Source organism: Homalodisca vitripennis, chromosome 2 (genome assembly GCF_021130785.1).
Source record: "Homalodisca vitripennis isolate AUS2020 chromosome 2, UT_GWSS_2.1, whole genome shotgun sequence".
NCBI lineage: Eukaryota > Metazoa > Arthropoda > Insecta > Hemiptera > Cicadellidae > Homalodisca > Homalodisca vitripennis.
In genome coordinates, this window is record NC_060208.1 from 100,184,313 (window position 1) to 100,328,491 (window position 144,179).

Below are 144,179 nucleotides of genomic sequence, written 5' to 3' on the forward strand. Positions count from 1 at the left end.
ATGTCTTACAATATAGGCATATACGGAGCCACAACTAAAAGAAATCTGGACAGAATCTTATTACAACAAAAAAAAGCTCTAAGAATAATTCTTAACCTAAAACAAAGAGATACAGTGAAACCATACTTTTCTCAACTTCAAATTTTGACTGTATATGATCTATACATTTATGAAACTGTTGTATACGTAAAAAAATACAACAACCCAATTAGTATTTTAAATCATCATGATCATAATTTAAGACTAGCAGATATGTGGAACAACATAGGCTGAAGTTTTATGAAAAGAAAACTGGTTTCATTGGCGCAAAATTTTTGTTTAACCTTCCTCTCAATATTCAAAATGAGCAAAATTATGAAAAATTCAAAAAACTACTTAAAGATTATTTATTAACATTATCCTTGTATTCTTTTGAAGACTTTTTTTTTGTTTCAATATGTAAGTAACATTTAAGTATTGTTGGGGATGTTTAGAAATGTATAAAATCCCCTTAAATTACCTAATAATTACCTTAACTAATAACTGTCTTGATTTAAAAATTGTTTTAACTTACTCTGTAGAAGGCTACATAGCCAAATCTTACTTTTTCAGTGAGTGTCAAACTGATTTTTATGTTTTAATATATAAATTATAAATTTATATTGAGATTTATTGTGACGCTATTCTCGTAATCTGTTACATGTCTGAATAAAGAAATTTTGAATTGAATTGAATATATATTTCAAAATGAAAACATTTGACAAAACATAAAAATAAAAATCCAATTAAAAAAAATCATTGAAACTTAAGTTTTAATATTAGTTTACTAAATAGATCTTTGGTACCCTGGAAATAACTTGAATAAAATAAATAAAATTTTAAAAATATGTTACTGATTTTAAAAATTAATTTTTCAAAATAAACAAGTTATTGAAGTGCATTAATTTGATAATACCTCATACTAATCTGAAATACTGTAACTGATCTTGAGTCTCTACATTAAGTGGATGTAATAAATGTTTTATTATGAAAATACTTTGTTTCAATTCCATAGCCCTTGGATACTTCCCTAAATATAGAAGAAGCAGAAAACCTTGATCACTCCATGACGAAATGCAGGCATTTTCAGTATGAAATTTAGGCAATTTTATAATCAGGCTCAGAGAAAATGTTGAAGATAAGGGTTTGAACTTTTCACAGCATGTACATGCAAGATGACTGAACTAAGTGAAATTAATAAACTTTTCCCTGAGGAAAATCTTTTTTATTAAAGCATGTCACTCACTTCCTCCAGTAATCTTACATGTAAATAATGTAAAAAGTCTATATCCTTTTCTTTAACCATTTTTTTATTTGGCCTGATTGTAAGTTGTACCAAAATTCTGCTATGAATTCATATCACTCCTCTTTTCTGTTTTCTACTGCAGAAATACTATCTTAAAGGGCTGTAAACAAAATTTACATTAAAAATTAATAAAAATTAATATTACAATCTATAATTTATTGAATCACTTTCAGGTAAAAAATACTGATTGTTTCTTTTAGTATACTGAATAAAAATTTACTTGACTATAAAATTTTCTTAATTAAATGGGGGGGAAACATCAACACATGTTAATAAAACAATAAGTAATAACATTTATTGATTAAATAAAATATTTACAATACATACAGAATTTACAACGAAACATATAATACATAAACACAAAGATCATAATAAATTAATTTTAACAGGAACTTGTATGAATATTTATGACTTTAATTTTAATCAACCTCTTCGATTGTTGGTCCATTGCTATCTTTACTCTGATGTCCTCGAGAGTGGGGTTGTCCTGCTCCATGGAGTTTGGCCATTAGAGGAGAACACTGTTGCTGTAGCTCCCGCAGCCGATGTTCGTACTCATCCTTCTCCGCCAGACTGTTATTGTCGAGCCACCTCAAAGTTTCTTCACACTCTCGCCTTGCAGCTGACTTATCTTCTTCGCTCAACTTCTCTCCTGCCTCGTCCAAGGCCTGCTTCACGTTGAAGGTGTATCCTTCCAGCTGGTTCCTCGCAGCAATCTTCTCCCGCTGTTTGTCATCTTCTTCCTTGTACTTCTCTGCCTCGTTCACCATCCGGTCAATCTCCTCCTTGGATAGTCGGCCTTTATTGTTCTGGATGGTGATGTTCTTGGATTTTCCGGAACTGTTATCTTTGGCAGAGACATTGAGGATACCATTGGCATCAAGATCGAAAGTGACGTCGATTTTTGGTACACCACGAGGTGCAGGAGGAATTCCTGTCAGATCAAAGGTACCCAAAAGGTTGTTATCTTTGGTCATGGCTCGCTCACCTTCAAACACCTGAATGGTTACAGCAGGCTGATTGTCGGCATAGGTGCTGAAAGTCTGTGTCTGCTTGCAAGGAATTCTTGAGTTCCTCTCGATGATTTTTGTCATAACACCTCCTGCTGTCTCAATACCCAAGGAGAGAGGAGTGACATCAACAAGGAGAACATCCTGGATCGCTGAGCTTTGATCTCCTGACAAAATGGCAGCCTGGACAGCTGCCCCATAGGCAACAGCTTCATCTGGGTTGATGGACAGATTGAGTTGTTTACCCGAAAAGAAGTTCTGTAGAAGACTTTGAATTTTAGGAATTCGAGTTGACCCTCCCACCAGGACTACATCGTGAATAGAAGATTTGTCCATTTTGGCATCATTCAGAGCTTTTTCTACTGGTTGAAGAGTGTTACGGAAAAGGTCTGAGCAGAGTTCTTCAAACCTGGCCCTGGAGACTTTGGTGTAGAAGTCAATTCCCTCGTAGAGAGCGTCAATCTCAATGCTGGCCTCTGTGCTAGATGAGAGGGTTCGCTTGGCTCGCTCAGCCGCAGTCCTCAATCTACGGAGAGCTCTTGGGTTAGACCGCAGATCTTTGCGGAACTTCCTCTTGAACTCATCTGCCAAGTGGTTGACAAGGCGGTTGTCAAAATCTTCACCTCCTAAGTGAGTATCACCAGCAGTTGCCTTCACTTCAAACAGAGAGCCTTCATCAATTGTCAAAATGGATACATCAAAGGTTCCGCCTCCAAGATCAAAAATTAAAACATTCCTTTCACCTTTGAGATTTTTATCAAGTCCATAAGCAAGAGCAGCTGCTGTAGGCTCATTGATAATCCTGAGAACATTAAGACCAGCAATTGCTCCAGCGTCTTTGGTTGCTTGTCTCTGTGAATCATTGAAATATGCGGGGACGGTAATAACAGCATCCTTTACAGGGCCGCCAAGATAGGCCTCGGCAGTCTCCTTCATTTTAGTTAATACCATTGAGCTGATTTCTTCAGGAGCAAATTTCTTATTTTCTCCCTTAAATTCTACTTGAATTTTTGGTTTTCCACAGTCGCTGATTACTTTAAAAGGCCAATGTTTCATGTCTGCTTGAATTTTTGGATCATCAAATTTCCTTCCAATTAATCTTTTGGCATCAAAAACTGTATTCTGTGGGTTCATTGCTACCTGGTTCTTGGCGGCGTCCCCGATGAGCCTCTCGGTGTCGGTGAAGGCGACGTAGCTGGGTGTCGTCCTGTTCCCTTGGTCGTTGGCGATTATCTCCACTTTCCCCTGCTGCCAAACTCCCACACAAGAGTAGGTCGTTCCCAAGTCGATTCCAATAGCTGGCATTTTCCCTGGCATGTTGAGTAACTAGTGGATAACACAATTACAAAATCTAAACACTTGTAATAAACACAGCGTAAGATCACGCACTTGCAAACTCGCTTCGAGCACTCAGAATAACTCTGACGTCTGATTCAAACTGAGCGGGTTGCCGCGCGCCGCGTATATAAAGATAGCTGTTCGGTTCTAGAAGTTTCTCAGCTGTTCCACGCTCTCGATCTAGAGCTGAGCTCTCATTGGTTTTGGCTACTCTCGGTGCTTCTAGAACTCGGTTCTGATTGGTCTACGCGTCAGTTGGATATTGATCAACTTTAGCATCACACTCGTCTCTCCTTTTCTAGAGCATCTAGATCATTCTCCCACATGCAACGGAAACTGATTTCTATTGTTTTGTAAATTGCAGCTTTCATGACTAATGTCAGTTAATAACTTGCACTTTCCAACTGAATATTTAAAACGAAATTAAATATTCTAAATCCGGTTTAATAATTTGTTGTATTAATTTAATAACATCTTATATTTACGTAACCTAAGTAGGTAACAATATTTATGTCACAATATTGGTTATTATTAGTCTGTATTTGGTTGTTGTATGCTAAAGTAATCTAGAAACGTTTTAAATAAGTTTCTTTATGTTGCCTAAAACTTTTTCAAACTAATAAAAGAAATTTATCAGCATGCTAAAAAGCATACAAAAAATCATGAACACTTATCATTCTGTTTGTGCTTACATAAAGCGTATTACTAAAAATTAACATTTTAGAAATATTCACATTTTAAGGAGATATTATATATCTACAATAATATCTTATATAATTGTAGGTCTTAAAGGAAAACATTTTTTCTTTCAATCCAAATGTAACAATACATGTCCAAAAGCCTTATATTTTGTAGGCACTAGGACAAAATAAAAAAGAAATATGTTATGAAGTAGTTAAAAATAAACATTTTAAAATATAGACTAATTGATTCGAATATAAAATAAAAACTTTTTTAATTCGATTAGAATTGAATTTTTGAATGAGGCTGATACGTGGCCTCCACATCCTAAAATGTCAATTATTTTTAGAACATGAAATATTTTAAAATATAGTAGTGTGCTATAAACTGTTTATGGTTACGTTTGTGAATCTGAATATAGTTTTAGTGTTATGATTCGGATTTACACGGCATTATCGTTTTAATTCACGTGTTTTCTGACACCGAAGGAACAAGGAAGAATACCATGAGGTGGCCAAAAATATGGATAATTTACAACAGGCTTTAGATATATGCTTTGCAGGCTGATGAAACAAACAATCCTAGATTGGCACATGAAGCAGGCAGAGGAGCTGCTAGTTTATTTGTTACATCAATATTTTTGCATAAAATTTAATTGCTTTTGATGCAGCACTATACGCTGTTTTATTTCTTAGAATTGTGAAGGTAAAAAGCCAGATAAACTAACTACATATTTTTTATCCAACTGTAATAAGACGTCTAGGTACTTTATAACTAACGAATCGACTAGCTGTTGATATTGAATCTGTATCACATTGTATGAAACTAGTTAATAAATAATGGGAATTACGCGTTTAAAATTATTTAGTTAATGAACCCTTTTTTATCCATTCATGTAGGTAATTTATAATATGGTTACATTCGTAAATAATGTTGGGTTAAAATTCTTTAGTATATTTCAAAGTTGTGTCGTAACAAGTTACATTATATGTTGATTCACTAGGAGCAGCAATTGTACGAATTAACCTAAGTTGTTTTCAATCCAAAACTGATTGGAGACAATCTTACGACTCCGAAATGTTTTGTTAATATATTTAATTTTGTGAAACCTTGTCAAAATTTAATAAGAATGCCTGAATTGCAAGCGTTTTATTGTTTCCAAAAAGACTCAAGTCAATTAATGGTCGAACTAAAAACTAAAAAAAAGATAAAAGTAAATATAATGCAACAAAACACAATTATTAACATATTTAAAACTAGGGAGCTCATTAACTCTATTTAGTTAAAATAGGTACTAAATCTAACAATGTAATGTTAGTTCAAATTTTATGACAAAATCAGCACAACTATATGAAAAGTAGCCACCTTTTGAAATTCTGTATAAGCTACATGTACAGTTTTAGGTCACGGGAAGGCCGATGTACCATTTCGGCACGAAACCTGAAAGAATCATGAAAATGGTAAATGGCTATTGAATGGTTGGTTAGCCTTGTAATTGACACTAACAATTTGGTATCATTTTAGTTTATTTCTCAGTTTTATTCGTCGAATAAACATTAAAAAAATATTGCCTATTTTCCAGTAACCGTACAAAAATGTAATAACACCTTTTCTAGTCAATGAATATAAACCAACAACGATGATAGATTGGTTTTTTGTAGCATTCATTATATTAAATTAATGTAATTTACTACAAGTTGGCCGAATAACTATTTTGGATATGTACTTAATTTTGAAGCTAGCATACATAAACCCTTAGTCCTTCTTTGTCTGGGCTTATAACAAACCTGTCAAAAGGGTTTCAGTAGGAGAGTTTAATTTATGTTTATCTTGTTTAGTTTTGCTTTCATATACGTGTAGGTGGAATTTTGGGGACGATACATACAGTTGCTTTATAACTGAATATACCGAAAACAACTTACACACCAAATACTTGTAATTCGACAAAAATAAAAACTTACAACACGATAACTTCATGATGCATTTAATTTATTTCACGAGTTAGTACAGTATTACAAAATATTATTTTGGTTTGCCGTGACCAGCTCGGTGTCTTATGTATATTGTACGTGATCGTACGGCAAAAGCACGGCATAAGTAGACCCCAAACGTGGAGGTCGCAATTAAGAATTAATTTTCAATTAAAAACCATGTCTCACTGAGGTTTGCCAAAACCACATACCGTACTTAGTACTTTACAAGTTCCGTAATATATTCCATTTTGGAATGTTACCTAATTAAGATAAAGAGACGTGGTAGCTTGTCTGATACAAAGTAACAAAATCGATAATAAGATATATGTATTAAAATCATATCTTGATCAGATTACAAGTCTAATAATTTCCAAAGCTAAGACTTGACGTGAACTCATCATTATTTGTTTCAATACTGAAAAACCCAGTCTTAAAAACTATACCTGTTTAGTACGTAATTAATTATATCTTAATGGGACTATGAACCAATGGAAAATGGCCTTTTGGTTAATTTGTTACTAGGCTCCCAATTTAGGGGTTGCCCCATAACATGTAGTTAGGTAAGAAAACGGATATTGGTAGCAGTTCTCCACGGCTTCGCACGCTATTTCTTAATGACAAATAAGAACATCATGGGCATATTTATTTTGACCGACACTCTTAACTCTCCTTAGATTAATGATAACATTGATTATGAAACCTTCAGAGGCTCTAACAATTTCGGTAGCAAATGAACTGGCCCAGTGTGGATGAATCCTAAAGTTGTGTTCCTTAGCTTTTCAACTAACGCATTATTTATGATGTAATGAATGGTGGGGCGTTACATAATTTTTAAACAGGCGTAAGCCTATTTTAGGTACATATTATTACAGTAGTCATGGTTAAGAGCTTCAGAATGATGTTATACGAAATTCCTTATGATTTTTATTTTAGGTTTTGCACGTGTTTGTGCACTTCTGTTTCAAATTAATTATATTTCCAACGTTATGGTTGAGTTTGCCTTGTAACCAGAACAAGAAAATATATAGCCATACACAGGTCTTAAAAGCCCACTTGGTATATTTTTGGTCTTTGTAATTTTGTTTTGGTCTAGTATATTTTTGGTATCATAGATGAGTGTGCTTTGTTCCCCTGATCAAGAAAGTATACTTATGCAATTTACTAGCATTTTTATAGTAAAAATTTGTTTTTACTAAAACTTCCAGTTTTATTATATGGATATCCTCTGCGTTTCAAAAGTGGTTACAGATAAGGTTGAATGCTGTCACCTTACTCTAAGTTTTCAAGATATAAACGCAAATAAATTTAAAATGACACTTAAATTAATTAAACTGATGATTGTCTTGTCAAATTATAATGTTTACAAAGAATCGTAGATTACAAAAACACATTTACTGTTTGCTGATTAAGCCAACACGTGTTAAGGAAATTCTCATGGCATCAGTGTGTATCCATCTTAAGAGAATTACTTTGCCAATATAAAGTCACCTTTAGAATGTTTAGATCAACCTGATACGGCTTAAATAAGATTCTTCTACTAACTTATTGTGTTAAATAAATTAAAAGTTAATGACAACAGTTTTTAGCCTCCTAAGGCCTGGCGTACTTTTAAAAGGACATTAATTTGTACTTAAGTAAAACCCTAGTTCAATGTACACCTTTAAGTCACTAAGACCCAATGTCCTGCAAGAAGGACAACATTTTGTACTCAAGTAAAACCCAGGGCAATTTTGAACTTTGGAATAAGTTTTTTTTAATAATTTCTTATTCAATAACCTACTTAGACACTATAAAAACAAATTTTAACAGTATATTTGATATATTTATACAATTTTGTATAGTCCTTTTAAAAGTACACCGGGTTTTCATTGGGTAAAATACAGGGTAGTGAAATCAAGAGACATTATTTTTTTAAACTTACCTTTATTTCATTTTAGTTTAATCAAACAGTTAAAAATTCAATTTAGTTAAAAAAGGCTTAATATTTGTTTAAATTAAAATATGGTTCCTGTTTCTTTGTGCTATTAAAAATAATGGACCTTACACTTGTACACGTCTCTGATGTTTTCTTTAAACACATAGTTACACTAGTTGTTTATAAGTTAAAAAGGGCTTAACATTGATGAAATTAAAAAAAAAAAACAGTTCCTTTGTGCTACTAAACATAAATGGACCTTACATTTGGTACACATTACCGATGTTTTCTTTGAACATTTGGAGTTTTTGCATCTCTGCTGTACTCCTGGCGTAATTTCAGGTAAGTGGTTCCCATGTGTCCTAAATCTCACACTTGGAAGGAAGTTCCTTGGGATTTCTTCCAGGTGTAACCTCTCCATCTGTGAGGTACTCTGAATCTTCACTGTCACTAAGAATAGAGTTTGATTCAATTAAATACTCTCCGTAATCCATCTTGTACTTTCTTAGTTGTGCCAATTTTTTAATGGTATGTTTGACTTGATCTTGTCTTCTCGGTAGCAAAGCCAGGAATTGGATATGGCTAAATCAAACAGGTGCATTATTGTTCTAGTGGTCCACTTCCTTGTCCGTTGTCTGGAAGAACAATATGATAGCATGCGGTCTAACATATCAACACCTCCCATATGTGTATTGTACGCCTTTATCACTTGAGGCTGAGGCACTGTAATGTACTTTTTTCTGTCTTTGACCACCTACGAACCATCCAATAGATCTATTACTGGTTGGTTTTGGATGTCCCTCACCAAATCAGTATCTTGGTCATCATCCTCCGAAACATCCATGTCGGAGTCATCAACCTGGTTGATGGTGTTCATAATTTCTGCATTGTTAACTGGAACAATTAAATTATGTTATCCATGGCTGTAAAACAGTTTTTTGTAACTTTAAATAAGAGCAAAAACTTCATAAGCCTAAATGTTCATCCTTTTTTGAAGTTAAATTAACTACATAAATGTGTAAAACAGGTAAATTTATTAAAAATTGTCTATTTTCCTAAAAAGTGTCAACAATTACAGGAAGCACATCTATATGAAATGTGTAGTCACTTAAGCCTGGTGTCCTTATATTATGACAATCCACTTTTGAGATAAAAGAGTTTAAAACCCAATGTACTTTTATAAGGACACATCTTTTTAATGATAAAAACCAGTCTTTTACAGTAGATTTTCAATGGGTTTCAACTTTTATATACTAGCTATATATATTACACTGCAAGTTTCTAATGAGAAAATATTAACAATCAATATTTTTAAATACTTACAATGATGTTGAAAATAAAGCCTCCGCTTCCTAGGTGAAGCAATCTTTCTGGAGGTTATGTTTATGGCTAAACTAGCCAGCTAACTGAACACACATGTGATGACTGACAACCTAAAAAAACAACAAGTCAGCAGAGTTGCCAACATCTAACATACAAATATTTCCTTCTTGGTAAAAAAATTCCCTAAAATTCTGTCCTTCTAAAAGGACATTAGGTTTTAACTTGAAAAATGTGGAAAAATCCCTGGGTCTTACCGAAGTAGAAATATTTGTACTTTTAAAAGAACATCAGGTTTTTGCTTAAACATTTTAATTTTTCCCTTGGGTCTTAGGAGGCTATATGAGACCTTGCTATTCCCTCAGTTGATGGGTGACCCAGATACATCAAAATGTCTCTCAGCCTATAGATGTTAAACCAATTTCCACTAAACCAAATTTGTCCACTAAATCAGATGTTACTACCCAAATGAAGCCAATTAAAAAACTGTCGTTCACAGTACTAATTTTTAAGTCACTATACAATATTATTGTTATAAATATCTAGTATAGGTTATACTATCAGTATTTTTGTTTCAAACTAATTTCTCGTATATTATTTAATTAATCGTTAAAATTAATTAATCAGTATCGATTGATTATATCGAGGGTTATGATTAAGTAATATCGTTTGCCAATTTCGATATAAAAACCGGGTCCGGGTCCGCTTATCGTACCCTAATTTCATTTTTTAGTTTATATACTTTTGAATTTTCATTAACTCTTTTTCATATTTTATCACCCTGGGCCATAACCATTTAAACCCATATGAAAATCTAATCCTGGTCACTGATAGAGTGTGAGGAGTGAAAATGGGATCGGACGACAGCGACAAAGTATAAAGGCGCGGTGTAGCCCTTCACCCATATTCTTATTCTACATAGTAGTCTGTAGCTCTGAGTCAAGCCAGCGTTTATATTGTATATTAACATAGCTAACGCGTTCTGTATAACGATTGCTTTTAGCTGTTTATTGGTATCTTTTAATACTAGACCACATTACAGCAAAATGTTTAATTAATGTGTTTTTCAATCGTATGATTTTTATAAAGAAGGTACTTGTAAGAGTACAATAATCATGTAATAAAAAAAGTCTATGTTTAATAATATTAATTCTTCAGTTCACGCGACCAATGTCTTGACAACCACCAGTCGAAAACAGTCAATTAAACCCACGTCTAAAACTGCTAACACATTTGAAATATTTCTGATTCGCTGTGGAAAGTCTTCTTCTGTCAAGAAATTTTGAACCAAAAGTGAAGACTGTAACTATTTTCAACAATATTATGAGAGATGTTCTTGTTTATGACAATTCTCTGTTCCTTTTTTCTCTATGGACATTGGAATTGGTCTCCTGGACTTTTGAACTAGACCTAGAATCACTAGCCTGGATACTGTTGTATTGTACCTGTTTAAACATGGAAACACTGGACTGGACCGAAAAGAAAACTACTAACTAACTAGAAGGCAAGTCACGGAAAACGGAACTTGAAGGTTGGGAACTGCTGAGAGTGACAAGTAAAATTTAATTTTGTGATTGTTTTGTAGGTAAGGTGATTTATTTCAACTTTTATAATTATTTTAAGTAATTTAATAGTACAAAGAATAGTATAATAAATAAGTGCCAAACAAATTCGTGCTACAATTATTAGAAGTCGATATAGCGTATTGGCTAGGTTAGGTTCAGTTCATAGTTTACTAATTTTTAAGTCACTATACAATATTATTGATATAAATATCTAGTATAGGTTATACTATCAGTATTTTTGTTTCAAACTAATTCTTATTTTTATGTAGTCAAATAACCTGCATTTTTTATTAATACCATATTATGAAATAGTTTTCTGTTCAGAGTTTGTATTTCAAATTAAGGATAGGATACTTGATTCAGTTAGAAATATTTGTCCATTGTATCGCCTACAGGTATCAATCTTCCATATCTATATTTCTCATCTGTCAACATGTCTTTATAATTCGGTTACTAATTGAAATGTTTGCTTAATTTTGTGATAATCCCACACAAAACCCAGGCCTTACTTACTTTTGTGTAGCCTAATTTAAACTCAAAAATTTAAAACGAACCATGGGCTATTAAATCTGATTTTAGGCAAGTAGGGGTAAGAAGATTTAGTACATTTGCCATTGTTACATGTTGCAAGAATAGATAAGTAGGTACTATGTTTAGAGGATTGGAATCTATTCTCGTCATCAAGTGTCAAAAAGGAACACAAACATTATCAGTACAGTAATAATGGTCCCTTGAAATTTCTATTGTATATTGTATTTATATTACAAAAGAATAGTGAACATTGTTATTTTAAATTTTTTTCTGTTCTATAAATTATAACTTTCAATAATAATTGAAAATTATATCTGAGTTAAGGCCGGTGAATGCAGCAGCAGATGGGTGGATTAAAAATCACTTTTCAGCTTATAAAATGTGCCAGTGCTCACAGTAATCCATAGGTCTGCATGAATATGTTTTCGAATCACTACAGGGTAATTTTGAGAACGTCTGCAAGCAGACGTTTTGTTTTATGCGTGCACTAAATTCCGTTCCTCAATAGTTTTGTTTAATCAGGCTGTCGATTAAAAATATTTTAATTAAATGAATTTTACATAAATTTAATTTTATACTTGATAACTTTATTCTAGTGTAAGGGCCTTATTATTTTTTCATAATTTTATCCATTTTCAACCTTAATTGATTATATAGCAATTACAATAAAAAAACTTTTATAAAGGTAAGGATTTGTTATTAACTGACCTCTATTTCACTCTATTCATCATCAGTAATATTTGACACCATCACAGGATTACCGAGAACAAGCATTACATTCTGCCCGAAAACATCCGTCGGCATACTCTATTTAGCACAATATCTGTTATGGGTTGAAGCTGGAACATCCTCATGATCGTCATCATTCATAATATTCTCAGATACAGGGGGGAGACAGCGCTGGCGAGAGCGGCCCCTACACTGACGTAATATTTGTTAAGAATATCAGCCATGTTATTATCATTATTTCTAAATTATGTTGAACGTAATAAAATAATCAATAAGAAATTTGTCTTTACATTTATTTATACGCATAGTTTCCCGAATATTTTTTTACAGTTAATTATTATCTTTTGTTATTTTTTTAATTTATCATGGTAGAAAAATTTGTGTAGCAGACTTATTGTTTTGTTTAAAATTTTCGATAATTCCTGATTCAGATTTTTTAAACCATGTTAAAAGGTTGATATTTTAAATCGCTTACTAATTTTATCTTTTGTATAGATTAACCCATTGGCCTACAACTACGAGTTATCTCGTACTTGTGTAATACGTTAATAAAATCCAATATATATATTATTATTACAAACAAAAACATAAAAATTAATGTTTGTCTGTTAATCTACATTACTTTATCTATTAAAAAAAGGTTTTGTAAACGAAATAAATTATATACATTGATGAGAACAATAAAGTATAAACAATGCAACAGCCAAGATCAGCTGAGAGCAGAGGGCAGCTGTGTTGCCGTCTACGTCGCAATTCAGGAGATTTATTTGCTTTGTCACGCTAACAAGGTTATGTTATTGTTTACGTTCATTTTATTTTGAGTTTCAAAATGAGTCAAAAACGTATAGGAAGTGATTCTGAAATTAATAATGTTTTGTTTGAAAGTGAATATTAGAAGATAGTGAATTTGAGGAAAGTGAAGAATCTGTTGTTATTTCATGTTAAAAAAATATTTTATATAGCAAAATTAACATTTGAGCCCTATTTTTGTATAAAAGTACGATTAATTTATAAAATAAATTAGTTATTAAAGGGCATAATAATTTTCAATGTAGAAAAAAAATATTTGCTTTAAAAATTTATGTTTCAAAACTGTATAATTGTAAAATAATATAATTGTAAAATTGTTTATTAAAAATAAAAAAAGTTTTTTCTTAAATAATTTGTAAAGGTGTCTATATAAAAGTCAGTGTAAATCTGAACACTTTAGTAAAAGTTTTATGTAAATATGTCAATATTTACTATTTGTACGGTTATTTATCTAAAACACTACAATTTGTGTAATATTTGCTGGCCTAACAGGGCCCAGCACCGACAGATATGGGAGGTATGGCAATGGGTTAATAGAAATAAACCTGTGGTGAGGAATTAGATCAATTACTTTTCAAGATTAATTTTGTTTGTTTTAGTTGACATTTTGATAATATTTTTAAGTTGTTCAATAACAGTATTACAACATAATTGAGAATTTCTGTTGTTCAGCCCTTCAAACTAATCCTAACCAGAAATAAGACAGCCTGCAAATTCTATGACCAGAAAACTTATTGGTCAAGGAAGACACACCGCAATTTTTATCAGAATGGAGTTGAAACTGGCAACTGTAAAATAATGGTCAATCATTTCAGTTTTAATAATTGCCTACTTGATTAAATTGGTGTTAATCACATTCATAAAAATGTGATCAATGCAACTCTGAGAAAATCTGTGACTCTTGTCAGTATATTGACACATCGTTGACAGACTAATCATGATTACACCTAGGAACAGTTCATTCTGTTAGTAAAAAAAGTCACCGAATGTTAAGGGAAAAGATTTAAGTTAAAAATACACATGTGCCATTTACATGAAATAAAACCATTTGTTAAAACCAAGCTTATCCAAAAATATGTCGTGTGTTCACTCAGGTACAACGCTTATTGGAACGCTCATCTGCAGAGTGATAAGAATTAAGTAACTACCAATATTTCTTTAAATTTAGAATGACCTTAAGTTTAATTTTTGCTTTTAAATATATAGACCTGTAAGTTTTATTTGATTAATAATCTATAATATTTATTATTTAAAATAACAGAATAGTCTAGGTTACTGTATATTAAATTTGTGTACGTACTGTATACTGTCAGGCTAATTATTTGCATTGTTCCAGCAAAAATTATTTTGGTAGGAATTGATATGTAGGTTTTTTTTATTTCATAGGCGATTTAAACAACACAATGGCTGACACTGGAGGCTTGGGTATTGAGGGAGGCCGAATTGTCAAGATGGAAGTTGACTACAGCGCCACCTGTGATGAGAAAATTCCAGAGTGCAAGAAAATGGCACAGGAAGGAAAAATGCATGATGCATTAGATGCTCTCTTAGCTCTTGAGAAGCAAACACGAACAGTAAGTTAAATATTTCGACTAAGATTGTTTACTTAACTCTCACACACTCTATTTCTGACTAGATATCTGTATAGAGGTGGGGTGGGTTGACTGTTAATCTTACACTGACCATGGGGGTGTAATTAGATATAAGTAAAATTGTAATAAATAATTTTTATAAAAATAGTTAAATTTAAAAAGTCTGAAAGTTTTGAGCTAAAATCATCACAAGTCGATTTAGGCCATGTCAAGGTTTTAAATTGTAATTTAAACATTTCATTGATATTTTATAATTTTCTATAAAATTTGTTTATAAGTGTAACAATTATTGATTTTATTGAATTATGGTCTAGCACGTAACGTACTTCTGTTGAGAACATAACAGTGTAAGCTAAAGACTTAACTTTGTGTTGTGAATTAGAGAAAAATTAAGCTTGTAAATTAAGATAGATTCCTAGCATGGTTTCTTATAAGTTCAGGCCTATTATCTGCATGGAAGGATCCATTATTGTTTTATCAGACTTAACACTTTGTACCCTGGGCCCTTAATACATGTTACGGCGTGGCTCCCTGGGGGTTTTATGATGCTTTTAAAAATTCTGTGTTATTACAGTAATTATGTTGTGAACTCATACTATATTATCTTTTTAAAGATAGAGATACATATTTTTTTTTATGTATACAAATATAAAGTTTATTTTCAAAATAAAATTATTACATACTATTGAATGTTATGTAAAAAATACAAAAAAAGTTTTTGCTACATAATTTGTTAGTTCGCCTTAGTGTGGTAATTTTTAAAGCACAATGGTCTGAATCAAATACAGGATCTCGCACATTTTCGTTTAGATCGTTCATAAAATCAATATTTGGTCCCAGGTGTGTATCAAAATCATCGTCACTTTCCGACTCAGAGTCAAACAAAAGATCGCGAATTGCATCACTTTTGATTTCATCACCCATATTATTTAAACTCGAAAATAATAAGTAAAGAATATAAAAGAAAATCAACGGAAAGTCGAGAAGAAAGAACAAAGCGAGTGTAAATACAAACAAAACACATGGATAACCTCACATTGCCTTTACTTCATTCAGTAACAAACTAAAGTTCTGATTATTTACAAACAGTTAAATTCACATTTATAATACATTATAATAACATTTGCTTCAGTATTTGTCGGCAAGATTTGTAGGAAACTTAGTAAGACATCACTAAGACTCACAACGTGAAACACTACAAAGCAAACTGACAGTAACGACGATCAGCCGCGGTGCCTACGATCAGCTGTCTAGACTCGCTTGTAGTACGACGATAAATATACGTATTTCATTACTAAAACGTGACCCAGGGATCTCAAAACCAACAAATACGAACTTAGACAACCAATGAACATAATCAAAATGTTTGAATCCAAAAATAAGATGACTGAGCTAAATAATGCAATTAAATAGCACGACCCGAGCTATACTCGGGCGCCGGTAACAGGCGCTGACGACGCGGCCCGACCTATACTCGGGTTCAGGGTACAAAGTGTTAATGGTCGAGAGATCCTAAATAAATCATATGATCTAAAAAAATAAACACGTAAGGAGCTCAATCAATAGGCTTTAATCATATATTCGTTTCTTAGTTGATTTTGAATTCATAATGAAATACATAGACATCTGACATCGTGACATGACTTAGGCAATCTGTGCATGGAAGGCCTGGAGTGCATGAAGAGAGAGAGGGTTGCTATGGCGACATCCTTCCTGTCTCCCTGAACCACGGTTTTCGGCTACAAGTCTTGCACGTATATTGTCCATTTGCAGGTGCACTAAACCGGTAGATGTCATAACACAAATATGCTTATATTTAGTAAAATGAGTTGTAATCGTTATTATTACAACCAGCATAATTCATACACAATATTAATCAGATATTTAAAAAACTTATTTTGATTATAAATTAAATTCAGCTGTTTCATGTTAAAATTGTTGATAAGCTTACAACTATTATAATACTATAATTATTTATGTATTGATTTCAATTAACCTGTTAAGGAGTACTGACGGCCATAACCGTGTCAACCAGTCTAGGGTCTATTAGAGTAAGAAAATCAATTAAAGCTAGTGTCCACAGTCCACATGAGCTTTTTTTTATACAGTTGTTACAGGTTTTCTGTCACCATGAGAAGCCACTCACTTCTCTGCCACAATTCGCCTGCCATATTGATCACTACTTTGAATTGTTTGTCGATTCAGCCTGAAATGGATGTGCAAGGAATTAAAAGATAAACTTATATTAATTATCTTTTTTTATTACCACATTGAAGTTCTTTTTAACCCTTTAACGAGTATAGGTGTTTGTTATAAAATAGTATTGACGTTCCAGAACGTCATATTAAAAATCATGTGAAAATAGTAAGGACGTTCTAGAACGTCAATGAATTATGACTTATATTATAAGTACTAGCTCTTATGTTTTTCCTCTATGGAAGAAATCCGCCCACTGTTCCTAACCTTAAATAACTGAGCAGAGTTTCCCGCGTAAATACTGTCAGCTGCTTTCAACTACAGAGCGGCTGTAAAGGTTTTTTCTGCACACGGATTCCCGCGATTTCTACTGTCAACAGTAATTGGCGCTAACAACTTCTACAGTCGCATTCTGTTGCTACGCTGTAAACATTCACTTTTTGCAGATTCTTCTACAATGATGAAATATTGTAGTTTATTGTTCTCAAGTCAGTTTCCTTTTGTGTTGTGAAATGGATCCAGAACGTAACTTACATAGTGACGACATAAGAAGGGGGCTGTACGAGTGGAGTGAAGGATTGTAATAAAAAAAAACAAGAAAAATGGGTTTTGTGACTTTAGACTAAACCTTATCCGACAAATATTGGAAACACATCACACTCCAAGAGAAGGAAGGCTGGTAGCCGCGGCGCCGAGGGTCGTGCCGCCGCCAGCCGCTACCAGAGACCAACATCCGCTCCGCCTGACCGGCAGACTCTTCTTTCGCCCACTGCCGACGCCAGAAGGTCAGACACGGAAGACACAAAAGAGATGCTACGTCTGTTCTCATTCCTCAAGCAGAAATGACATTAACTTATAATCTTTTACTTTTGATTATAAGTAGAGGAAGGATACGACGTTTGAATATAAAGAGTGTGGTTTGCCACTGTGTATACATCCATGTTTCGAGCACTTTCACACAAAAAAAAATTTTTAGCCTTTGTGTTTCCTCAACAAAAGTAAATGTTAGCTTTTTATAGTAATAATATCTGATTTTCATTAAAAAATAAAACAAAAATGATCTTACTATTTTGGGAGTGTATTATGTTTCACATCCTTACTCCTATGAACAAATGATGTAGTGACGTTCCAGAACGTCATTACTCCTTAAAGGGTTAAATAAGATATGGTCTAGCTAGCTGAAAACAATACGACATTGCTATTCGAAAGATAAGATATTTCCATGCTACATGTTGAAAATATATTATTTATTATTACACCCTTTCTTCCCTCCCTCAAATTTGATCTTCTATTGCTGAAGATTTTATTTCTAATTAGCAGTTTTAAAATATGTTACAGTATTTTTATCACAGATATTTTACATATTATAAAAATATGTTAATATATTTTTATATTTATATTTATCTGCACATTTTTTTCACTAGTTTTAAAAGCAATGTTTTTTTGTTCTTCCTACAGTACGTTATTAGTTATCAGTTATCAATATTATTAATAATTTAATCTCATTCAAACTGTATGTATAATATTCTTAATATACCATATTTGATGAAGTTTTTAATATTGAAATCCAATCAAACTAAATTATGTATTTCAAATGTTTTAATTTTATGTGTTTGTAAATATTTTTAGAATTTTAATATCTTATTATTAATTGGCAAGTCCTTTAACTTAGCCATGTTGCAAAGAAGAAAATCCTATACATGCAACAGGACAGGGTGTATGAAATAAATATGGCGTACCATTGCAACGAATGTGTTAGCTGGAACCACTCCACGGTTGGAGTGAACTTGTTGAAATTGTTCCATGACTGAAATGACTTAGCACACCTTTAGCTGGAAGGAACAAGACTGTGGGTGTTAGGTCCACTGGTATAGAAAATTGCATGGCTACTCCGGTGCCTGTATGACCTCAGGAATATTTCTAATGATTCCATCCGAGTGCAAACTGTTAATGTAACAGTGGTTTATTGTTACAGGGGGCTGACATGGTGTCTACCGGGCGTGTGCTCGTGGCTGTTGTACAGATCTGCTTTGAGGCCAAAAACTGGGCTGCGCTGAATGAGCACATAGCTCTTCTGGCCAAACGACGCTCTCAGCTCAAGCAGGCAGTGGTCAAGATGGTTCAGGAGTGCTGCACCTATGTCGATCTTGTCCCTAACAAGGAGACCAAACTGAAGCTCATTGACACACTGCGTTCAGTCACTGAAGGGAAGGTAATGCGCTTATCACTTGTTAATTTTGGATTAATTGATCAAATGTCCTGGATGGATTTGAAAATTATTATACTTTTGTTACTGTTTTATAAAGAGCATTGAAAGAATAGAAAACACAAATTATGTATAGTTAAATTTATTTAGGCTTTTACTTATAGGGTATAAATTTGATAGAAAAACCATTTTAAATCCTAGAATATAATGTCAATAATAATTTGTAGGAAAAATTTCTCAATTTATGTTTAAAATTTCATTATTTATTTCAGTATGGAACCCTTGTGTAAAATTATAATTTTACCCAAATAAAGGGTTTTTTTAGGTACAATGCTTTTTGTGCTCAGCTTATACTAACTTTTCATATCTATTTAGAAGTTCTCAAATAAAAAAAGTTAGAAAATTGTACACATTCATTTAGCTTTATTCAGTGTTTATGAGATTAATTTAGTGAAAAGAACTGGAAAATGTTGAATTTTTGGAGCTTCAAGGGGTTGTTTAACCCTTCCAACGCGGCTAACGCCTATAGACGCGGAACTGCCAATGCTTTAAACGCGGATAACGTCTACAAACGCAAAAGCTTTACTTTTGAAATGGCGAAGAATTAGTTGTTAAAACTTCCGTAAGAGAGCAGGTCGATGTTCCTTTCGACTGTTGGGATAAAATGCTTTGTCACCATTGGTGGATGTTGTAACGGTATCTACTCAGATTGAAAGCAATCGCCGCCATTTTTTGTATGGCCTGTGACGCGGCATACCCTACAGACGCGTTCGTTTCATTCAGCTGTTTAACTACTTGTGTGTTGGTCGTATGTTGGTTATATTGTTAAACAAAGTGTTTTGAATCAGTCCGTTGTTATTCTAATAGTGTTTTAGTTTGTTTTTACTAACATTTAGTATTATTTTTTGTTATAATGGCTAAATCAGATGATCCAAATGATTACTACGAACAACGTAGTTTGAGCGCATTTTTGGTATATTATGCGTAATATTTTTTATTCAATTATTTGTTTTGTATTTTATACCAGTTTCACCATACAAGTCCAATTTATTTATTCTAAATAAATAAGGTTTATAAGAACAATATTTGTTTCATTTTCCTTGTAGGCTATCGTATAAATAAGTTAGTGTTGAATTTCATATTATTACATTTCAAAATCTTATACTGAACTTATTTATTTTTATGTACTAATTATACAGAAACTTCAGTTACAATTTACTCATTATAAATAACCTGTATAAATGTAATGTAATCTGTCAAATAGTGTTCATATGTACATTATCCTGCAATGCAGTTTATTCTAAAATTTCAAAAGTTTTCGTGTGTATAACATTCTTAAAAATATGTAATATTACATGTTTATTATTTTTTCTTATAAAGGTTATACCAAGGAATATGAAACAAAAATTAGCATTGGGAAATTTAAAAAAATATATTTTTTTATGTCAGCGTTTGACAGTAATTTAAATTAGCGCTTTAAGGGTTAATGTAACTGTGTAAATATAGTAGATAACATGATTATAAGCAAATTTGTGTGCACCTGCGGAAGATTTTCTTATACTCAGTAAAGACATCTTTAAACTTTTGGGATACCTACAAATGCATTATTTGCATTATTAAATAATATTTCAGAAATATATATTGTTTCATTCATACTTGCTTTCTGATCCTTTCATGGATTGATACATTTTCTCCAGAAAGTTACTTGTGAATACTATAGTTGGTAGTTTTTGGTTATGTATTTTATGAAAAAAAAACTTTAAATGTCATTTTTACAAACAGCAGTACACAGTTGAAGAGCTTGAACAGTAAGTTTCCATAAAGTTTAGCTGTCTGTGATGAGTATTCTCATTTATTCAAACTATTTTATTTTTCTTGACAACTTACACATGATTAGATTTTAGTTTATACTTTATAGGCCTCTATGACTTTCTATATTCTGTATTGATTAAATGAAATGTACAGCTATACTTTATCTGTTTATCTAAAAATACTCTGTGCTTAACACATTCACTGCGGCAAAAAGCATAATTAGGGTTACCGGATGCTGAAAATTTTTTATATAGAAAAAACTTCCCTTGTACGGTGGAAAGGCAGGATTAAAGGTCTAAATGACGTTTCCAGCCGAGTTTCCTGGAACTGTGACGTCACAATTTTCGGCCCCTATTGGGGCCGGCCGCATATTGTGCTGGTCCCGTACTGTCGAAAGTTGTTACGAGCACTCTGCTGCTGATATAACTTACTTGTTTCATTGAAAGTCCATATAAACTGAATGGCCTTGCCCCAAATAATCCTTCAAAAGGTGTAGGACAACCTTCTAAGTATGCCCACAGTATGCCCTACACCACCTACGGTAGTATCTGATTTGCCCGTGTACATGAGGAATCTGAGAATAAATCCCTGATGCTCTGTCAAGTCTGACCAGAGGTACCTGGCACTGCAGGATCTATTTTTATAAAAGAAACACACAAATAATGTAGAGAAAGAATTACACAGTTGATATACACAGAAACAACACACTAAACACTCTAAGATTACAACGGGCTCCTATTGAAAAAGAACCGTAACGGGTAAAAGCGAACGAAACCGATCACAATAAAGCGTTGGTCATAACCTAAAATGCGGCAGAGATTGAACAGTCCACAATAAATGGCTGAATCACACTGAGGCTTTGTGTGTAGAGCAGCAAGGCGGCCCCATCTGGGGACGTCCGTACTACGCGCGCAGGTCCGCCGTCCCCATATGGGGCCGGCCGCAGTGAATGTGTTAAGGAAACATAAAGGTGGAAATTATAATAAGTACTTAGATTGGAGTTTTGTAGCATGAGATGTAACATTCTTGGTGTGTGTGTCTCAGATATATGTGGAGGTGGAAAGGGCACGCCTCACACACAAACTGGCTCAGATGAAGGAGGCGGAAGGCAAGGTGACGGATGCAGCCAACATCTTGCAGGAACTGCAGGTTGAGACTTATGGCTCCATGGAGAAACGTGAGAAGGTAGAACTAACTATATTCAAAAGTTTCTAAGATCGTAAGTTAGGAGATGCTTGTTTGTTATTTAAAAGTTTCCTGCTGATTACTTTTTTTTATTCAAGATAGTTAAAATACATTTTTTGCACTAAATTTAGTATTAGATATTTATGTGAATTTTAAGTTTAATGAAAGAATGTATCCAAAATGCGATTTCTTTCTATACTATAGTAGCTAAACGTAGTTTCATGAATATTTTCAACATAAATAGAATAGGGTGCAATGGATTATATCTGTGAGTAAGGCTTCATGTCTCAGGCAATGGAAAGGCCTGTATTGTATTTTTACATTCTCATGGCTGGACTAGTCTCCTAAACCTGGATAAGAAAGATATGACTGGTACTTGCAATACTGACATAATAAAGCCCTCTTCAGATACATGTAATGAAGATTGGTTTGAGCCAGAATGATGAATGCAGATGTGGAGAACCAGTGCAACACGTATTATGGAATGTGATATTCGTGCAACAAGGCACATGTGCTTAACAGGTGCTTAGAGGCTTATATGCTTAACCCAAAGAAGATCAGAGAATAAGAACCCACAGATCTCACACGTTTTGACAAGTGAAGCAAGCCTCAGCGTTGATAGGTAAACAGAAAGCAGAGGACCTTTGATTGGTCACAGACTCATCCCTCAGAAAAAGAAAGTGTAATATTTGTAAGAGCTAATAAATGAAAAAAGGATTAGTGTTTTGTTGTTCAGTACCAAGTTCTTTAAAATTGTTGGTTCTATAATTTTATGATCTTTAAGAAGCCTACAACTAGTTTAGAACATAAAGGTTATTAATGTTCACAGTTTAGAGAAACCCATAACAGTATTTATATAATAAACTAATGAAAAATATTAAATTGCATGTATCTCTAGGGGTGCATATTTTTCAGATATGTACCAAGTACCTACAGTCAACATTTAAACATATGCTCTCTTCAATGTCCACTTATAGTTGAATTCTTTTAATGAAATTGATAAAATAAATATTAGACTACACTGTAATATTATAAGATAACATCAACACTTTAACTCTCTCCCGGACAATTGCTACGAATTACTTTGGCGGGGATCTTGGTGCTAACGTCCAATCACCACAGTTCGCCATTAACTGCTTTATCGTTGCTCTGTTTTGTGTTGCCACCATACGACTTCTTTTGGAATTGCTAGTGGAAATATCTATTGACAGTACTGTTGCATGTTTTAATGCCTAGTATTGTTATCTAGGAATAAAATATGAAACATTTTATAAATTTCTTCATTAACACTGGTTTAGCCGTTTTTCATCAAAATTCCTTCCAACTTCTTTTTATATTGTATAGAACTACAAGTCGCATATGTAATTTCCTGCAGCTACTGTTTTACTGACATATTTTTATTGTTTTTACAGTTCTTAAATTGTACATGACATGCAGTCTTACTTTATTTTAACCCTTTGACGCGGTACTTATAGTATACATGCTAACCCATACGGCGGTACTTTTTGACCAAGGTAGATCAAACTCATTTTGAGTAGGCCTATGTAGTAAAAACTCATGTTCACTAACTTTGTCATGTTCAATATCCGTAAGTACAGGTACTTGATTACCTGTAGGCCTAGGTGAAAAGCAGCCAAGAATGTCATCTTACCACACAATTTGGTGTTCCTTGCAACTGAGCATAATCAATATCAACACTAACACTATCATCAGAGTCATAGCCCACCCAGCGGTCAATTTCACTATCCCGTGCTGTCATTTTTACAACTAATTACACTACTAAAATCACATATTACAATCACAAACACTTTTCTATCAAATAACTAAACCAGCCAACGTAAAACACAAGCAAAAAGTCCCGGTAAACGAGTCACGCTGCTTTGTGTACTCACGCCATTACAGCAGTCAGCTGACGACAACAGCCTGTTGAATATCGTAAATAATCAGACAAATAAAATAACGAGAAGAAAAAGAACAGCAACACATGTTCTTTGTTCTATCCACAACGTTCTCTCATTATTGCTTGATCGAAATAGTTTGGAATTTGACCGTAAGATGGAACCACATGATAGACTGATCGCTTGTGTCATATGGACATCAAACCACAGAGTGAGGTCGTGAGGCGCTGCGTCTATACAACGTCAAACCACGTCAAAGGGTTAACAATACAAACATTTCTTATACAAATGAGTTCATTTAGATTTAGTTTACCTTTTAGGCTTAATAATTTTCAAAATACTAACATATTATAGAGCATGTAATAAAATTTACAATGATATATAATATATAATAGTTTTGTTCCAAGAGTGTGTTCTCTCGCAATGGAGTGACCCAATCAATTCAGCCCGGTAGTGCATGAGGCATGTCACAGTAGTGGGTTAAAACTATTATTTTCCAAAATGTTTAAAGAATGTAGTAAACAGTTGTTATAGTTTGTTATACTTTTTGAACATTAGGCTAAAAAGATCATGAGTTGTTATTATATTGTAGTGTCATATATAGTGTCTGTATGTAAGTTATGGTTTATTCTGATGTTCCAAAGATTTTTTATATATTAGCTAATCATTATATATATGTTCGAAGCCAGGTAAGATGAAATTTGTTATCTGAGAATTCCCCTAAAAGAGGAAAAGCAGAATTGTTGTAATTTTTTACTTTTGCAGAATTTTTCTCATGATAGTCACTGGAATCTGTAACTTATTCACATATATTATGTATATTACTTACATCATCACAGAATAATAAAAGTACTCGGCCACAATAGGTCTCGAATTTATAACTAGTCAGACAATGTTTAAAAGTTAAAGGACTTCTAGTACAAGAATATAAAACTTCAAAGTCATGTCACCAGTTGGGTTTGTGCAAGGTAGAATGTGTTGTAAAAATCATGTTTCCTTATATGGAAAATGTATTTTAGTGTACACTACTGGAAGGAATCATGCTTCAACCAACCTATGCCACCAGACAACACTAATACAGTTTTTGACTTTTATGATATTTTGTATACTAAAATAAATTTTATTATAATAAATAGACTTTTTACAATTAAACAAACATTACTTAGGAAATATTCGAAGGATATGAAGTAATAAAAAGTTATTTAGCACATATGGGGATTACAATAATCAGATAAAGGATTTTAGGAAGTTGAAAACAATACAAAAAATGAGTTAAGCAATTGTTTACTAGTTTGGCATAAAAAAGATTTCACCTGCTGCAGTTTGTGATTTGTAGGACTGGGTGTAGTGGAAAATTAACACGATTTCTGTCCAATAATCAGTAAGCAGCAAATCTCCTTGATTGATTCTTGGATAAGAATCTTTGTTGATGATTCAGTGGATTTGGATTTTGACTTTTAACACAGCACTAATCTCAACAAACACTTTATCCAAAGCGAGTGTTTAACAACTATATCCTTGATACTTTTACTGTTATAAAACTTGCTAAACATTATTTTCTACATGTCAGTGGTAATAGATTAATTTAATTCTAGTGTCCATGTAAAAAATTGGAAACATTAAAATATATTGCATTCCATCTGAAAATATATGTAATTTATTAAGTTTTCCTCCACTGCTTTGGAAGGGTAAAGTATCATGTGTCAAAAGACAAAAATAAATATATTGATTGTATGATTTCTGTGGTTAAGGTGGAACTAATTTTGGAGCAAATGAGACTCTGCCTTGCCAAGAAGGACTATATCCGGACCCAGATCATTTCCAAGAAGATCAACACTAAATTCTTTGAGGATGAGTCTACGTCTGACCTTAAACTGAAATATTACAAGTGAGTAGAAGTAGTTTTAACTTAATACTTGTACATCTAACATGGGAATTTTAAGACTACAATAGTGCACAATATTATTTCCTACAATATTAATATATTACTCTTTATAAAGTGCGTGTGGTTTTTAGGATATACAGATAGTAACCTGTTTATACAAGGAATGTGTTATTCATTTGTATAAAACATTAAATGCAACAACATTTAAATATAAATACAGTTTTGAACACAACAAATTAGTGATGAGTCGTATCCGAATCTTGAATATGTCGAATCTTCAACAAAGATTCGGAATCGAGAATTGATTGTTGGGATTCGACAGTCGAATCTGTGGAGATCCGCTGCGTTATTAATTATAGGCTGATTGACAGTACCCAAATTACTGATCTTTAAAATGTGTTTTTTTATTACTTTGAATTTTCTAAATTATATTTGTATGTTTATTCATTGAAGACAGCTTATCGGCATTACGGAAATCACTCATTGCAAAAACGTAATTTGTTATACATTGTGTATGAAAAATCCCATATATGGTTAACCTAATTAACAAATTATCATAATTTTGTAAATCTTTTTTTGGCTTATATTATGTAAGTGCATTGCACAAGTCTGCTGCGTCTATTTTTGGATGTCCGTTGATCAGTAGTATGCAAATGATCAATAGCTAAAACGCATTTTTGTTGTATTTTGTTTATGAAAAACTGTATACAGACAAACAAATCAACAAATTATCGTACTTTTGTAAATAATTTTCTTTTACAGTTTCTATTTTGTATAATGCCACACATCTGCTGTGTGGATGCTAGGAGCTAATTTTTTCACTTTTTTGTTGTATAAATATTTCCTTTAAAAAATATTTTTATATTTCAATATTTTTTTATCATGGCTATGGTTTGAAATTTTTCAAATATTTAAAATTTAAAATAGGTTAATTTATGTGATAGAAATGTAAACCCATATCTTTTCACATTATATAAAATGAATGTAGATGGTAGGGGATATAATTTTGTTTTTAAAGTATGACTAATTCTCAGAACATCTGCAATTCTCTTTACAATAGAGTAGTATTCTTGGATTACTATTTATACTATCAGACAATCTCTAAAGTTCTTAGGATTACAATAATAGGGTTGGTGATGATTTTGTTTAAATCATACTTAGGTTTAAAAATTAATATTAGGATTCCAAATTTGACATTTGGGAATCGATTTTTTAAGATTTGAAATCTGTTCAAGATTAAAAAATTCTGGATTTGCAAATCACAATTTAAAATAACACTAATATATGAGTGTTAGTTTAGAATCATTATACAGTAAAAGAGGTTATTTTAAACATTTAAATTTGTTTACTATTTAAGCTAGTTACATTAAATATTTATTTATCTTTTTTGGAGCAAGCAAGGCGTAACTGTAAATCGGAATTACTGTGTGTTACAAGTGACTCTGTAACTTATACAACATTAATTTAAATAGTGTAGTGATAGCAGGGTGATAACAAAATTGGTAGGACTAAAACAGGGGCTAATTAGTAATTAGCATACTAAATTAAAAGTGTAAAATGTGTACTAAAGTGTAAACTATATACATTACAGTATTGGCTTAGTAGAATGAAAATAATATTACTCTATGATTGATTGATTTCTTGGTTAAGTATTACCATTTAAGAAACAACCATATCTTTTCAGCTTAATGAGACTGTAATGTACATTTTTGTCTCCTGTAATGTCTAAAATATTGTTAAAAAAAATTTAATATAGTGTAAGTAAAATATTTAATGTAACATAATTGATGATGTGCATAAAGAACAATATGGAACAGGTTATTATAAATGGGAGGAACAACCCCTATGTCACTGGTCATGATACAAGTGCTTTTGAGAGGGGCTCATGTTTACAATAGACTGCCCCAGGGTCTACGTGAGGAGAGCAGGTTTTAGGATTTTAAAAGAAAGTTAAAATCATTTTATATAAATAATTGTTTTTTTATTGTTTTAATTGTAATGTTGAGACTATGTAAATAGTGTAAGCTGATAAACTTCCTATTATTTGATGTGTCCAACAGTGTTTTACTTATTAAGTTTAACTTATTTTATATAAATTATTATTTGAATAGATCTATTATGAATGATTTTACACAGAATGAATAAAGAGATTAGTAATGCATTTAAAGTCTCCTACTTCACTTGTAATATAAAACTGTGACATAACTTATAGCCAATTACTGCATTAGGATAATCACTAAATAGACTTGTTCAGTTTTCAACCATTTTACACAATTTATTTATTTCATTACAAAATAATATCAAGTAGCCTAAAGACATTAATTAATTTTGTGAAAAAGTGGTTAACCCAAATTAGTGGTTAATGTGCCTAATTTGTCCTTAAAGAATTGGAATATTAGTGTTAGTCCACAAACAAAAATTATTTGATAATATATGATGTTACCAGGTTGATGATAGAATTGGATCAGCATGAAGGATTGTACTTGTCGACATGCAAACACTACCGTGCAGTCCTGGCCACACCAAGTGTACAAGAGGATGCTGCGCAGCGTCATGTTGTAATGCAGAATGTGGTGTTGTATCTGGTGTTGGCCCCATATGACAATGAGCAGAGTGATCTTACACATCGTGTCCTCGAGGACAAGCTGATAGATGAGATTCCGTCCTACAAGTGAGTAGATCTGATTTACTGAAAATATTCTAATTTTGATTTATCCATCAAGGTGCTACAATTTGGTTTATAACTAGCTAGTAATTTTTTACTATTAAGGCTTTAATTTGGGTTTAGGCAAGGAAAGTGCTACCTGCCATAGGTGACTAAAGTTTTCGATCAGCTCAGTAGGGTCGATAAGATCCAGAGAACGATAATGATTAGCTATTTTTTAAGGGCATCACCTCATTTGCAGAACTTAGTAGGGTGAGAAAGAGGAACTGACCCCACTGCAGAAAGACGTAGTTAGGCTAGTCGAGAGCACACCATCTTTGACTTGATTTATCCCCCCTCAGATTAAGACTCAACCAAATCAGCTGTTACAAATCATGTTCATAAAACTAGGTATGGTAAGGCTGAAAATTGTGATTATCACACAGAAATATAGCAAGTTAAGCTGTTATTAATTAATTATGACATAATATGGGATTCATGTGACTGATTATGTAAATTTAAAGTATTATATTATCTAAAATAACAAGTTTGATAGAATTTAAACTATGGATCACAGTACATAGGTTACTAGATATTAAATCGAAATCAAGTAATCAATTACTAGCTTTAGTGTGCAGAAGTAATAATTAAAAAAAAACTAAGTGAGAGTGTAACTAGTATTAATAAGTAATCCAGGTAGGTAAACCACAAAAGTGAGGAAGGAAAAATAAAAAGGTTTATTTAGTTGCAAAAGCAAATAAATAAAGTTCATAGAAAATAGAGCTGTACTTCAGTAAGCTTTAACGAAAACAATGTTTGCTGCTCACAGTTTGTACAAGTGTATCTTTAAAGTGGTCGTGCTCACTTATGCCTTGACGGATTTCGTTGAAACAAGTACCGTTAGAGCTGTAATAAAATTGTCCAAATAGATGGTGTCTAGTACATTTCATATAACTATACTAATTTTTTCCTATTTGACTTTTAAAGCATTTAATCTTGGTTTACTATTATTGGTAGCAGACGGTCTCCAAAAAGTTCAATTTTCAATCGAGTTAAACAGTTTTTTTAAAGCAAAACACAAAAATAACATACTCTCAAACTTGTTGGACTATCATATTTTTAATTATGGATAATAGCTTTTAAAGAATTCTGGGAAAGTTTCCCCCCTCCGACCACTAGTCTAAACTGGTGTGTACAGTATATTCTCAAATCTTACATTGGTAACCCCTCCCCCCTTTTTATCATCCTATACACCTATGACCTTTTTCAGGAGTGTGTATTATATTATGCTGTTATAAAGGATATATTTATGCTGTATGTGCTATTCAATATGAATTGCATGCAAGGCTGCGGGTAAGATCTATTAATAATACAAACCTACTTTGCTCTATGTGTTTTCTTGTTTAGGGAACTGTTGCGCCTGTTCATCAATCCTGAACTGATCAAGTGGTCGGGACTGTGTGAGGTGTATGAGCGAGAGCTCAAGCAGGGTTCGGCCACTGCCAAGCCCACAGATGTCTTCACCAACTCTGAGGATGGGCAGAAGCGCTGGAAAGATTTGCGTAGTCGTGTTGTTGAACATGTAAGGTCATGTTTTCAGTCATAAAGTTTACATAATTACATGTCAGCAATATATTCGAGATATATGTTATTAGGCACACAGAAGTTATGTGTTAGAAAAATACAAAACTTCCCATGCTAACCCAAATCATGCATACATACCTAGTACTTATAATATTAGTTTACATCTTAGTTTTGGCTAATAATAGCATGTTAACCCTTTTAAGATCAGGCACTGCCATACATGTGCCATGACTTATATTTGACACGATCATACACTGGTATTTGTTTTTAACACAATTTCCTAATAAAGAAACTGGTAACTGGAAAACTTGAGTGAGTCCAAATTAAAAACTGTATGGACAAAATTAATATTACGTATGTTTCTGAGCCAGAAAATATGTTGAAACGTGTTCAGGTTAGCTATTTTTGAAATGGCATACAATTGGTATAGTTATTGTAAACATCTCTTCAAATCTTTAGTGCATGCACAAGGCACAGTAAAAAAATACAATTATAGTAAACCCTTAAAATATTTGTTATCATTTTACATATTCTAAATAAAACAAAATGTTTGTTTCAACTTTTGTATTATTTATAAAAAGGAAACACCAAATTTATGGTGTCAAGAATAATTTTATTTTATAAATAACTTTATATTGGCTTGAAATCAAACAAAATACTGAATTGAGGCTTGACTCAAGTTACAGTTTTGTTGTAAATGCATGAAAAAGTGGTATGATGAGCCCGGCCATTCTCGTAATTAGACTGGCTTTAAACATATTAGCATTTACATATTTAACTTGGCTTTACAATAAAATTTTTCAAAATTACCTTGGCCTTAAGCCTCCGACTGATGACCGACGGCACAGATGTACATCAATACTGCTTGTTAACTGATAAAAGACAGCACAGCCGTCGGTCAACTTTCTACTACTATTACGAGAACACTGTTTAAGTTATAAAGGCATAACTTGCACAAGTTGAATCCCCTACTCATAAATACCAATTCATTTTATATAGTTTATATTCGTATTACATTTATATTATATTACTTGTTGTCAGCTAATATCAATCCAAATGCTGCATTGCATACAGCTGACGGACAATGCAGCGGGTGACGCACTGCCCGGCCTTGACATTCTTTGTTGCTACTAGTGCTAGGTTATTTATTATGAAGGCTAGTTGTTTATAATTGATTGTTATGTTGTGAAATGGGTCATCCTCGTTGTTCAAATCATATACGTGCTATTGGATGATGAAAATATTAGTTCTGAAGATTAAAGTGACATATCGGCAAATAAAGTGCATGATGATATTTCTTTGTCAGATTTCTTGTCAGGTAGTCTGAATGATTATAAACCAGTGGGATGTGAGTTGGGTTGTGAAAATTGATAGTGACAGTGTAAATAATTCATCATTATATGATATTCCTCTTGCCCAAAGAATTCATCAAACACCAATATGGATATGCGTACTGCCAAAAAAATTAGTACATACTTTATATTTTTATCAAAAAACTTTTTTGTATTGTAAATAAGTGTATATATGTTATAATCTTTTTGTTCACTACAAACTGTGTATATTTGTTATATTTACATTGTTTGACTATCTCATGTGGAAGTTACATAGAGTGAAACTTAGAAAACAAAAGAAATTGTGTACATTTAATTTGTGTACAAATAAATACTACTCTTGTAGGTGAATATTTTTATTATTGTACATTTCTCTCTGGTTTCTAACAAAAAATTTATATATAACACTTAACCCTTAGCATTTATCGCCTATTACAAAATATATCTGAAAAATATGCTGCGCAAAGACAAAAACCAGTATATCATTCCCGGAGTTTCTTATTATCAGTCGGAGAGTTAAAAGGGTTAAACTGAGCAGTGTCTGTTAATCCAGCTTGTTGATAATCAGCAATCATTTTATTCATTGATATTTGATATTTTTCAGAATATTCGTGTAATGTCCAAGTACTATACTAGAATCACTCTGAAACGAATGTCTGAACTGCTCGACCTGCCTAGTGAGGTGAGATATTATTTGTTCTTCTTTTGAAACGTTATCACTGAAAAGAAATCTAAAATTGAAGTAGGTCTTTTACAGTGCATGGTAAATTTCTCTTGACACAGACAAATAGTTTTAAAAAATTTAATGAACTATTAAATTTAAGAAGAATGAATGTTTTAATTCATAAGAAGTAATGATTTATTAATGATAAGGGGGTGTTAATATGAAGGGTAGCATTATATAATTTGTAAGAATTTATATGACAACTGATTAGTACCCTACAACTTAATGCTGGAAGGCATTACTCCCTTTATGCGCTGTAGCTTCTAGCAATTGAGATTTAGCCTGAAATGAGCTATATCCAGGTGTTCTTCTGGACTGAAAGCTCAAATGGGGAGATAAACAGCCACTTTTGTGTTTTGGTTTTGTACACAAAAATAACATACTTTTCTACAAAGAATGTTTAAATAATTTAACTTTGAATACAAAATTGTCTATAATTCAAACACTTTTTTACAAGTACTATTGACAAGTGAAGCATTTTCATTATTCATTATCGTTTTTTAACTTTTTCTAAAACAATTTTCATAGTACCACCTGCATATGTTATACACTTGTCAATGTTATTATCACTATCTCTGTCATATGAATTATATTCATAATCACTGTACAACTTCTTATTAAATCCTCTGTTTGAAGTTTATTATTGACAATGGATAATTTGAAAGAATAACAGATTTTTGGAGTTGTTAACTTTGATTCTGGCAAGTTCATTGTCATTCATTGATAGGTTTTATCTTTTGTATGTGTGCTTAACCTTGTTCCTTAAGAATATGTTATATTCTAATATTAAAATAATAGTGTTCAAATTTATAACATAATAATGGCACATATTTGTAAACTAGTTATCCTAATTTATTACATTCAAACCACATAAGTTTTCATGTTAAATCATTACACACAATGTAAATAATCAGTACAGTAAAAAAATTCAAAATAATTGATAAGTGAAGCATAAAAGAGAATAATCAAGGAACCAAACCCCCCAAAAAATTGGTTAGTTTTCACGTTTAAAAATTCAAAGGTGTTATTTGTCTTCAGACATTTACAGAATGTAATTTACATCATTAACAATGCTTAATACAGTATGAACTATTTCTTTATTCTTGTATATAATATCTCCACATACCTACAGTACTAATAAAATAAACACATACAATATTTAACCCTTTTCACCCGGGTGTACAATATGTTGTGTTACTCACCGAACATGTAGGTAAAATTTTTACTCGTTCCTCAAGATCATAAAAGATCCAAGTTCCACTGTATTACGTGATCATATTGTTAATAACATTTAAATCATTTTTATGAATAGAATTTAAATATAGAGTAACTTTGTAGTAGTCTGAGTCCACTCAATATAATTTGTATAACAAAAATTTGGGCTGGCTATGAATTTTTAGATGCTATGTGTGATTGTAAGCTAAAAGAAGAATAATGTTATCCCAATTTCCATTTTGTTTAGCAGCTATAAACCTTTTTTTTTTGTTTTTTATTAAAACAATTTTATTTTTGTTGTCATCTTAACTATTGGTACAAAACATGGTAAACAGGTCCATGTCAGAATGTATTATATATAAAAGATATTTTAAAATCAGTTTCACTATTTTAAAAATGGCGGCCATTTAATTTTTGTTTTATGAAATATCTAGTAAACCACTGTTTTTATCTTTATCTAAATTTTATGACACAGAACAGATTTTAAATAACTTTTATTTTCCATGGATACTTACTTCTTTTTTAGAAATCAGTTAACCCTCCGGCTGGCGCGCATTTGAGCCTTGACTGGCACCCTGTTTTGAAGCTTCGTGCAGAGTTTTAAATTTTTTATCCTGTACAATTAATTATTGGAGAAAACTAAAGTGTTATACATCAAATTACTCTGCAGAATATGTTGTACAATATAAACATAATTATAATTTGACTTACCTGAATAATGGTGGTTGTTTAATGGTCAGAACTCAAAATTTTGTTTTTCAAAAAACACTTTTATATTATGCCATTAAAAAAAAACTCAAAATTAATTTTATTTAAAAATCTAAAATATGCATAATGTTCACTTACTTATGCACAAAAAGAAAATACATAGTTATAAACACTTTTATTTACAAATAAAATTACAATTGAAAAAAACAAGACTATATACAAGCACTGTTGCCGAGTCGCGTCACGCGGAAGTAGTCGGGAGCTTTTAGCGGCCAGTAAAAGAACAAATATTCATATATATATAAAAGTGAATAAATTATTAGTAGGCTTGGGATCTTGTGATTAAAGTGATATAACTTTTATGCGATTCGAGCGGTAATTATCGGAACTATGACGTAATTAGTAGACGATGTTTAATGAGTCGTATATTACGACTCTGCCAGTTCACGGCGGGAAAAATGAGTCGTAATTTACGACGTTGCCAGCCGGAGGTTTAAGAAATAACTATTTTATAGAAAGTTTACACATGCAAACTATGAGGGCCATGTAGAAAATAGAGTAAATTTTGCTCTGTAGCCGCCATCGGCAGATCTATACCAGCCATTTTTATGTTCAATGGATATTTCATAAAACAAAAATTAAAATGGCCGCCATTTTGAAAACATTAAAACTGATTTAAAAATTTTTTTATATAATACCTTCTGACATGGACCCGTTTAGTAATAATCGTAAAAATAACAATAATAAAATTGTCTTAATTTAAAACAACCATAATGGTATATAGCTGCGTAACAAAGTGGAAATTGAGAAAAAATTATTCTTCATTTTTAGCTTACAATCACACATAGAATCTGAAAATACATAGTCAGCCCAACATTTTTTATACACCCTGTATCATATTTTTAATTGGGCTCTTGTTGGTGTTGTTTGCCTCTAGCAACACAACACCAACATTTTAGAGCAGCAACAAATTTTAACATTGGATTATTCATCTTCTAATAGAAAATTACATATTTAAAGCTTTTATATTTAAAAAACTCAAGAAATGAAATAAGATACAGTATAACATATATCTTTTCCTGATATTAATTTGAATATGTAAATTTATTTTGCAATTGTTTTTGTTTAATTTTTTAAGTCAATGAGAATGAATAGAACAATTTAAACTCTATGTACTCTCCACTGGAACTTTCCATGATGTGTGTTTCCGGACTGCCTCTGCACTACAGAATGATTCTGTGAGAAGTTATTTGTGGATTAATTAGTTGTGTTACTGAAACGAGGGGAGGTTTTCAAATTAGAACAATACCCTTTGAAATTAACTGATCTTAAAGTTATAGCTGATGTGAAGGACTAATAGAATCAATAATTTTTCAGGAGACGGAGGAATTCCTGAGTAACATGGTAGTGGGAAAAACAGTTCAGGCCAAGATTGATCGACCCGCAGGAATTGTCAGTTTCCGCACTATCAAAGACCCCAGTGATGTTCTCAATGATTGGGCGTCAAACCTGGACTCACTCATGAGACTTGTAAACCATACAACCCATCTCATTAACAAGGAGCAGATGGTGCACAGGCATCTCATTTCGTGAATGTGAACCTACTTCAGCTTTGAGCAAATGTATTCATTATATTTATATTTCAAACTCAACCTAGTTGTTATATATCCCTCTACTTTTCATGATTCAGACACTATGCTTCTTTTTAATTTTGATGTATTAACAGTGTGTGATTATAAATAAAAACGTGATATGATTTAAAAACTAAGACTGATGCATTAATGTCTGCAGGAGAAGTTTGGTTTCATCACTTCCCAATAATTTCACTTATATAACAGACTCTTTCAGCTGCTAATGGAACAATTGAGATAAAATTATTCTAAAGAGTGTATAGTATATACATATAACTGTTGCTACGGCTACAATAAGTATGGGAGCCAGACGAAACTTGAGTCATGTGATCAGCCATATCAAATTCCACTGTATTGTATTCGTTCTGTGGCTTCGCCAATACTAATCCAGTTATTGTTTAGCCACACCTCGCATATAAATACATTGGTCTGAGAAGTTTGTTACAGTTAAAAAGTGCCTACTTCCGATATAGAAATAGAGAAAAATCCAAACTTAATATCTTCCAGAGTCAATCAGTCATTTTCAGCAGGGTTCATCATGCTAATATAAAGGATATGCTTATGAAGTACCTGTTATTCAATAGGAAATTGTGTGTAATGTCGTGGGTAACTGCTAGTCAATAATAAACATTAGATAATACTTATTGTCATTAATTTATGTATGACATGATTTCTGATATTTATTCAAGAAAAATACAAAATTCTAAGACATGAGTGTGTTTTGTGACTTGATCAGCTGTCAAAAATTTTGTCTATCTTAGGGTAAATAATTTTGTGAAGAAGGTTTTGTATGTACTCTTAACCAGTTACTTCACAAAATACTTTCATAACCATTGTGATGTTATCTGATGATACAGCCCTTATTCTATTAAACAAATACAAAGACCAACGAGACATTGAATCCTTTGTTGCTTTCAACGTGGCTGAACAATACTGCTACCTCCTTGCCTACCAATAGGCAAACTAATATCTCGGTGTTGATTTTAGGAGACAGTCACACTCGGGACCTAGCTAACTATTTAATTAACAATTTTTCTGAGAAAAATACATTGGTTTTGCCAGGAAATGTTAAGCCAGGAGCTCCCTTTCAGTAGGTAGTATGTGGTATCCAGAGTGTGTCTGGGAGTCTTAAAAACAATTATTTTGTTGTGTATATCCCTGGGACACGGGAAATTGGTAATCATAAGCTAGACGAAAAGGAAGTTTTATCGAGGTACAGTTTTTTAGCGGCATCGGCACTTGATTGTAGGTTTGTGATAGCCACTATCCAATACACCTCTAGTCCTTTCTCATCTGAAAATAAACGACATGTAAACAATAGTATAAGAACTCTGCAATTCAAATCTAGAAATGTAAAAATCGTAGGAACTAAATTACCCCATTTGTTCAGAAGAATACACTTCCATACAGGTGGAAAAAATCTATTTGTAAAGATATCCATACAATTGTAGAAATATGGTTATGTGAAGAGCTTCTCAACCACTCTGAGCTGAACCCATAAAAAATCTCTCATTTGTTCCACCTCTCTAGCTGCATCCAGTGTTTCACCACTTAGCCTTCTCTTGTCTTCCTGTGATCACAGACAACAAAGTTCACTGTCAACCGATTACGTAGCACCTTAAACTATAGGGAGGTGGGCCCAGTAATTTTTTATTGTAAATAAGCCTTATAACAATGTAAATAACTAATGTTCAAAATAGTTTGTGTACCACCAAAATATTAGATCATTAAATAATAAGGTACACTCTTGAGGTTGTGTCTCTTGTGAGGGGAGCTCACTGTGGTGTGTTTGTAGTATCACTTCTCAGATGGTCACGTTGATGTCTTATAAAAATGTTTATAATGGTTACTCCGGGAATTCCATCTTTGAACATTTTGTAAATACATTTATCTTTCACTTCAATAGTTTAAAAAAAATTCTGAATAAAAACTTCCTCATTGCCCTCGAAACCTAAATGGCTCATCCCAACGTAAGATCCAGTCGTAGTAAGGTACAAGACGCATTCATGCTACAGAAGACTGGAGGACCTGAAACTAAAGATCACTATAAAATTTACTTGTTCAACATGAGCTATTAAATTAACAAAGGCAAAAAAGCAGCTTATTAAGGGTCTGAAGAAAAATACATAAATGTGACACAGCTTCCTTGATGTCAGCCTCACAGACTCCGGTTTTGAATGATGCCCATAATCAAAACCATACATTTGGACAATCTAACAATATATCATTTGCCTTACATTCAATACAAACTTTTCATGCTTAAGGCCATTAATTCTTTAAAAAACAGCAAAGCTAATGATTTTTTTGGGTGTTTCTTCTTTATTAATAAAAGAGTTTGAATGAGATCGCTCCTGTCTTTCATATTAAATAAATCCCTATCTGAAGGATTATTCCCACAAGACTTCAAAACTTTGAGAACAGTCCCTATGTTTAAGAAGAACAATAGTTATGATTTAAATTGTTATAGGCCAATATCTAAATTCCTATTTTCTCCAAAATCTTTGAATCTACCACCTATTACGACTTCTTCAATTTCTTATCTCTTAAAACATACAGGTACTGTCTCAATCTCAATTTGGGTTCCAGAAAAATCTTAACTCATTGTCTGCTGTATATTCTTTGCTCGATCAAATTCACACTTATTTAAAGTATGGTGATTATTCATTGAGCCGCTTCTTTGATCTTGGCCAGGTCTTTGATGTTGTTTACCAACAAATTCTTCTTGGTAAGCTCCACCACTATGGTATTAGAGGCCAGGCTTTTGATTAGTTTTCTTCCCATCTGACAAACACGATTCAGTTTGATAAAATCTCCCAACCTATACAACTGTGTGTCAGGCTGATTTTAGTTTAATTAAAACAGGTGTTTCTTAGGGCTCCATATTGGGACTGTTGTTGTTTCTAATATTCACTAATGACTTGCCCTCTTTTGTAAGAAACCCTGCCTCTCCTAACAACCCAAAAATAATTTTGTTTGCCGACGATACTATTCTCTTTAACACATTCACTGCGGATGACAAAATTACTGGTGGCAGAAATGCGGGATTTTTTTTTTTTTTTTTTTACTTACCCAAAATGGAGTCAGGATAGAGCCGAAAGGGTTGTCCAAGGTATCCCGGAAGCTTCGTTGGCCGGAACGGTTGACGTCATGTCCGTGCCGAGTTTGCTCCTCATCCGCACCGGGTGCCAATCACCGTGTTGTATGTGCTCGCTGCGCACTAGGTTTCGGCACAAACACTCGCGAATTACACGTATATAATACATGAATGACACGTAGATAGTACATCAATTACACGTATATATTACATACTAGTTTGAAAAATATACAACATCAAAAACAGTTAACACCTCCCCCCCCTCTCAGAGTAAAAAATTAGAAAAAAACTATATACATCCCCCACCCACCGCCAAAGTCTAAAAACTACTTATTTGCCCTCGTGATACTTATCAAAGCAACCGAGTTCACACAGAGCTGGTTCGTTAGGGCACACTGCACAATAGTATACTGTTTCCTTACGCTTGCCTTCTTGGTAGCAAACGCGGCACCTCCCGGGTAACTGACTTGCCGTTTCCTTTGCGCTTCATTGATTTGGAGAGACGATGCATGCTGTTGCGAGTCGGTGTGATGAGCAGTGGGGCTTCCTTTGGAGGGAGCAGGTCTTCAAGTACACGAACTCGGAAGTCATACAGGGACAGCCTATCTGAGTTTGTACATGTTGTACAGATAAAAAGAATTTACAACAACAACCTGGAGAAAGTGCACAAAAATTTTCTTGTGCCATCGCAGGGTCTTGCGCTCACAGGGGTAATACGATACCATTTGGTCCAAGCGGTCAGTCCCCTTCATGTAAGAGTTGTAGTACATGATTGGTTTTGGCAGCGTTCGTTTTTGGTTTCTCCGGTTGGTGGTTTGGACCATCTCTTTGTCATATTGTGTGGAGATGTAGGTCACCGTCCGCTTATCCCTCCATTTTCCAATCATGACACTTTGGGCATAGTTTGCTATCGTTTCACCTTTGCCCAATGCCTTTGCCTTCACCGCTGGAGGTGTAATGGAGTCTGTCGATGCGTAGGGTGCCGGTAGTGTAGGTTGAATGACGTAAAAGTTTGGATGATAAGACAAAACTATTATAAAAATTTATCCATGAACAGGGAATGGCCTTTCCCCAGGAAGTCCCTCATCAGCTTCATGACGACTTTGACGGTATGACCTTTGGCCACTACAAGAGTCATGACTCCCCGTGTAAACATGGAAGCGCAGCATGAGTCCCTCGGGTTCATTCAGGGAATAAATTTTGATCCCATATTTGTGGCGCTTGCCCTTTACGTACTGGCGGAAGACCAGTCTGCCACGCCACAGTACCATCTCTTCGTCGATTGTCAGTTCACGGTCGGGATAATAGATCTGTCGCATCTTATTGTTGAAATATTCAACAATATTTTTGAATTTTAAAAGACCGGTTGTTAGCAGGTTCAGGGTGATCAGGGGTAATCAACTCTTAAATAATGCAGACATCTCAAAATGCCAAGAAATCGATCTCGAGACATGTACTCCTTGAACATAGGAAAGTTCAACAACCGATGAGTTTTCCAATAAATCGTTCAATCGATTCAATCTGACGTTGCCAGTCAACAGTAGAAGGCCTAAGAATGTTCTTAGTTCGGGCCAAACACTAAGTCCTTCCATTTGGTTATGCGAGACGCGGGAGTAGTGGTGGGGGCCACAAAATAGTTCCAGGGCATACAAGTTGGGTTTGTCTAATAATATTCTCTAAAAACACGGTGTCAAGAAGGAGATTGAACCAGTCAATTGGTTTATTGTCACCTGGAATGGGAACGAGCAAGCCAGGTTGACCAGTAAACGGCAGGTTCACGTAAACCAGCCATGTCGCTGGCCGTGTCAGCCCACTGGGGGTGGGGGATGCCCGCCTTCACCGTCGCTAGAACTGTTCGAATACTCGACTCATTGTCTTCATCAGATGAAAAATTATCGTCAATAACATTATCGTCTTCCTCCATTATGAGTACATACACTTACACAGTCAAACAGACACTATAATCCACTCACACAATATCGCAAAGCATACAAAGCATACACAACAAACGAAAATGGCGAACCGGGGACGAATCACACCAACTGACTCCACCGAAACTGGCACACCAACCGGCACTCGCTATGAGTGTTACAGCCTTCCCAAGCAACTGCTCAGCTCACACTGGGGCAATATGAAAGCAGCTGCTGTATGACGAGTTCGCTCGTCCACCGCCAGGCGCGCCAGGTTCGCATGACGAGCATGCTCGTCACCCGCAGTGAATGTGTTAAGGGCGATGACTCAAGGTTCATGCAAACTCAGTCTGACGAATACTCTTCGCGTTTAACTCTCTGGTTCTTATCTAATAAACTCTTCCCAAACACGTCCAAAACTTAATCAATCATTTTCTCATCGAACCATCTTTTGAACCTTCCTGTAAACAAACCTCCATTTTAATAATGACATTTTTGGCATTTCATCTGTTGTAAAATTTTTGGGTATCCATATTCAAAGTAATCTGAAATGGGATGTCTACATAGATAACATATGTAAAAACATAAACTCATTTATTTACGCCTTGAGATGTTTAGCTTCATTTGGTTTACAGGGTGCTTTTTTGTTCGCTTACCACAGAGACCTCGAGCCCCTTCTCACCTAAGGGTTAATATTTTGGGGGTTTACCAAATAATTTCTCAAGGGTTTTCACTGTCCAAAAGAGGGCATTGAGAATTGTTTTGGGGGACGTGGTCACGTGACAGCTGTAGAGAGTGTTTTCATAGTACCCTAATTATTTTAGAACTCTTGACATAAATTTAACACAAGATAGAAACATAATTTTGTTCCTGGCAGTTTTAAACTTTTTCTTTCTATTAACTCATTTTTTATCAAGGGCCTAAGTTTTACAATTGTATTCCACCTGAAATAAAACATGCACTTAACCCATTGGCCTACTAGTATTTCCAGCCTCTCAACTCCACAGTAAATCCAATTAATTTGGCCCAAAATGGAGAATTTTACTTAAAATTCCATTACTCTAGTTGTACTGTTTAGATTTTAATAAAACTTGGGATATTTAATAAAAGCATCCTAAACTAAATTTTTCACAAAAAAAAAAATTAAAAAGTTAATGTTAATTTTTTAATTTTGTTAATTTGTGTTAATTTTATGTTAATTACAAAATAAACACTTTATTTTTTACTGACAATTATTTATTATTATTATTATTTCAAATTATTATACAATTATTATAATATTATTATACAATTTATTATTATTTCGAATATTTACTCCTACCTGATTGCCTAAAAACACAATATTTTTAGGTTCGTTTGGCTCGTCATTCCATATTGGAAAATTCCATAATCCAGTTACACCACACTGCTAATAACGTCTTTCAACATTCTGTAAATGTAAATCATTCATAGGATCATCGGCATTGTTTAGGCCTACGTCCATTTCTTCAAAATCAATATCTGAGAGGGCATTGTCAGACTCACCGTCGCTGAATTCTTCATCACCATCAATCCTCCACTCTTCTTCCACATGATTAGAACCGATTTCACCATCAGATTCACTTAAAATAAATCCGTCATTGTCAATATAACGATCAATTTCACTACTACGTAAAGCTCCATGTCGCGCCATTGTACACACGCTTAGTTTGTTTACTCGAGTCAGCTGTTTACTTGTTCCGATCATCTGTTTATGTTCCCCTTCCCCAACTGCAGTGTTGCCAAGCAGTAAAGTTAAATTATTCAATTCCCATTATTGCAAAGAACACAGAAACGAAGTTAGGACTGAATGGTGCTGACTTCTTGTGAGAAATAGGCGAACTACTTGGTGGCGAGATAGTTTCGTCAAAGTATTTTACCGTGCATAGCGCTAGCGGCGAGATGGTCTCGTCGAAGTAGGCTAATGGGTTAATATATCAATTTAAAAAATCCTCTGTCTGTTCGAGAAGACTTTCTACAGCTTATGAGAGGGTATGCTAATATTAAGGATCTTGACAGTTATTGCACTGAGCGGTTTTGTCGATGCTAAAATAATATATATGTGTAAATTCCAAAGGATTGTTGTATTTAAAAACATGTTCAATGACGTGATAAATATTTTGACTTTTGGACTAACTTTGGACCATACCTTATACTTTTATGCAGTAAAAATAATGACACAAATTAGCAGCATTGAAGTATCCATGACAGCATACTACTCTTTGTTTAAGTCCTCACTTAATAGTCTCGGGAGGGATAACAATCTCAAATCTTCAAAGGGCGCTTATTATACAAAAGAGAAAAATCGGAGCTGTAAAAGTACTAAGACCATTAGACACATGCCGAGCATCCTTCAAGAAACTGAGAATCCTGTCTGTTGTAGGACTCTACTTTCTAGTGACAATCTTCTTTACAATAAAAACAGGGCAACTAAGGATTGGCGATAGTCTCACTTACAAGAGTAGATACAGGAGCAACTTCCTCATACATCATCAGCCTATTTGAGAAGAAACCCTTCATATCTAGGAGCAATGTTCTTCAACATTCTACCCGAATCCCTAAGAGGATTGCCAGAGAAAACCTTCAAAACATCCTTGAGAAATTGGCTGCTGGGACGTCCAATCTACACTAGCGAAGTTTGTTCAGTGGAGGACATTCGACTTATGACAAACACTGACACATGGACAAATTGTAACAAACATTTATGACCTTTGCTCTACTTCCTAAGAATATGTGCAATAAGATATATTCTATTCTATTTAAATTACTTTTAAGAGTACTTATGGATGGTATTTCACAATAAAAATATGTCTGTTTTATTCTTATATCTAAGTAATTCACATTTTGTTCAAATCAGTCCATAAGGTTTTGTGTGGTTGCTACATTTTCACAAATTTGAACATTCATAATATTAATAGGATTTTAATTTACATAGAGAATAAATTTCATGTATTACAAAAATGTGGTTTGAGAAAATATTAAAACTAATTCAAAGTACATAATATTGATTGAACAGAAAACAAATTGTCTAGCATTTGACACCACGCAACCACTTTATTTTATCATTTGTCTTCTGAATATATAGTATTGTGATAGACATTTAGTTTGCTTAAATTTGTAACAAAAATTGTTTGGAAATAGTTTATTTTGAGGTAATTATTCACTGTATAAGTACTTGTTGAAACAGTCTACGTCATTTAATAATTTTGTTCTTTCTTATAATTAAACTGTCAGAATCCAGAACTTAAAAATTTTAAATACACTTCATTAATCTTAAGGTTAAGTGATTTTTGAGATGAAGTTATATGACAACAAACACACTGGTATAAGTGAGATGAGTTTTATAGTGAGAAACTAATTAAAAACAGTTTTAAAATATTCTCATTTGATTACATGTTTTCTAGGTTTAGCTTTAAAATACTGAGTGTCCACAAATGAACTCCAGAGTTTTGAAGTTAAATATTTTTAGTAATAATCTAGGTCAAAATGTGTTCCACTTGTGTCACAGCATAGAACTGAACAGTATATGATCTCTTTCCTTGTCCTGCTCATCATGTTTCAGATAATAGAGTTTGCTCTAACTCATACCTTAACATCAGAGATGGCTATCCCAATTTGCATATGATGCTAAACAATTCCTCTAATAGTCGAGCTATTATTAGCTGAAATGTGTCATGTCAATTGTAGACTCATTACCAAACCAATGGTTTTTAAATCATTACTATGAAAGCCATTGCCACATCAAAATAGACAATAAGGACTCTACTGTATAAATAAACAATTTTCCAAAAAGTACAATGAAAAAAGATTTATTCTACATATATTATTACAGATAATACAAACAAATAAGTATAATATTTGTGTTGTGTATACATTTAAAATTTCTTTAACCGGAGCAACCTCTGCATCCACAATGAATACATTCCACAATTCGTCCCTGAAACAGGAAGAAACACAAAGTATTAGATACTGTTTTAAAATTTACCAATCGCTGTACCTTTTTATATAGCAAAATCTCATTGAAACTGAAAAATAATTGTGTACAAAAGAAAAATAGGAAAGGCAAGTGATAAGGTACATGTTCAAAGAGTTGTACATATGGTGAACTATCCCTTTTACTATTAGATTCTTTTTTCATGCATTACATGGCTACAGTTTCCAATTGATTAATATACTGTATGAAAGTGACTAGGAAGTTTGTGACCTAATATCACAAACTTCCATCACCTAACTTGTCATCCTTTTATTTTATTGTTCTTATTATTATAGATTCCACACTGCTTCCTTGTACCGAATACGATTTTATAAATAATTAGAATAATATTTAACAATTTTAATTAGGAAGGGAAGTTGTTATAATAGTTTACAAAAATTCACCTTCAGGCTGATAATATCTTATATGACTTACTAACCCCTTGACTGATGGTTTTTTCACTGCAGTAGATGTGTTTTTCAATAAAAAATTTGTGTATTTATATAGAAATTAATTTAATTATGCACAACATTATTATATTTACAAAATATGAGAATAAGATAAAATATTCAGTATTTTTTCATAAACATACTAAGGTACACAATAGGTACAACTTCATAACATTACATAAATTTCCTTAGAAATCTTTGGTGGTATTAAATTAGTGAAACCAGTGGGACACAAAGCAGCACATCGTGTCCCGGCACCGCTGCTCGCCAACATTGGTCTATCTGCAAACGTGGCATGGGCTCTTCAGCTTGTTCTTCTTACTTGTAGCAGGGATGGTGGCAGGAAAATGCCAAGCAGTAAGTCTAAGGGGAGCATCTTAGCCAAAAATTCGTCTGCAAGTCTTTCTCATGCCATTTTAAGTAATCACACAGTCACGTTTATTTACTCACGGTAAACATAACAAAACATTTACAATTAGGGCAACTGGTAATGTAAAAGTGAGGTTACAACCTGTATTCAATACAAACAGAAATAGAATCAGCTGATTACTTAGAACAACTGATTGAATACAGTCATATGGGTTGAATAATGTCGATTGGTTCTGAATGAAATAAATAAAAGAACAACTGCTATCTAGTGGGAACGACAAAAACTATTTCAAACAGTTCCTTATTTATTCTGTTAGGTTGAATTCATATTCAAGCGAGAGATTATTCATCATGAAACATGATTGTGAAAACTGTTTAGCACCACAGTGCTTCCTGCATGGCTTTCGGGATTACTGCTCGAGGCACATAGGGTGCTCCCGAGTTTGTTGCAGCATTACTAATCAAGGGTTAAAGCAGATTAGTATTAACAAAATAAATGTTATTAACATCAATATGTCTGTTCTTAGGGAAAGACATACAGATGCTGAGACTGATAGAACCTGTCGGGTAAACTCCTTCATTAAGCATGTTTGTCTTTCCTGGACATAGGATACTATTTTATTGGGATGGAGATCAAATGTCCACAGGTAAATGTGTGGTATAATTGTACAGTATAGGCTGATTTATTTACAAAAAGATAAGCAGGTATTGTCATGAAAAAGAAACTTATACAATGTAAATTCTTTATACTAAACTATCAACTGAATATGGTTATATCCTGTTTGTTTGACACACATTATTTCTGTTGACATTTCGCTTTTGAAATGCAATTCCACGGTTCTTAATTTGTTAATTCTAAAACATACTTAATCTAATTTGTTTTAGTTTTACATTTGGAAAATGGAGCAGATACCAGTTCTCAAAGCACAATTTTTAACAATGTCAATCTTCCAACACAGCATTAACAACAGAGGTGTAACTAAGGGGGATAGAATCCCCAAAAGGAAATTTTTAATTTTTTTAAATATATGTATGACAGAAATCCAACTTGTTTGAAGTACAGAAATTATATATTTAGCTTTGAATTATACATATCTAATTTATATAATTTACATTTATTCAAATTTATTCCATACCTCCCAACCACAAGAGTGGTGTGGTCTTCAATCAGATTCATCCCCCCCCCCCAACAAATCCCTAGGTACCACACAGATCAACAATAAACTTAAAACTATTTAACAATATGCCTCATTTATAAGCTATACCGTTCTTCAAAAATCCAATTTAGCAATTAAACAATAATAATTAATAATTATATGAAACAATGTGTAATTGATTTTGCCTTTATAATGAATCTAATACTGACGATATCAGATAATATATAGTCCTTGAAGAATAAAAATTATATGTATATCAAACTAAAAAATTAACACAATTGAGAAATGGCCTTGGATTACAAGCCTCTATAGAATGCTAAGGGTTTTAGTGGTTTTCTTAATAAATCTTAGGTCAAAAACTATTATATATACATAAAAACATGCTTACAAGCCTGTATTTACCTTGTTATACTCTTTCTTACAATTTAAAAATTCATGAATTTCTATTTAAATCTTTTAAAGTAGAGTAGTTTATTAGCAATCTTATTAGCAATATTTCTAAACTAAAAGTATTTATATTTATTTTACAATGTCTGATTTGAACACAGCAATTTTCCATTGATATTTATATACAAATGTGTTACACTTTGTATTTTATTTTAGTACAGTGCACTTTAAAATGTGTTTTATCATAATGGGATTTTGCAAAGCTAGCCAACATGGTTTGTTTTATCAGTAAGTTGATTCAATACATCAAGCACTTACTACTAACATACCGATTGACGTCACAGAGTTCACAGAACCATTTGAACACAGATTACACAATATAATTCAGTCAAAACTGGGATACGCATTCTTCCAGAATTTTGCCTTACATTTATAAATCTTAAGGATCAGTCTGATTATTTTACCCTTTCTTTTGTAATTTAAATTGCTTTCCATACAATTATTATAAATCTCAGAAAGGAACAAACCTTGTCCACTTTTTATTCATTTTATTTAGTTACAACATTAATATGGTTTCCATACTGTCTTCATATTCACAAAAAACTAATACAAAACAATGGTGGCAGATACTGTGAATATCATGGGGAGGGTAGCAAGCAATGATTTAATCATTAAAGATGACATTGTAGGCACTTTTTACTTACTGGATATACTTTTTTATTAATTTAAAATCTATTTTTTTGTAATGTAAACAAAAGTCTACATGGCCGGGACAACAGTAGAATAGCCAGATGGAAGTTTTGAACATTATTGTTAGCCTGAGGGAGGATCCTACAAATCTCCATTGTATGCAAATCCAAACTGATTACATTCATAGAAAACCTTTTTATTCCCATGAATCAGGCATAACCATTTAAAAGGTTTGACAGGGCAATTATGAACTTTATGAGAACAATATGAGTGGACCATACATCCTACCCACCTCTTCCAATTTCGCTTTGGGCACTCGACAAATGCAGCTGGTACCGAAGTTGGTGTCCCTTGCTTGTATGCATCGAAGGCAACAGAGATTCTCGTAGCCTTGTTTCTTCCATTTAGCAATTAGGTTTTTGTCTGCGATGTTCTCGTTTAGGCAATACTCATATAGCTCTGCAATAGTGAAGTCTGGGTTAAAAAATTAGTTCATAGTTTGTTTTTTGGTGAGAAACTTTACAGTAGGCCCACATTTCATAATAAGTTGGTCAAAAGAACTACTAATGACTTGTTTATTTATGTGGAATAATTTAGCAAACTTTGTATATTTTGTACTGTGCACTCAGTCTTGATATATTAAGTCTTGAAAGTTGGCTGTACTGATAGCCATCTTGATTTTAACCCATAAAACTTAAAACACTTTGACAACACTATTTTGACTCATAGAACCATGGGAGACTGTTCATTTTAAAAATAAGATTAATACCCATCCAAACGTTTTTTAGTTTTACAATTTTTGTACTGGTCATTCAGAAAAAGATCTCAAATTGTTTTGTTATTCAACATTTAATATAAAAAACACACTTAAAGAAGAGCTAAAAGCGTTTGGATATGTATTAATTATATCTTTAACAGTAGGATAAACAAAATTGAAAAACACCAATATAACTTCATTACTTTACCGTATTATTCTAAACAATTTGGTAAAAAAACTTACCAAATACTAACAAATTGGGTTACTTAAAATAGGTATTAATAACACATATAAAAATAGATTTGGCAGTGTGTCTCAATATAAATTTGCTCATTTCAAAAGGTTAAACCATAAATACAATGTCTTGGCACCTTGAATATTTTAATTTAAGGATGTATTAAAAAAAAGAATCAGATGCTTCATGAGACATCTATTCAAAACTCTGTCGCTCTTTAAATCAATCACCTTCTTAAAAAATTATTGTTAAGATAAACGTGGTAGATTAGTGACATTTAAGTATTTCACAATTTATTTGAAACATCTCAAAAAATGTTCAAAACTTAATTGAAGTAATAGTGACAAAAAGTTACTTTTAATACAAAAATAGAATTTCTTTTGAAAGAGGACGCATTTTGAAAATATAATAATAGATTTTTTAAAACAGCTGAAATTTTTTAAATAATTTTGTATCAGTTAAAAATGTAAAATAATGGTTGCACAAAAATAAAAAAATAGTCATTCGACCCTTTTAGCGCCAAGAGCCTATATATAGGCTCAACATGTCACAAAACGCCAAGAGCCTTTATTTAGGCTCAAGCTAAGTTGGTGGTGAAACGCAAGGTCTATAGGTTTGGACAAGTTCGGATGTTAAGCTCCAAGAGCCTTTATTTAGGCTCTCAACATTTTCATGCAGTACATAGCCATTTATTGACTAATACTAATAAAATTAGTACTGGTTAAAGCATTTTAAGTAAAATGTACTATAGCAAATAGCACTGCATAGACATTCATATAATATTTAAAAAATTAATAAATTGTTAGTATTATTTTACCAAATTTTCATAGGCCTTTCTCAATTAAATATATTACACTATAATACAGATGTTTGTTGAGTAAATATTCTTTCAGGCAATTATTGAGCTCTTAATTTACACACAAAAAATGGAAAAGTATCTAAATTTTAAAGGAATACAATTTTAACAGATCAACATTTCATAAATTCCATTACACGTCATTGTTCTATTAATAACAAAAAAAATTAGGTCAAAATCATTAGTTCATGATAAAATCTAGCGAATTGAGAATGTTTTATATCTATATGTGTCATAATTCGTAAAATTGCCCTGGCACTACTGCGACACCCCACAGCAACTGACGGGATAGCCCGCACCAGTAACTCTGGAGTTATGTGACGCGACCTGCCCAATATGCTTGGTGCTAAAAGGGTAAATAGAGATGCTCAATACTCAAATAATGTTGTGTAATGTTTAAACTTGATGTAGCTATTCATAACCATAAAATTCACATTAAACATTTGCTTTAACACGTTCCCGACAACAGCTTATTTCTGAACTTTTTTATTGGCTTCACAATTTTGCACAAACAAAATTATTTCACTGTTTTTTTTTTTCAATGTGTTTTCATGTACCCCAAGACGTATCTGAAAAGTTAATTTACCTTAAGAATTAAGCAATTATGCGCCCAACGGGGCACGTGATTGTCTAAGGTATTTATTTAAGCCCAGGATCACATGTAACAAACCACCAAGACAGTGTACCCAATAGAGTACATGTCACCGTGAACGCGTTAAGGGAAGTAAAATAAATTAAACTATCTCAATCAGAATCGACATTAATATTTCGAATCAAATAATATTTTGATTTTATGTAGGAAAACTTACTCTTAATCTACAGATAATTTAAATATTTCAAAAGAATAACCATAAACAATTGCCTGTGAACTGAAAAATACTATTCAATATATAGCCTATTGAAATTTTGTTCGTTTCTGCCTAGATAATGATAACTATCTGGCCATTAAAAATTTGGCAAATTAATACAATTACTGTGTTGCTTTACTTACCCCTACTAATAGCTTTACGACGGTAAAACAAATCATAGATGTATCTCGACTTCTGATGGTGAATCTTAAAAATAGGCCACAGGGATTCCACCTTTCGCTTCCCTTCATGTGGTTCTGTCTCAGCTGGAAAAAAATCAAGTTTAGTTTTTGTTTGCAAGGCCCAGTAGACAATATTAACAGACAGATCTATAATCAAGAATTCGTTCTAACTTTTATCATAGGAAAATTATGTGAAGTTGAAAGCTTGATTTAGTTTAACTGAATCTACAATTTGAAGAAACCATGTCTTAGTAAAATAATTAAAATAATTTAAGTACCAGTAATCAATGTCTTTTTCAGCCTGTTCTTGACAACTGTTATTTCATCCAAAACTCAGTAAACCCTCTAACTTGAATTCATCATACATATACATTAATGGTATATGTATGTATGTATGTCATCATCATACATCAATGGTAATTCCAAACTGACAACACCAGATATTAGGGACTGAAGCAAAATTTGTGTAATATGTAGAAAAATAAACAAATTGACAAACAAAATATACATGTGACTATAGTCACGCGTTTGCTGCAATAATCATATGTCTGCGACTATGGTTGTCCAAATAGTGGTTTGTCTGCACCAGACCAATAAATTGAAGCCAATAAAATATGTTTTATCATCTTTTAAAGCAAATTCATGAAGTTGTCCTGGAAAGTTGACTGTTATTTTGAATGCAACCAAGTTACTTCCTAAAAAGTAAAATATTATTTTTACTAACTGAAAAGTTTTATTTTTCAAATTACTTTATCAGCATCGGTTGGTTATAACGATGATTATAATTTTTTTTTGTTTTTTTTCCCTTGGGGTGGCCTACTGCCATGCACTTAAGCCTCAAGGGCTTTTTGCGCACACCGGAAACACCATGAGGCCTACCAGTCTACAACTTCAGCAGTTCAACAAACCGCCGAAAACAACCTATCAAGTCCTCCTGGGAAAATTCACCACCCCTGTCCAAGCTACCAAAGATGGCATACCGCTCTCTTGCTATTGCAGGGCAATCAAAGAGCAGGTGCTCAGCAGTCTCCTCCTGCTCATTACACCTTCCACAGAGCGGATCCTCTTAATAATATTGTTTGTCCATATCAAAATATAAAACTGGATCAATTTATTGTACAATACCCGGCTCTTGTCGATATGAAATATTATTCTCAGAAGGTCTAAAGTAACAAAAACATCTTTTATTTGTGTCAAATTCCCTTGATTTCAGTATTATTGTTAGTTTACATATCCAAAAATGGCGCAACGGCTGATGTCAGCAGCAACCAATTAATACGAAGTTGATTCACAGTCACAAGACAACATGACGCCCAGCACAGGTGTAGAAGAAAATATTACTCCACACAAGAAAAGTGGTTCCACATTTAATGTTCTATAACTTTGTTATTTGTCGTTGTCACTCATTGAAATTTTATATTGTTTTGTTGAGGAGGATGTCAGCACAGTAGATTAGTGACACAAAACTCGTCTTTTGCCACTATGGCCATTAATTTCATATTTACTAAATTATTATTTTTTATTTATAAAAACATAGCTATAATATACTATACTAATTGTAAATACCTATAAGATAATTCAGTTCCACATATTGGTTTTATATTGTACAGTAGGGCTGCAATATGATAAGTGTCCAACACTCGAATGATCGATAATATCGAATCATGATTAGAACAATTTAAATGCTGTCAAACATGTTTACTCTGTTAAGTAGTTGTAAGCACTATGCTGCTCAAACTTAGTATAAATAAACTTTGATTATTTTCTATAATCTAAAATGGGTATATTTCTTTGATATATAAAAATATAGCTTCACTATAATTCAATCTTAAAAGTCTATTGCATAATTCAGTTCCAATATTATTGTTCAAAATTAATTGAAACACAATCATGTGTATGGTATTTGATTAATGGCCTCATGAGACAGGAAATACTGTTGTTTGTCGATAACCCACCACACACTTAAGTGTTAGGCAGTATTACATTCCAGTAACCTGATAGTGTACCAAATTTTAACAAACTCACTACAATGTAACATAGACAGATAAACTAATAAAGTTATAAACAGGTTAATTCAAATTTTCACTTTACAACAAAAGTATTGGGTGCTACGAAGTCCTTATCTATTACGTGTTAGTAGACCATACATACGTACGTATTATAAATATAAAAAGTTAAAGTTAACCTCTAACTTACAAGCGCTCACATGACCTGAGCTTGAATTTGGATACTATCTCGAGGGATATTTTTCTTATTTTACCAGAAGTGTGGGTGGCACTGAAGCCTGCACTGATGGCTAGAGGCATTTATGATTGGTATTTTCCTATCCTCAGATCACGTCCTAGATTGTCCAACTTCTCTGAACATATTGTAAGATATAGGATGTTATTTGAAATTGGGAAAATACCAATCAGAAATGCCTTTAACGCCAACCCGGACTTTTGGCAAATTAAGAATACATCCCTTGAGATAGTACCGAAATTCAAGCTCAGGTGATGTGAGCACGAAATGGCTTCAGCTGTTACTGGTTACAGACTAACCTAAAACCAGAAAATTGTTATGAGAGCACCAAATCATTCAGCACAGTTATTACTCAAATAACAGTATCCCACTAATAGGTTACCATTGAATTACCTGTTACTTACCCTCAGAGCTGTTAGGGCCTAGAGGGGGACACAGGAGGTCATTTGCCCCGGGCGGTATAATTCTATGGGTGGAAAAAATATAGAAAGTTGTGTTGTTGTGTCATAACTGTTTACACATAGCTTTATCAGTCTCCGCGCGAATCGTTTTACTTGAAGATCAGTATAGTAAAATACTAAATATTACAGCTACACTAACAGGAGTGATATTAAAAGTTAGCCTGTTTATTTCTTCGTTTAGTTATAAAAAGCAAATTATAAATTTCAACCAAACTACATCTTCCAAAATTTATAACTCGGAAACTTAAGATCTGATTAAGACCAAAAGTTTTGTAATTGTACTTTTAGAATTACTACATATGAAAAAAGTTGTTACTAAATTATTATCTTTCTGACCGGGCGGATAAAAAGTCAGCATTGAGTATGTTGAGTGGAGTTTTAAAACCATTATATAAGGCGTTTCAGTTTGTAAATTGCTATTTAAAACGATTAATTTTTAACACAAATTTCAATGAACAAGGTTCTGTTAACCTACCGCGGTCGGTGCCTCCTCGTTTAAACGAACAAACCACCAGACTACCGAGGCAACACCGCCTGCGCAATAAAAAGTTAGGCAAACATATATATTTGAATGTTCAAAACTATTTCTTTATCCTGTCAAAATGAAACTAGTTAGCAATGTACACTTCCGTCTTCAAATTCATAGCAAAAAGTTGTAGCTAGTACTTTGTTCTCTTAGGACAAGAAGCTTATAAATTGCACTTAGTCCTGTAAGAACCTTTGTGCTGCTTCCGGAGTGATAAGATATTCAGCATGGGTAAGGTTAGGGAGTAGGGGCCGCCTCCTATCGAGATCCATGAGGAAGAATTAGGGTACTACATCTCAGTCATCCCGGAAGAAGGGGAGGCCAGCTCTGAACCAGCCTCTCCAGTCAAAGTAGGCAGGGGGTGGCACACCCTTGTTGAGGTTAACAAGAACCTCTGAGGTAAAGGGCCCCATACACCTGCGAGTCTGGCTCGCGAGCCTGGCTCGACTCGCCTAGAAATGGACCAAATCCGTCAGTGTATGGACAATAAAGAGCCGAGCCGAGTCAAACTCAGGCGAGCCGAGCCGGATCCGCCACTGCTTGCCGTGAGGCTCGGCTCGGCTTGGCTCAGCTCGGCTCGGGCATCAGTTCGCCAGTGTATGGCGCATTACGGATCGGACTCGTGCCCTCACCACAGAAAAATATGTTCATTCTGTTTTCACTACTCCAGGCCAAACGTTACGCACCACTCGTTCCGCAAAGGTTAAGGTGTTTTGTTTGTTTTGAGTTAACATGGCTGACTCCAAGTTATTTATGAGCCCTGATTTTTTAACAACATTCACTGAAGAGTATCGAAATTTGCCGTGTTTGTGGAAGGTACGAAGTGCGGAGTATTCCAACAAGTTTAAACGGGATACTGCCTGGGAACATCTCCTCCAAATTACGAAAGAAAATATTCCGAATGCAGACAATAACTTTGTAAAAAGGAAAGTTGATAACCTTAGGGCAGCATTCAGGAAGAAATTGAGGAAGGTTACCCTTTTCTTCCGTTTCTTCTTAAATCCACCTAGCTCATTTAACACTATGACCGCAGCTGCAACCTTCTTCGAAAAACTCATGTTTGCAACTGGGCGAGCAAGATACGTAGGTGTATGGTGAATAATCAGCGGATCCGGCTCGCGAGCTAGGCTCGGCGAGCCAGGCTCGCGAGCCAGACTCGTAGGTGTATGGGGCCCTTAAGGGAACAAATCCCACCAACTCCAACAGTCATCTTCCACAGTAGACTAGACCTATCGAATTGCCCATGAACCCCATAATCTCAACATTTGCGGTTAGTGATGTGCCGCTACTGGACATCCATAAGATTGCCCAGATTGAAGTGGCACATCGGTGGGTTCAACTTGTAGGTATAAACCAGCCAGAAGTGATCCCTGCTGGGTACGTAGCTAGTACTTGTAACTGTAAATATCCACATGTTGATGTTTCTTCGTCAAATTTAAAATATTTTATACACATTTATAGTCTAGTTATTTATAGTTAAGGTTAAAATGTCTGAAAAATCTTATATTTGACAAAATATAAACATGTTTTTGTTTAACCTCTCATTACAATTAGTCCAAAGACCTTTGTGCTTGCTTCCGAAGTGACAGAATATTTAGGATTGGTACGGTTGGGTATAGAGACCACCTCCTGTCGAAAACCAAAAGGACGGATATCAGGCACTATATCGCTTGAAAAAAAGAGAGGCTAGCCTATCCAGTCAAAACGGGCAATTGAATAGCAAGTCTAGATTCAAACTAGACTGTCTTTGACACTACGGCTGGACTCAAAATCACAAACTGTCAGAAGCAAGTATTGCGAGTTAATTTGCGAGAAATATATTATATAATTTTTTTAGAACTTTTGATAACATACAAACCATACATACATACGACCATACATACATACCAATGGACCATACATACGAACGGGCCGCCGCACAAGGAAAGAGCGCCTTTGTCGAGACCACATGAGCGCTAGTCTATGGATGTTGTGAGGCATTTGAAATAATGTCGGATGCCTAAGTCAAATTTTATATCTAACCACAACCGCCGTAAACAAAAAGTCCGTCCAAATTAACCTAACCTTACTTTATTCATGTCATTGTATGTTTGGGTTGTTTTGTTTCATGTATAACTTTAAAATATCAGAAGAATTTATGGTACTTTGGGATTATACCGACCACACCAGTATGAAGAACAAAAAAAATATAAATTTATAGAAAGAAACATGATAGAACGAAAAAACACTCTTTAATTACAAAATTACAAACTTCCAACGATTATCAATTGTTAATGGGGTCAGATTCCGTTATATGCCCCCAACGCTTAAACTTTTTTCAATGAACTTAGAACGTTATAAAACGATGTAGTTGAGTAACAGAACTAACATTCCATCAATCAACAAGCATTTCCAGGTATTGTGATCGGTATTGTTGTCGCTGTTATCTTATCTTTCTCGTGAATCCCGATTACGGCAGGCCACAAGGCATCACATGATTATTTAAGTTTTTTGCACGGTACATAATTGCCTTTCCATTACAATTCAATTTATATTCCTGATCAGCCCCTCTAGAATTTGATATTTTACTGATAGGTACTATCTCGAGGGATGTTTTTCTTTCGTCGACATCAGCGCGGGGCAGCACGCCCGCGCTGATGGCCGGAGGCACTCGCATTTTGGGTGGCGGAGTGTGATCAAGAATAAAAACAAGTTTTCAGTGTTTTTTTCAATAAAGAGTTTAGTTTTTGTTTGGTAATGTTTGTTTTTGTTGAATTATTGTGTTTGGAGAAATGTAGGGGGTAAAATACGGAAGTACAACAAAGTGACCACAGCTGAACGGGCAGCGAGACTCTGCAATCACGTTATCTACTAGACCGCTCGACTTTGACCTCTGTCTGAGGATGGGGAGGGGTTTGCGATAAGACAATTCCTGTTTTATATTGACGAAATATTGTTCTACGCTAATATAGTAATCAGTAGAAGCAAAATGTCAAATAACGATTCATGTCTGGGTATGGTCGGTATAATCCCAAAGTACCGAATTTATTGATGAATATGTGGACCAATTTTTAGTAATAGTAGGGTCAAAGCTAGCACTACACAATCATCATAACCAGGATCAAACATATCCAAAATTTTGACAAACAGTGAATTTAGGGCTCTTCATGTCTTTTCGGAAGAAGGGAAAGCCTAAAGCAGACAGGAGGTGGCACGCACTTATGTCTAGCAAGAATCTTTGATTCTTTAGGAACCCCAGCAACTCCAACAGCCATTTTCCGCAGTAGACTAGACCTATCGAACTACCCTTGAATCTCAACATTTGTTGTTACTGTTGTGCCGCTCTTGGACATCCATAAGGTTGCCCAGATTTAAGTAACATCAGTTTTTTCTTATGCCCAGTGTGGGTTCAGTTGGAAGATATAAACCAACCAGAAGTGAACCCTCCTAGGGGTGGATGGCCTTAAAATGGATAACAATTATTGTAAGAAGATGTTACATCTCAATCAACTTTTAAACTATTATTATTATTAGCAACACAGACGAAAATTACTCTCAACATACACATCACAACATAACTCCAAATATTCCTTACTCTTCTAGTTTCTGGCGATTCGGAGGAGAGCAAGCTGAAGTTAATTAAAAACTATTTAATAAGCACTGTGATACAGATTAACAATTTTAAATATTGAAATAATTGAACATCAAAGAGCATTAAAATTTCATTTGACATAATCAATATATATGCAGCAAAAATTCTTGAAAAGTTAAATTGTATTACGTCCAAAAATAATATTCATTTTTTTACCATGTGATAGTTTATTACAAAGTTTCAATGCAGAATTTAGTGTACCCTTTTAAAAGATTGCGTCTGTTTCACTTATAAAACCACTAGTGAATTGTATTAACTGAAAAATGTATTTGACCATTAGTTCTGTTGTTGTGCCATTGTGAAAATTTTGAAAATACGAGGTATTAATGTCCTAATATATAATTATGGCAACAACAAAATGTATTAATTTTAAAATATACTTAATTTAAATAGATATAAAAAGTTACATATATAAAATTCTTTTAGTTTTCAACCAAAATTTGTAGTTTTAAAAATGTACATAATTAAACTGCAGATAAAAAAAATACATAAATCAAACTGTTTAATTTGTTCTGGCCACTTCAAAATTTCGTTTTTTATTTACTCAATGTAACTGCAAATATACATATACATACATATATAAAATTTCAATAAACATAGAATCGCAAAAAGTACTTGCTTCGCCGGGACTTTAACCCGGATCTCTCACTTGCCGGGTGAATGTGCTACCATTACACCACAGAGCCCTCACTTTTTACGATTCAATTATTTTGTATTTGGCCGTATCTGTCACATATGCGTTTAAATAACCAAACTAACATATGACCGGAAGACCAAATACCTATCAAATGACTTTTATTTACATTAAATTTGTATAAGGGGCAATAGCCTAATTTAATTTCAATAAACATAGAATCGTAAAAAGTACTTGCTCCGCTGGGACTCAAACATATATATATGTTTCGGTTTGTCCTCATCAAAATCAAATACAAACGATAAACTTCATTCTATCATCGCTACAAAATACCATGATTATAATAATATTAATAACTACTCTGATTATTTACCTGATTTAGAAGCAGCATAAAAGTAAATTTACAGAGTTTACAGGTGGACAGAGTTGATTGGTGGGAAAGGTCGACTGGGCTCCAGTATAATAAGTGACCACCAACACAATCGGATTATGATAACTTGAAATTCGAATCATTGATATTTATGACCATCTAAAGTACTGTCGGACCAAATAACGTAATACATATTTCAAAGAACAATTTGGTTTTGTTAGTTTTCAATCTTAGAAATCAATGTATAACTATTAATATAATTTACAAATTGAAACATAATATATAAGTAATATAATTACAACAAAACAATAACATTTACTCACCTTTTGTATTTTCAAGGATAAATGTAATTATTTGTGAAACAGTCATGAAGACACGTACGTCACTGTTCTTGCCGTCAATAACAAAACACATTATTTTGAATTTATTTCCAAACATGATTTTACTTTGAATTAATTTTGACCAATAATGTTGAACTGAATTGTTTTATACTTTTAAAATCGTTTCAGAGGGAAGCTAAACTTTTTTATGTAAAATAAATGTATTTGTTTCCGATAACATAAAATAACTAAACTTTATTTAAATGACATTTGAGCAGCGTAGTGCTAACGATTACTTTAGCCAATCTGAAATGGTATCTGTGCAGGTACTGTAAATTCATTAATTCAAACGTCATAGTTTGTTTGATTTCAACTACAATAATTGTACATGATTTTTCATTATATTCATAATAACAAATTTATAATGTACAACAAAAATCTTCTCAAGATCATTTTTAGATATGTGTTTGTTCTTACTTATCTTGCTGTGAAACACTTTAATTTCCACTTTTAATTCTAGTTTTCATCTCGTCAATACAAACTAGACACTTTGGATTTAAAGGGGCAAGGTTATTATTATAAGGCATTATCTTGTAACCATTTGAAACATTGTTTTTAAAATGATTTTAAGCCAATATCTGCATATTCATCGCCATTGTTCTTGTTGTTGTCACTAGCCTTCTCCTACATAAACTAAATAACACCAGCTGGTAATGACGTCACTAGTCTAAATAAAAAAAGCTGACAATGATTAATTATTATAAATGTCTATAGGCCAAATATCGTATTCTATAGTACCGATATTTAAAATCAGTAATCATAATCTGATTGTGTTGGTGGCCGCTTATTATACTGCAGCCACAATTTCAGGATTTGCCCCCCCTGGAAAGATTTGTAGCTGGATTTCTGCTGACACTAATAGTACCCATCTGTAATAGCAGCAAGTACAATAGTTATGCACATGTTTTATTTGTATTAGACAAGTTTATCCTTCAAAATAGTTTAGATTATAAGAAATAGGCCTATTGATGATTTGATTCTTGTGGTGGCTGCTTATTGTACTGCACCTTTTATGTTTATAAAATCATATTTACAATCTCAACCAGACTATAGGTTTATGAAAATGCATTAATTAAAACACAACTCTAAAACTTACCTTCTCTCATTTTTTGCTCCAATTCTTCAAGGGTAGGTTCAATAAGTTCCCAACCTTCTGGAGGTGACTTCTTACTCCTTCGCACTTTAGGCATGTTGTAAAATCAGGAAGAATATGATAAGGTATAATAATGAGTTTATCAAGCTATGATTGAAAATAACTAATATAACCTATATATATATAGCCAATATTTTCTTCTCTTGTGTTGACGGTAAACTAACAGAACAGCTGAGTTTACCGAAGAAAATAATATATTTATTATAATACAGTACACTATGCAAAAGGTAGGCAAATATCACACTCACAGAACTCGCATACAACTACCTAACATCTTACTAATGTAATCCCAACAGACAATAACTTTTTATGTCTGACGTTTGTGTGCTTCTTATGCTGATGCATGTTTGTCTTTCCAAACAAAAACATAATAGTCAGTGTGACCACCTGATTGTAAAGTATTCAAATCAATGTAGCATAACCGGTAATACTATATAAATAATAATTTCTTCTATTTTTACTACTTTTTTTATGTATGGTAGATCAATTTTTATACTTTTACTAATGTTATTTTGTTATGATTTTTCAAATATTATTTTAAAGCTTATACAAGTGGCTGTGTTTTAAGGTTTGAAATATGACAACTTCCAGATGTCACCTTGCAAGGGATGGTAGACATCTGAATAAGGAGGGTAATTTTCTACTGGGTTTCATAATGAATCAGATTCTTTCTAAGGTAAGTGCTCATAAGGACGAAACACAATCCTTTGAACCAGGTACACCTGAACCTGATACTCCTACTGCTCCTGAAACTAAACCTTATACACCTGAACCCGAACCAGATACTCCTGCTCTTACGTCGGGAAACGATTCAACACCTCATCCCAATCCCACATCTTAGCACAACGTGACTTTTTCCCCGTTGCTTCAGCCTTGGACTTCAGTCCAGGTGATGTACGCAATGGCTTTCATAATACCTCCCTGAAGGTCCTTCATCAGAATATACGGGGTTTAAATTCTAATTATGAAACTCTCCAGCTTTTCATTCAGGAAGAAAATCCAATGGTAGTGTGTATTAGTGAGCATCACGTTAACCAATTCGGCATTTTGCAATCGGATGGTTATGTGATGGCAAGTTCGTTCTGTAGATCCGGAATGGAAAAGGGTGGAGTTGCTCTCTTCATTAAACCAGATGCTTCCTTTTCCCTTATTGATGTCTCTGACTACTGCGTTGAAGGTTTCTGTGAATTGGTGGCCATTTCTGTTGAGCTAGACAGTAGAAAACTTTATATTGTTGGGGTATATAGACCCCCCCTTAATTGCAAGGAGGTCTTCTACAAAAATATTTATGATTGTCTTTCACAGGTTGTGAAAGGGAGTGCAAATACAATTGTCCTGGGCGATTTCAATATTGATTTAACGGGTTCTTCTAACGACTCCAAAACTATACTAAACTATATGCTGTCCTTTGGTCTTCGCCAAACCATTCGTTCGTATACACGAGAGTTTAAGAAGTCTAGAACCCTGATTGATCATATATACACAGATATACCTGAACCCTGTTTTTCGAGCTCTGTTATAGTGTCATACTTAAGTGACCATCATGCACAGGCTGCAATTGTTGGCTCTCAATCATCTTCAAAGTCATCCCCAGCTCTTTTCCGCTACAACCGTGTTTTCTCAGAGGAAAACATTAGTCTCTTCAAATATTACTTGAATAAGGAAAACTGGGCTGATTTGTATTCATTGACTGACTTAAATGCAAAGTTTGAGCTGTTCTTGAGTCACACTGACTATTATTTCAACGTTTGTTTCCCCTTGGTCAGGAGAAAGGTCCCTTCAGAGAGTAGGGACAAGTGTAGGATTAAGCTAGATGGTGAGGCGATAAGGGTTAGGGAACAGTTAAGATCCTCTTACTTGGAATCGAAAGATTTGCCTTCTGTCCACCCCCTTAGGTAAATATATCTTGGCCTCAAGAAGTTGTATCGTAAGCTTATTCTGAAACTCAAGTCTGATAGTGTGGCTAAGCGGCTCAGAACGTCATCTAATAAAACCAAAACACTTTGGGGGATCGTTAATCAGAGTCGAGGTTCACATGACTTTAAAAAGTACCAAAAAACCAGAAATCAGGAATAATTTAGGAGAGGTGATCCCTCAGAAGTGTGTAATATTTTCAATGATTATTTTCTTAATGTGGGTGATAAGTCCAACAAGGTTCCGCCTAATGTTAGCTCTTCTGCCTTGAGCACATGTCCTCTGAATTCGTTTTTCTTGTCGCCTACTAATCCTATGGAGATTGCTGAGTCAGTTCGCAGCCTAAAATCAAAGAATTCCGCTGGTTCAGATGGAATATCATCTGCTTTGTTGAAAAACGTAGTCTTAGAGCTGGCAGAGCCACTCAGTGAATTGATTAATCATTCATTTTCAATAGGTATATTTCCTGACTGTTTGAAACTCGCTATGGTCACCCCTTTGTACAAGAAAGGCTGCAATCTGGACTGTTCAAATTACAGGCCGATTTCTGTAGTTTCAACCTTCTCTAAAGTTATAGAGAAAATAGTATTAAAAAGGCTTTGGAGTTTCCTACAGCACAACAAGCTGATGTTTCAACATCAATATGGGTTCACCCAAGGGAAAAGTACTGTTGACGCAATGTTCTGTGTCGTGCAGAACATTGTTGATACTATTGACTCGGGTAACCGGTCTAGTGGCTTATTTTTTGATTTAACTAAAGCCTTTGATTTAGTTGATCACGTTCTTCTTCTAAATAAATTGTCTATCATGGGGATTAGAGGTGTCGCACTTCAGTGGTTTCAATCATATCTGGTCAAAAGGGCACAGTTTGTTAAGGTTAGTTCTATTGATGCGTCAAATAACATCTGCAATAGTTTTTCCACGAAGGGGTTGCTGTTTTTAGCTGATAAGATAGTGTAAACTTGAAAAAGTAAAATTATTTTATTGAGAGACATTATTATATTTTGTTATGATTTGTTGACTTGGCATATACATTGTTAACTCTGTCTACATGCTGAATAAAGAATTTGAATTTGAATTTGAAAATTCCAATTTTTTGCACGTAGCCATTCCCTGCTTGTATTTTACCCCCGATAATCTAATATCAGAACTTCCGGTATTGAATTAAGATAAAGGAGATTAGCAAAATTTTCCGCTCAGCCTAAACTTGTGTTTTGTTACCGTAAGTTGAGTTATATGAATATATTATAAGCATTTTAACTGAAGATCATTCATGTAATACAAATTGTTTGTTGTTTAGTGTAAGATTTTAAATTGAAGGGGTTTAACTTAACTTTTGTTAATAGTTGTGTGATCCATTTTGAGAATACGTGAAGCACTCTTATTGCGAAATACTGTTTATTTGATTGTATTTTAAAGTCTCAATTAAATCTAATTAGTTTGGATCTTGCACATAAATTCGCTTAATTTTGAGATTGAACTTTATACAAACCGAATACCGAACTTAAGTATTTATTCTAAATACATGAGGATCCTGTTCAGGAAATTGAACGTCGATGATTGTGTCTCCTACTCTTCGAAATATCGACTATTATAGCTTCTCTTTATTTACAAATAAGTTGGTAATATCTAAAAGTATCGAATCCCATCTTCTCCTAATCTAATTGATAAATTTAAATTTAACAATAATATCAAGCTTGACCTAAATTCTTGGCTTTCATTCCTAAATGTTAAATAATACCTGTTATTATTTTCGATTCGTTAAATAGTCACCCATTGGTTAAATAGTTATTAGTAACACGTTCAGTGAGGTTACTGCGACTGTGGCACCAAGCGGCCGGCCCGATCTCGGGCCACATGTGATTCGCCCTCTGGCTGAGCTCAACTCTTGACTGAAGTACATTTATCGCTGTTCGTGTATGGAGCTCGTCTTCTTAAAATTCTATGACGATATCAGTTTCAAGTTATGGTATTTTGTCTCAATTGAATCGTCAATTTTGTTACTGTCATAATGTTTGTGTAACAGTGACAATCTATATGTAGTTGTTAAGTTTAATATATAATACTGTATTCGTGATCGTGTCGTGAAAAGTGTTGAAATAATGGCTGGAAACCATAACCTAAAATATGTTGATTCGGACCTTGATGACTCTTTAGACAACTGTTTTATACATTTACTTAGAGTTTGAAAATACCATCGTGACAATTGAGAATAAACGTGGCAAGGAAAAGAAAAATGACCCTATATGATTTCCGCAATGAACTGATCGGAACATTTACTATCCCCAGCACAAGAACAGCCACCAAGATATGGTCTGCACAAGCTCGTCAAGACTGAGGAAAAAGATGTGCAGGGAAACAGGCTAAGAAAAGTGTTAGAGTTTGCGCCCAAAATGGGATCACTGCAACACTAGAACCACTGAACATTATCTGAGCCAAATTCAATGTTATATAAAGTAACATATTCCCCAGATGAACAGAGGATTACATAAATACTTGATTGGGTTGCAATGAGGCGTGACAGTATCGATGGGCCTAACCTTGTACATCTATTGTATATTACACGATTAGCAGCAATAATGTGGGAGATTTTGTCAGTCTGCTTACATGGTACTACCTTAAAGAATCATAATATAATAGAGCTTAGGGGAAACTCGGAATACTTATAATGGTAGGGGATAACAGTTCACTTCATTTTCTGAAAGTGCATAAGCAAAAGTGCTTCATAATGGGTTTTCATCAACTTGAGATGTCACTTTTTAAACATAGAGCACTATTGAATCCTGTAGCCACATGAAGTTTAGGTTCATTGCAACTGTGTAAGTTGCAACTACAACTCGAAGTGTATTCATCTATCAGAGAGGTAGGTAAGGTTTCCGTTCAGGAATCTGATATGTTCCTTTAGTCCGAAAGTACATCCTAGTTAGTAATAATGATAAAGGTAACGATTGATTTGATGGGAAAACATTATAATCATTATCACAGATTTTATTCATCATGAAAACTCTTGCTGAAGGATATATGGGTAAAAGTTCATAGACGCAGAAATTGTAAAATACTATAGTCCTTAGCATAAAAAGCTAAATAAACGCGCTAAATGTTCTTGGTTAAGATATATTATTACGCAAATTCAATAAAATATAGAATAATGCGGTTTTATTTATAAAAAGTAAATAAGAAGCACGAAAAAATTAGCAATGTAATATTGAGTTGTGCAATTATACATTAAAAAAATAAAAATTTACATCAAAACCAGCATTTTACATAAATAAAACTAACGAAAGACAGTATTTATTAGTAAAATATTATTTAATGACTAAATGTTTCTAATATTAAAAATGTAAGGTGTAATTCCGTAAACTAAGGAAAGTTGCTTTCAAAGTTCACTGAGTTTGATGAAAATTCACTTTAAACATACCAAGTCTGAGAATAATTAATATATAAAAATATCTTTGTCGATTTGCTTATTGTTGAAATATTATTACACTACGTTACAGTACTTTATTTCGTAAATATGTTCAATCAAGAAAGCCAGGATATCCGGCTGTAATTTGCTGCTATTTTTTTCTTTGGCGTTACCAATTAATATTCCATAACCATAAGTCGTGCTGTTAAAATTGTTCCATTGATTTTCTTACTGTTAAATTGTTAATATAAGTTTATCTTTGAAATATGCCAAGGGGTAAGATATTTTAAAGATTTATTTTGTTTTTATTTGTTTCAATCTCCTTTGAACATAATATTTATTGTATTACAAGATATAGATGGTGTAACTTAACATTAGGTTATGGTAATTTACCTTGGAATTATTTGGAGTTCATTTTCTATAACCTATAGGTTTAGTCATGATTAAAATTGCTACATTTTGTTAGTTGTTGTTTCTTAGCACAATAGTTTTCAAATGTTTTTTATTAAAATTCCAAAACCTGCAGTTTGTCTATATGGCAGTAGTAAGATCCCCAATCATTTGCATTAGATTTGAGATCTGATTATGGGACAGTGTTTGCACTAAAGTTGAAAGGTTGATGTAATGTACACATAATTAGTGATGTAAACTAAATAACTGAACTATTACTTTTTTATAGTTGAAATAAACATAAATTGTATTTATTTCGTGGAGACTTTAATGAGTGGCCCACACTCCTTATTTGATTGCTATTATGAAACAATTCCATACATTAATTATCCAACTTACACATGTAAAATTCATATGCAATAACAGTTATAATAACTTACTGTAACAAAAAGAATCTCGTACATTACAATTTTAAAAACAAATTTAACAATAACACTACAAAACAACTATGGGCTAGACTTTGATATCAAAGAAACCTTACAATATTTATAACTTGCTCAGCTTGATATCAGTAAGTAACCGCTCTTGTGAAATAGAGGAAAGAATTCCCCCCAAGGGTTATCAGAAGCCAAAGTGACATGTTGAAGCCACTTAAACTAATCTTGTCACTTGTGAGAAACATCTCACATATTTTCCTCATATTCATCGCCATTTTCAAAGTCTCAAATAGGGTAGGGTATGATAAGTGGACCCGGTTTTTTATATCGAAATTGGCAAACAATATTACTTAATCATAACCCCCGATATAATCAATCGATACTGATTATTATTTTGAACAAATAACTTAAATAATCTATATCTACAGCTGTAAACACTTTCAAATAATAGACGTACGGTAATATTTCAATTTTACCTATAAGTAACATTTGATTATTAAAAATGGCAGTCAATTTTAGAAAACTACACTAAGTTACAATACTTTGGAAGATGATAAGACATGTTTTACATTGCTTCAAAATGTTGGACTCCTGCAGAAAAATCCATTATGTGAAATTTGTGGAAGGAAACTACTGTAACTGTGAGAGGAGCAAATAATGGTCGTCTTCCTAATTTTGCTTATAATAATTTGTTTCATCACTATAAATATTAAATCCATATTTTAATTTAAAACATATTATTGTTATTGAGGACTATAGATACTTTTATATCGATTGATAGTTTAGGATTTGAGATGCGAATATTAGGTATCAATGATTACATTCTTCGATATAAAAACCGGGTCCGCTTATCGTACCCTACCCGAATAGTAGTTGTTACTTCCTGCTGTTTATGGTTTACTTTAAAATTATTATAACTAATAAGTTGAAATCATATGCTGCATTTGATGAATTGTAGTATTGAATTTTTCCTTCTAATAAATATATTATACAATCAAATGATGAGAGTAGGCCACTTATTGAAGTCTACTCTTTATTTCATTTAGGGTCATCAAATTCTATGCACTAAATATTGTTTAAAACTCCTCCTCCTCATGAAATAAGGAAGATATGGTGGTTGGCTTGGCCAAGGTCAGACTAAAATACAGACTGGAGTCCTGATACTGTGACTGAAAACTCTGCTTCATTCAATAGGAATAAGCTTGTGCTCTGCCTCATAATTGTTAATATTTTATAGTTTTTCTTTTGTGATTGAAGATAATTAAATACCATACTTGTCAAAAGAAATTTGGGTACTTTGGGATTATACCGACCACACCAGTATGAAGAACACAAAAATATAAATTTATAGAAATAAACATGATAGAACGAAAAAACAACTCTTTAATTACAAACTTACAAGCATTTCCAGGTATTGTGATCGGTATTGTTGTCGCTGTTATCTTATCTTTCTCGAGAATCCCGATTACGGCAGGCCGCGCGGCATCACATGATTTGCACTGTACATAATTGCCTTTCCATTACAATTCAATTTATATTATTTTCTGATCAGCCCCTCTAGGATTTGATATTTTACTGATAGGTACTATCTCGAGGGATGTTTTTCTTTCGTCGACATCAGCGCGGGGCAGCACCGAAGGTGCTGTCGAAGCCCGCGCTGATGGCCGGAGGCACTCGCATTTTGGGTTGCGGAATGTGATCAAGAATAAAAACAAGTTTTGAGTGTTTTTTCAATAAAGAGTTTAGTTTTAGTTTGGTAATGTTGGTTGTTGTTGAATTTTTGTGTTTGGAGAAATGTAGAGGTAAAACACGGAAGTACAACAAAGCGACGCACCAGCTGAACGGGCGGCGAGACTCTGCAATCACGTTATCTACTAGACCGCTCGACTTTGACCTCTGTCTGAGGATGGGGAGCGGTTTGCGATAAGACAATTCCTGTTTTATATTGACGAAATATTGTTCTACGCTAATCTAGTAATCAGTAAAAGCAAAATGTCGAATAACGATTCATGTCTGGGTGTGGTCGGTATAATCCCAAAGTACCGAAATTTGCTGTTTTAAGAGTAGTTTGTTTATAAAAATAGGTTGTATTTTCTTTTAGAGTAACAGATTTTAAAGTGATATAATTTTTTTATAAATTTTTATACAACAAAAGAGGGTGTCAGTAAGGTTTACGGCTGGAATAGCCAATACAAATTTCAACATTATTAAGGTATCCTGCTCATCCTCCTGAAAAAAAATATATGTGGTTTTAGGGAGTGGAAATCATAAATAACTTTGTTTCTTAGTAATTGAAATGTAAATGTAAATTTTGGTAATTCTGAGCAATTACTTGGTCAACCCCAAACTTTTTCATATTTTACTATGATAATCTAGAGATGTATGTGAAATTAATAAAACGTAATTTAGGCCCCGGAAAGTTAACGTAAATGAACAATAATACTGAAATGAGCAGATTTTTTATCCAAATGAACAATGTTTTTCTTAAATTTCGAGCTACAAATTAACTAGTTGTTATCGATTGAGACGAGTGCCTGCCCCGTGCTGATGTCAGCAAAATAAAAATATAAAAACTTTGGTGCGTTGCAAAACGCTGTCTTCATACAAAAAACATTTGAACTTTTCCTGATTGTCACTTGAAACCGTGAAACTATGTTACATGTTTTCACACCCGTCACATAAAAAAAGGATTATCGGAGGAACCACTAGCCATAACGGTACTGTCACAACTGGTACTTCCGCACGTCTCCCATAAGCCACTGTTATCGCGTGGACTTTGAACCTTCTTATCGCTCGGCAACCTGGAGGACGGCCTTGCGGGGCTTGAATTATATGTTTCTTGCTTTCTGAGAATATCCTTATGACCGTAGTAAAATATGAAATTTAAAAGTTTGGGGTTGACAAAGTAATTGCTCAGAATTACCTAAATTTTTGGTTATATTTGTGCACTGTGCTTATTATGATCTATGATTTTCAGCGTCATCTGCTCTTGCTAACTTATCTGTGTGTTCTGTGGCCAGTACATTTTAATTATGCACCATCTGTTCCGTGCGGTCTCTTAAAAAATGGCATTTATATGTATTACTAAATTGTGGTGTGTTAACTCTAATCCAGTTAATTAGTTTTGAAAATTTTGTACGTGTTTGATTGCGGATTACATGAGTAGTTAAAATATTAAATTTATTTCTTTTTAATTGATCATCGTATGTTTTCAGAGTTAGAGTATAAGTTCGTTGTTTAATTGTGCGTTATTTTTAAATCAAGGAAAGATATTTTTATGTGATCAGAAAGTTACTATGTGGTATGTAAGTACATAGTACTTACATACTAAGTTAGGGTATGTTAGTTTTGCTTATTTATTAAACTTATATTTGTTTTTTGTTAGACATTTTCAGAACTCATAAGTGCTGTGTGTTTTGACGTGTGCTTAAATCTAAAACCTGTTACAACTAGTTTTGTTAGTGCTAGAGAGCTGAGAGATAACTCATTTGAAAGAGGATTTCATGGGCTTTAATTTGATACCTAACTCGAACACTGTGAAAATAAAATTTTTTTAGTGAAACCCCAAAAATGGTTCAGTGCAGTTTTTGGGTTGGCGGTTTTTTTTAATTTAATTTTTTATGTTGATTATATATGATTTTGTGAGTACACTATAAAATTTCAGAGTGGGACCATGATAGAATCAGGGAATACAGTTGGATGTCGTTAATCCGGTCCTATATCGGAATTAGTAGGGCCGGATGACCGAAAATGCTGTAATAGTGTGGGTATATTACAAAATGATATAATTCCTTATGAAAGCTATTGACAATGATGGTGGCTAAAATAAGTATTTTAAATATAACAGTACTTTAAAAACAATAACTATGTTAGTTGTAATAAAAAGCTATTTTAATTTTTTTTTAATCTGTGTGGGAGTCAATTATACTACTACATAAAACATTAATTTGCTTCGACAACAGTAAAATAGTTTTTAATGCTTTTCTGTTTCTTTGAAATAAAGGAAAGTTTTAAAACATTTTCCTGGGGGAGTCTCTTTTTTGTGTGCAAATCAGTTGGTTGTCTCCACACAAAGTCCTAAAACGATCTTTGCGCCTCTCTTATTTATGTTTGTGACTTTAGAATCGGAGACTTTTACAGAAGCCAATCAAATTTGAGGGCTTCTGTTCTCTGATGTCCTTGAGACTGAGGAGCTAAGCCCCTAGGAATCTTTTCGTACTTTTAGATATGGCAGGATGGTTTAGCCTACGTGTTCCGCTGATTCTTCTGCTTTTCCGCAGAGTCTGCATTCATCAGTTTGACTAAGACCCACCTTCATAAGATGTTTTCTAAGGGGACCATGTTCTTTCAATATCCCTAATTATATCAATCTTATATCCTTACTTTTTTCTTGGTGAGATGCCCACCCTTTAGCATAAGGAGAAATAAACATTTTTGATTCTCTTAATCCTGAGACTCTACTCCAGTTAAAGGATCTAATCCTCTTTTCCCAATCTTTATGAGAGGTTTGCTGTAGGAGAAAGCTACTCCACAGCCTGGCTCAGGTCCTACTATAAGGGATTCTGTACCTATTTTGGCAAGAGTTTCTGCTTTTTCGTTTTCATAAATGCCCTCATGGCTCAACCGAGTATAACTCTTGTGTTAATTGGAAAGCAAACGAATTCATGTACAGAAATTTCTAATTTTAAATAAATTAAGGGAATGTTTTGCCTTTTTTCAAGGAATGCTATCCTGATCAGAAAATAGGGTTTTCTAAATTCTGCAAACTTCGACCAAAACACTGCGTTCTTTCAGGGACTGCACGTACACATTCAGTACGTGTATGTACTCTGCATCAAAATGTAAAGTTGATGTTAGCGCAGTGTAAATTTCCAGAATTCGTAAATTGAGAAACGCCAATTAAAACTTATAAAGACAACTTTTTGTGAAAATCCTAAAGAAAAATGTTATTTCAAACAATGGGCACTGTATCAATATACTAACAATCTAATGTTTTGTTTGAGGATGCATGAAATTTTTTTGCATTGTTACATGGAAAGAACACTTGTGATGGAGGAGTTACTGTTAAACGTGTAGCAGCACAAGCAAGCCTCCAAATAGTGTGTAATGAACAAATTATGACTCCTTGCAATTCTACGACTGGGCTAAAGTAAATATAACCAAACTAGTTTTATTTATTCAACTAAACAAGATTATGAACATGAGAAGACACTTTAGAAAACAAGATTGGAAGAAACCAAAACAATGAAAGGAACACAATAGTTTCACCATTATGAACCTAAAAATGAAACCAAAGTTTTAGTAAAAACTTAATCCTCTTTGCAAATGACAACAAAGAAGAAGCGGTTTCAGAAAATTATGTTAGCATGTTTTAAAGTTGGATGATATTTTTGGTTTTGTCACATGTTTTTATAACAAGGAATGGTGGTTATTGTGTCATTGGTATAGTACAGAAAATGAAGACATTAAAATAAGTTTTCTCTAACCCCGTGGTCCATCGCCTTCTTTTAAATATCCTATGGTGCAAGACATTAGTAAATAGACAGATGTCATAACTAAAGTAGATCCCACAACTCAAACTGGAAGAGTTTACCAACTTACAGGGTTGGAAAGCACTAACTTGGTAATGTAAAAAGGAAATACTACCAGTGTGCCAGACTGACTGTATGATTTCAATTTACTAGTAATGCCAATTTGGATTAAATTTACAATTAATTAGGTGTTCTTATCTCTGTCAAATCAAAAAACAAGTCAAAAGTTAAATGTTCGGATATCACTCAATCATCATATTACAGCATAAAATTGGATCCGCCAAATGACTTAGTTTTTGTAGTTAAAATTGCATGACACAAAACACTGATAATTTAATGTAGGTCGTTAAACACACAATATAAGGAATACCATCCTGACCTACGTTGTGTAGATCAAAAACCAAGTTTTGCACAACACCTATATGATACAAACCGTGTAATAGGTATGAAATAAACCAAAGTCTCAAAATGCTACCTACATATCTGTGGGAAAGAAATAGAGGAATATGAAATAGACATACAAGGGGTTAAATGGTAAAGACGCAAAAACTAATATTTTTAATGAAATATTAAATTTACTTTCCAACATAATTTTTTTATTTATCCTCAGTTAGAATCAACCTGCATCAGCTGTTCCTACTATCACAACTGATGAGTCTCAGTGCAGTGCAGGAATGGTGACTAAATAACCTGTCGTCAAACTGCTGTTGTGCTGTGTATTTTTAAGCCTACAAAGTCTTAATACATCTTTGAGGATTAAGGGTTTGAGGTATGCAATTTTAACTGAAAAAGAAAAAACAGCCTTCGTCAGGTACAATTTTATGCTAGTAACATCCAAAACATGTAAATTTTGGCAACACTTCATTTTTTTTGGATTTGACAAAGGTAAGAATATATAATTAATTGTCAGTTTAAATCAAAAGGAGCATTATCAATTAATGAAAAAATTCTTATTATAAAATTTGTCTTGCGGTAAACATGGTACATTTTATGGTTAGTGAAGAAATAATTGAGGGATGGAAATGCTTGCTTTTTATTTCTATAATCATTACATCTTATATCGTACTTTTTATGTTCTGATTTGGTATGAAATTCTTTGAATTAAACAAAATTTATTGGACCACCCACATTATTTAAACCTCACCTAAAATGGGGTGATCCACTCCAAACAATCAAATTTGACTGTTTTTGAAAGTTGTATAGGTACTTAATAATTATCTTAAATCTTTTTACAGGAAAATACACCAACCACAAGGGCAGGAATCGTAGGTTCACTAATCCTGAGGAATTAGAAGAACAACGTAAACGGGAAGAAAAGGAAAAAAGATGGCGTGTAAGTAATTTTTTATGCATAAAAACCAGTGGCGTAGCGACAGAGGAGCGAGTGGAGCCACCGCTCCAGGGCGGGGGCGACAGGGGGGGCGGCGGGCGGACGATAAAATGGCGGGAAGCCATCCACGGCACATCACGGCCGCGCAGTGTCTTTGTGTCAGTCAGTCTGTCATTGACCTTGGCTGAGACAAAAGGCGTCCGTACAGACCCACCGAGTGATTGACTTACTTCAATTTACCTTTACGTTGTGATTACAAATTTAGCGTTAGTGCAAAGTATTGATTATATTATTTATTTTGTTGTGATGTGATTTGTGTGGTGTTGATTTATTACCTTTGGTATATAATGTCAAAAAAACTAAGTGGTGCTGAGTATCGAAAACGAACGTTAGAGAAAAGTCACGCAGAAAATCTTGAACTTAAGAAAGTAAAGAAGTTATCTACCTACTTTTCGAGGGACACTTCAGTAGTTGCAGTTTCTCAAGAACCCACTTGTAGCTCACAAGTACCTACAAGCGATGAGGACTTGGAGCAAACACCTGTAGGCTTACCTGTAGATGCAGAAGACCACGCCCTTCTTCAGGAACCTTTTTCTAAGGTAGGCCTAGTTAAAGCTGAAGGTACCGATTGTGAGTTGAACCTTAAAGAAAATGTAACAGCTGTTATAAGTTCTTCTGATAAGGGTAATTTTGAAAAAAACTCTTACAGCCGAACAAAAACGGCAAATAATAAAATTAGGCCCTCATCAGCCTAAAGGGCCATTTCCAAAAGAATCAGAAGGGAGAAATAAAAATAGAGGATTTGACGAGAAATGGTATTTTCAAAAGAATAAAAAAAACCAATTGAGTATAAAACGTAATTGGTCATGCTATTCAAACATCCTCAATATTTGCTATTGTCAGCCATGCTGGCTTTTCAATATGGCCTATACTGATGTGGGATTTTCGAAAGGTACGTCTGATTGGGCACATTTAGGTCGAAACATAAAAGACCATCAAGAACATTCGCAAAGTCATGCAATTGCGTGTGAAATATACTATCGCTGGCAGTTAGGCCTAACAGTTGATAGTGAGAATCTGGAGGAGATTAAAAAAGCCACTGATTACTGGAGACAAGTTTTAAGGCGAGTGGTGGACGTCATTATTACGTTAGCTACAAACGACTTACCACTGAGAGAGCACAGATTGTGTAATGACGATGAAGATGCAACTAAATCGAAAGGAAATTTCCTTGAGATAATACATATGCTAGCAAGATATGACCAGGTCCTTGCAGATTTAATTAAGTTACCAAAACGTAGTGTTAACTACCTTAGTCCTCAGATTCAAAATGAGCTGATCAACCTGATACACTGGTTTTTGTCTTTGCGCAACATATTTTTTAGATATTAAAAAAATGAGCTAAATACTAAGTCAGGGTGTCCAGCAGCCTTGAAAATCGGAAAGAGCGGGAATTATGCTTGAATTTTACATGCCTTGAATAGGGCGGGAATTATGCTTGTATTTTGTAGAAAATCTGGAGTTTTGATTTTTTTAACACCGCTGCCGTTACTAATGCTAGGCGCCCACTGCGACCGTCCCGGCCTTTTTGTCGAAATACACGCAATCAAATCGACACCCACCAACTGCGGGCGGCCCGGCCCGGCTTTTCGTGAAGTCGAAATACACGCAATCAAATGGACACCCGCCCATTGCGGCCGGCCCGGCACAGCCCGGGAAGACTCGGTCCACACGGCACCCGAAGAGCCGACCGAGGCCGGATAGGCCGGGCCGGTCGCAGTTGGTGGGTGTCCATTTAATTTGAGTGTATTTCGACTTCACAAAAAGGCCGGGCCGGCCGCAGTGGGCTGTGCTAGGCCGGAGTGAACCCGGCCCGGCCTTTTTGTGTAGTCGAAATACACGCAATCAAATGGACACCCACCAACTGCGACCGGCCCGGTCCAGCCCAGCCCAGCCCGGACCGGTCGCAGTGGGCGGCTTTTCATTTGATCATATGCATTTTGACAGAGTATAAAAGTCCGGCCTGGGCTGGACTGGGCCGGTCGCAGTGGACACTGTGCTTAACACGAAGATATTGAAGCAACAGTTCGATTATGTTCACATCAATGTTAAATTGATAGAATACAAAGGAAATTTGGAAGCAACTCGCTCTCGTTGCAGTCGCCAAAAATGGCGTTGTAGTAGGTTTGAAGAGAGATGGCATTTATATATGCTTGATGTTAAAGTAATTTGAAGAGTGGCTAAATAGCCACGCGTAGGTACGCGACTATATATTGCATTTATAATATTCGCATGTTGAAGAGGTTGCCCAATTCTTTGAAACATAGTGATGAATATTAAATGTTTCATTTTAAGGTAATCGAAAAACGTGATCATGTGATCAATTATGGTGTACAATTGGATGCCTATAGGATTTATTTTAAATTTATTTGAGATATATAATTAATACAACACTTTTTTAGTAATCTAGGTGTTTATTTACCCTTGCTATACTTGTTGTTATCATTTAACGTATTGTCAATAGCCTTATTTGTTTAAATTAATTTGTGCAATGAGTAAAGGTGCAATACATCATTAGTAATTCAATTGTTAAAGTTTTATAACTTTCACACATGTTTTCTAAAGAGAGTAAAATTTTTTCTGTGACAAATTTATTTTTTAACACAAAATAAATTGTAAAAAGGGTTCAACATTTGAATAGCTCATGTTTTGGACTTTTTGAGTTTAATCCTTTTTTACAAAATGAATATTAATATATTTTTATTTATTTTAACAGTTATTTTGTTTTTATGAAACTTAATTCACCTAAAACTAACCTACCCTCGACTGGTTTAGAATTGTATTGGGTTTGATGTTGAAAGTGTGAAAGAAATGCTGAAACTAGTTCAAACTGATTTAAAAATTGATCTTATCAATATCTTGGCTAAATTCATTGACTGCTGTTTTGTTTGAATTTGGCGGCCATTCAAACTTTTTTTAAATTCATAAGTTTATTATGGGCTTAGAGAAAAATGATTCTTGTACAAATGTAATTGAAATTACATATTTCTGAAATATGTTTCAGTTGTCACAAAATCTACCTACTTCTTCCAACTGACTAAAGAGAACTATTTAATTATTAAACAAATAACTTTTTTTATAGAATTTAAAAATCAAGCATATTTCAATGTGGTATCTAAAACATTACTTGACGTGTAAAATATTATTTTTAACTTTGCTGATTGTTTAACTATGTCAGTAACTAATAGCTACAAGTTCCTTTTGTTGTAGGCTGAGAGAGGGGAAGAGTCAAGCGAGGAGGAGGAAGAGGCAGCTGGAGACAAGAAAAAGCAGTTGGAGAATGAAGCTAGCAGTGAAAGTGGATCTGAAAGTGAATCTGAAAGTGACGAAGATGTAAGTAGCTGGGTTAGACCTTTATTTGTAAAGTTTTAAAATACAAACATTTGACTTTAGATAAATTGTAATATTTTAATTCACACATGATAGCATTTTATGCATCAAAGCATGTTCCTGCTTCCATAATTCACACATTCATTAGAATTATTCTAATTATATACAGATGAGTTTACATCGTAAATAGCATTATGTACGCTGTGTTTCTTATTTCTGTTTCGTTTGATTTACGTGAAGAACAAAGAGTGTTTAAACTACCATGAAATAAGGAAAGATGTTGTGCTGTTTGTAGCTAAAAGAGCCTGCAACTTGGTGGCAAGATAAACAAAATCTAGAACAGCTTGCAAGAAGTGTTACATGAAAGGAGGATTATGTGGAATATGTTATCCTTAAAATGTTCAAATTCAAAATAAACTTTATTCATTAGATTGTACATCAATACAACAAATGGCATCATATGTGAAATACTAATCTAAAAGAACTAAATATACTACATGTTCTTATGAATAGTACAAATAAACTAACTCTGTATTCAATAATTTGTAAAACAAATGGTTTAAATGTTTATTAAAAAAAACTCGTCTGTTGAGTAAGAGGTTTTGATATTAGATATTCTTTCTGATATTTTTCTGAAATTTAACAATATTAGTAATTTTTTTGATATAATTTGGAATGTTATTAAAAGATTTTGTTCCTACATACATGGTTTTTTAAAAAAGGTCAATCTATGGGTAGGTATGGACAAGTCATTTCTTTTCCTCGTATTGTAATTATGATATTCTCCTCTCTGTGAGATAAAATTGGAGTTTTTGAATGTGTACAATATGCATTCATAGATATAATTAATTGCTACAAATAGTAAAAATGTTTGTATCCCTTTCATGGATTCTCGCCAACCTAAGTTCAACATAATTCTTATGGCTTGTTTTTGTAAAATTAATAATCTATCCAGATTATGTTTTGATGATCTATCATAGATACTAATTCCAAAAGACATGTGAGAGTGAACATGGGCAAAATAGACAAGTTTTAGGGTATCAAGGCTACAGATTTTTGATAATCTATATAGGGCATAAAATCCGGATGACATTTTTTTAGTAACAGATTTGTGGAAATCCCAGGACAGTTTGCTGGCAATATGTAATCCAAGAAATGTTGTTTATTCCACTTGTTCAAAAAAAAATCTTCAATTTGCAATACTGGTGAGTTGTTGTTTGAGTTAAATATTAAATTGCATATAATTTGTCTTTGATAAATTTAGCAAAAGCTCCTTATTTGAAAAATAATTTTAAATATGAGTAATGATTTCCACAGCAGCAATTCCAATTTAAAGATTAGATTTTTCAGATACTAATAGGTTTGCATCGTCAGCATAAAGGGAGAAGACTTCCTTTAAGAACATCAGAAATCACTCCAGGCAAGCCTTGTATGTAGCAAACAAATAGCTAAGTGAGCCCAAAATTTAATCCTCTGGAATACCATGCTTCATATTTTTTAAATTCGATTGAGTGGAAACTGATTGATTATTATTATTGATGTGTGTCATTTCAACAAATTGTTTCCTACCTGTTAAATATGATTTGATCCATAACAAAGGTGGTCAAGATATTCCCATTTCTGTAAGCTCTTCTAATAATTTTAAGTGGGATACTCTGTCAAAAGGTTTGCTTAGGTCCATGAACACACCAAGGACTTTGTCACCCTTGAATAATGAATTAATTATTGTATCAGTAAGATTTGTAGCTGCAGATATTACAGTGATTAGTTCTAAAGCTGTTATTCTGTGTCAAAGAGATTATTATGCTCAAAAATCTAACTAACTTATAAAACATTGCTGTTTCAAATATTTTATATAAAACTGGCAACATCGATATTGGTCGGTAATTAGCAATTTCAGCTACAGTTTCTTTTTTATGCAAAAGTCTAATATTTGAAATTTTTAATTTATCAGGGAAAATTACAGATGCAGTTTGTCTATGCCTAGCACTCAGATCATAATAAATAACGAGAGCCATAGAATTGTTTAACTGGCTGACAACTCTCAGGTTGTGGGTTGTGACGCAACAGTTTGTTCGCTAGTTATTTTTCTAACTTAGTTACATATCTATTTATTTAGTGAATATTTTTACCTTTAAAATGATATAGAATAGGAATTGTAAGAAATTTATGAATTTTGTAGTACAAACTTGCAAAATAAAATCAGATTTAGGTCTGGCACAAACATTCAGTAAGTGCTGCATTATTTAGGTAACACTGCTTCTTACTTACTGTAAACACTTTACTCTAAATTTCTGGCACTATCTGTTTAACCATAGGTTTAAAGGTGACTTGAATTCCAAACCACTCAGTGGCAGATTCTCAGCCACCCAAGGAAATTACATTTGGAAATTGGTAACAGTGGGAAAAAATAAGAAATTGAAGTAATTTGGAATAGTTACTTCCAGAAATCACTAATTCTAGATTATTGGAGATACTAATATGAGGAGCATTACAGATGCAAAAAGTGTTGCTAGATCAGTTTCAAAAGTGGTCCAATACTCATCTAGCTGTCTCATGAGACTAATTAATTAGTTTCAGTATATGGAAAATAATCATCACTTTAAAATATATAGGAGGTCAAATTCAGATTAAAACTAACTTCGTTGATATGGAATTCCCCTAAATTGGAAATCTCTTAGGTAAATTCAATGTAGATTAAGATAAGGAAAATAAAGTCGAATGTTTTTTTGTGTGACAGTATATAAATTACCCTTTGCTTAACACTTTGTACCCTGAGCCCGAGGTCGGGCCGCGTCGGCAGTGCCTGCTACCGGCGCCCGAGTATAGCTCGGGTTGTGTTATTTAATTGTGTTATTTAGCTCAGTAATCTTATTTTTGGGTAATCTTAAACTGTTACTGATTTCTTGTTTCACTGAACGATGGCAAATGTCCGGAAAAATCCTGTTTCCTTTACAATCCTTCCATTGTCAAATATAACCTTCAAACAAAGAATTGATTCTCGGTACGGACCCGGAACCAGTAAACAAATCAAAGACCTTGAGAGCTTGCATCTTAAGTTAACTAAACACATTAATCATTTAACATTTTTGCATAAATGTAAGGTTGAAAACTTATGCCTATAGGGTTAACTCTAAAAACTCCTTTTCATAGTAGGAAAGCCAGTAAAATTTTGTCTTCTGCTTCTAAATCTTTACTTAAAGAAAGAATTGCATATCATCATCGTGAAAGATGCCTCCTCCAAAATAGTATTGAGTGTAAAAAAACTGAATTAAAAACACTGATCGGTACAAAATTCAACAACATTCTCAAAAGCATCCAAAATAGATATAAAAAAGTTTCTGAAACAGATAAGAAAAAGAAAATCTCCAAACTTGAAAAAATTAGGCCCAAAAAATGTGATTGGCCTAAAGATGGCAACGTGAATACGGATGCAAATAATAAAAATGTAATCAACCTCTCTTCAAAAATCCTCAATGAAGCGGAAATATCAGTCTTATATAAGAGTTTAAATTTTTCTGTGGTACAAAAATCGGTAAAGGCACTGGATTTCGTAACTGGAATCGAGTCAGCTGTTTCACAGTTGTCTGAGGAACAGGGTGACCGGTTTCGTCATGAGGCCAGTCTTTTACTCAGAAAAATTCCCCCCACAAAACCCAATTTGACAATAGAGGAGAAAAAGACTATGTCGATCCTTGGGAAAGACGACACGGTCAAAATCTTACCAGCCGAAAAAGGCAACGCTACTGTTGTACTTGACTCAGTAGCGTATAAAGAAAAGATTGCGGAAACTTTAAATACTGGCAAATATACAGTTTTAAATAAAGACCCGACTGATTCATTTGAACGCAAAGTAGCAAACACCTTAAGAAAACATTAAGAATTTTTCAGATAAATTTAGATCTAAATTAACTCCTCACCACTCCAAAATCCCCCATATGTATGGCCTTCCCAAAATCCACAAACCTACCATCCCTCTCCGGCCCATCATTAGTTCTCGTGATTCACCTTGCAGGGAATTGTCCTCTTGGACATCTTAACGCCATTGGTAGGAAAAACTGACTCTTTCATCAAAAATTCCAGGGATTTTGTAGAGAAGTCAAAATACCTAAAGTTGACTGAAACTGACAAATTGGTAAGTTTTGATGTCGAAAGTCTATTTACAAATGTACCAGTTCCAGAAACTCTCGGAATTATTAAATCACTTCTCAAAGAAGACCAAACATTAAAGGATAGAACTAAACTTCCCGTGCCAGTAATTATGGAACTGTTAGAACTATGCACTCAATCCAATTATTTTGAGTTAGAGGGTAAAATTTACCGTCAAGATGAGGGGATGGCAATGGGTTCTCCACTGTCTCCTATTTTCGCCAATATCTTTATGGAGGAATTTGAGCAAAAAGCTTTGGCTTCAGCTCAGTTCAAACCGAAGATTTGGTGAAGGTATGTGTACGATACCTTTGTTATTTTTTCTCATGGAGACATTGAGTTAAATCATTTTTTGAATCACATTAATAGTATTTCTCCTTCCAACCGCTTCACAATGGAAGTGGAAGTCCAAAACAAGCTTCCCTTTTTGGATGTGTGTGTACTAAGAGATAGGGATGTCCTTAAGACAACTGTTTTTCGAAAGATAACACACACAGGAAAATATTTAAATTATCAATCCAATCATCAAAAATCTGTCAAAGAAGGAGTAGCCTACTCGTTTGATGGAGCAAAGAGCTTGTGCTCAGATAAATATGGACTAAAAGAAGAATTTAAGAAAATTGAATCGGATCTCAGAAGCAATGGATACCCTCAATTAGTAATAAATAAGTGCAAACGAACCAGAAGAATCATTCCTGAGTCAGAAAAACAGAATTGTGATAAATTTGCGTTTATGTCAATCCCTTATGTGCCGGGATTATCTGAGAAAATTAGAAGAGTAGGTAGAAAGTACATTAGAACCGCTTTTAAAACACACAACACTCTTAGACAAAGTCTCGTAAAAACAAAACAAAAAAATGGCACACAGGATTCCAAAAATAGGGAATACACAGGCGAGACAAAAAGACTACTAAACGTAAGGATTAAAAAGCACAAAGAAAACATGAGAAAGGGTCTTACAGAAAAGTAAAAAAATTGCACACCACTGTTGGTCCGAAGACCATCATATGAATTGGGATGAAGCCAACATAATACATCAGGAACCACATTTCTTCAAAAGGAAAATTAATTAGTCAACCATCAGTTGAGATTAGGCCGCTTTGGTTGCCAATTCTAAAAAATGAACTAAAGAGAAAACCAAAAGTATCAAACGGTTCAGATGTTTGTAATAAACCAATGCGGAGTCACAATATGGTATTAAGAAGTTCATCTCGTATGAACCAATAATAACGAAAGGGCCCATTCCTGTCCCCCTTCCTTTTTTTTTCGTCATCTTGTTTTAGCCAGCCGTGACGATTACCATTGGCTAGTACCTCTGGTCAGTCGTAGGTGGTTAGTAGAAGAATGAAGACGTATTGTGACCTGTATTCCGTAGTTAAGTTAATGATTAGTGTTTTGTATAGTTTTTTACTAAGTGCATGTTTATAGAGTTAGTGAAGTTGACAAACAACATGTAGGTTGTGATTCCTGACTTTGGCGTGCCACAACGCTTTGGTAAGATTTGTTTATTTTAACCTAGTTTGTAATTATGTATTAGGTTAGTTCTTTACCTGAAGAAGAGATCAGATTGCAGATCTCGAAACGTAGTGTTACTGATTTCTTGTTTCACTGAACGATGGCAAATGTCCGGAGAAATCCTGTTTCCTTCACTTATTTTTGGATTCAAACATTTTAATTATGTTCATTGTTTGTCTAAGTTTCTATTTGTTGATTTTAAGATCCCTGGGTCACGTTTTAGTAATGAAATACGTATATTTATCGTACTACAAGCGAGTCTGATCGTAGGCGCCACGGCTGATCGTCGGTACTGTCAGTTTGCTTTTAGTGTTTCACCTTGTGAGTCTTAGTGATGTCTTACTAAGTTTTCTACAAATCTTGCCAACAAATACTGAAGCAAATGTTATTATAATGGTTTATAAATGTGAATTTAACTGTTTGTAAATAATCAGAACTTTCGTTTCTTACTAAATGAAGTAAAGGCAAATGCAAGCAATGTGAGGTTATTCGTGTGTTTTGTTTTGTATTTTCACTCGCTTTGTTCTTTCTTCTCGACTTACCGTTGATTTTCTTTTATATTATTTACTTATTACTTTCGAGTTTAAATAATATGGGTGATGGAATCAAAAGTGATGCAATTCGCGATCTTTTGTTTGACTGCGAGTCGGAAAGTGACGATGATTTTGATACACACCTGGAACCAAATATCGATTTTATGAACGATCTAAACGAAAATTTGCGAGATCCTGTATTTGATTCAGACCATTGTGCTTTAAAAATTACCACTCTAAGGCGAATTACCTGAACTAATAAGCTATGTAGCAAAAACTTGTTTTGTATTTTTTACATAACATTCAATGTTATGTAATAATTTTATTTTGAAAATAAACTTTATATTTGTATACATTTAAAAAAGTATGTATCTCTATCTTTAAAAAGATATATAGTATGAGTTTATAACATAATTACTGTAATAACACATAATTTTATAAAAGCATCATAAAACGCCCAGGGAGCCACGCCGAAACAAGTATTAAGGGCCCAGGGTACAAAGTGTTAATGGTTGTTCCAGTTTGGTTTACATGGATAAAAAATTGTAATATATTGTAATAAATAAATAAAAGATAAATTGTATTACTGCCTCTAAACTTTATTAACATTTTATTATTTTTTTAATGTTATATTATTGTTTGTGCTATGTTACAAATAAATGTATTACCAACCAGTTTACCTAGAATCTCTTCTCAAAGTCAAATTATAATATATAATGTGTGGTTACAGGTGAAGGCAAAAGGTGTGGAGAAACTGATTCAGGTAGAAAACCCCAATAGGGTGCAGAAGAAGGCGAAGAAACTGTCTACTCTCAATGAGGTAGTCAATCAAAATGTGAAAACTGAGCTGTCGAGGAAGGAACGGTAAATAATTGTCAGACTGGTAGCATTCATTAGTATTTTTATCGGAGATTATTTTAAGGTTAAACTAAAAGTACTCAAATTTGAAAACCGCTGCTTGTGGCATCCTTCATTCAGCAATTATTGAAGGCTATATAAAGTTGTGACTTGGTTTTGTTCCACAATTGTATGTGCAATGTCAAGTTGGTTTTATGCTATCACTCATACTACAGTAAATTGTGTTTTTGTATATATCAATATACAAGGGCTGATTTTTTTCAAACTCCGATCTTATGCTGTGTTGGCCAGACATGTGGCAGGTCCGTGGTGTGTGCAGTAGTCGAATGCGCATCTTTCCTGCTACATTTGTCATTGCCGAGTTCAAGTAGCTAGTTTACTTAGAGTTTCAGTCGCATAAACTTGGCTGGCTCTATTGATTCTCCTGAAATGTGAATTGAGGAGTATTATTTGTTTTCAGTAAGCAAAGTTTAAAGATGACTGAACTAACATGCACGATGGAGGAGGTCAAGGACCCAAGTCTGTTGATACAACTGGCCTTGTTGAACAAATTGACAAAGTACTTTGGAATTTACAGGAGTATAATGATCTTCTCTTTACTCTATTGTTATACAACATTTAGGCTACAAAAAGTATGTGCTTGTTGGGTTACCAAAGATGGTGACTGACACTCACAAAAATCGCTGAATAGGTTCAGGTTTCGCTTTCCTTGAATTTGAAATTCTGCCATCTTTAAACTTTTGGCGCGATTCAAACACAACACTATTACTCTTAATAGTTTCTCTTTAAACATGGCACATTCTCCAATGGGTTTCTGCTGCACTATTCCATTCTACTTCAGGAAACGAATTACACTCCTCAATTTACATTTGATAGGATAGTCAAATGAAGTGAAAATGTTTGTGAGTGTAGCTCAGCGCAAACTAACTAACCCTTTTAGGACCGCGCGTTTTCAGATTTTCTATGCCTAAAAGACCGCCTTGTATTTTTAAAAAGTGTAAGGGTTTGGGGAAAAAATTGGTTATTCTAAAGTAGTGGAGATATTTCAATAATTTTTTCTGCATGAAGTGACTAACAATAAGAAAATAAGTTTTACTTTGTGCAAATCAAAAAAAGGGTTGTTAACACCTATAAATTAAAAAAGGTTTTTGAAAAAAATTTTTTTTTTGTTTACAGGAATTTTGTGTAATCTAAAAAAAAATAGAACAGTCCACACATATAGATACATGTATTTACAAGTTATTGCTTAGGAGATTGCAACTTATTTCAATACTTTTCTTCAATGAATGGCTGAGATACGAGGAAAAATAATAATGCCAAAAATTAGAAAATTGATAGAAGCAGAAAAAGATAACTTAACGACAGAGAACAGGCCAATTAAGCAGTAATGAAACAATATTTTGTCTCTAACTCAGTTATTTCATGGTCTTATTAAGTTTGAAAGTTCATGAGAACTATTCTAAAACTTACTCATACTAAAAAACTAAAAATAAATTATTTTGCACACAGAAGAAATGTTACAGAACTGCTGACAAGTCTAACAAACATGTTTGGTGAGGCATACTCCATGTAAGCCTTTATTACATTTGATACAGGCAGTTCTGGATCTCTTCATCTTGTCTTTTAGTCATTTTGAAGCACGATAATCGTCTAAACACAATGAACAAAACGTAAACAAACTCGGCAGGCCGTGTCAGTCAGCTGGCGCTGGCGATCGCGTGTTGGTCGCGGCTGAGAGCTAGTGCTACCAACTGTGCAATTTATCACTTCCCACTCCTCCGTGGATTAAAATTTTACTAAATTCAAAGACGATTGTGAATGTAGAAACTATCAATAGATGTGGAGTCAAAATTTGGTTGAATCAAAGTTATTAATTATTTTCTTATACCCATAAAACCTAACTACTGATAAATCGTTAGTTGGTATTTTTAGCCTAAAAGACAAACTAACGATATATCGCACGATTGAATACTGCGCTCACCTCTCACTATGGTCGTTATAGGGTGAGACCGGAGGTTAAAAAAATGGCCCTCGTATATATTCATACCTCGTACCTTGGATTAGTTTCATTGAACATTATTTTGTTTCTTGCACAGCACATCTGAAGAAATCCTGATATGCACACCAATTTTTAGAGGGGCTTCTTTTATAAAACCTTGAAATGTTCTCTTGTAAAAATTCTAAAACTTTGATTTTATCATTTGTAAGAGAATTATAAATCATTCTCCTTGTCACAAAAAAAAAAGAATGCAAACCGAGGAAAAAATCATTTCAGTGTATCTCTGCAAGTGGCAAAAGCTCAAGCAATCGCACATCATAATGACAAGAAAGAGAAAGAAACTAAAGGGTCATACAATCACTCCATGGGGACGGTCCATAAAATCCAAATCACTACTGGAATTTCATCTACAACGGCAGTTGTCACATCTCCGCCAATCTCTGTAAAGTTTCGAGATTCCAGTGAATGCATAGAAGAGTTTTTCAACAAACACATAGAACACTACAAAATAATAAACAAAAAATACTATGAGGGACAACTAATTGAAAGAGGCAACTCATGTTCGATTTTGGATATTTCGAAACACTACACTCTGAGCAACAACCAGGAAACTCAAACATCAAATTTGCAAATATCTTCGGATGATATGACACTTAATGCCAACATAGCACATGCCACAGACAACTCTACTGATGGAGAGACATCTGCCACAGAAACAACAAGTAATTTTTTAGACCTACGACACAGAAAAGAAAAGAAATTCAAAACAAGGACTTTCTGGAACACGACTTATAAAATAAAAAAACAACACAGAGACTTATAATCTTCCATCAGAACATAGAAAGAGTAAGCAATAAAATCGAAAGACTAGATAGCCCAGTCAATCTAGGTAAAAAATCATGCAAACCCGGAAATGCGAGGTATAAAGCTGAATTTTGGCACAGATGTTCTTTATGATATCCTTGACCATATACTAAAAGTCCCCTACCGTCCCCTGTGTGCTTCTTCCGGTATAACGAAAATAGGGGGGAGGGGGGGCGAATATTACTTAAACGCTTACTGCTTTAGAACGGTAAGATATACAGAAATATAAAAAACTGATTTAGATTCAGTAAAATGTGGCCATTAATAAAGGTCATGTGATAAAACGTGATAACTGTAACTGTTAAGCATTAATAATTAATTTATTTATTGTTTTACTTTTTTTTTAGCTAGAATTGTGTTATAATGCTATATTCTAGTGTTATTTCTTGATGTAACAAAGTTGTAAAAGCTCTATTACATGTTAATAAAGTATACACAACTTATAGACAATCGTGAGTGTTTACTTAATAGCAAAGCCGGACGCCCGCCGCGCCGCGCCGGCACGGTGCGATGACAGCGGTCGCGGTGCGGCAGAGGCACAGTCATCGCTGACAGGATTCAACGTGAACGGCGTGTCGCGCATGCGTTCTTGAACATGTTTACAACTGCACTGTAGTTGAGGCGGAGTGCCCGTTCTGTTTACACCCAGTGCGTGCGTTTTGTTAATATTTCACGTTTTGTGCGTGCGTGTCTTTTGAAGTGATGTTAGTGTACTTTCAGATTGGTTGTATTTTTTGCATTAAATATGGAAATAGATTGTTTTTTGTGTGCCCATGGCTTTGGTGCTGGTTGTGATTCTAAAAACACACTGAACATTGTTAGCGTAACTGAGAAAGGTGTAGAAGGACTAAAAAGTGCAAGTGAAAAACGCGGAGATGGCTTACATGACAAGTTTAGTACAGTTACAGACCTGAAAGTTCATGATGTTTGCCGAAAGAATTATACCAGACCTACAAGCATTAAGAATTATATATCTAAAAATGTTGGAAGTGAAGTTTCAAGTGAACCGTCAACCTCGTATAGAACAAGATCTACAGAAGTAGAAGGTTTCGATATTAAAACTCATTGTTTATTCTGTGCTAAGCATATAGATTTCCAAGCAATAAAAAAGCGGGCTTTAAAGTATAGGAATTCAGCTCATCACGTTGAAACATTGACAGTGCAGACTAGAATTCTCAACATTGCTTGCATTCGTGGTGATGATTGGGGCAGAGAAGTAGACACACGTGTCCGTGCAGCCGGTGATCTAGTTGCTGCTGAAGCCATTTACCATGGAAACTGTTTAACTCAGTTTTTTAAGTTAAAAAAAAAATACGAAGTCCGAGGATAATGATTACAAACATGATGCCTTTTTAAAGTTGTGTAATAGGTTAAATGAAAACGACGAATGCCAGTACAGTTTAGGAGAACTTTCAGATATCATGGACACCTTTTTGGATGGAAAAGATGGATATACTACTAAACATCTAAAGAACAAACTTATTGACCATTATGGCTCCGATATAATTATTACTGACATACCTGGGCGCAGTACAATAATCAGCTTCCGAATGGCAACACATAGAATTTTACATGATATGTGGTATGAAGACAGAAAATCCAATCCAGAAGAAGAGCAACTGAGGATAATTTCTGCTGCTGCTGAAGTAATTAGATCAGACATTCGCGGCTGCGTTTACAATCTTGGTCAGTATTCTACATTGCACCCTGATTGCGTGGATTCACAAACTCTAATGTCTTTAATACCTAAGTCCCTTCAAGTATTTCTTAATACTGTAGTTAAGCATAAGGGCACCAATGAAGAAAATACTGAACTAAAAAAAGCTGCGATAGGCCATGCTATTATAAGTGCATGCAGGCCACGCTCTTTCTTATCACCACTTTTGATAGGTTTGAGCATGTATGTTCATAACTATTATGGTTCAAGGCTTTTGGTTGATATTTTGAATAGACTTGGTTTCGGAGCAAGCTATACTGAAGTACAGCGTTATGAGTATTCTCTTATGGTACAAAAAACGGTAGAAAGTTCCCAAAAAAGCTACATTCAGTTTGTATATGATAACGCGGATGTAAACATCCGAACACTAGATGGAAAAAATACCTTTCATGCAATGGGAGGTATTAAGTGTTCCACTCCTCAAAATACTACTAAGCCTAGCAACGTCACACGAGTCTTATCAGTTCCAACAGCTGCAGAAATAGCTAAAAAGGGCTCCATTCAGATTTCTTGGTATAAAAAACCTGCAACATCAGGTCTGAAAAGAAAAGTTATAAAAGAAATATGTTCTCCATCTGACCCCAAAAATGAAAATCTTAGTACATTCATCGATGTTTTATGGATGTTGGGCTCTTGGAAAAGTCTGTCTCCTAGGCCGTCTTGGAATGGTTATATGCAAGGAGCGTTTCTGGGATCTGGATGTGGAGTGAAAAGCAGCATAGAACCAGTTCCTTTTATCAACCTTGATCCAAGCAACTTGAGCACGATCTATACGGCACTACAATTTGCAGCTGAACAATGTAGAAAGAATGGTCAAAAAAGTTGTTTTGTGACATTTGACCAGCCTCTGTATGCAAAAGCTGTCGAAATCATTGCTTCAACTACAGACTCAACTCTTGACAATGTCATAATCAGATTAGGTTTCACCTTTTAATGTCATTTTTGGGAGCCGTAGGCTACATAATGAGTGGGAGCGGTCTTGAAGAGATTTGGATGGAAATTTATGCGAAATCTTCAATCCCACATATGATAACAGGGCATGCTTATGCTAGAGCTCTACGGGCTCACTTTTTGACACAGTTGGCGCTGGGAGTTATTCTGCTTGAGATGGTGGACAACGTACCAGAGGAGGACTTGCTTGTACTTAAAAAACTTCACACTGACTTCCTCACAAATGAGACTAAAATTGATGATGTTAGTGCTTCAAAATCACTGCAAAGACTAGAAACAGCGTTAAACCAAACATGTGATGCAGAAGAAACTCGTAGTCGCACAGGAAAGTTGTGGGTGCTATATTTTAGATTAGTTGCGCTAATGCGCCTTTACATAAGATCGGAACGTACTGGTGACTTCACGCTTCATATATCTTGCATCAAAGCAATGCTTCCGTACTTCCATTCCTCAGGTCACCTCCAGTATGCAAAATATGCACACCACTATGTCCAGGAAATGGAAGATTTACCACAGGTTCTAAGTAAAGACGAGCTCGAGAGATTCATTTCTTTAGGTTTCTTTACAGTTCATAGGACAGAAAGGTTCTGGGGTGGAAACTGGACAGATATGGTGATTGAGCAGGAGCTCATGCGTTCTTTGAAAGTGTCAGGTGGACTTATCCATGGAAGAGGCGTCACTGACAGTAACTTAGCGAGATTTGTCCTAGCGCGTCCAGCCTGTTCTGTTGTCACGAGTGCGTTTGAAAAATTGTGTCACATAAACTCTGGAACTACAGAACAACATGTTGAGCTACGCGATGCTCGGCAATCAAGAGATGATAAAGATTTGGACAAACTACTTTGTTGGCTAAAGTCACATTCGCCTTTCAGTGTTGACATAAATGGAGGTTTAATTTCTTTGTCGACTGGAACAGTTGCTGATGCTAAAATAAACCCGGAGACCGCCACAGAAACAGGTCTTGCAATGACTCAAATGACTGGCCAAACGTTTGGTGATGTAAAACTTAAAAGAAAAAGTAAAGTTACTCCTCTTGCTGCTATTTATGCCACTATCAAAGTAAGAGGTCATGATGTTATAGAAGTGAATCCGAATCAACTGTTTCTTAGAATATCGTGTATTTTAAAATCTCCATCTGACTATGAAGATTACATGGCCTTTGAATTGGCTCCGAGGCCACCTTCTCTCTTTAACGGAGCAGCGATGAGAAAAACAGCTAAGTCAGCACTTTGTGATGTTATAGAAATGAGCACACCTACCCTTCATAGTTGGCCTCAAGACTGTGTTTATGTATTGGACGGAGGACATTTGCTTTATCATGCTGTTTGGCCTAAGCCTGCCACATATGAACAAATTATTTCAGGATATGTTGAATTTATTCGCATCCATTACGGTTCAAGTGTAACCGTAGTTTTTGATGGCTATGAGGGACCAGCGACCACAAAGAACCAAGAGCAAGATAGAAGAGCATGTCGAATTCAATCAAGAACAATACATTTCGACTTAAACATGACAGCATCAGTGACTCAGGCTGAATTTCTTGGTAACGCTGCAAATAAAAGCCGACTTATAAGTGAACTGAAATCACATTTTGATCGAGCTGGCTTTTCAGTTGTACAAGCTGTAGCAGATGCTGACTTTTTGATTGCTTCCACAGCTCTTCAGCAGTGTTCTAAAGGTATGAAAACAGCTGTGGTTGGTACAGACACTGATCTTCTAGCACTTCTTGTGCATGGAGTTAAAAGTTCTGATACATTATTCTTCATCAAACCAGAAGGCAGTAAAGGTTCCTACAAAGTTTACCCAGTAGCTGAAATTAGTAGTAACTTAGGCAATATGAAAGACTGTATACTGTTTGCACACGCATTTTCTGGATGCGATACAACATCCGCCACGTTTAGAAAAGGGAAGAAAGTGCCATGGAAAGTGTTGGAAAAAAGTGCGGAACTTCAAAAAATGTCAAACATTTTCAAAGATCCAACTGCTGAGCCTGACATGTTAACATCATGTGGAGAACAATACTTTCTTGCGATATACGGAGATACAAAGTGCAAAACATTAAATGAACTAAGGTACTTTATGTTCAATAAACTGATAGCTAGACAGAAGATTACTTCAAGCTTTGATTTGTCTGTTTTACCACCCACTTCAGATGCCGCACGCTTACACACCTTGCGGGTTTACTATCAAGTGCAGAAATGGCTTGGGAAGGATCTGGATCCATGTTCATGGGGTTGGCTTGAAAAAGACGGTGTTCTTGTACCACAATCTATGACTTTGCCACCGGCACCTGATAAACTCTTGAATTTCATTACATGTGATTGCAAGAAAGAGTGTGCCCGATCGTGTGATTCCATAAGGTCAGGATTAGCTTGTTCGGCAATGTGTGCTCATTGTCAAGGCAGAGACTGCAACAACACACTGCAGACAATTGATTTAGAGGAAGAGGACGTTGATAGTAACTAAAGGTCAGTTTTAAACAAGATAGTGGATACAACACACTGTTCAATATAATTGCTTTTTGACATACGGTTGTACATTTTAAAATCATTAAAATAAATTAAAATTGGGTATCATATTGAATATAGTTAATATGATTTGTACAAATATTATTTTAAATTAATAATATTTTATGATTGTACTTAAAAATGTAATTGTTAAACCATTAAATTTTACTGTATTCTGTACATTATTTATTTAATACCATGCTAATGTTATACTTTTTAGACCATTGACCACGTTCATTCTACATACTTCAACTGGAGTTTATTCATATACCAGTTTATTTCCCAACTGAAATATACATTTAAGGAAAGAAAATAAAGTGTAGTGTTGACGGAAAACCATTGATAAAATAAAAATATAGGAGAAAAAAACTTCAGTATTAAAACCTTAACAATAAAGAGTAAATCAACATGTTTTTGTTGGTTAACAATTTTTCATGCACTAACTAAAACTGATTAAAAGAAAATCATCATAATATTTTGTAGCTTATATTTTTCTGAATTAAACACAGTTGTTATTTTTCCTCCATCTGCTTTTGTTCTCGAGTAATGTGCGTTTAAGTAAGCCGCGCCCCCCTCCCCCCTTTATTTCGTTAAAACGGGGGACGTACACGGGGGACGGGCGGGGACTTTTAGGATGTGATTTGGTATACCATAACGGACATCTGTGCAAAAAATTAGCTTTATACCTCGCATTTCCGGGTAAAAACCTAGATTGACTGGGCTATAGAACTCTTATTGTATACAAAACCAGCCGACATAGTGGTCCTAACTGAGCACGGACTAAAGCAACAAACCATCAGTCACTTAAGGCTCAGTAATTATAGCAGTGTGTGTGCATATGGTAGAAGAGAATATATCAAAGGGGGTGTTGCTATATATAAACACAATAAGCTAGCCAACAAAACTACCTCTCTTAATCTGGAAAAATACAGTGTAGAAATGGTATGTGAGGTCACTAGAATAACAATAAAAATAAGCAATAAAATAGACTTACATATACAGGGCTATTATAGACCACCAAATGCCAATATTGAAACAACACTCCAAGTTTTAGATGACACTATAACAGAAGTACATACAAACAACTCCTACATCATTGTCACAGGAGATATCAACATTGATAACCTTACCAATAACAGAGAACGAGCTTCAATAAATGGACTGTTGGACCTCACATGACCTTAGGAGATTTGCACTGCCACCAACGAGAGTCACAGCCACCTCTAACTCCTCTATTGACATTATCTGCGCTAACCTCCCTCCAGGTAAACTAAATGTAGAAGTCTTTTATTTACATATGGTCTTCCGATCATATGTTAGTTTACTTATTTAAACGCATATGTGACAGATACGGCCAAATACAAAATAATTGAATTGGAAAAAGTAAGCGCTCTGTGGTGTAATGGTAGCACATTCACCCGGCAAGTGAGAGATCCGGGTTCGACTCCCGGTGGAGCAAGTACTTTTTGTGATTCAATGTTTATTAAAATGTAGAAGTCTGTAACACTGGTATCTCAGATCATACCGGTCAATACTGTACAGCTGATCTTCCTAAAATATTTGACAAGTCAACATCTTCAACTATTAGGGATACAAGCTCAAGGAATCTAAACAACCTAAAACACTCTTAGCCACGGAAACTTGGGAAAATGTGACACAATCAAACGATACTGATGGCGCTTATGACAATTTCCTTATCACCTTTACTAGGGCCTTAGATGTTGCCTGTCCATTCAAAAACAAGAAACAACATCACTCTAAAAGGAATACATACCACAACGAAGAAGCCTTGAGCTTACGGAAAGAATTTATTAAAGCGCAGGACAATTTCAATCTCACAGGAAGAATAGAAGATAAGACTGAAGCAAACTGGAAGAAGAAAGCTTATGATCTAAAACTCAGAGAGCTTAGGAAGGAGGTCAATGCAGACTATATAAATCAAGCTAACAATAAAACCAAAGCAATCTGGGAAATTATAAATAGAGAAAGAGCAGCTAAAAACCAAACAACACCAGGCCTGACTCATTTAAAAATTGATAAAGTACAAGAAACAGGCCCAAATAAAATCGCTAACCATCTTAACACCTTCTTTGTTAATATTGCTGACAACACCCTAAAACAACAACAAATATCAAATGACAACATAGTATATAATCCACTGTACAACATAGAAACCATAATGACAGAGATAACCCCTACCACAGTAAAGAAGATTAAACAAACAATCCACTCACTAGCAAGTAAAACCTCCTCTGGGTTGGACGAAATGTCTTCCAAAATCATAAAATTTTGCGAGGCTGAACTCTTAAGACCAATACACCACATCACTAACCTATCCTTTATGCAAGGCAGATTCCCGAAAAACCTAAAACTGGCCAAAATATATCCTAAATATAAACAAGGAAATAAAGACGAAGCCAAAAACTACCGTCCCATCTCACTACTACCGACTCTGTCTCAAGAATCTTCATTGTCGGCCCACAATACCTGCATTGACAATGTCATCATATGGTTTATACATATACACAGTATAACACCAACATTAAAGAATAAAATAATACATACTACATACTTATGGTAAATTGTACAAGTCACAGAGCATAAAAACTAGAAGAATAAATTGTTTACATTACAAGAAAGCATTTTGTCTACTGTATAAAAAGCTTTTTGTTTTAACCATTTGAGCAAAGCATTTTTAAATTTTGTGCAAGAAACAACTTTGGCCGTTAAAGGTACCTTATTAAATAATTTTACACCAACATAAAAGTATGCGTGCTGGGTCTTAGTTAGCCCAGCGTATTCTAAGTCAATAAGGTCTCGATATCTGGTGGAATAATCATGACTAGAGTTTCTAAGACTAAGTGTTTCAAGGTTTTCTTTAACAAACATAAAACTGAAATATAAACATACAAGGTACAGTAAGAATATTATGTTCTTTAAAAAAAGGTTTACGTGAGTCACTAAAGGCTATATTTAAAATTGTGCGTAAAGCTCTCTTTTGGCATAGAAAAACCTCCTTAGCACCAGTTGAATTACCCCAGAGAAGAGTGCCATACAAAAGGTGTGAGTGGAAAAGTGCAAAGTACGCTTTTAATAACAAGGTGAAGCTAGTACAAGTTTTGAGTTTTTTTAACAGAAAAGTTACTCGGGATAAACGGGTACAAAGAATATCTGTGTGATTTTTCCAGGTAAGCTTAGTGTCCAGGTTGATTCCAAGTAGCTTAACAGAGTTATATACAGAGTTATTTCTTAAACTAAAAGTAATATGTTCAGTCTTATCTTTGTTAATTTTTAAGCCATTAGCGGAAAACCAGAGGTCAGACCTTTCCTTCATGTAGCCAATCATAGCCGAGTTAATTTCAGAGAGCAAGTTAGAGCACATCAAGGTAGTGTCGTCAGCGTAGAGTACACTTTTATTAGGCACAAATTTGGGAAGATCATTAATGAAGACCGTGAATAAGAAGGGATCCAGGACAGAGACCTGGGGGACCCCGCTTATAACCTGCTTAAGTATTTAGTATTTATATTAAACTAAAAATTATTAAAACTAAATAAGAAGTTTAAAAACATCCAGTTTATAAGACAAGTTAAAGGATACAATATTTCCCTAATTATTTCTTTAAGTATAAAATTAGATAGTCCAAATACATCTTCAGCCCTGGAGTTACTTAGCCTGATAACAGTATTTAAAATATCAACAGGATTTACAGTGTGCCATTTAAAAAGCAAAGCCTTTGGATTGTTTATACCGGATGACTCCAGCATGTTACTTGCACTAGCTAAATTTAGACTAACATTATCATTAGGCCTATTGACATAATTAAAAATATTGATAAAATAATTATTAAAATCACTGACAGATATGGGGGTTCGGTCTGGGAGCATTTCTTAGGGGTGCGCCTTGTTTCGTTATTAATCACAGTCCAAGCTGGTTTGCACATGTTTTTTTACCCCAATATAAATTCATCATTAGCATTATTTTTTGCTATGTCTATTTGGGCACGATAAAACTTTTTAATCCTTTTGTGGACCTCCAATAAATCAGGATTAAGTTTACACTTATCATGACTTACATCCAGTAGTAACTTGATTTTAGTTAAAAAAGGTGTGTACCAATGTTTGGACTTCAAGATCTTATTGCTAGGATTCTTATTTTTAACTTTTTTCAAAGGACAGCATTCATTAAAAGAGTGAGACACAATCTCCATAAAATTATTAAAGGTTACATCAAAGTTTTCAGCAGCTACAATTACTTTATTCCAAACAATATTACTTATAAACAATATCTAAAGTAATAGAAATAATAACTCTATCTAGACTCCTCACTCACCTGCAAGCCAATAATCTCCTGTCAAATAAACAGCATGGTTTCAGAAAAGGAAGATCTACATTAACTGTAATAATGGACCTTGTTGAATTTATTATAGACAACCTAGTAGAAGGCAGCACCATCACCAGTATCTTTCTAGACCTGAGTAAAGCCTTCGATTGTCTTGGCCATAACCTAATCCTAGCCAAACTACAATCTCTTGGCATTCAACAGTCAGCTCTGAAATGGTTTGAGAGTTACTTGAGTGAAATATACCAAGTTTTGGAGGTTACACAGAAAAGAAATGGAGACACCTGCACTGTCAGGTCTGGAAGGCTACCAGTGACTCGAGGTGTCCCCCAAGGACTCCGTCCTAGGGCCATTCCTATATATTTTATTCACAAATGACTTGCCAATTTTCTTGGAAAACTACACAAATTCTATTATGTATGCAGCCCATACTGTTCTGCTATCTGTCCAAAAGGATGTTGAACAGCTGGAAATAAACTCCTACATCTCATTTAATATGGCCCAACAATATTGCAGATACAATCAATGATCTAGTATTAAACAGCTCCAAGACTAAGCAAATCACTATAGGAACTAATAAAAACTATGTGTCCGAACACCCTAACCTCCAAGAAGCAGAAGTAATGAATTATTTAGGAATAACAATAAATAATAATTTAACTTGGACAAATCACATTGAAAATTTATGTCTAAAGCTAAATTCATCTCTATATGTCTTACAACGAACCCATGCAACTAGCAACCTTGAATCCACTAAAATAGCGTACTATGCTCTATTTGAAAGTCATCTTAGGTATGGAATAGCAGCATGGGGAAGCACAACAAAACTCAACCTTTCAAAAGTCCTCAAAATCCCCAAAAAAATCAATACGTTTAATGGGCAACCTAGGACCTAGAGAAATTTGTAGAGCTACATTTAAAGAATTGAAAATACTTACGGTAACATCCCTTTACATAATAGAAACAATATTGTATTGCCAAACAAGAGACCTTCCTTGAAATGGTGGCCTACCTCTTCACAGAACAGCCTTATTTGAGAAAAAATCTACCTATGCTGGGAAGAAACTCTAATGCTCTGCCAGAAGAAATCAAGAATAATCAAGATAATCTCAAGAAAATGAAGAACTGGCTACTGCAGAGAACCATCTATACAATAGAGGAATTCTACTCTTGGAGGCAAATCAATCAAGACCACTAATACTTTTTATAATAAGACTTGACTAACAACTATGAACATCTTATTTTCATTGACGATACTTGTAATCTTAAAGATTACCAATAAAGAATCTCTGATTTCTGAAAATAAGGAGTTAGCTCATATCAGTATGAAACTAAAATTGATGTATTTTATATAATTTTAAAAAGTTTAACTTGCAATTAAAATAAGATACGCAAATATAAATTAACAATATTCTAAAATAGTATTGGCAATGTAATAGAACTATTAAGTTATTTTAACAGTGACTGACTAGAGGTTGTAATTTTTATGATGGTGGCTCTTTTACAACGATCAACTTCTTATATCAAATTTTAAAAAGTGACTTCCACAACTAATATTTAATAGCTTAAAAAAGTTATTTTTAGCTGTAAAAATCATGGCATTAGTCTAAATCTAATTCTATTAATTTTTTCACTTATAGCACATAAAACAGATGATTCAGAATGTCATGAACAACATCTGCATGACTAAACTAATTTCTAGTTATGTGGATTTTGTGAAATGCAATCTCTGGTTTGTGAAGTGGGTGCCATAGTTTGGCTCTATTTTATGTATTGTTGTATCCTTGTGCAGAGAAGAGCTTGAGAAGCAGAGAGCGACAGCGCACTACCAGAAGCTTCATGCAGAAGGTAAAACAGAGGAAGCAAGGGCAGACCTTGCGCGACTGGCAATCATCAAACAACAACGAGCTGATGCTGCCAAGAGAAGGGAGGATGAGAAGAAAGGTGAGATGTTCACTCCATATGTCTAGTTAATATTGACTCTGGAACTGGCCATCAAATTTCTCTCAGTGGCAGATTGTTTTTCGTGTATGTAGCCGATTTTATCATCATACTAGCACTTACCTGTGGTTTTGTCCTCTTCATTGCATTGCATTGCATCTAACATGCCCTGTATTTGATTGAATAGTTTCAACGATTTGAGATTTTTTATAAAAGAGGGTCAGGATTCCTGGGCCTGGTAATTTCCCCTCAACCATCCAGCTTATTGTGCACCCTCTTCTAGGTTTAAGCTATGTCAAATTCCAGCCTTTTACAAAACCATGAGATCTTCTGAATGCTTGCCTGTTCCAACCCCATCAGTATGCGTGAGAAAACCTAGAAATCTTGAGCTTTTGCTCTGGAATGCCGGACATTCAAATTTGCATGCTCGGCTGTTTCATCAGCCTCGCCACATTTTCTGCACAGTGTTCTCCAAACCGGAATATCTATTCTGTTCAGGTGGCTTCGGAATATCCAATAACCTGTAATAAAACCAGTCACGGATCTCTGATCTACTCATTCTAAGGGCATCTGCTGCAATGTTCCTTGATGGTCCATTGAGCAACCGCTTTCCTTGTACGTTCCCCTCACAGGGTGGCCACCCGACAGGGAAAACTGGTAAAAGCCAGGAATTTAACAAACTGGGTATAAGCCGGCAATTTTCCTGAGAATTTGTAAAATTTCAAAAACAACTTTTCCGTCTCCCAAGAACTTACAAAACCAAGACATAATTTGACAGCTTATAAAATCAAGAACTGGTTAATCCCGAAACATTGTTTTTTACGCAACGTGGGTCGTGAAATTGTGAATGAAGATCAACATATGTTCGTGAGCATCCTCTGACGCCGGTTGATCTAAGGTTACCTTCAATAGTGTAGTGAGTATCTTGGTTAGTTCTACTTCTGTACCGTGTAAAGCCTGGTTTTTTCTTAAGTATTATTCAGTCTTCGAAGTGGGGTCTCCAGACGTAGTTGTCCAACTCTTATTCTTGAGTGAAAGTAGTATTTTTAAAAGACATTTGTTAGATAAATAGCACGGGCCTAAAATGTACAGTGTTATAAACAAGCGGAGAAGAAAGTAGTGGGTTAGTTGCAACAAGTAACGTTGAGAAGGGGATGTTTGAGTTGTGTTGCACAGCAATGATAAAATGAGCTGAGGGCTGAGCGGCAGGAGAAACATTTAATGTCCAGATTTGGCGACGGATAAGCGCCATAGTGTGGTACTGCCCTGCTGCTCACGTCTGCCATGACTAGTGTCGAGTGTTCCCTATAATATCAATAACACAAACATTCAACTTTAAGTCGCCGCTCGATCTTGCGCTCACAGCTTACCGTTTGTATTGCGGCCAAAGCCTCTATTGGTCTATGAACGATTGCTCCTCACACACGTTTCGATTGTCATCAAATTATATAGGTTAAAACAAAGAAAGTAATGTTATGTTTTGGTATCATGGTCACATCCAAATCTCGACTGAACTGCATTTACACCGGCAAAAAATTGTGCAAGTTTTGTGTCCGACTGTAAACATCGCTAGCTGAGCTCTCGTGAGCACTGCCGCAACCAGTGTTTGACAGTTGTTTGCAAGAACAGTGTTGTCTATTAAGATTTCAATTATAAACATTGCCGATACATCACTGCCGTGTGTGAATAGACTTCGTCTTGACTCCCGAAACAACCAGCGATACAACTGTACAACAAGTACAAGATTTTTATTGATCATTAGACATTACATGCAATAGATCACATCAGAATACTTATACTAACAGTTTATTGAATAGATCTATTCCAACGGCCTCATATGAAGTTTGAATTTTAGAAAGTCTTGTGAAAGGTTTGCTGATCAGGTTAGTGCCTCGGGTATTGTGAATAGTTACTTGCGACAGTTCTTGTGAGTAAAATTGCTTATCATGTTCACATTATGCTACAGTAGTTGTACAGATTCTCTCTCAACTTTACTTATCCTAGTACCTTTACCAGATACCTCATATCTGGTATTAGCCGAGCGTTAGCAAAGCGTCAATAGTAGATAGGGACAGAGTGAATTCACATACAAAACACCCTCCAAAAGAGCACTATGTGTATCTTTACCACCTGTAACATTAACCTTCCCCCTTGGAATTTCCTGGTATGACCATATAATCCCCTACTTAAATTAAACCCCCTGATCTACTTTAAAATCTGATAAACATTACTGACTTCGATAAGAACTCTTCAGGTAGCTTATTTTAAAATTGTTCTTAGCAGATATACCTATTCCTCTGATAAATATTGCTCTCTATTTATTTTAACTGCACAAACACAACACCCTTCAGTAAAGAACGACATGTTCTTACCCAAATGAATATTAATCCCCCCCTCCTTCCGGTGTTTCCCGGTGTATGCTACAGACTTGAAATTTGGCATAATTCTACCATAGCCCATGTGACTCCTAGAAAACACCTAGTAGTATCAAATTCTACATTGAAATTACTCTACAAAATCAACAAACACGTATGTGGCGGTCAGCCTGGAATTTAAAAATGCCCGCCACAGCAAACTTTTGCCTATGACTATAGAGAATGGTAGGTTGGCGGTCCGGTTACCCAAAGAGCTGACAAGCTTTCCTCTCCCCGTGCCATTCCTACAGAGTTCAGTTCCTGCAAAGTTCAGACATGGACGAGTCGAGAGAATTCTAGTGCCAACAGATGAACCCAGTGGTCTTCTTAACTTAATTATCTTAGATAAATATATTTATAAGACTATATTTTCTTGGGACTGGCATCAATTAAGATGAACTAAATTATTTTTATTTTGGGGAACTGGGGAGATGTGCAGGCGGCTATATAGAGTACTTATAACTAATCGGTGATAGGAGGTGTACCATACTATATTTTATAAATTGGTTTATTTAATTGGCATATTTTTTAATTCACAACCCACTGTAAATCACAAAATGCCACATAGGTGGAGCTGTATAACGTATGCACCTTAAAGTAAAATATATATATTTTTATAGCGAAAGAAGCACTACAACAGAAGAAGACGGAGCAGACACAGAAGGCACTTGGAAAGAAGACAACCTGATAACCAACTTAACCTCTAGAACTCTGCTCGAGTGAGATTTGGACTCGATTATTACAAAACAAGCTCATCATTCTCTGCAACTGAGCTCTACTTCTGATGTGTATTATAATATTTATAACTGATAAATTGTGATCTATTAACAACTATAGGCTACTAGCAATAGTTCGCTCCTAGAGTTTGAAAGATTATAGTTATTAATTAATTTTTATTGCGTGGAATATTTCTTTTGGTTTATTATAATTTTAAAGCCTAGCGTCTTTTAATTGGATTGTTGTAAAAAGTACTTTTTATTGTACAGATTATTTTTATTTCCCTCTAATTTGACATTAGTTTCTTGAATATTAACTTTAATTTATCTGTTACAATATACACACTTGTATTTTTAGTTCTATGTAGCGTTATAGTTGTTTGGAATTATTTTTGGAAAATTAAATAAATTTTTTGTATTTTTGATTTTATTATTGTAGTTAATTACAAATATTTTATTTGTTTTGGGTAAAAGAATGATTTTTTAAAATTCACAATGTCCGTATGTATCTAAGGAATTTTCTAGTGATTTGTATCTGTTACTTTTGTAATTTGTAGTTTCTTGATTAATTTGTAGTTTTAAAAGTTCTTAAAAAAAACAAGATTTTTTTCAGTTTGTAGAAATGGATTTGGAGGTGAGATAAACAATTGTTACCTTAAATAATTGTAATTTGTTGTAGTGTGTAAGTTCCATTTTTCATCTCATATTAATTTAGTTCTTTAATACATTTTTTTTGTGGTTTTAAATAAACTATCTGAAACTGTTTTTGAAAAATCTGTGAATATTCCACAGAAACACATACTAGTGTTTAGTCACACTCAACATTTTTTTGTGATAACATCTTTCATTGGGCTCAAAATCTACTTAACAAAATACAAATACCAGATGTACCACAAGTGTGTTGACTTAATGCACATCTTTAGGTTACCTAAACGAAGATAGTTTAAATTATTTAGGTGAAATATTAACAAAAGTACTTGCAGTTGAGAGGTGAAAGTCAACAATATTTTCCAACTTATGAAAAACATTGTCACAAATAAATATAATCATCTTATTTATCATCTGCAAATTTAATAGCCTTCCGAACAGAATATGTTTTGTTTAATAATGTTTGAAGTAAATAACAAAATAAAAAAAATAACTAAATAATCTTATCAAAATTTAGTTGTTTTCAGACAAACGCAATTCAGTGAATTAGTATGATTTAAATTCAACTATGACACAACAAAAATGGGATAAAAGACAGCTTGCATTTGTTTCGTATCACCACAGCTCACGTAAGCAGATAGCTGTTATGAAACAAGAAGTAAGCTAGTCACATATTAAATACAAGGAGAAACAAGTTGTATATTTAAAATCTATCCAAATTACTCGATCTGTCGTTGTCTTGTTAACATATTATGGTGTCCGAGCCAAGTGTTTTCCTTTCATCAGGAGTGGATGCGGGTTAGATACCATATTGGAAATCAAGGTATCTTGTTTCCGATTGATTAAAGGTTTATACTATTAATTTCAAACTATTAGCTAAAACAAATCTGTTATAATGAATATTTATTACTTTTCTTTCCATTTCTTGCTATTCGATATTAGTAACAAGATTTATGCACATGCCAAATCTATTTGCTAATAATTCTAGTTATAACCAGTTTGATGCTATGTGACAGGATGCTGGCATACCTGTACCTGTTCCAAAACTTCCTGCCCAGTTTTAAACATTTTGCAGTCTTACATAAAAATCCATATAAATTATTCTTATGATCATAAATATAGATCTAGAATTTGCTTTGTTTTTTTGTAAAGAACCTTAGTAACAGTGTTAAAGTGCTCGTCATTATAATTTAAACGAGTTTTTACCTGTTAGTTTTTTAATTAATTCGAATTCATATAGAAAATTTAATATACAACTCAATATTTCTTCCAAAATCATTGTTCACAATATATTTCTGATCCAATAAATAGAAACATAGTAATAACTTTATAATTGACATTTTTAGGCTGATAATGCAAATTCTTTAGTGTATAAATGCAATTGTGGAACTCACATAAATATAAAAGTTCATTTTTATAAAAGATAATTCAGTCTTAGTCATTTATAAACTAAAAATTACCTGCCAATGTCAAGCATAACACTAAAAGTGCCCAGTTTATTTTTAAATTACTGACATGTACGTATGAGTGTAGTACCTTCTTTTTGAATTTTATACATATGTGGATTTTTATATAAAAGAATTATCTTAATATGAAGTGTTCAATTCTAAACACAATGCTCACTTTAAATAATTGATGATGTGATGTGACTTACTATATTTTGTAATACTTTTTCAAATGTCCGTAATACTGAGTGCCAGCAGTAAGCATAAGTTGGTGATGTCCGGTTTTATAGGAGCTGCCAGTTTATGCATTGTTTTTCAGTGCTGGAAATGAACTGATTAATAAAATTTATATTTTATGGATTTGAATTTAAATTGTTATTGATATAATTTATATATTATTAACCTGTTGACGAGTGCGCATGGCATTTGCCGTGCCGCTATGATGGTCCATACTGAGTGCCTCATTGACCAGTGACAGACTTTTAGGGAGTAAAAGAAAAAATCTTTTAAATGTTAATAAACTTGTTTATTATACGAGGGCTGTTTTTTTTTTCAACTTCCGATGTGATATAAAAATAAAACTAGGGAGAGTAATTAAATAAATTTATTATCAAAAGTTAGGTACATTATTAGTTACTTTTCAACATAATCACCATTTAAATTGAGGCATTTTTCATACCTGGGTACAAGCTTCTTAATACCTTCTTCATAGAAGTTTGCCGCCAGTGATTTGAGATGAGTTTTCACGGCGTCTCGCAGCGCGTCGTCTGTTCGGAAGCTCTGCCCTCCTAGCATCTTCTTCAGTTCCGGGAAAAGGTGATAGTCACTCGGCACTAAGTCAGGACTATACGCCGGATGGTCAAAAACATCCCATTTAAAACCGTCAAGAAGACGCTTTGTCAAAGCAGCACTGTGAGGACGGGCATTGTCATGAATGAGCACTACTCCCGATATGAGCATTCTTCTCCTTTTGTTCTGGATAGCTCTCCGCAAACGTTGTAACGTACCGCAGTATCCTTCCGCATTGATTGTGGTACCTGGCTCTAAAAACTCAACAAGCAATACACCTCAAAACACGGTGGCCATAATCTTCTTGTTGTTGAAAGTTTTTTTGAATTTTTTGGGTTTGTTTGGAGAGTTTAAATGCATCCATTGTTGGGACTGCTGTTTCGTTTCTGGGGTGTCGTACAGAACCCATGTCCCATCTCCTGTCACGATTTTGATCAAAAAATCTTCGCCATCAGCTTCATAACGGTTTAGAAAAGACGTTGCTGACGCCATTCGCCGAGCTTTGTGGTCATCAGACAACATCTTCGGCACCCATCGCGCACAAAGTTTTTTGTAGCCTAACTTTTCAGTTACGATAGAGTATAGGGCTGACCTTGAAATCTCAGGAAACTGATTGGATAGCTCTGTAATCGTAAACCTTCAATTGCTTCTTACACTTTGGTCAACTCGATCAATGAGGTCTTCGTTTGTGACCGACTTTCGTCCTTGGCCCCCTTCATCATGAATGTCAACTCGTCCATCTTTAAATTTCCTACACCAATCACGCACTGCACTGTCACTCATAAAGCTTTCACCGTATACTCGTTCCATTCTACGGTGAATTTCTGCTGCAGATAATCCTTCAGCTTGCAAGAAACGAATGACACTTCTCAACTCACACTTGGCGGGAGATTCTATCATGGTAGCCATGTTTATGTGTCGCCAGATAAATTGGAAATGGCGTCGGCCGTCTGAAAATGAGTGAGGTTGTAGTGGGAGAGGTGCGCAGTCGAATGCCGCACATTGCTGGCCGATACCGCTCGCCCAGCCATCTAGCGGCACGATCGGAAGTTTAAAAAAAAAAACAGCCCTCGTAGTTTAAATGTATATAAAAATACATTGTAGTTTGTTAAAATCAATAATCTCGTTTTAAAACTTTGCTAGTGATACTATTCAAAACAAGGATATATACAAAGGGCGACCTCACATGTTGAACATTCATAGTTGGTTTCTTTTCTTCTTTGTCCAGTTTGAGTGGTGTGTTTGTACACATAGCACTGCCTGAGTAGTTTACGCTTCTTTGTGTCATTCTGGGGGAGTGGCCTTATAAAATGGCGACCTTGGGGGTGTAGCGGGTCTTGTGTCCCGCCTCCATAAAATAGTTTTAAAAGTTATCACCAGGTGCCATCACGATACAGGACTAGCAACACTGTACAGCGACACTATTAGGAACAAATGAAAAGTTCCAAAAATCTCTGCTAGACGTCACAGTAAGTCAGTGAGAACGAACTGACGGTCATTAGTCTGCAACAGAAAATGCCGTGCTTCCTCATATGGGACCAAATTGCAAATGCTGTGTGCACTCATTTTGGTATGTTTTGCGGCACTCGTCAACAGGTTAATGAATTTGTAATTGACACTGTGTGATTAGTGCTGGAACATTGGATCTCCTCTTTTGGTGAGATATGGAGAACACCACAACATAAGTAAACACCACGCAGTAGTAAATTTTGTTACAGACTAACAACTTTCTATTCTAGTTTGTTATTTTTCGCCTTTATTATCTCACCATATACTTGAGAAATATAAAACAGATAAGACAAAGTTGTGGCGACAACCACTATGGCCCGTAGTATATATTAATGTTAAAGTGCTGCTTCATACATTGACTAAGATTACCTAATTTTGTTATTTGTCCCACTTCTAACCTACAACTCAGATTTATGCTCCAAAACAGAGGAGGACGCAGTAATTGACAACTATCTAAATGATCATCTTGTTCCAAAATGAAACTCAAAAAATATAATAATTACCTAAATAATTGTGGTCTTGGGAATTAGGCTTTAATAAAGTCCACATCTGTTATAAAATTGATAATTTATATAGAATTTGTTTGTGATCATGCATTATTTTGTTCATGTGACAAATTAAAATTGTAAAATCTTGTGCTTTATTGAAAATACAAAATCTTTCAAACTCTCTATTTTCATTTAACCTTTCAGTGCTGATACATATCCAGCGGAACTATACCCACGATTAACAGTTGTATTAAAACCGTGAGTTACAATTTTTTTTACTATTCAGTGTATTGTTTCATAATAAAATAGTACACACAATGATTCTAAAAAACCTATAAGCTTATATTATTAAAATAATGTATGTGCTAATAAATATTAGCAAAATAATGTAAAATTGTAGCACCTATAGCTTTGACACTAAGCATATATTTTACATTTGACAGTCAAACCAGAATTAGGGTGGTTACCGTGTATTGCATTGAGGGCACTAATCAACAATAGCTCTGACTGCAACAATTATACAACGAGGTGAGAGCGCTCTAAGCTTGCACTCAGCTCTTCACACTCTTGAGATAACCATACCCTTCCCTTCTATGAATTAGAAATATAACAGTTGATTCAAATAATATCAATAAACATACTGGTACATCAATATTCCTTTCCTGGTAAATCTCATGTTCACTCTCTTCAAAGCATTAGGTAATTTCAGAAAGCCTTAGTATGTTAAGTAAAACTGAATACAAACCAAATTTCAAATTTTCTTAATAAAAAAATAAAATGCACTAGTTGAAACCATAAAAAGTATAATACGAGTTTTGCTTGAAATTACTCATTTTACCTGAATGGTGAACATAAAAATCAGTTTTCAAATTCAGACAAAGACATGAATACTTGTAAAAATTGACAAATTTAAATGTAAAAGCATGCTTAATGTTTCAAAAATGTTGGGTTAGTTTATTCAGGGAAACATGATATGGAATAATAATTTCTCACCTAGCACTTAATAAACTAGATGGATGGAGAAATAAAGTTACACATTTAAAAATCTAGCTATAGGAAATGTTGGTTTGTTCAGCTTAAATAACAATTTTTTGACATTGAACATAATGATAATAGTACTGAACATTAACAATTCTTTATTTTGATTAATAAAAAATGTATGCATTGTAATATTTTAATTGTTAGTTGTATTGCACCACTCAGAAAGTCAAATATTTTAATTACAGTACATGAGCAGTTGGTAGGTATTTGGAATCTATGTTTTTGTTTCAGATGAATTAAACATGTTTTGCAAATTTGATCCATATACTTTTGTTTCATCCATAAAGAAAACAAAACATTAATTTCTTTTAACTAATATTATAAAATTTGGTTGGTGGCTAAGATTAAAGTCCATGGGTGGTGGTAACTGTAATGAATGGAATAGTGTTATAATTATTGTTTTTTAAGACAACCTTCTAATATATCTGTCTACAAGGTGTGTTCAAAAAGTATCAGGCATTTTTAAGTTTCGTAGTTCTCAAATCCTTTCTGAAGCCCTCATCAACAAACACTACGAAAAAAACAACTTTCAGAGAAATGGTATTTGATTTATCCTTATGTAGGGAATAACATCTAATCTCATCCTTGTTTGCTCTCCAAATCTTGGATGGTTTAGTATGCTTCTCAGTTGGGTGGATATACCCAATAGACTTTAACAGAGAATAATTCCCAAGGAAATGGATTACTCAAGGAATCTTAAAATCCTCTGAATATAAAAGAAGGTTATTCAATTAAAGTATTGTAGAGATCCTATATTTCTACGTTATGTTAAAAATATTTAAAAAAATGTGCAATAAGGCAATTGCGAGAGCGAAGAAATCTTGTAATAGTTCTTATATAATAGATTCTAAAAAAAAAAACTAAGGCAATGTGGAATGTAGTAAAAGATGAACTAGGTCTTAATAAAATTAGGAAAAATGACATTAAATTGGAGATAGATGACACTATAGCAGCTATACTCTTTAATAATCAATATATAAATATAGTAAGAGATATTAAGAGTTCTAAAAGTTCCTGTCACATTACCCCTTCACATTACATAACATATAAATGAGATGACATTGAGATGCAAGATTTTTTACTCACCAACAAAAATGAGGTCAAAAATATAATTTTAAGTTAGAGTAACAGTAGTTATCTACTACTGGGATCGGATGAGGTCTTTAATAAGATACTAAAATAGTATATTGATACAATCTGATGTATTAGGTGGACTTGTAAACAAATATATTAAAGCTATCAGAAGTTCACCCAATACATGAAAAAGGGTTCACCTAGTGAAATAAACAACTATAGACCAATTTCTCTCTAAGTTTGATTTAAAAAAATATTATCCATAGTAGACTTTTTATAATTTGTAGAATCGAACATCAAATTAGTAAAGAGCAGTATGGTTTTAGAAAATATTTTAGTGCTCAAGCAGATCTGTTCTCTTTCATAAACAGTACTATTGAGGCCTTGGGTGAGTGAAGGTAGACTACAGGTATTTTCTGTGACTTATATAAGGCTTATACTGTTGCTGACAAAGTTAAGAAGAATGGGTGTCAAAGTTACAGCTCTTAAACTATTACGTTTTTATTAATTTAATCGTAAACAGAGGATGATTAATACTAATAAATCAGGAAAATATTGTTCTAATTGGACAGATTTAAAACATGGTGTACCTTAAGGGTTAATTTTAAAACCATTATTATTCATTCTCTATGTCAATGATCTGCCAAATTACCTTTTAAATGCTTGAATTAGATGAAAATTTTAAGTGACAGAACTTAACAGCAAAGATGCCACTGATAAACTTTATAACATTTTCCTTACTCACACAAACTACTGTTAAATCGAGATAAAACTGCTTTAAAGTAAGAAATGATTATTTTTGTAAAGGCTTTAGTAATAATACTCAAGTAGTAACATTTTAAGCATACATCTTACCCTAAATTACATTTTTCTGACCATGTCAATATATTAAATAAGAAACTTAATTCAGCCAGGTATGCTTTGTATATACTAATTACAATAACATCTTTGAAATTTGGTGTAGCTGTGTATTATATACCCATGTGTACTCAATGTTGATTTATAGAATTACTTTGTCGGGTAATTGGTCAGATGTGCACTTTAAGATTTATCACCCTTACACTGCTATGAATGTATATGTTTGAAATGCTTAAATTAGTACATAAAAGAACTGATCAATTTGAACAATACAAATTTAATCATAGATATCACACAAGGAATTGTAATTTTTTTCAGTGTCAGGCACATAAACTAAACAAATTTGAAATTAGTTATCTTTATCTAGGTTTGAAATTATATAATAATATTTCAGTCATATAAAAACTTCCCTTATCTAAATCTAGAAAAGTCTAAAAGTACTTAGTAAAAAAAAAACAGCCTATTATCTTGTATACAAATTTTAAAATGTTTGTATGCTTAGATTTAATAAATGTTATTTCACATTCTATAACGTTTTTGATATTGATAAAATTTGTATCAACAGTTATTAAGTTATAAGCTTTAGATATGTACTTTTAATCATTGACTATGAACCAGTTTGTTATTACAATTTGTAATTGTACAATAAATAATTGTTTATTGTATATTCCTAAAACTGGAAAGGTGTTTCTGACTACCTTTCTTGTTATTTGTAGGTGCTTGTAGAATATCAGTCTTTATTCTGATTTTGAATTAACTTCCTAGTCCCTATGAATATTATATAATAACCATCATTAATATTTTTTTATATACTGGAAAATGTACAGGCAAGACTATGTCTGATAATTTTTAAATCATTTTTTAATTTTTAGGAAATAAATTTGAAATGAGGTTTTGAAGTTTTTATATGAAAATAAAGAGGTTTAATCATACATAAACAAAGAATTATTGTCATTGAGTATATTTGCCTAATAAAATACATACATTAAAAACAATGAAAAAACAAGTATTTTAAATTTTCTTTAGACAGAAGAACAACTAGACAAAAATATGTCTTATAAAATTATCCAATAACTAAAACAATAACAATAACAAAGCTAAACATAAACTTAACAAAATCTTAAGAACTAAAATAAACGTCATACAGAATACTGTGTACAGTAAATCACTTAGTAAACATGTTGGGTTCTTGGTCATTATTAATAAATATAGTAAATTAGAAACATTCATTTTAATAAAGTTCAATAAAATGTTTTCCAAAGATGTATGGTAAATGTTGTGTATAACTTCACCTGATAGACAGTTAAATTTGTAAACAAGGAAAAATCTTGTTATGAATATTATGTCAAGTAAAATTCTGAATTAATAAAAACTGGCAGGTTACAAATATGCATGTTAAAACTAAAGAGAAGTACAGTACAATAAAATATAAAAACCGTTAAAAATATAAACTTATGAAATTAAACATCCTATAAATAACAATGAGAGAAATATAATAAAATGAAAGTAAATTACACAAATGAGTATTTGAACATAAGGTTTGAAATTACTTGCAATAAAAAATAGATTATGTGTCTGATATGTTTGTAATAATGAGGATTTGAGTTCAATATTTAAAAATTACAATATTACTTGAGCTTCAAAGAGTAAAATCGATTCATTCAATAATGTAATACTTTTAAAAAGTTGGAACTTGTTTATGGTTTTACTCAACTAGGCAGATATTTATATTATGAATGATTTTATAATCAATGCTGAAAGGATTTAATGTTTATTTAATGATTCCATATAATTGTTTGTATGAATGGATACTGATTATACTATTTTGGAAGTATTACAAAAGAAACAGGTTTTCAGAATTATCAAAACATTTGATAATTGTTAAAATTCTAAAAAGCAATTTGTTTTGTGACGATTCTGTAATATTCTTATAATTGATGCATAATTGTATATTTACTATTATATTGTCGTATTTTAAAATTATTCTGAAAACCAATTAATTTTATCAGACCAAATCAAGCCATTTGTAAATATCCAAACCTTAAATTCTAATACATTGAATATATTCAGAAAATATAAGTGAATGAATGAATTATCCTCTCTTCCTAGCTGCTCCTGAATACTTTGGAGGTTGTTAAAATCTGGAAAAAAAAACTTAGTTAGCCAGTGGTGTGATTTTTGCCTGCTTGATCGTTTGGATTACCAAGGAAATAATAATATTTCATTAGAAACTCACTACAATTAAGTTTAGCATGCTCTGTAGCTCACGCATGCTCAGGTTGTGACATAAAAATAGTGAATGATTGCGGCTGAAAGCAATTCAAAGTAGCAGTGTCCAGACTAATATGGGTTTGAATTAATGCGACCCACCTGTAATGGGATTAATAGTGGAATAAACACAAATAAATAGCGCCAACACATGACATGTTTCTTATTTTACATACTACTGTAACATTCACAGGCAAGTACCGCAATTGCAGCGTTGCCTATTCATCTTAGCTCTCCATGTCCTCCTTCCAAAATATTCACAAATGACGTTTGATGTAATGTCATCATAGTGGGTAGAGAAATTTTAATAGTACATTTTTATGGCCAAATGAAATAGTGTTACCATGATTTTGCAATAATGTATGGCTAGATTAACAAGCTTCACACCTGCCTTCTACACAATGTAAAGCATACAAAAATAAGTAAAAGATGTAGAGGGAATAAGTGTTTCTGCCATTAAAACAGGAGCAAATGAGAGATTGGCAAATCTAGAAGTAAGAAAAAACCAACTACTGCACTAGAGACCTACCACTTGCTGGAAGACGTTTATTCTATAACTTTAACCCGGGATCACTCGTGCGTTAGATAAATTCTAACGGTTTTAACATTTTTAAGTACAACTTTGGTAAATATCTATGTACACCATTATAGACTCTTCTTTGCCTTTGTGGGACTTTTCCGATTAAGAGTTGGTATCACTGTGAGGGTAAGCGGTGGTGGGTGCACGCCTGTCAGTGTGAATCTAACACGCGAGCGGGCGCGTAACTGCCGTTGTTAAATTTTTTTCTAACGACGCGAGTGTTTGCACACTTGTTGTATTCGAACTATGGTGATTGTTAGTGTTCACTTATTGTTATATTGATGGTTTAGTTCTGTGGACTTTGAAATTATGGAAGGTGTACGTGATTTTCGAATTCTGGCTTGGCTGGAAGAAGAGAATGACATAAGTGAACAGGACGATGAACTGCCACCAGAGGTGTTATCGGACACAGATTTGGAGCCAGAATATCAACCTAACTAGCCCAAGAGTTGCTGCCTGCAGACCAGCGTGTTCAACAAGTAGGTGCACCCCTAAGAAATCCAAATTTAAATGCTAATGTTTACACTGGTAAAGTTAGATTTACTACGTGGTATGTATACAAACCAGTGTCAATGAGTACTAGGACACCTAGAGAAAACATTGTAACTAGGTTTTCTGGAGTGAAAAATGTACCCAAAGGCTTGAATAATGCTGTAGATTGCTGGGGATTTTATTTCCCTGATAATTTGATTGAAGAAGTAGTGCTCTATACAAACCAACATCTTACAGTTATGAGCCAGTCATATAGCCATGGTGTGAGAGATATTTCCCAAACAGACATCATTGAGATGAAAGCATTTTTTGGCGTTCTCTACATGGCGGGAGTGAAGAAAGGGAATCATATCAATATAGATGAGCTGTGGAAAGATGATGGCACCACCCCAGAATTTTTTTCAGCCGTAATTTCAAAAAGGCGGTTCCAAATAATAGTTCAAGCCTTAAAATTTGATGACAAAACCACCAGGGTTGCTCGAAAAGCAGAGGACAATTTAGCCCCAATCCATAAAGTGTTTGAGACATTTGTTAAAAAATGTACAGATACATACACTATAGGCGAGTATGCAACGGTAGACGAGATGCTGGAGGCTTTTTGGGGTAGTTGCAAATTTAGGGTTTATATACCAAATAAACCTGCTGCAGTGTACGCACTTTGTGATGCCAGAACATTTTACACAGCAAATCTAGAGGTGTATTTGGCAAAGCAACCTCATGGACCGTTTTATGTACCAAATGGCGCTCATAGTGTTGTAATGCGCCTTATAGAGCCCATTGACAGAACAGGGCGGAATGTCACTATGGATAATTCCTTTACCAGTGTACCGTTAGCCAACAACTTGTTTATGAATCATAGATTGACCATAGATGGCACTATAAGAAAAAACAAACCTCAACTTCCAACAGAGCTAACATCCATTAGAGGGCGTCCAATAGGTAGTTCAGTTTTTGCATTTGGGAAACCACCCAACAAATGTCTTTTGGCGTCATATGTGCCAAAAAAGGGTAAAAATGTGCTTATGCCTTCAACAATGCACAAAGACGATACAATTGATGAATCCAGCGGCAAGCCTGAAGTAATTACCTTTTATAATCATACTAAAGGAGGCGTTGATGTTGTGGATCGACTCAAAAGTGAGTACAATGTCTCGAATCAGCAACAGGTGGCCGTTGACACTATTCTTCGCTTTGTTGAATATAGGAGGAATAAACTCTCAAATTATATACAAAGCAAATACACAGGAGAACTTAACAAGACGTTTCTACCTGACCCAGCTCGCCAGGTCTCTAGCGATGCCACACCTTGAAAGGAGAGTCTCCCTCACCAACCTTTCTATTGGACTTAGGCAAAAGATCCAGCGAGTGGGCCAATTTCCACCGCTGCCACCTAGACAGAACCAAGACAACACTAAACGGCGCTGTGCCTTTTGTCCCCTGCGGAAGAACCGGTTCACCCAACACCAGTGTCACGTCTGTACGTCTGCCATCTGCAAGGAGCACACTGCAAGGACAACACTTACTTGCCAGCAATGCAGGGAAAGGGAAGACAACATGGAATAGAGAATATGTATTCTTTAACAATATAAAAGTTTTAAATAGGATTAATTTAAAATTTTATAAGAATATATATTTTTATTAGTAAATAAGCATATGAATATTATATTTAAAATAGTAAAGTGCCTATTTAATTACTTAAAAATAGTTTGTTTCAATATATACAAGATTTAGAACAAATATACTTCGTTTTATTTGGAAAAAAAACCCACAAATATAATTTTGTTACCAAAAATCTAACGCGCGAGTGATGACGTGATTTTAAAGGGCGCGAGTGATCCCGGGTTAATCAATCACTGCAGGAGGAGGTTGTGAACATATCTGAATAGAGTACAATTTAAGTAGGACCATCAGTGATATGTCAGATTAGCCCCACATATCTTGAACCAACCAACATTTATTCTATAAAAGGAAATTCTCTTACTGAAAATGGGTTGTATTATTCACTGAATTTTGAAGTGTCATCCTTAGAACAACTTGATTAATGTCTTGGGTTTGTGCTAGATGAACAACCATTATTTTTATCCTATAAGATCAATGTTAAAACTTAAAATACTTGTATGTCCTTATTTTTTGTCTTAAGATAACTATAGATCATGCCTCATTTTAAAGATTTGATTAATGTGTATACACTTTGAGAGAATGCATAGTAGTTGGCAAAGTACAAGATACATTTGATTTGTTAGTAAAAAACATTTAAAATCTTGAAAAATCTAAAAACAGTTTGGATGTATATGAATTATATCTTTGAAATATACATTTCCCATAATTATATAACCAAAATAAGGGTATAAAGGTGTTTATAAAGATGGCAGTAAGCTCTTATGAATATCTCATCACAAAAAGAAATTGTCATCTTAGTCAGCCATGTCCTATAATAAATTCACTCTTAATGTCAAGATGGGCAAAACCTTGATAAAATTAAACATGTTTAAATTATTATGAGGAATGCTTTAATTTTTTCCTTTCAAAATCCAAAGTTTTGATCAATGTAATAATATTTAAATTCAGAAGCAATAACAACGAATAAGGTGCACACTAACTTGATTAACACCTATGATAAAGTAGAGCAGTACACACTCTCAAGGTCATATTTGATATTTTTGTATCTTCAAAACAATTGCTTATATCACTCTTACTTTGCTAGTAGTTTCTATTTAAATTTTCTCTTTAGATTCTCAAATTTCAGTGGTTTCTGTGGTCAAGTGAAAACCAGACTTCAATGTTTATGTGCTGCTCTAACGATGTTTCAGAATTACACAAGTAAATGCAAAGATGTGGTAGATAGATTATTGCTTTTACTAACAATGGCTGCTAACTGCAAAAGAGCCTTTTTGAATTTTTGCTAGAGTATACTTAACAATTCCACAAACTTTTTGGCTCTATCTCATGTATTTTTGTATTAACAATTTTAAACCATACTTAACCAACCCTCATTACATTGAACATAAAGTTTGATTATACTTAAGGGCAGCATAAATGATGTTAATGTATGTATACAAAGCTCGAGAATAAGTTGGATTTCTGTATTTAATTCAATACTTCTTGTTATCTCTGAATGTCAATTGTTTCAGAATGCCTATTAGTTTGTACAGTTGCATTTATACTTTACTTACTTGTGATTAGTTGTACAGCTAAAATAATATGTGTTTTGTCATGACACTACATGCTCAGTTCTGGCTCTATTGGTATCAATAGTGAGTTCATAAACAAAAGTTCTGTGATTTTTACTTATTTCATAAACTTGTTTTTTGTGATCTTTTAAAACAAATCTTTTACAGATTATTTATTTATACTTTTACATTTTGATAAAACCTTTCTACAACAGATACATAAACAGTACCTTGCCGCATTAAAGGTGATCTTGTCTTCTTTAATTTACATTATAATATTTTGAGTTTAATCAATAACTTCATACATTATAAATTTAAAATACATTGAAGTGGCCAGGAAACTGAACAGTTCCATGACACAGGTCTAGTATCTTGGAAAATATTTTATGTTACCTGAGAGATTTTTGCGGCTGGAAAACAGATTTTTGGCCCAAAATGGGTCGGCTGCTATTGTTTGGAGCTTGGAGAGAAGTCCCTGTGGCATCTACAAAAAAAATTAATTAAATATTGTTATAATTAATTGTTTAGTTTAAAAACTAACATATCTACAAATCTGTAACTGTTTAGTGTTGATTGTAAGAGCAAGTTTCTAAGTACAAGTATATACTGCATGTGTGTGTGTTTTTGTTCACACACACACACACACACACACACACACACACACACACACACACACACACACACACACACACACACACACACACACACCATAGTTTATCTATATTGTTTCATAGGTTAAATACAATTACAATGTGCATATTATCCTGTCACAGAGCCAAATATAACTATTAGCTAACTATACAAATTCTAATTTAAACCACACACACGTTTGCGTGATCCCTGAACTACAAGTAGTAGCCTCTATCTTACACTATTAAGTCCTACCCTATCAGCTAAATAAAACACTTTTCCATTCAAATTACATTTCCATACAAATTATAATTTTTACAGGTTAATGTAGTAAACATAATAATTGAAATTAATTACAAGATTTGTGAATTGCTCAGATTTAATAATTTACTGTATGAAACTGTTTATGCCTATTACTAAGTATTAAAAAATAAGTAGTTAACAATGGCTAAGTAATTTGGCCTGAACATTTCTTTTATAATTACTATTAGGTGAAGCGAATATAAAGAAATATTTTTCTTCTTTCAAGCATGTTAGAAATTGTAATTCTAACAAAATAAAGCGTTCTTAACTAGTGATTATACTTAAAATAGACTCCAAACTAATAACGATTGAGCTTAAAGTTTAGCAAAAGTAAGCAAAGTGTAATCAAACTAGGTTGTAACAGCAGTTGCAATTTTAGTGTTATTGCCTACTGCAATGTGAGAGAGGTCTGATGCTGGAAGCAATAACTTGCAGAAACATTATATTTTATTCAGTCATTCAATGAACTGAAAATGGTGTGGCAGTTAAAGAGATAAACAACTATAATTTTGTCAAATTTGTTAACAATCCAATAATTTTACAACATTGTTTACAAAACCTTTTTTATATTAATACTAGAAACTCAATACCAAAATTGGGAAGTTATGAATAATCTTTTTTCCATGATCTGTCAAAATTTATGAGTATGACTAAATATACAGAATACTGCTAACTTTACCTGAAGTTTTATGGCACAGCTGAGATAAGGCACTGGCCTCCAAGCCCAATACGTCAGCTCTAACGTAGGCCACACGAGCCATCTGACTGTTTTGTTCTGATTTTTGTTCCACTGGAAGAATACGCATTTTTAGAAATTGTTGTACAGGGTAATAATGCTAGACGTATGAATTTCCATTGTTAACCCTTTACTGTCAGCAATCATTCATCAGACTTATTTTGACATATTTGTTTATACAGTATGTAGAGAGAAACGACCTGTATGCTGTACTTTCTACAGTCATAGCTTCATTACTTTTGTTAATAATTACATTTCATAACTCTGTTAGAATAGAAATTACTATCTCGTATAATGGAAATGTATTTTAAACATAACTTTACAGTATACACTAGTCTCAAACAAAATGAGTCATAAACAATTAATGAGAAGTCTCATATTATCTCAGTATACAAAACCATTTTAGGGCTTTATTCACATTTGGGATTAGAGAGCTGTTATCTGAAGGAATGAAACAGTGTATGATTCTAACAAAGTACTATAAAATTAATGGGATGTTCCTATTAGTTTATAGTCCCTCCCAGACATTTCTTGTTAAACTCCAGTCATACTGATGAGTTTATCCACCACCAATCACAGTATGTTGGTTATAGCATTGTAGAGATGGTCAGAGATTATTACAGAAGATGTAAATGAGCACTGCCGTGTCAACTCAAGTGAAAAAGTGTTATGTAGTTTGGGGTCTTTGTAAATTTTGTGAGTTTAATTTTAGCAATCATATATTTTTGCTAGTTTTTAATTCGAAATAGTTTGATTGGCAATTAATTTTTAACATTTAACTTAATTGTCTCCAAATTAAAAGGGAACACTATCTATAGCTACTGGCCACACATCTGAAGCTCTAATTTTAACTCGGGCAAGTTAAAACCTGTATTACAAATAAGAATTCATCATAAATCCATAAATGTTTCACCTCAGAAACAGATTTTAGTGTCTTGATGCTAATGAATTCTTAATGTACGATTATCTGTTAATACTAATTACTTACAACTTACAGGTATATTCAGCATAGATTTCCTGTAAGAAATGCTATATTGAATATAAATCATATACCATTAGTATTAACATATAATCATATTATGAACAATTAATTAGTATTAAGCTCTAGGTTTCTAAGGTGTAACATTTATGGATTGAAATGAATTCCTATTTATAATGCAGTTATAAACCTTGTTCCCCATGTTAAAAGGAAACCTCAGATACACAGCCAACAGCTAATATGCGTGTCATCTTAAGCTAAACACGACTGAATTCTGTAACGTATTCACAATTTCTTTGTAGATTATAACTATTTACTATGCAACTGTTGATGACAGAAATATATAAAATGCTACATTTACCTTCCCAGTATGATGCACAGTGAAATAACTCCCTATTTGAGTAAAATTACAAATTCCAAGAACCTTTTGACTCTGCCTTGTAAAATCTATACGTTTATACACACATAATTTTTTAATAACCACCAACCCTTTAAAAACAATAACAATAAAATTGATTTTAAAGATATAAATTGACTTTTTTAATGAAAATAATTTAATTAATTATATAATTACTATATATAATTAATTAATTAAAGTATATAATTACTAACGTTTTTAGCTACTACAAATTTTTTGTTACAATTGGACTTCCTCTAGGCTACCAGTATTCTTTATGTCAAAATTTACTATTGCCATATTGAAATAAACAATTATGTATTAATGGTTTTGGTGCTATTTGAGATAGAACAGTTTTTCATTACAATGAAAAGTGCTCATTTTGTTGAACCATTTTCATTTTGAGTTCATGGGCAAGAAATCATATACATAGCTTAGAAATATATCTACTTTTATGAGTTAATTAGGAAAAAAAATCCTATTTTCAAGTTAGATTCCATTAAGATTAAACATTCCACAAATACCTGCAAGTAGAATAAAAATAAGCTTTTCATCATTGACAATTTGGAATTAATATTTGATAACAAAGTACAATTGAAAAAGAATTTTCAATAAACAACCCAGAAAATTGAAATATAGCTATTTAATCATAGAAGCACCTACAACAAATCAGAGGATTTAGGCTAAAATGTTTGAATGTAAGTGTAAGAACAGCATTGAATTAAAGCATGCCAGTCAAGAAAGTCACAAATTCACCCTACCCATAGCTAAGAAGAGATTTTGGTGGTCAAAGGCATTACTGAAAATCAGACACAAAAATAAATAAAATAAAATATGCTCCCGGCGGAGCAAGTACTTTTTATGATTCAATGTTTTTTGAAATTAAATAAGGCTATTGCCATTTATACAATTTAATGTATATATATATATATATATATATATATATATATATATATATATATAAATCATGTTGCAATATATTTATTTTTGTGTCTGATTTTCAGTATATATATATATATATATATATATATATATATATATATATATGTATAATATTTTATATAGACATTAAACTTGAAAACCTAATCTCAATAAAAGGGTCAGGTAAGCTGTATATTGTAGAAGACAATGAAAAGAATAGTAGTCAATGTACTGAAACACCAAGATAATAACTCAAGCAAAGGCGTGGTAACTATAAGGTCCCTGACATTAACCTTATAGACCGAACTAACCTTTTGGATCTCGCCCTAGACTTAAATTTGAGATGGGACCCATATATTGATACCCTATGCAAGAAACTTACTCTGCTCTCTATGTAATAAGAAGAATAAAATGCATAGAAATGTAAAAATGGCATACTTTGATCTGTTGAGATATGATGTAGTAGTCTAGGGTGGCAAATCCAATACCAACTTAAATCATATACTCGACATACAGAAGTCAGAAGTAAATCTGCACAAGACAATTGTAGAGAAGAATTTGAAAACCTCAAAGTTACAACAGTAATCTTAATTTACCCGCAGGCAGTCATACTCCATGTTGATAAATTAGGACTCCCAAAAGAAACAAGATTACGAGTACATACTCATGACACTGCTAAAACAATTCCTATTGCAAAACAAGAGGACAGCTATTTACGAAAAAAACTCATCATTCATTGAGGCTAAACTTTACAACCATCTCCCTGCTGACTTCAAGATACTGACAGGTGAAGCGCTAAAGAGTTTGTAGACAAAATAAAAGACAGTGGACTTAACATGATATAATGTATATATTTGCAATATATTTAATTGTATAATTTCAATACAATTGACACAATTCTCAGTACTTGATGTTCAGAAATAAAAGAGTATGCATGATGGAGTTCCTTATCATCAAGCTAAAACTATCAAAGTACATCTGGAAAAGAAATAAGTGTTATTCCCTGGCCCAATAACCATCCAGATATGAATCTTACTGAAAACCTATGGGTTATACTAAAACAGAGAATGAAGCAATTAAGAAGATAATTTAATCATATACACTTGAACCAAGAGAGAAGTAGTAAGAGATCCTTATCAAGTGTGGCATAATGACAAAGAAATATAATTGTGTTGTGAAAACCTTGTTAAAAGTATAGTTAACACTTAAATTGTTAAAGAAAAACAGATTATGGTTTACTAAATATTATTATACAAATTTAATGGAAAATGTTATTCATATAAAAATAAAATAAAATAAAAAAAACTCTTAAACTTAGTTTTTAATAAATTTTTGTATTTACTTATTAGAAAACATTATTAGATTGAACAAGACATCTTTTTGTACCTTGGTCTTATCACTTAACTACCACCTATCTTTCTCCTGTCAAAAAAAAACCAAGCTAACAACTCACCTGGAGTATTATCCAGTGTAAAGGTTCCAGCGGCTGGATCTGGCCGGACGTAGGCAACTACTGGCTGCTTGCGGTAATTCTCCTTCACTTCTTCTCTACCTATACAGTACAGACCATTATTTATTTACATTATACCTTCTCTTGTGAAGTATTTGTCTGTTTAAATCTTTAGCTCAATTTTCACTTATTATTTTTAATTCAAATGAATCCACATCTATATTTCCTTATTTTTTCGTAATCTGATAGCAATTAACTGATAAGTAGAATTTTATTTTTTAAATACCAATAACTAAGCTAGTTTTACCTACTAATTGCATTTTTGTCCAATTAAAATTTACTTGTCAAAATTAATATATTTGGTTACCTTTTTATGGTGTGAAACTTACTATCATAATTTCTTTCCTCCTACCTAAGGAGAAAAAAAGTATAGAATACAACTATTAATGATTAATCTTGAAGAATTAAGAGATGCCATTCTTTAAATTCCAGTTATAGAGTGATCACACTATTTATACTAAAATTTCATATCTTGTTTAATTTTTTGTTCCAAACAAGTTTCTTTAATGTCCAATTTCAAGAACTAGAGGTAATGGAACTGTACTTATGGGTGGTCTGGGTTATGGAAAACTTGACAGATTTACTAGAAAGAATGGGGGTCGGGTGAAGAATCTGAAAATATGAGGTGAAAATAGTGTTTTTTGAGGTGCTGTGGAACTTGTCTTATTTATTTGAAATAGAGGTATCAAAACTCCTCTTTGAGCATGTTTTATTGAGCATTGAGTGTCAGAGTCCTTTTGCTGATTTAGAAGATGTAAAAGATCAACTTATAGGAGATCATAATCTTCAAATCAACACCATTTATAAAATATATTTGTTTAAATCTTTATTTTATTCTTCCGAAAAGGAGATTCATTGAGAGAGAATAAATATTTCATACTATTCATGACCTCTCTATATAATCTGAAATATTAATAATGAGTGCATTTCTCATTGTGGGGAAAACAATAGCTTGAAGTATATAAAATCAAGATATGCTTATTACATAATTATCTTGATTATCACTATAAAAATATTGATGCTGTTCGATACAAGATATTCCGAATCCTTGATACAAACTTTTGGTTATACTTTTGTCCTCTAAATAAAATTGTTCTCCACATATATTTTTCTGAAAAAGATTCTTTTCCAAGCTAGGATCCCAAATTTTGAACAAAGAAATTATATTTACTTGAGTAGGAGTTGCACGATTTGAAATAATAATAAATTACAAAAAATAATAACATAATTAGAAACAATTTAATACAATCTTTTACCTTCTCCAGCATTGTCAGCATGATCCAAAGACATAAATAATACATCAGGGCAGCTTTTCACCCCTGAAAATATAAAATATACTTGTTATCTTAAGTTTTACCAGCATAACATTTTTAACATTGTTGATAAAAATTATTATAAACCTGCTATTTATAGATTGGATTATCGTAAGAGTAGTAGGCGAAGTGAATAAAAAAAGAAGTAATTGGTATGAGGAACTACTACGAAGAAACTACATTTTATTGAAATAGTAAATAAACAACAACTACTGTTAAGTAGTTACTATTACAGGTCTTCCAGAACAGATGGTAGCTGTTACTTTCTTACCATCTACTACACCGTAGCAATTACTCTACTTTTGCGACTTTCTTCCTAAGCCGCACGATAAGATAAGTGTATACAGCTCACTTGCTGGTTCTCTGCCTAATGAGATGCACATCTTGTGTTTTGCAAAACTGTGCAGTACACATTAGTTTGGTAATTCTTGTCCAGAGAAATATGCATAAAATTTTAACTTGACGCAAAACTCTTTTCTCAGCATGTAGATTGCAGAGGTTTGAAGAGAGAAATAAGCCAAGGAAATACCTTACCTTATCTGTTATGAGACAAGCAGCCATATCATATCCAATAACCTCTCTAACCAACCAGTCCCAACTCTAGAGCCGTGAACATTACCTGGCCATTCTGCAGTGATGCTGGTAAATTGTTCGTTCACATTAAAACTTTTTTGAATTTTCATACTCAGATATCCTTTCCAGCACACATACTTATCATCAAACAATCTAGTCTTATGTATCTAAATCTGTGTAGCCTACAGTCAAGTGCACCAATAACCGAGGCAGCCTAAATAGAGTCTGTGATAAGAGTGAGACATTCATTTCTCTATTCGGATTAGAAAATTTAATCCAAAGATTGGTTCTGTCATTATTAATCATTCATTCAGTTTATTCTTACAAGCCATTTAGCAATTGACTCCAACATGAAGTTTTGAATCAGCCACAACATATAAGAGATTTTAATTTTACCTCTTGGTGCCAATGCCATTCTTCGAGTCTTGTCAATTTCAAGCGGTAACTAACAAAACTAAAAAATCAACACTTTCTTCCTAAAACTGTGAAAGTGGTTTAGGTTTATGGCATTAGTGACATGCTGATGTTCACAATACAACTTATGCTCAAGCGTGCATGAACATCGCCATGGTGCCAACTGAACTGAAAAAAAGTTTTATCTATACCCGACTCCACAAATATAAAACAGTTACAACAGCAAGATTGTAGATGTTAAATTTTATTCACATGAATATGGAGCAAATACTACAGGGATCTGGGGAAATGTAAACCATTTTGTCTAGGTTATAGGGATAGCTGTAAATCATATTTTATTAACAATAATATAATGACTCTTCCATGCATTTTTATTTTTCAAAATTTAATTCATGTACGAGAAAACGTAGAAGATTTTACAAGTTTTAACAATATACATAATTATCACACACGACATGCTAATGACTTAGTTTTGCCTACAATGAGATTAACCAAATACAGCAAGAGTCATAAATATTTGCAAATCAAGCTCTTTAACAAGCTTCCCGAAATGTTGAGGGTGTTAGATTTACAAACTTTTAAATCAAAAATTTCCAAATGGCTCATCACTCAGGCCTTCTACTCTGTAAACGAGTTTCTGAATTCAGAGGTAGCTATTAATGCTTAGCGTTTATCCCATCATATGAAATGTCCATACTTTTGTAGGCCAGTATATTTTACTGTGTTGTTTTTTGTTTTTTAACTGTACATTATTGTAATATGTATTGTTTTTATGACTGACTTTGTCAATTCTGTAAAGAAAAATGGCAATAAAAATGATTCTGATTCTGAACCAAGCACTATCCTGTGGTAATGCTTTCATTTTTATTTATTTAAAACAAAGTAATCGCTTCAAAGTTAGCTTAACAAAGCAAGTAATATTTTTCATTCATTTCACCTAACAGGATAATAGACGTAGTAGATACGAGGGAAAAAAAATGTGCTGCCCATTGGGTAGTTAGGAATATCTTTGGGCCAGAAGGTAAGCATAAAAGAAATGTTTATTAAGCACTGGAGGGGGCTATCGTTTAAGGCCCCAGGACCAGTTACTCATCAATTTCAACATTAGAATACAAGGGTATATACCAGAGTATGAAGAGGAGATAGCTCTGTTAATCACAAAAAGGTCACTCTCCTTGCCCGAATCCTCAGGAGTCTTGCCTCCTTTCATTAAAGTAATAGAAATGTTTTAAGTGGATATCTGGGATGGAGATTTTCTGTAACTTGCCATTATATGGAAAGTAACATTTATGTATTGATGGAAAATCCAAGAGAATTGTACTCATATTTTAGTTGGACGATTGACAAAAAAAATTGGAAGTAGGCCCCTTATAAGAAACAAAAATGGAATGAGATAATATATTTCTATTCAAAGATTATAAGGAATAAGGCATGATTATTTAACTCCAACAAACAGCTCGAAGCTCCCAAGCCTTCAAGACTAATTTAAGATTTGAAGTCATCCAATGCTAAAGAATTTTGCAGAATACAATCAGTTAGAGCTAGTTGTTGATGTCAAGGCATTGAATGAAAATGAGGAAATGGACTTAATGGCAAGAAAGGAGTCAATTTCCTCTTGACAGGTTTGGAATATTGTTGTCCTCTTAGTTTTTTAAAGGGAGCTATGAAGAAGTTGGAGAGAAGTGGTGACCTCACTGAGGCAGAGAACCTAAAATTGTTCATAAACTCTTTGAGAAAATCTGTGAAATGACTTCCATCCTGCCCAAAAGATAACTGTAGACTTCTAGTAGAAAATATTAATAGACTAGGTATTTATTCAAAAAAGATTTTAGAAAACAAGGACTGACTCAGAAATCTGTACATTTAGCAATGAGAGGAACACTGCAAAATATTTATCAGAGAAGATTGCAAAAGATTTCCTGAGTCCTTAGTTGTGAGGGAGAAAGATCTCAATAAATTATTTAATTTGCTGTTGTCTGCAACTGAACTGATAGTTATTTGGAAAACTAAAGACCTCAGGTTGCAGGCTATGGACTACAGAAGTTTCACTGGAACACAGTTCAGTGTGATCCAACAGACAGATCTAGATGTAGTAGTTACAATAGAACCTAGTGCAATAGTAGTTAATGCTATTAAATGGTCCTAGTTACTAATCACAGTGACACATCTAGGTTTGGACTGTCTTCCTGTGCACTGCACAAGTGCTCCCTCCCAAAGTCAGTACTACCAAATAGAAATCACCTGTGAAAAAGAATAAAAACCAAGAATTTCAGACCAAGACTTCAGTCTTAATGATTATTAAGTTTTAAGATAAAGATTTACATGAAACAGTTTCAAAAAACATTCATTTTTTGTAAATGATGCTGGAAGGGCTTTTAAAATAAAAACACATAACATGTATAATTTTCACCTCGAATTACCAAAACTCTCTTATTTATTCCTTTCCCTATGTAGTGTAACCTTAAAGCAAAGATTATTATTTCTTACCTTGAATCACAGAAATCACATTTTTTAAATTCCTTATAAAATGCTAAAATAAATCCCAGTGAATCAATAATATTCTCGAAGTTTAATATTTCAGTCTACAACCAAATAGGGGGGTTGATGTTGATGCTTGAGCACACAAATGTCAGTCCTGTTAACTAAAACTTAAGCCAACAAGCTTTGATTTTAAATTAGCTAAAGAGCTAATGTAAAAGTACAGTACAGTAAATCGGTGAGGTTTATAAGTGCACTAAAACAAAAAAATGTTTAAATTTCAAATAAATTTACAAAATGTGTTAAAATTTAAAAAGAATATAATCCAGAAATAGCTTTAGCTCATAAACAAATAATAATCACAAACATAAATTATCAATGATTAAAAAAAGTGAGTGAAGAACCAATGCAAAACAACTTGCAGGAGTTACCTTCAAAATAGCTAATACAACTGAAGCTTTACCTTTACCTTCCAATGGCCCCAATATGTTATCACTGACATCTAAATTGCAAAATTGCGAAGTCGAAGGCTGAGGGAATTGAACTGTCGTGTTTTTGGCACTGTTGTCATCAGGCCAAGCAATCTCATCCAACACATCTTTCCTGCCCCATGGAGAGTAGTTTTGCTCTGTTCAGAGAAGTAAACAGGTTATAAGTAAATAATGAGCTAAAATTGTGAGGTCAAAGGCCTAACAATCTCATCCAAAAGAAATCCCATTTAACTTTTAAAAGGTTGAGAAATTTTTTTCAACTTTAATTTTGGGGATGTATTTGGTGGTTTTAAATTTTACCCCCCTCCCCTCTCAAAATGGTTAGTGGGGAAAACCATTGTGGGACGATTCATTGAATGATATTTCAAATTGAAGTCTAATAACTAACAAAACTAATAAGCCATGAAAAGCAATTTATGATCCCTGAATTAAGTAACAATAATATGATATTTATGTAAAACAATTTATCAAAGGTGAAATCCTAATTGAAATAGAATACTGTACTTTATGCCATCAACTCACAGACCTCTAATGTTTTCCATGAAACTCTGTTATTGTCAGGCAATCTGCTTACTAGGCTGTTGCCAGATTTTTCACCAGATACAAATAAGTATTCAAACATCCAGGCCAGTTTTAGACCATAGATAGTTAGAATATAGAAATATATTTATTTTTTTTCTAACAGAAACGAGTAACGAAATAAATTTAGAAATACCATTACAATGAATAAAACAACATTAAAACTTAAAAAATAATAAGTTTTATTACCGTTTTGGTACAACTTTTTGGGTTTGACTTAGTCCATAATATTGATTCACTCAATATTTCCTCCAGATTAATTGTACTCTTTATATTCAATATTATTCCATATTTATTTTAATTTTAATAATATTTGAGTAACTAGTCCTAATTACTCATCAATGAGACGCCTGGCTTTAGATTGCTGCTTCCTAATGTGATATTATTTAAGGTAAAATTAAAAAGAACGATGAATACCTGTGTTCTGAGGTCTTTGAAGAGAGGATGTTCCTTCCTGCATGTCTCCACCTGTCAGATGATGCATTAAATCTTTGCCAAGAGACAAGGTCACCATATTTAGATCCAGGTTATTTGTATCTTCTGCTAAGGTGCATGTTTCTGGAATTAATAACCAAATAACAACTATAAATCATTTGATACTGGTTAAAGTAAAAATATTACTGGCAAATAAAGAAAATGAAGCCATGGTGTGTGTGCATATGTGTGGTGTGGGTCTATACAGGGTGATTCATGAAGTTCTCCCCCCACTTCTACAGCACATTGTACTAGTAAAAATAATGAAAAAATGTTATATAAACATAGGTCCGAAAACGCTTTGTTAGCGAGTTACAGCTAGCGAAAGATTTCGCCTGAATTCCTGGGTAAAGAGTAAAATAAAGCCATACTGAACTTTTGGAAAGGTTAATTAAGTAAGAAATATCGTGGATTCTTATGTATTTTTACCTGATAAAGCTAATAAAATAGGTTTCAGAACTGTACCTGTAGTAGTTTTTGAGGGATTCAGGGTTAAATGCAAAAAATTGGGGCACGAAACAATGTTTTTTTTAAGTTTGATGTACAATAACTTTGTTAAATTGGTAATAAATACATAAAATCAACAAACATTAATTGTAGAGAATTTAATTCTGAGAAAATTGATATAATCAAAGTCTAAAATAAAACAGAAATAAGTACCAAAAAATCGATTTTATTCAGTATAATACAATACCTGGAAGGAGACTATTAAATTTTCGTCCTATTTATGATGGTTTTTTTTCATAGAGGGCTGTTCTATGTTGCGGAAGGTTGTCTTCTTTGCAGCGGTCCTTACTGTTTTCTTTTGTAATATAAGCACTCTCTTAAGGTTTCCTGAGGTTCCCCAGATTATGAGGCTGTATCTAATGTGAGACTCTACTAATGCATAGTTGGCTACTTTTACCACTTTCAGAGTGCCAACCCATTTGATACGTTTAACAACGTAGATACCCGTACTGATCTATCTATAAATGTTGTTTATGTCATCTGTCCAGGTGAGGCCGCTATCTAGAGTTACACCTAAAACTTGTATGATTAAGCACTGATATATTGGGAATGCTTGCGGGTAGGACTTTTTTCTTACTAAAGTGCACTTTTGGAGTTTTGTCAGGATTTATCGCAAAGTCACTTAATTTGCTGTAGGCAATGGCATTTTGTAGAAATGTTTTCATATGGCAATTATGGACTCAACCAAGCTCATAATGGCAGATAAAGTTGATTTTCACTTTCGGAAGCCATGTTGACAGTTGGTAATTAGGCCATGTTGTGTAAGATGTGTTATTAGCCTCTTCAATACAGTTTTTTCTATAATCTTTGAAAATGTAGAAATATTATATGGGTCTATAATTTTTGGGATCAGTTGTTGGCCCCTTTTTGTGGTTGGGGATATACCTTAGAGATTTTAAGTTTTGTAAAAAATTGGCTTAGGGAAAAGAGGTTAAGTAAATTCTTCTGCACAATGCTTTACAGTTCATTCTTAAGTATTCATGTGTGCTATTGGACGATTTATTTTTTAGGCTGTGTATTACTTGTTTTACTTCTTTCCATGTTGTGGGAGTCTGATGAAATGGTAGTATTAAAGGGGTGTTTTGTTGTATGGTCAGTTCTGCTATTTGAGTAAAATAAGTGTTTAGTTGTTCAGCTACCTGAATAGGGTTATCTACCACTGCATTGTTAATGTTTAGCTTAGGGCAGGTTTTAATAGGTTGTTTGGCATGGCTCTCTGTATTTATTAGGTCCCATCCAGCTTTGGTCTTGTTGTCAGATGTAATTATTTTCCGGGTAATTTCATTTTGTTGTAGTGCTTTTAGTTTATTGTCATATACATCTTTTTCATATTTACCACAGTTTCTTCTTGTCTTGCGCCTTTCCAGTTATTTCATAGGTGGTTAGAGCTCTTAAGTAGACAGCTTTCATCTCGGCTAATTCTAGGTCATAATAGTGAATTGGTTTACTCTTACTTTTATTCTTCCTTTGAGGGCAAGTGATGTCAAGGACAGTTCACAATAGTCCTTCAAATATACTGAAGCTGACTCTGCATCTTCAGCATTGTAGATAGTACACCAGCTTTTAATGGAAAGCAGTGACGAGCTGGTTGAATTCCTTCCCATTTGTCGCCGTAGAGTTAGTGTATTGTATAATTTTTACCATAGTCCACTCTGCACATTTGAGCTGTATGATCTGATAGTCCAGTTTGTAAAATTGTTGCATTATGGTCATATTCTGGAATATTAGTGCGTATACAGTTTATTGAAGTGCTTGTGTCAAATTTAATGCGAGTTGGTGATAAAGGAAGCCTTCTTATGGTTTCCGTTACTAGCTCTTTGTCAAGCATTATGTGGTCGGAGTGGTTGGGTTTTAGTCTGTCAATATTTATGTCTCCTGTCATAATAAACAACTTATTATGTGCTTGACTATGTTCCAGGATGTTTGATAGAATGACCAAGCTAGTTTGAATGTCAATGCCCAAGTGGGAAGTAAACACCTAGGAGGTAAAGATGCTTCCCTCTGATTGTTATGTGAACCATTGCAGTCTCAAGTAGTTTTTCTTCACAGTAGTTAGTTGTGTCAATAGCTTCTATACTGTTTATTAAGCTGTCCTTACAATAAATAACAACTCTCCCCAGTTTATTTTCTTTTCTGCAGTATTCAGGTATGAGAGTGTATCCTTGAAGTTTTGTGTTTTCAATATCACTTTGCTTAACACATTCGAGTCTACGCTCGAGCCAGACACGAGCGCCATTGTTTAAACCCCCGGCCAGTGCACAGCTTTGCCGATTGATATACGGAGTTGCTCGAGTGATATTCGGGTGCCGTCTGCTGCATTAGAAAGCCAGCGTTAATGGTTACTTCAGAACAATTCCGCTAGGCGCTACTACGTCATACCCGCTTGAGGCTTTTGTTTATCCACTGACGTGGCCTGGCGCGTCGTCAGTCTGTCTACGACAACAATAATTTTTTTAGCATTTGAAATTATTTTGGCAATTAAAATAATTATTTGTAAATATGTATATAGTAAATGCCTTTAAAAAAAAATTGAAATTAATTGTTTTATTTATTCAAAAGTTAGTTTTCAAGTAACACAAGACATGCAGGAGTTTTAATTTTTCTTCAAAAAATGTAAGTTTTGAAATTAAAAAAAAATTAATTACATTTTATAGGAATACAGTTTTACATATCATTTTAAAGAGGAAAGATAGAACTTTCAGGAAAATATAATATCTTATACATAATATTTAACAGTTTTCTAAAAACAAAATGTGAAAACCAATTAATTTATGCAGACCGGGTTATAAAAACAGCAAATAGCGAGCCAGACTCCAATGTGTTAAGACTGTGTTCTGTAAAGACTAAGAGGCAGGGACATATTTGACATAGTAGATGGTTCAGCAGGTTTATTTTTTTAATTAAACCTTTTATGCTTTGATGACATATTGTTAGGTTGTCACTTTTCTCTGCTGAGTGTTGCCTAAAACACAGATTGTTTCTGTTGACTCATAGCATTGTGAAATGTTGGTACTTCTGTCTTTCCTTTTGATGTCACTAAAGGTGTGATTGGAGATTTTTTTATGATTTGTTTTGTCGTCTTCCACTATAATAATTATAATGCTTTGTCATGTGGTCAATAAAGAAGCTTTTGTTTTTATCAAAAAACGCTTCATTGCTTACACTTTTATCCTTCATATAGCGTTTAGAGGAAGGGATTTGTTTATTTTTGTCCTTCCTGGTTGATTTTGTGTTGGGCCTGGTTCAGAGTTAGAGTGGCAGACCTTTGTATCTATTACCACTTTACATTTTGCTACTTCCAATATGACACTGAAGAAGTTTGTTGTCTTCTTTTTCAACCTAGCATGCTATTGTCAAAAATAGGGAAGGGGGTTTTTTGTTCAGTTTTTTAGTTTGGCTGATTCTCCCAGTTAATATCTTGTCGCTGTTTTAGAATATGGACAGTTATCTCCGCCAAGGTAGAGGGTATGGTTTTGTTGGGGAGTATATTCAGTGGTAAAGTTATCCTTTTTGGTGAAGTAGTTAATGTGTTCTTCACTTTTCCTTTTACACTGAATACATTTGTGTCTTGATAGTGCTGTATATTAGTTAGGAGAAATGTGAGATAGGCTTTTGTTTTGTCTTCTTGTTTATTAATTTTTTGCAAAATTTCATCATAGTTTAATTTGAGTTTGGTGAGGAGTCTGTTTTTATCTTGTACTTCATATTCTAAACGTTTTTCATTTACTTGAAGATTGGTGATTTTTTTCTTCGAGATTAATTTTATTTGTCCTAATGTTTAATAGTTCAGTTAGTTTTGTAACTTTAGAATTTAGACAAGATTTTATTTAGAGATCAGCCTGTATTACTAATTATTCTTCTTTAAACATTTGTTTATGGGTTAATTTATCTTGTTTGGAATATAATTTCGTCTTCCAATTCTGAACATTTTTTAGTAAGGTCTTGAATTTAGTTTTCATTAGATGTGAGCTTTTCTTCCATTTCAAGTTCACATGTTGATTTGGCTAATTTCAAGTTGTGTACATGATTTTTTTTAAGCGTGTTTCTTCTATAAGTGTAGACATATAGTTGTTTAATACTAGTTTCATTGCATTTGTCATTGATAGTATTTTTGAGTTCATTGTTTTCTAGAAGTAGAGCATTTCCCATGTCCACTTCAAGTGATAAGGAAATCTCTAAGTCAGTCTCTTCAAGAGAGTGGTAATTGTTTATTTTTTATATTACCTGTCCTATGTTATTTAGAGCGATTACTGAGGAGTTTTCATTTGTTAAGATGTTCAGGTTATGAGGGCTAATGTTGTTGATGGATAAGCATTGGTTGGGGTGCAACTATTTTTCTGCTTCATCCAGTACTGGGTACCTATCACACCAAGCCAGACATTCACCTTTAGTGGATACTGCGTATGTGCCTCCCGCATCCAGTGAGGATTTTCGCTACTCCAGTAATGGCAATTGTGCCTGTTTACTCTTCCATTCAGCATAAATGAACACTCGTCTGAAAACACAATATTGTTTACATCAATTTCGTTGCGATCTATTTTGGCCATCATAGTTTCACAAAATTCTATATGTCGATTGAAATCATCTTCGTTGAGTTCGTGCACCAAATGAACTTTATAAGGCTTAAAATTAGACCCTTTCAGACTTTTTTTAACAGACGTAACAGAGATGTCATGAGTTTGTGCTGCTGAGCGTAAGGACTCTTACGGGTTCTCAATAAATGACTGCAATACATCTAAATAGTTGTCTTTGGTTGTCGCAGTAGCAAGCCTTCCTGACCTATGACGATCGGAAACATTTCCTGTTTCCATAAAGCGTTGAACAGTTCTCCCTACAGTTGTTCTAGAAATTGGCTGCTTCTCGTGAAAGTAGTCATTAAATAAATGGCATGCTTCCTCGTGTGATCATCTGTTGTTTCCCCAACCAACCATCATAAGAAGTGTTATACGTTCACGTTTGTCAAGTGACATAGTGTAGTTGAAGAACTACAAGCAATACGACAAACTCTTTTGTACTTAAGTGCACTAATAGAAAGGTTGGACAGCACTACTAAAACAAGAAAACTAGAATAGCCTACTATGAATAGACTGGCTAATAGAAAATTCCAAACTGCGACCCAAAGATAAGAGCTTTCTAATTGTTACTGTTATCAGGTTTTCCCCGTTATCAATATATTAGGACCAAATTTGTAACCCTTGAGGATAACTAACATCACAACTCACTTCTGAACAACTGACAAGCATAATGTAGTATTTAGCTGCAGTATTCGTTTGATTGCAGTTTTGCTTTACTGGGGTTATGGCTACTAATAAAATGTAACCAAGTAAAACCTTTGAACAGCCGCCATTTTGTACTGGATCAATCTTTTTGAGTGCGGTTTGCAGCATTAAACTCTGCTAGATAAGCCCTTTAAAATGATGTACAAATTGACCTATGCTCCTATTTAAGATTTCCTTCTGACTCCTTGCGGGACATCCCCATGATATTACAGAAAACTGATAGTTCCTTCCAAAAGTAGATTTTTAGGTGTAGTTTTGATGTACCAAATCTTGTTGATTTATTTTACTATACCTGTGCAGGACTTTATGTACACCCTAAAATTATCTCTTTTAGGTAGCCCAAATACCTTTTGGTTCTCTGTTATCAAGAACATACATGTTTTTTTACTAAGGATTGTACTGTCAGAAGTTCCAAAAAGAGTCATATGTTATTTTGTAGATATGTACTTGTCACCCTATTCTACTTTATCATTCCTGGCCAGTGGGAGTATCCTCTGACCTTGGTAAAGACTTTGTCACCTGTTTAAAAATTTAGTCATTTTGGTTGTGGTCATACCAATGCTTTTTTCAGTTTTATATGGAGTTTGGCTTTTTTCTATGTTAATATGTTATAAATAACAATTTAAAACTGAATAAATAATAATAATAACAACAAATAATTTAAAACTAAATGAATAATTTAAACTTAAGTAATAAACAACAAAACAATTTAAAATCGAATAAATAAATAAAAATGTTTTTTTTCACATGTATCTTTGATAAAAATTATAATTATAAAAAGTTCACTACAGCGGCCATCATGAAAATATTGTCTGATTGTGTCTGGTGTATATGTAAAATTAACTTTTTCTGGATTTGACAGCAAAGTGTTGCTGTTAAATAGTTTTGATTATTAAGGCATAATATAAAGATAAATAGTGTACTCTAGAGTTGGGTGAGAGGAAAAATAAAATACATATTTGTTGTAAATAAATATTTAGATGTTATTGGTTATTCATACGTAATGGACTGTGACATCTTTATGCTGATATTATAGTCTTCAAATGCAGATTTTCCACAAAATTTACTCTTAAATCACATGGTCACACTTCCACAGATCACTGAACGTTAACAAAATAGTGAACTGTACATTGTAAGTTGGACAATTCAAACACTTTAATGTAACATTTTGTACAGATGAATTGTTTTCATGTCCCATTGACACTCCTATACAATTTTAATAAACTGCATAATTCAAAATTGTAAATAATACTATTTTTGTTTTTTTTTTTGGGCTTTAAATTATTAATAATTCCAAAATAATTATTTTTATCATAAAATATAATTCTTTAAGAATTTTTTTATTTGATTGTCAGCAGGATAGTGAAAGTGTTTGTAAGAGTACAATGCAAGATCATGGTAACACACAAAAATGAAGCCATGGTAGCAGCATGTAGTTTATCCAGCCTACTTGTTCTATTGGTATCGTCAGTCTCAGTTAGCTTGAACTATCAGAACTCTACTGTATATTCAACAACCCATCACAAAAGACGGCCAGTATCCCTGCCATGGGACCAGCCCCGTTCAACATAGATTGCCCCTCTTGCCAGATTGGAGGGAACCTTTCAGCACTAAGCAGGGTTTTTGTTTACAAGGGTCAATCCTTTCAGTAACCAATGGTCATTTGATTACTTGTTAAGACAGATGAGAAGGCTATATTAAATTTTAAGCGTACAACTCACCAGTGACAGGAAGGATTGCACTGCTCTCAAGTGATTGCTTGGAGAACTTTTGCTTGTACAGCTCAACCATACGCCTGACTGCTTCTCTTGACTGTAAAAGTTTATTAATACGTTTTCAAAAACTGTTTTTTAGAAAAAATTTAAGAATATATTGGTAAAGTGGAGGCACATGTATGTTTATATATATATATATAATATATATATATATATATATATATATTTTATTAATTTTTGTTTACATGTTATAGTTCTGTATTCATTTTTATTTAAAACTTCCTGAAGACGGGGTATTAAATCCCCCGAAATATAGAAGTGAAAAATAGTTCTTTTGTTTTCTTCTATTCAACACAGTGATTAGTAATTAGTGTATATATATATATATATATATATATATATATATATATATATATATAAACATACATGTACATTTGTTGTAGTATTTAAATACATATAATCTTGTGGTTTAAATATAACTTGTTAGGGAGCTGCACCAAGAGCATAACTTGAGGGTTTAATAGTTTGTACCAAGGCCATTAGGTGGCAAACATGCACAACCTGTTCATTCAAACAAAGACAAAGCTGTGACTTCGAGTTCATTTGTGGACATACAAATTAGTACTCAGAACATGGAAATGGGTATATGTGTCTTCAGCAGTTCAGGAATATATACAAGCACAGAAGTACTCTATTGATATTATATATTCTGAAAACCATAAACTTTTCATGAGGTGATAGTTTGCCTTCAGGACAGGCATGAGTATACCAAGTAACCTAATATGGCGAGTCTCTGAAGAAAAAAAATGTTTAAGTAAAAATGATTTGATACTACCATTTAAAGCACATTATAACATAGTATTGTATTGACAAATTTAAAATCTGTGGAGTTAGTCAACATGGGCGTATATGAGGGGAGAAGTCAGGGGATTCAAGCCTCCATGAAAGATAATTGCACCTAGCAGTTTGTTTTATGAGTTCTTCAAGCTCAAAAATGTTCAGTGAACCTCTATTTTTGGAGGGTATTTTATACTTCCTAAACCATCCAGTGAGTCACCCCCCTGCAATAATTTTCTATATAAACTACTGATAGTCAATCATAAGAGTTCACAGTTGATTGTAGATTGTCAACTCCTATTTTAAAAATAAAATGCAAAACATATTTTATGAGTGGGAATTGTTAATTGTTAATTCAACTTTGGTAATACTTGTGAGGGATAATGAAAGAGAAGCTGTGAAAAGGTGGTGATTGATCAACAAGTTAATGCCGTCAATACTTAGGATTTTAAAATTCTTTTACAATTAAAACTCTTACATATCTTAAAGAATTAACTAGAATCTGGTCTAGACTGGATATCTTACATTGACTACATTGCTAATAACATGTCCAAGGTAATTTCCATGCAAAGATAATTGTATGAATAAAGCATTAACATTTAATAAATAATATATTTTGCACTATGGTATATAACAACTGTAACTTGGTCTGGGCACATTAATATTTGTTATCAAAGATTTTTATTTTTCAAAAAACTTTTTATTTTAGCTCAAAGTTCTGAAAACATTAAAGAATAACAAAAGAACAGATCAAAACAAAAGCCTAGTGTTAGATTATGGAAAATATTAAAGAAAGTGTTACTATATCCCACTATTTAAAAACAATACATTTTTCATGGGCACTGCATACAACAGTCTCACAAAAATTTACCAATAATGAAAAATCTGTAAACAAATTAATATTGATCAATTATAGAAAATAGATAATACACAGTTAGCATATATAGTCACAACTGATCAACATTACAATTCACACTCCCTTCACTCTGCTGATCACATTTAACTGTTTGTAGCTACAAAAAATTAAGAAAATAACGTTCAATACAATAGTTAATTAAAAAAGGAAGTGCAAGACTTACCCTTCTGTTTTTGTTGCGCATTTCTACTTCTTCATTGTGCTGCCATATGATACGCACTGAAGGACCCCACTGTGGAGGCAGCATTTGGGTCTGTGAGCGCTTGGTGATGGCAGCTGCACGGTGCGTTGCATACTGAAGCAAGTAAGAAGGTCGTGCACTGGGCAGCTCTGTTACTAACATCAAGTTCCCAGGCAAGGCTGAGTCACAGACCTGTTACAAATATATGCAGGGATGTAATGCATATATGGGTTTGTAAAGGATCATTGAAGACTAATGCATAGTGTGACATGTAGAATGCTGCAGAATGTAGAATTCATGCACTGATTCTGTTTCAATTCTTTAGGAATAGTAGCGCTGGACACGATCAGTCAGAACAGTTTTGTATGTTCAGTTCACTAACCAAGCCAAATGGCTCTTGTTATTAAGTGTGTAGCCTCAATCTATTTTACAATTAATATGATATGGGAACATTCCTGTTTCATGTAAAAAATAGTATGAAATTCGATGAACGTAATGTTTGTAAATTTACGTATTTGTAAATTTATTGAAGACTTTGTTTTTGAATTTTCCTCCATACAGGTAATTTCATCGAACTAATAAATTCAATATTTTTATTGTTTAAATGTTAGTTGTTATAGAACACCAAACTCTGATATTTAAATTATCATCTCCAAATTACCATTGTTATTCAAATTAACTTTAAAAATAAAAACGTATTTAGATGTTTTGGGTATTTTAGCATTAATTTACTAAACCACAACTCAGAGTCTTTTATATAGATTTTCAATTCTAGATATTTTGTAAGTGAACCACTATAATTACAAAAAATGTAGAATCTCGTTTAGTTAATATTGTTAGTAATATACCTCAGAACCTATTCACTGACGATGGTAAGATTTTCTCTATTATATCTAAAGACCCATCAGCACCTATGAATCCAGGAGGATGTTTGTAAACTTAATTGCTGGTGTGAGGCCAATAGAATGAACTTCAATACTAAGAAGTGTCAAGCTATAACCTTTCACCATTGTCGCTCTCCAGTAATATTTGAATATACGGTACATGGTGAACCCATAGCCCTTTTTCAAGAAGTAAAAGACCTTGACATCATATAACACCCTCATTAAGCCCTGAATTCCTTACACTGCAGATCTGCGGTAGGGCAAACTGAATGCTTGGATTCATTCTGTTTCATAAGACATTTTAGTGACACAGCTACCTTGAGTGTGTACTGTACCTTTTGAGCCATATACTAGAATACGGCTCCCCAGTGTGGAATCCTCATCAGAAGTTCCTCATTGAGGAACTGGAGGGTACTCAAAGAAAATTTATCAGCATGGTGCGTATCAAGAAGGAGTTTCCCTTACCAGCATGTTCTCATTGAAGACCTGTCTCGAGATCTGGGGTTCCATTCTCTCGTGAACTGCAGTTTTTCTGCTGTGCTACTACATGAGATCCTCAACAGCAAGGTTGACTGTCCTGACTTATTGCATCTGGTCCAATTTAGGACTCCTCATCCGCCTATCCAGTGACCTGTTCGTAAGGCAACACCACCGCACTAACTATACAACAAACAGTACGATAGCCCAATTTCAAAGATCTGAAAAAAGTGTTACTAAAATTGTTTAATTTTTCCAGGACAGAGCTCAAGATAAAAATCATAAAACATTCATATTGAGAAAAAAACTGATTTTGTGGCTTCAATTAATTTGTATCACAGTATGAAATGTCTACCTTAACTATCACTTTGGGTAGTGTTTGTTGTTGTTATTTATATGTATATAATCTATTGTTATTTTAGTATTGTACTCTGCTTTATCTATAATTACATTTTTTTGTATTCATAGATTTTATTGTTTGTTCTATTTATTATCATTAATTCACATCAATTATACACAGTTTAAATTAAAAATTAATTGTGACAAAACATGAACATCTACATTCAGAAGGTAGACCATTTTCCTTACAAACTCAAACCTGTTTTATAATTATTACCTAGACCTACTGCAGTGCAGGCCTCTCTTATCTTAGCACTTTTTGAATATTGTGTATCATATTCATATATATTCAGCGGAAAGTTAGGGCTTCGCTAATTTCATGGAGGGACAAATACCGTCATTGAACTCATCGTTATTGTCTATATATATATATATATATAAAACTAAAAATACGAAAAATTTCAAGGGATAGACTTTAATAAGAGACCTACACTCCTTATTCCGATGTTTTAATTCAGTTTTTCGATTGTTTTATCCAATGGGTAGGGTACGATAAGCGGACTCGGTTTTTTATATTGAAGAATGTAACCATCGATACCTAATCTTCGCATCTCAAATCCTAGACTATCAATCGATATAAAAGTATCTATAGTCCTCAATAACAATCATATGTTTTAAATTAAAATATGAATTTAATATTTACAGTGATCAAACAAATTATTATGATTAGGAAAATTGAAAACGACCATATTTGTTTTAAGTGGTTTATAGGCTAAACTGTAAATAGGCTATTGTTTTTCGATATTTAGATTTAGGTCAATGTTGGTTTAGTTATTTTTTTATGCTATTTTGTTAAATTTATTTAATTAAATATTGTAATCTATAATACTTGTTGTTAATGAGGTATTATAATTCTTGTAATATACAATTGTTATATAATATCAAAGTTGGATAATATATTCGATAATACATAATCGTTCAATAATAACAAATGTAGACTGGTGTATTAAAATCTCTCCATTTCAAGCATGACCGTTTTTTATATATAGTGCGGGCAGATTTATAAAGAATAGACATTTTTCCACCCCTCTTAATAGGATTTGCTAACCCATTTGCTAAGAAGAGGCATTTTGACATACTAGGCTATTTATTAGTTTAATTCATTTAAATTAAAAAGTGTTATTGAAAACAAAAACTTATTAACTGTTGTTAGCCTAGTTAGCTATTTGAGAACAGACTAATAGCCTATATAAAAGTACTAGCAAAATATGATATAGCCTATGTGTAAGCAGGAATTAAAGTTGAGAGCCAAAAATGAACACATTAGGACCCAAAAACCAAACTCAAATTAGGAATAATCTTATTTAGCAGATTACATAGCTTAGACCAGTATTTCACTATATTGGTGTGTTGGTAAGTAAGCTAACCAACTTGTGGTCTACAATTCAGTTTTTGATGTAAAATAAAAATTAAGCTAGCCTACCTAATCAGAAGATTTACACACATAAACCTCACATCTAATCTGGTAACACAAACCTAACAGTGGTCTAAACTAGACTAACTTACCAAGGACCTAAACTTTTGTATCCGATATTAAAGTAATAACATTTTATTTAAAAATAACAAATTTGCAGATACGTAAACCATAACTATGGCCTAAACCACGTCTAACCTGCTGAGTTCTAATCTAACCTTAAGTAGTTAAAGTACTCCAAACTCAATGTTTTATCCTTGAAGAACCCTAGGTCTATATACTAGTTAAAATTAGAAAACATAACTTTTAACATCCTCATGGTTTGTCGAGTAGGCTAGGTAATCTTGATAACGCATAAGGCATATAATACGTACTTACACTAATTAATGTGTAATGTGATATACAAATTTACACCCTTGTAAGTATTTGGTCATAGAATTATGGGAAATGTCTCTTTTAAAGATATAATTAATAACTTACACATCTGAACACTCTTTAGTTTCCTTGTAAACCGTATAAACAAAATGTTTTGAATATTCAATCCTTAATATAGCCCTAAAAAGTTTGAGATTTTTTAAGATTAACTAATAAAAATTAAAAAAAATGTTATCTAGGCTACCATAATTCTAAAATTAACTATATGGGCATGAAAATATTTGAGGTATAATAATGATAGCATGGGGTTAAAATCAAGATGTCCCCAGTACCCTAATGTAGGCCTAATAAAAATAATAGACAACATAGTTTTACTATTAGCCTATATGTTAAAAATAGCACACAAATTCGATTTTTTACGTTTCTTAAGTGTAAAGCCAATTGGGCTGCAGTTTGACAATTTTATTGTAGCCTTCGAGAAATTGACATACAAACGGAAAAATTCTACCAGATTAGGCTAGGCTACTTATATAAACCAATTATAGAGCATGCACACTAAGTCTAGCTTATGTAACCATATGTGCAAATTGAAGACTCACCTTAAAAATATCATCTCTCGATACTCTGCAATCCAACCCGATAAGCAGTAGGGTACGATGGTCGGTAGATATTGTAACACCTATGCGACGACCAGGCCTTATAGTCTTCTGATTCATTTCATCGATAGCCTTAGCTGCAGTCTCCGGATCATAGAAACGTACAAAAGCAAATCCGCGATTCTCACCATAAAGAGTTACCATTAGACGGATGTCATACACGGGACCGACTTTGCTCATAAATTGGTACAATTCGAACTCGAAGCAATCACGTGGCAGTTTACCAACGAATACTTCACTACCCAAGGGAGGATTGTAGTTTTCATCCCCCTTCCTCGGACCTAAGATACGGCATCCGTTAACCTGTTCCCAATTAAAACCAGGAATTGAGTGATCCATATTGATTCGCCGCAGTTATAATCAGATATCACAGACGCCGTCTTCAGTTTGACCGTAATGTCCGGAGTCAGATAACGAACTGAACAAAGGAAAGAAGAAATGTAAAACAAGATGGAGTACACCTGTGCCTTGTGGTTTGTGGAGGGATGTAACGGGGAGAAAACGGTTAAAGATTCAAATTAACCAATTCTTATTGGTTCTTGCCAATCACGAAAGAACAGGTGATTGTAAGTTGGAGTCGGCGCACTCGCAACGTCACTCCCCTCTTCTGCCGTTGAAACACGACGGCGCGGAATTGTCTAACAATAATGTCGAAATTAATTGAAGAATAACCTTATTCCAAGGCATGATCTACCACAATACTAAAAGAACACAAAAACTAAATTTTGTACAATTTAATTTGTACTCATCTGTTAAACTAATTATTGTTCACATTATAAAGAGTAGATCATTTTTAACAAATTTCCTATTAGGCGGGAAATCTCATGCAGCTTTGATTTGATTGGAGAGTTTCTTCATCAAAGGCTGTGTCTTATCTACCACAAGAGACAATTCAGCGCTTTTTCGATTCGATTTATTTCGAGACAATTCGATTTATTGAAATTATTGATCCTATTTTTAAAATTTTAAGAAAATCGGATTTTTTAAGCAGAGACGTATTTTTACTCTTTTATTGTCATCTAAAAATTATGGAAAAAGTGATCATTCATATACAGGAGGAATAACGTCCAAATTCGGAAAGAACGACGATTACAATGTGTAGGAGGCCTACCTTTTAATTTAAAATTAATTTAACGTCTTAATATTCGCGAACCCTCTGAATTTGTATCTGTCACATGATACTTTACTGGGGTGTTATTTCCTTTGTCAGCAGCAGGGTCGACAGCGGCTTCGAGTTAATAACATATTGATAAATAATTATAAAACCATTAAAAATAGTTCTTCTGACCCAGTCAGATGAAGTAAGCAGATTTTGTGACAGCAAAATATTATTAATTTACTCCTATGGGATTTACATTTAGCCTACTCAATATCTCGAACATTTGTATAGATAAAACATTTGTTTATAACAAAAAGTTTAGAAAATTGTATAAGCATTGGAGGTCACTTTATTTTTTCCCAAGGTTTATATTATAAATTATGGAGTTGTGAATTTTTTAAAGTTTCAACAGGTGCCGTAATAAAACTAAATAGCATACCAAGCTGGCCAAAGAACTTTTTGTACAAAGTTTGAACATTTTAGGTCTTTTTTAGGACATTTATTGTTTCCACACGCCGTGGTATATATGTGGTATATATATATTGGGGGTTTGGCCTTTAGGGATCATGTTTCGTGAAGTTATGTAGATATTGTGTTTTGTAGTACCATGAGAAAAATTGCAATGCACTGATTTAATGTACAAAATCTACCTAAAAATAAGAATAAACTTCAAAATCAATAACAAAACAGAATTTAGTGTGTAATTGTGGTTGTATGATATACAAGATGGAGTTAGCTGAAGGTTTGTATGCTGATGAAATGGCTCTTGAAGGTGGCTCCACTGAAGGCAAGAAAACAAGATCATTCGGAACGGAATTGACTAGCCATTCAAATCTAAAAATATAAATTTTATTATTTAATCTTAGTCATGATCTGATATCAATCAAATATTGCCAGACACATCGAAGACCTAGGATGAAAGCGGTAAATCTAGTAACTGGTCTGAACTTAGGTTAAATGATAGACAAAAAGATATTTAGGCATAAACTTTTATCTGAAGCCTGATTGTGACAAAAACAGAGGTTTTTAGCCAGATAGCATAAATCTGAAGTAAAAATTCTTCTTTGAAATCTTATAGTTTATAATAAAGGCCATATGATTTTTAACGATATTTCTCACCATTACACTACAAAATGCCTTAAATTTGGAATTTATGGCCATATTATTTATAATTTTTTTGCTAAATTATGGCCAAACCGATAGTCTAATTTATCAGTTATGATTTAACTGTTAAATGGTGCTGAATTTTAAAAGTAACCAATTTCCAACACTTATTTTTATTGCTGACCGGATATTAACTAGTAGGTAATTACCATAGCTTATGATATAGTAAAGAACTAAACGGTAAAAAATGTATTCATGTTTAGCTGTATACATTACAATAAAACTTATATTTATTTAGTATTAATTGAAATGTTTGATTTACATAACCTCGCTGAATGTAATGAAAGCAAAACTTAACATAGGATGAAACATTTCATTATTTACTTTTTCAGTTGTTCTTTTTATCTTTAAATATGAAATTCTTACACTCAATATACAGCAAATATTATCAATATTTGCTTGCCACTCAGACTTTCTGTACATACTGCAGAATCCATATCTTCTTTCTAATTTCCAACCAATTTTGCTCTACAGTTTGACTTGTAGTAAACTTAGGTTCATTATTTAATCCGGTTGGACCCAAAGGGGAATAGCTTCATGATATAATCTATTTTCAGTAATTATCATTCAATGTTTCTTAATAGTAAACTAATGTTAACAAATAATTGAGCTAATATATAGATTAGTCCCATATAAATGAGAAAAATGGAACAAAATCATTGATAATACAGTTGATACAGAAATTGGTCGAAGTACTGTAGTTAAATTTTCTTAACCAATTTTAAACATTTGTATTTATAGTATTATTTTATAGTAGGCTATATGGTTTACTCAGAATTGAATGAGCAAGTGGAAAACGAGCAATATTTCAAAATTGTAGTTTTTGGGAATGACAAAAGCTTTTTTACATACATATTTTATTTTAAATCATTCAATAAGTTTGCACTAACTTGCTTAAATTGCCTATTTTACATCACAATGAACTTTCTGGTTTAAATGTTTTGTAATATTACTTTTTTCCTTTCAATGTTGAGGAAAACGAAAACAAATATAGGTAGTAATTATTCCAGAATACAAATCATTCATAACAAAGTTTAGTGTTATCACAAAAATAAAAAGAATACATTTTATTGTAGTTAACAAAAAA

The 144,179-nt window shown here is 33.5% G+C and overlaps 5 protein-coding genes across 6 annotated transcripts; 2 read left to right on the top strand and 3 right to left on the bottom strand.

Moving 5' to 3' along the window:
• Window positions 1-1,593: 1,593 nt before the first annotated feature.
• On the bottom strand, window positions 1,594-3,782 carry LOC124354439 (heat shock protein 70 A1-like). Its single transcript, XM_046804885.1, has one exon. The coding sequence runs from the start codon at window positions 3,649-3,651 to the stop codon at window positions 1,744-1,746; it is 1,908 nt and encodes a 635-aa protein (XP_046660841.1). The 5' UTR covers window positions 3,652-3,782; the 3' UTR covers window positions 1,594-1,743.
• Window positions 3,783-10,990: 7,208 nt separating this feature from the next.
• Window positions 10,991-35,828, top strand: LOC124354440 (26S proteasome non-ATPase regulatory subunit 12). The gene is made up of 9 exons (XM_046804886.1): window positions 10,991-11,146; window positions 14,583-14,770; window positions 18,960-19,196; window positions 22,047-22,187; window positions 25,837-25,973; window positions 28,417-28,641; window positions 30,022-30,196; window positions 32,134-32,211; window positions 35,554-35,828. Exons 2-9 carry the CDS (start codon window positions 14,600-14,602, stop codon window positions 35,767-35,769), a joined length of 1,380 nt encoding a protein of 459 aa, XP_046660842.1. The 5' UTR covers window positions 10,991-11,146; window positions 14,583-14,599; the 3' UTR covers window positions 35,770-35,828.
• An 8,794-nt stretch (window positions 35,829-44,622) lies between these two features.
• Window positions 44,623-60,475, bottom strand: LOC124354441 (protein BUD31 homolog). Its single transcript, XM_046804888.1, has 5 exons — window positions 60,377-60,475; window positions 60,072-60,215; window positions 50,694-50,816; window positions 48,147-48,313; window positions 44,623-44,766 (listed from the first exon to the last, which is right to left on the bottom strand). The coding sequence occupies exons 2-5, from the start codon at window positions 60,163-60,165 to the stop codon at window positions 44,716-44,718; spliced, it is 435 nt and encodes a 144-aa protein (XP_046660844.1). The 5' UTR covers window positions 60,166-60,215; window positions 60,377-60,475; the 3' UTR covers window positions 44,623-44,715.
• A 5,126-nt stretch (window positions 60,476-65,601) lies between these two features.
• LOC124354443 (28 kDa heat- and acid-stable phosphoprotein-like) lies at window positions 65,602-101,794 on the top strand. Its single transcript, XM_046804891.1, has 6 exons — window positions 65,602-65,724; window positions 73,042-73,139; window positions 76,407-76,529; window positions 83,454-83,587; window positions 97,751-97,902; window positions 100,934-101,794. Exons 1-6 carry the CDS (start codon window positions 65,715-65,717, stop codon window positions 100,999-101,001), a joined length of 585 nt encoding a protein of 194 aa, XP_046660847.1. The 5' UTR covers window positions 65,602-65,714; the 3' UTR covers window positions 101,002-101,794.
• Window positions 101,795-109,204: 7,410 nt separating this feature from the next.
• LOC124354442 lies at window positions 109,205-141,457 on the bottom strand. Of its 2 annotated transcripts, none has more exons than XM_046804890.1 (10): window positions 140,773-141,457; window positions 136,607-136,816; window positions 134,697-134,787; window positions 127,133-127,273; window positions 126,115-126,273; window positions 122,124-122,186; window positions 120,811-120,909; window positions 117,004-117,114; window positions 115,785-115,875; window positions 109,205-111,022 (listed from the first exon to the last, which is right to left on the bottom strand). In XM_046804890.1, exons 1-10 carry the CDS (start codon window positions 141,166-141,168, stop codon window positions 111,016-111,018), a joined length of 1,368 nt encoding a protein of 455 aa, XP_046660846.1. In that variant the 5' UTR covers window positions 141,169-141,457; the 3' UTR covers window positions 109,205-111,015. The 2 variants fall into 2 exon arrangements, with proteins under 2 accessions (XP_046660846.1, XP_046660845.1); XM_046804889.1 differs by having other exon boundaries at window positions 126,109-126,273.
• Window positions 141,458-144,179: the final 2,722 nt, after the last annotated feature.

Excerpts from the sequence above, each read along its gene's own strand:
- LOC124354439 (XM_046804885.1), bottom strand. The coding sequence starts at position 3,651 with ATGCCAGGGAAAATGCCAGCTATTGGAATCGACTTGGGAACGACCTAC.
- LOC124354440 (XM_046804886.1), top strand. The coding sequence starts at position 14,600 with ATGGCTGACACTGGAGGCTTGGGTATTGAGGGAGGCCGAATTGTCAAG. Across the intron at positions 22,188-25,836 it reads CCATGGAGAAACGTGAGAAG|GTGGAACTAATTTTGGAGCA; the intron begins GTAGAACTAACT and ends TCTGTGGTTAAG. Across the intron at positions 32,212-35,553 it reads TGCTCGACCTGCCTAGTGAG|GAGACGGAGGAATTCCTGAG; the intron begins GTGAGATATTAT and ends ATAATTTTTCAG.
- LOC124354441 (XM_046804888.1), bottom strand. The coding sequence starts at position 60,165 with ATGCCTAAAGTGCGAAGGAGTAAGAAGTCACCTCCAGAAGGTTGGGAA. Across the intron at positions 50,817-60,071 it reads GGAGCAAAAAATGAGAGAAG|CTGAGACAGAACCACATGAA; the intron begins GTAAGTTTTAGA and ends ATTTTTTTCCAG. Across the intron at positions 48,314-50,693 it reads TCGTAAAGCTATTAGTAGGG|AGCTATATGAGTATTGCCTA; the intron begins GTAAGTAAAGCA and ends TCACTATTGCAG.
- LOC124354443 (XM_046804891.1), top strand. Across the intron at positions 76,530-83,453 it reads AATCTGAAAGTGACGAAGAT|GTGAAGGCAAAAGGTGTGGA; the intron begins GTAAGTAGCTGG and ends GTGTGGTTACAG. Across the intron at positions 97,903-100,933 it reads AAGGGAGGATGAGAAGAAAG|CGAAAGAAGCACTACAACAG; the intron begins GTGAGATGTTCA and ends ATATTTTTATAG.
- LOC124354442 (XM_046804889.1), bottom strand. The coding sequence starts at position 141,168 with ATGGATCACTCAATTCCTGGTTTTAATTGGGAACAGGTTAACGGATGC. Across the intron at positions 136,817-140,772 it reads CGAGAGATGATATTTTTAAG|GTCTGTGACTCAGCCTTGCC; the intron begins GTGAGTCTTCAA and ends TATTTGTAACAG. Across the intron at positions 127,274-134,696 it reads TGCAATCCTTCCTGTCACTG|AAACATGCACCTTAGCAGAA; the intron begins GTGAGTTGTACG and ends TATTAATTCCAG.